This window comes from Sipha flava, unplaced genomic scaffold (assembly GCF_003268045.1).
Source record: "Sipha flava isolate LNK unplaced genomic scaffold, YSA_version1 171_pilon_pilon, whole genome shotgun sequence".
Lineage (NCBI taxonomy): Eukaryota > Metazoa > Arthropoda > Insecta > Hemiptera > Aphididae > Sipha > Sipha flava.
Window position 1 is genome coordinate 572,738 of NW_020271925.1, and position 144,179 is coordinate 716,916.

At 37.2% G+C, this 144,179-nt stretch overlaps 3 protein-coding genes across 8 annotated transcripts; 2 read left to right on the top strand and 1 right to left on the bottom strand.

Annotated features, from left to right (window-relative positions):
• Window positions 1–8,656: 8,656 nt before the first annotated feature.
• LOC112679995 (structural maintenance of chromosomes protein 5) lies at window positions 8,657–18,212 on the top strand. Its single transcript, XM_025549957.1, has 21 exons — window positions 8,657–8,898; window positions 8,968–9,153; window positions 10,228–10,369; window positions 10,823–10,978; window positions 11,046–11,175; window positions 11,248–11,371; window positions 12,597–12,714; window positions 12,898–13,026; window positions 13,085–13,277; window positions 13,356–13,481; window positions 13,581–13,741; window positions 13,843–14,054; window positions 14,903–15,066; window positions 15,206–15,335; window positions 15,649–15,895; window positions 15,965–16,141; window positions 16,215–16,451; window positions 16,506–16,733; window positions 16,801–16,983; window positions 17,066–17,158; window positions 17,803–18,212. The coding sequence occupies exons 2-21, from the start codon at window positions 9,032–9,034 to the stop codon at window positions 17,947–17,949; spliced, it is 3,219 nt and encodes a 1,072-aa protein (XP_025405742.1). The 5' UTR covers window positions 8,657–8,898; window positions 8,968–9,031; the 3' UTR covers window positions 17,950–18,212.
• A 1,707-nt stretch (window positions 18,213–19,919) lies between these two features.
• LOC112680000 lies at window positions 19,920–101,656 on the bottom strand. 6 transcript variants are annotated; one of them, XM_025549966.1, is made up of 22 exons: window positions 100,647–101,655; window positions 84,089–84,233; window positions 76,754–77,635; window positions 65,784–65,944; window positions 54,416–54,584; window positions 35,851–36,091; window positions 35,515–35,713; window positions 34,917–35,133; window positions 34,475–34,794; window positions 34,032–34,411; window positions 33,404–33,536; window positions 32,880–33,152; window positions 32,452–32,684; window positions 32,207–32,337; window positions 32,006–32,098; window positions 31,800–31,892; window positions 31,272–31,444; window positions 23,405–23,543; window positions 23,125–23,313; window positions 22,282–22,666; window positions 21,980–22,068; window positions 19,920–20,994 (listed from the first exon to the last, which is right to left on the bottom strand). In XM_025549966.1, exons 3-22 carry the CDS (start codon window positions 77,628–77,630, stop codon window positions 20,720–20,722), a joined length of 4,770 nt encoding a protein of 1,589 aa, XP_025405751.1. In that variant the 5' UTR covers window positions 77,631–77,635; window positions 84,089–84,233; window positions 100,647–101,655; the 3' UTR covers window positions 19,920–20,719. The 6 variants fall into 6 exon arrangements, with proteins under 6 accessions (XP_025405751.1, XP_025405750.1, XP_025405747.1 ...); XM_025549965.1 differs by having other exon boundaries at window positions 34,032–34,794; window positions 54,416–54,581; XM_025549962.1 differs by having other exon boundaries at window positions 34,032–34,794.
• LOC112680001 (outer dense fiber protein 3B-like) lies at window positions 27,711–28,845 on the top strand. Its single transcript, XM_025549969.1, has one exon. The coding sequence runs from the start codon at window positions 27,972–27,974 to the stop codon at window positions 28,509–28,511; it is 540 nt and encodes a 179-aa protein (XP_025405754.1). The 5' UTR covers window positions 27,711–27,971; the 3' UTR covers window positions 28,512–28,845.
• Window positions 101,657–144,179: the final 42,523 nt, after the last annotated feature.

Below are 144,179 nucleotides of genomic sequence, written 5' to 3' on the forward strand. Positions count from 1 at the left end.
TTTATATGGCAAATTAAAATAACAAATGAATAATCGAAATGGTAATGACCACATCCTGGATATCTGCGTCAGTAATTGTGTCAGACAAGAGACATCTGACACAGACAGAATCAATAAGGAATCATCATATTTTATTATCTTTTCTATATATACCATAGAGTAAAGAATATATACACACACACACTTGCGTACATCGGATATAAAAGGGACTCGAAAACAAGGGCAAATTAGACAAGTTTTGGCTATGCAACACTGAGCACCTTCACACTAGTGTATGTTATGGTCTGGACTTAGAAATATTTTAAATATTTATAATACTTAGAAATCTCAAAAGTTATATTAAATATCAGAACTTAGACTATTTTTCAATTGTTATATTATATATTAACAGTTTTAATAAACTCCTTTATCATAACTGGTTTTCATTATATTTACTTTATATCTACATCCAAGAGTTGAATAGACTGAACGAGTAACAGAAATACGATCAAACAGTTGGCACGCAACATTATTATTATATTATATTATTACTATCTTAAATCATGATAAATAGTGTTCCAAATCATAATGAAATAATTTAGTTGTATATTTAGGTTGTTAAAATGGCACCAACTAAAAAAAAAAAAAAAATCTGTCAACACCACTCCAAAAAGGTTTTTATATTCACCTTCTAAAGTAAAATTAGCATTAAAGACTATTAGTGATGGTAAATATTTTTAATATACCTTAAACAATAACTGATTGAATAGTTAAGTTACTTAATGATACATTTCTATATAAGGATGATTACAAGTAATGCTAGTTAGATGTACCATGTTCCTAGGACAACGCTGAGGAATAAGTGTAGTGGAAAATCACTAGTAGTGGAACAATTTCAGTTTTAGGTGAATAAATGAAAACAATGTTGGTTCAGTGGATTTTATCTTGTGCAAAGATGGTATTTCCAGTAGGTCGTGAAGGGTTCCTATCATCAATGAAAAAACTTGTGGATGAGGCAAACATTAAAATACATTTTGCACACAATCGTTCAGAAAAAAAATGGTTTTATAGTTTCTTAAACAGGCATCAAATACTTTCTCAAAAACATTTAGAGTATGTGGACCGAAATAAAGGATCAGTCACTGAAGCCAAAATTAAAAACGGGTTCAAAGAAATTTATGAACTATTAGGTGAAGATGCTAGTATTTTAGAGGATCCAAATCAAATTTTTAATATGGATGAAACATGCTTCAATTTAGCACCTAGAGGAGATCTGATTATTGGAGTACGTGGACAAAATGTACACGATAAGCATACCAACTCGGACAAAGAAAATGTCACAACTTAATTTGATACAAACACATTAGGTAAATGGGCCCCTTGCCTTAAAACAGTTAAATATGAGAGAATTCAAGCAGCTCTTTTCAAAGCTGCACCACCTGGTTCAAGCATTGGAAAATTAAGAACAGGTTGGATGACAGAGGAAACATTCTTGGAATACATAACAAACATATTTCTACCATTTCTAAATGAAGCTAATATTCAGAGACCAGTTATTGTTTTTTTAGATGGCTACAAATTATACTACAACCTCTAGATGTCGCTGTAAACCTCTTAAAGGTAGATGGAAAAGAATAGTAAAACAGTGGTGACTTGATAATGAAAAAGAAATCACAAAATCAGATGTACCTCATAAAGCCGTATCACAAATAATAAATAATACTGGAATGGAAAAGAATATTCAGTCTGGCTTTCGTGTAACTGGTTTATATCCTTTTAATACTGTTCATCCTTTTAATAGTGTTGACTACAATAAAATGATTGTAAGAACTATTCCAATACATGGAACTACAAAAAATATTGATGATATGAAATATATATAAAATCACACCTAACTTTTATTGCAAATAACATAAATAAATTTGAAGTTAATCTTGTACCGGAATTTAAAAGAGCATACAGAGGAAAGAATGAATGACATGGGAAAGTAGAAGCATCATTGCTGTACACTTTAAGGTCATCAATTTTTGAAAACAAAAATAAACAAGAAAATGAGTCTGGCCAAATTAATAATACTGCTGCAGTGTTTTTACAAGTATCAATAGCACTAACATTAGAACATAGAAATGACACTTTAAATCCAGAAATGTAATCGAATATATCATCAACCAGCCAAGCAGAAAAGACACCATCATTTATTACAGAGCCACCAAATATACTAACATGTCTAGCAAAAAGGTCATTAGCAACAGTATTTAATGATGTTATTAAGTGGCCAGAACAACAGCAATTAATATCAAGCTGAAAAAAAGAGTACACTCTAAGTGTAATTATTTCTGATAAATGGATTGATTTTTATGATTTAAAAGCTTGTGAACAATTAGAGAAAGAAGAACAAAAAGAGGGAAGAAAACTAGTAACACTGGAAAAAGAAAACAAGCCAAAATAAAAAAAATTGAGAAGGAAGAAATTAAAGTCAAAAAATGAAACTTAAGTAGTCTACTTAGTATATTCTACTTAAGTAGTCACAGAAAGCACAGAGTCAAAAATGAGCTGGGATTCTAAATTCCAGTGATGATGAAATTTTAGCACAGCCAATATGTAAAGACCTACTTCCAAAATAAAGCAACAAGACCTTAAATCTGGCGACTATGTACTGATTAAATTTAAGCCTGCAAGAAAAAAAAATTTGTTATAAATACGTGGCAACAGTTGTTAAAGGTAATTTCTAAAACTGAAGTAGAGGTACAATACTTTGAAGGCTCTGATGAAGAAGATACCGAATTCGTATTAGTTGAATGTGATATATCTGTTGTAGATTTAATGATTTAGTTTACAAATTGCCATTGCCAGAGTTAAGTTTTAAGAATAATTTATTTTTGTTTTCCCTGGTGTTGTTGATGTGTACGAAAAATTTAATTAAGACTGAAGATAACATTATGTTCCTATAATATGCAATAATGCAATATACAAGATCTGATCAAAAAGTTCCGGGACTTTTTTTTATATAAATTTATTTTTAATAGTTTAAATTTACAAAATTGTATCTCCTTCAAAGTACTCTCCTTGGATAGTAATACACTTCTCCCAGCGCCGCTTCCACTGCAGAAAGACTCTCTGGAAGTTTTCTTCCGGAATGCTCTTCAGCTCCTCCAGCAATTTTTTTTTGTATGACTTCAATATCATCAAACCTTTCTCCTTTCGTGGGCTTTTTCATTTTTGGGAACAAAAAAAAAGTCTGCTGGGGCCAGATCTGGTGAATAGGGAGGATGGGGAATTAGTCATTGCATTTTTGGTGCAAAAATCTTGAATGACGAGCAAAGAACGCACAAGGGCGTTGTCGTGGTGCAGCACCCATTTCCCGTTTGCCCACATTTCTGATCTTTTCTTTCTCACAGCTTCACGCAAATGTCTCAAGGTTTCGAAAACGATTAATTATCTCACCTCTAAGAAGGAATTTGTGGTAGACAATGCCTTTTTTTGATCATGGAGAGGTATGAGTTTTCCATTGTGATGATTGGGTATTTGTTTCCACGTTGTACACATACACCCATGTTTCATCACCAGTAATTATGGTTCTTAAAGTTTTCATCGTCATTTGCCATTTGAAAAAGTTCTTCAGAAACTTGAACTCTTCGTTGTTTTTGATCCTCGAAACAAACTTTGCTGCCACTTGACGCATGTGCAGTTTTTCTGTTAATATTCCTTGGCATGAACCAAATGAAATGTTGCATTCTTTTGCCATTTCACGAATGGTTAGACGTCGATTCGAACGCACGAGGTCATTCACTTGGAAAACATGCACGTCGAACATGCATGTCAGTTGAAACCGTTGGGCGTCCTGAATGAGGATCGTCTGCAATTGATGCCCGGCCTTCTTTGAATCTTTTAAACCATTCGTGACACTTTGAACGACTCAAACAATCATCCTCAAAAGCTTTTTATAACATTTGATAAGTTTCTGTAAGCGTTTTCCCCAACCTCACACAAAATTTGATGCAAACGCGTTGCTCTTCTTTCAATCATGAAAAAACTAAAAAACACTGAACACGAGATAGTCGATTTACCAAAACAACTGTCATTGCTATAATTCATTACTGGCACCAAATAAATCTTCGGAAAATTTGGATAGTTTTTGTGCTCGCTCAGATCTTTTTCGTATCTTTTCTTTTGTAGGAATTCATAGTTTTTATTTCATACAAAAAAAAGATAAGTCTTACAATTATATCATTTAAAATAAAAGTCTTAAACTAATCAATTACTTTTTTGGATAATAATAAAATCGTCTTGGAAGTGAAATTAACACATCACAGCATTTTTAGGTGTTTTTTTGCCAATTTTCAAAACATTTTCCCACTGTTGCTTAAAATTAATGTTACTAGGAAATGCATGAAAACTAACACCAGTATCACCACGTCCTAAATATAATAAAATAATATTAAATATTATAGTAAAGTGTTATATTAGTAACAGTAATAATAAATCATTAGTTATATTACTAGATTTGTATTATTTTTATTGAAATATTGAACTTACATATTTTTCTTAATGCACTGAGGTACACAATAGTATCTTTTCGAATGGTAGCGTTTGGTATTTAATTGATTTGAGTAGTTATGATTGGATATGAAAATTTTAAATTATTATATTTAAATATTAAATAATGAAAGTTTAAAGAAATATTTTAAAAATTCACAATTCACACCAGGCTTTTAGTATTTAAAATGAAATAATTTCATCATTAGCCTATATTTCGTTAGTTCTTAGTAATACCGCTAGAGTTCAGTTAGTTTGATTGGGATCGGCAATACAGAAACGCACTCGCACATTCGGAGCATAAAAAGACGCACTCGTACGAAAAGGGAGTAAACGGACGCACTCGCACGATCGGAGCATAACAGGACGTTCCGAGTTTTCTCGAGTTTCAACATAATAATACCATAACCGACCGCCTTGTGACTAACAGTCAGGAAAGAACGGCGTTAGCGAATTCCACGGCACTTACGACAACTTTGGGTAAATCCTAAGTTCCAGTGTAAAAACAGCACAATTGGACGCTCCGTGATTTAACAGAATTATGAAAGGACGGCGTTCGGTAATTCCACGGCACTTACGACGGACCTCGGGTTGTCCCACTTCTGAAATGTTAGCATTAAATTAAATAAACGCTCGGTCAGGAATATAGGTGTATTTTAAACAGAATATATATGAAAAAAGGTAAAAAGAATAATACGTTGATCAGCATCGGTTGCTGTGGACACGATCACGAAAACGGAGACCAAACACTAGTCGGTAAACGAACGAACAGGACCCCTACCAGCCACCGCGGTCGTGCGTGCCGGAGCAATGGGTCCGTGGTACAGTGTGACCAATCTGATTAAAATAATTGCCACCAACACTACGTTCTATCATGGATCAAAATTCAACTACACTTACGTACAATGTTTCCCAATAATTAGCATACAATCATTCGTCTTGAGTTTTAAATACATTAATAACACTAAGTTTAGTTAATGGTCACATACACGAACACCATGATAACTCGATAATATTGGCTTTGGAAAAATATAAAACAAAAATTAATTAATATTTATGTTAGATTTGAAGCGGTGATAAAAAAAAATTAGTAGGCATTTATTGAATCTCTCTCCAATATTATGTTATTTAGGGACCCATTGTAAATTTTTGACGGATGCCCGATCATCAGCCAGACCGACACTGGCACCAACCCACCATACCCACTCAATACATGTCCACTCCATTAATTTCTCTTTTTCTTGATATTATTCCATATAGTTCTTTACTCATTCTTTCTATTAATAGATTATATACTACAAAAATTACATCCTCCAGGCACGTATCCAGAATTGTATTTCGGGAGGGGCTGATTGAAATGTATAATTATAGTCATATATTAAAACAAAAAAAAAATAAAATGTAATGACTTAATTGTATTACAATGTATACAACGTATTAGCTATTAAGTACTAAATACATAACTGGTCCTCTCAATATATTAAAAGTTATATAAAAAGTATATTACTAAATATTGTGTTTGTGTTGTCCTGGTATCGCTTTATAAATTTATGGCAACCCTAATATTGTGCATTGACTTGTAGCTGTCATACACCTTATACTAATAGACGGAGTATTACTGATTGACGGGGTTGGTAGGTGCGCTCACGACTATTCTCATATCAGTGTTGTCACCTCTGACGACATAAAATATGTTTATTTTCATATTTATACAGTATATTATTATTAAAACATTTTTTTAATTTAAAAAAATCAATTTGCGAAATAAATAATCCCGTAAACTTAGTCCCCAAAAAAATAACACTATATTAAAAATGATTGTGTTTCTACTTAATTATAAATGAATAATATAATGATATAATTATATTATTTGTATATGTATTCTTATCATACAACAATTTTTAAAACGCAACAAACGATCGCCGAACCTATAACCAATTCTATTGCGCATGTGCGTAGTAAATTGAGTAATAGTAGAATAGCGCATTCACGTCTGACCGCTGGAACTATAGGTACCCATGCTCCGTCTATTAGTATTAAGGACGGTTTACACGCAAAGATTTGTACCTGTTATCAAACACGACTAATCGTATTAAGTAAAACGGAGCGTGTATACAGTAAATCGTACATCTTATCGAATCGGAATGAAATCCAAGATTGGATCGAAAGACTGATGGGCGTGGATTCATTTTTCGTGAAATTGAACGACATGTAAATACAAACTTGATGCATAGTACAATTGTTGTCCTTTTTAGGTTAAATTTTCTCCTAGACTATAGTTTAAATTTAGCTTTTTTTTTCTTTTTTAATAATTTCTCTTATAATATATTATAGTATTAGTACATATTTAAATTAGTCATAATGTTTACTTGAAATCGACTTTTTTACATTTTCAAATTATTTTATGAATTTCATATTATTTACATTATAAATTTATTATTATTTAAGATTTTAAAATCAATTTATTAAGGGTATAAAAATAATAATTCAAAAAAGTAAAAAAGTCGTTTTCAAGTCAACTTCATGACGAATTCAAATATGTTTTTATGAGTCTTATTCAATCATTAGGCAGGTTAGTACAATTGGCAGAATATAGGTATATTTTGATAGAAAACTTAGCCAGGGTCGAATCCTCTTAACCTATAATATTTATTAAATAATATAAAATTTGATTCTTATGGTATTTTTTGTTTTCTTGCGAACATGTCTGATCTACGGAAATTCTGTTGCACACGTATTAGGAACATTATGGTAAACTACAATAGTGCTTCTTCCATATCGTCAAAAGTCACTAAAATAACTGAATACTACTGAAGAGTGAACAGAAATACAGTCGAAACTAGGATGGAAAACTGAATAAAAGTTGGAACGTGTAGACATTTTATACAATGTAGGTAAGTCTTAATGTTCATTTTACAAGTCCAGTAAAACGTGTAATAAGTCGTTACATGTATACCGGGCTTAAGGTCTATGGCAAATCTATACTGCTCGGCAATCGTTTATATATAATATTTATAATTGTTTATAAATAGTATTTATGATTCCCAGTATTACATCTAAATTTTGTCTATGAGTAGTAAGATAAACTAACAAAATAAAAATATGAATTTAAAATCGATAAAATGAAATTTAATATTTTTGTAACGACTTTCATAGACCATGAAAATATTTTTCAGATTTTCTTAACATTTGTGGGTGGAGCTGCAGTCCACTCAGCAATAGCGTATATAGGTGGGGGTGTTAGGGGTTACTTAGCAGTAAGTAATTTAGATGGCAACCACAGCAACAATACTCATGATTGTGCATTAGAAGAAATGCTTAATTTACAAGTGTTTAATGAACATGAAGATTATACTGATTATAGTGTGTGCATTTATAATGTTTAGTACATAATATTTTTGTAATATAACAACTTAAATAATATAGTATAACTAAGTTTTGTATAAATCAAACATTGATATCGGCTATATTGGGCTACCTGACTTATCTGAGATAATGGCTATTTTGGGCGACTTGAACGCGCTCTACTGGCTGTACGACTCAAACATTATCTGGCAACCCTGCAATTCAGTGCTATGTGCGAGTCGTAGTGTGTATCATCCCTAAAAATAAAATTTCTGTTACGATCCTACTATCAACGAGGTATCAAGTATTAAAGTATGACATCACAGCCTTCATTACTACATTTTTTTAATAAAAAACCCGCTGTGCCCGAGCCTAATCATAGTGATGACATTCCTTGTTCATCAAATATTATTAATACCGAATTTGAAAGTAAACTGATACAATTAATTTAACTGAATTATCTGAAATGTATGATTTTAGTTTATATATAAAGAATACCTGAGCTTAAATATGATTTATTGAAAAAACCATGGCAGCCTTATACTTCATACAGCTATCCAGTAGTTTCAAAAAGAAAATTAAAAACCTGCCTTGAAAATTGGATTTTTTTGCTTTAATTTAATTATTATAATATTCTAGTTTTTATAATTTATTATTAAAATAAAGTTAATTTATAATAATAATTAAAGTGTGCCATAATAAAGACGGTTGATACTTTTCAAACTACCGTGCCTGGCGTTAATGCTTACATTTATTTTTCATCGTTGATAATGCAATATCTTTCTGTTATCTATAGTTTTCGCGCCTTAATTGTCTGTCGCGGTACTCTGAAGCATTTTTATATTAAATAATATTTTCTACGATCCTATTGTACGTTGTGTCCTAAGGGCCGAACCATGGATAAAAACATTAATATCCGAAGTCCTACACCAGAATAAATACTTTTTCCTCGTGTTGTGATAAATTATTTTTAGCGCTTTCGGTGTTGTTTATTTTGTGCATTGCTTATGTAGTTGTTGATATCTGATGACTCTCGAAGTATGAACAAATTTACCTCGTCTCGTTGTGTTTTTAATTTTATTAAATCCTAGGTTTCTTCTATTACAGGTATTAAATTGTATCCGTTGAAGTGAGCGGTGGTTTTTCGGTTTCCATTATAATTCAATTCGCGATGTCAGTAAAAAAAGAAATAGTGAAACACGAAAATGGTCGTGCGGAGTTGTTATCCAAAAAACGAAAACTCGATGAAATGATGAATGGATCAATTATCAGTATAAAATTAAAAAATTTCATGTGAGTTGATTTTTGGAAAAACCTTATTTACAGTAGAACTCCGATTATCCGGACTTATTAATGTCAAGTGTGGTCCGGATAAGCAAATATCCAGATGATTGACATATGACCTATCAAAAGTTATATAATTGTATGAATATATTGTATATATATGTATTTATTATTAATATGTATTTAATATCATTTAAAATTCGTAACCATAAACAAATAATTTAATTATAATATGTGACATATTTAAAAAAAAAAAATCCGACATGGCACATTATTTATTTTATTTTGAAAAAGTATATTTTATATCATAGTAGACTTTCTCTTTATAGCAGCTATGTCTCTCAATCTTCTTAATTGCAACCATTGAGTGATGTTCGATTCTTCTTGCCTCTCAAACCATTTAAATGCCAAATCCAATGCATCAGAAGCTTCAGAATGAAACTGTCCATTTTCACCTTCAGTTAAATTGTCAGTTTCATTTTCCTCTCCTTTAGTATCATCTTCTTCAAATAAGCTACGAACTATTTCTTTATCTGAAAGTATTTGATATTTAGGATCATTTGTATCCATACGCAACCACTCATTTATATTCTTCTCATCACAATTCTCATGTACATGAACATGGCATGAGCCATTAACTTTTTTTTTTTCTCGTTCGGTTGATTGGCATTCGGATAAACGGAGTTCTATTGTAATAGGTATTTTGTTAGGTTTATAGGTATTGTGTTATTTTAAATAACTTATTAAATATTATGAGATTATTTTTAATTTGAATTATAAATATTAGCTATTACATTAAGATGTAATTTAATCAAAAACTATTTCAATTGGATTTAATATAAGTATATTGGATTATAATAAATTATTATTATAATATAATTATTATATTTATATTATTATAAGTATATTGGATTATATTGGATTTAATATTCATTATACATATTAAGTTGGCTATAATCCTAAACATTGAAAAATATACAAAAAATTAAAATATTTTCATACATGGCTGTATTGAGACATTTATAACTTCAAGATATAATTAATTATTGTTAATTTTCTTTTAATTTATATTTTATTATCTAGGACTTTTACTGAAGTTGAATATCACGGGCATCCAAAAATAAATTTAATTATTGGACCCAATGGATCTGGAAAATCGTCAATTGTAACAGCCTTCATATTAGGGTTTGGTGGTGGCCCGAAAGATATAAACAGAGGAGATAAAGTAACTATAATTTATCATGTTAACAAAATAGGCTATTAATTTACGGTATATTCTTTGGGCAGTTATTGATTTATATAAAATTATAATGTTATGAAACATTATGTACTATTATAATAATAATTTACAACATTATTTTAATGGTTGTTAAACCACAATTATGGCTAAACGAAGTAAAATTGTGTGTAAGATAATAGGTAAAAGGGTTGGGTTTTGTTGTGGGATGAGAAACTGATGGAAATTGTGTAAATGGAAATAGACATGAAGAAGTAATGAGATTAGAGATAAGTGGTATTAAATTCAATGGGAGGATATGGTGAAAATTGCAAGGGTAGGTTAAATATTAGAACTGTCATGCTAAGAATCAATTTTAATATTATTTAGTTATATTCATTGATTATAGAATATTCCATAATCAATGGTTGTATTTAATATTATTTTATAATTACAAAATAGGTCAGTCATTTTGTAAAATTGGGAAAATCTCAAGCTGATATTGAAATTGAACTTTATCAAAAATCAAAGGAAAATATGAGATTGAGAAGAACAATATTTTATACCAATGAATCTTGTCATTATTATATTAATAATGTCATGGTCACAAAAAAAAAAGTATTTATTATTAAAGAATATTTTATTATTTATTATTAAATTATTTTGTATTTCTTTACTATTGCAGTACATTGAAATTGTTGAGAGTTTTAACATAAAAGTGCATAACTTATGTCAGTTTTTACCACAAGACAGATTAGAAGATTTTTCTAAATTAGATTCAAAAGGTTTATTATTAAATACACTACAAAGTATTGGTAAGTGAATTATAATTTGATTGACTTTAATTAATACTCATAAATTATTATAATATATTGTTTCTATTATAGAAGATACAGATTTACTAAACAAATTTGTAGAGTTAAAAAGTCTTGCTGATGGTATGGCTAATTTTGAAAATGATCAGAAAAAATTAAAAAATGCAATTAGTTCAGAATTTTCTGTTAATTCAAAGTAACTATTCTTTACACATTTAATTATATTAATTATATTTTAGATTATCTTAGAATAAAGAATGGTATTGTTTTTCATTTTGGTTGAATGGTCCCATAAATAACATGCAATTATATCTAATTAAAATTTAATATGAAATGTACTTTACGTTAAATTATTATCAAATCGTTAAATCATTTTTCAAAATATTGAATTTTACAGTATGATAAATTTTGATTTAGAATCTTGGCTAAGTAAATAATTCGTTGGCATTGACTATATGAATAAATGACATATTTTCATACAGTTTATAAGTTTGATTTAATTATTATACTATAATTTATGTTTTTGAGTACAAACTTATAATGTCTTCATATGAACCAAAAAGCTTATATATAAGACTTCATTAAATTTTAAATATTGATGAATTTTTATTATGAGTTATAATACCTTTTTTAATTATACTTTTAGATAAAATTAATTTATTATTTTTTATTTTAAGATGTAATAATTCATACGAGTGCAAAGGCAACCATCATCAGAAATCTAGGGGGGGGACATAGAGTTTTATAATAAAATTTACCTTTATATTAAATTGTCATAGGTAAAGTTATGTATATATTAATATTATTTTATTAAGTACATGCATTGTTGTTAAACCTATTGTTTATAAAATAGATATAATATGAAATTTTATAAAAAATGAAAATATATAAAATGATAATTATTATAATTTTAAAAATGTAATATAAACATTGTGCTTTATTATTTAAAAATAATTAATTTTAGTAACTAAAACAATAGTTTCAAATTGCGTTTATTTTTGGAAAATTTATTAATAACATTGTCAACTAAATTCATATCTTAAATTTACACATATAAATATAAAATTGGGACACAGCATTTCCACTATATGGTCTTAATATTTAAAGTACCAAAAAGCCAGGGGAGAACATGTCTCTCTCTTACCCTACCCCCAATGGACGTCCATGTACAAGTGTACAATTTTTATTCTCTTAACATTATACCTATTATAGTATTATATTTATAGTTACAGTATAAATATATTTTAGATATATTTAATACTTATTGTTATATATTACATAAACTTCCCTTTAGAATTATTTTTTGTACTATATATATATATATATATATTAATATTAACTTTTAATTAGAAATAATCATAAATAATAGCCTTAACAACTTTTTTGTGTAGTAACATTTTTGTAAATCTAATTTTTTACAGGTTGGAAACAATTGTAAATTCATTTACTGAGAAAAACGTTTTAGAAAAGCAATTATTAATTGTATTACAAAAAAGATGTTGGTCATTATATATTTTAGGTTGGCGGCAAATTCAAAATGTATGTACAACTTTTATCATGTTTTTTATAAAAATTTTAATGGATATTTATACCAAAACTTATCTTATATGTATATTATATTTTGTTTATAAACAAATTATAATCTTTAGTACTTTTGGACTTAGAAATACCGTTCTTAAAAGTAAATAACTTGCTAATTTTTATTTTATTGCTTTTTTTTAGGAAATAAAAAAATTTAGAATTGCAGAAAATCATAATAAAACTGCTTTGAGCATTATCAATCGACAAAAAGATAAAGTAAATAAGAAAAAATCTATGGAAATTGATATGAAAAAAATTGTTTTGAAAAATGTAATTATTATAAATTCTAAAAAATGTAAATTTAAATTAAAAAAAAAAAATTGTTTAGGCGAATGTTGTTGGTAAATTCCTAGAAAAATTAAATGAGAAAGTTGGAGTTGCTGAATGTTACGTATCTGATTTAAAAGAACTAAATAGTACAGTAAAAAAAAGTTCAATTAAAATTGATGAATATAAAGAGACAATATCAATAATGGAAAAGAAGTTAGAGTCTATAAAAAATGAAACATTAAATGTTGAAGGTTGAATTTAGAATACATTTAATTTATAATTTCAATATTTTAAAACTAAATATTTATGTAAAATTTTGACTTTTATAGAGTGCAAACAAGAACTCCTTAAAATTAATAAAAAAATGTTGATTATTGACGAAAGTATTAATCCTATAAAAAAAAATCTAAGTGATATTAAAAACCAACTCATTGGTATAACCGATAAAATGATTTGTGAGTTTAAAATTAAAATAGTTATTTTTTAATTTCTTACATTGCAATTCATTAATTCAAAAAAAAAAATAAAAATATTCATTCCCTATTACTAATTAGCCATCGATCAAGAACTTAGACGTGAACAACGAAAAGAAGATGGTAAAAATCAATTCATTGAAAGAAAATTTCCTGAGTTGTGGAAAGCTGTAAAATGGTTAAGAAATTGTGATAAATCGTCCATCTTTCGTGGACAAGTTTTTGAACCTTTATTCACACAGGTATAATAAAATGAAAATTAAACATTTTTAAACAAATGCACTTACAATTTTAGCCTTTAAAATTATTTTAAATATTTAAACTATTACTATTGTAATTATAGATTGAAATTATTGAGCAAAAGAATGCCAAGTATATTGAAAATATTATTCCATATCGTGATATGATAGCATTTGTTTTTGAGTATGCAGAGGATTTGACTACATTTAATAATATAGTTAAAAGAGAAGGTTGGCAAAAAATTAATTCACTTTCAGCTCCATCTGCCAATCTTTTAATAAATGACACACCAAATTATAATATAAATAGTTTAAAGTATGCTATGGTCATTTTTAAAATAAGTATAATTTTTATTAATATATGTATAAGTTTTATTAATACAGTTTCTTGTAGACTTACTCAAGTATAATATGACTCTGAATGAGTTTGGTGTTAATCTAGAAATCTAGCTGGAAGATAATTCTTATAAAATTGTTAAATCTCAATAATAATCCTAAAAGATTAATAACAATTTTAAAATTTCTAATATAAATACATTTATGTTTTAGCTAAATGTATTCTATTCTTATTTAGATATTAAAATTGTTAATACAATATTTGTAATGAGGTAGCATTTATGTATAACGTCTGTAGACCAAGGGGGAGGGGTTTAAGAAAAGCTAAAAAATATGCTGAAATAATTCATGAATGCATCCTGATATTGTTAATTGGAAAGTTTCAAACATAGTAGGTGCTGGTTATAATTTTAAACGTTTACTTTATTTTAATTTCAATTTCATTTATCATTTAATTTTTTTTTTTTTTTTGCTAATCATATTAATTTCATTAATTTACATTTTATATGATTTATAATTAATATCCTATAAGTACCATCCATAAGTGTATTTATGGTTAAAAACAGTAAATAATTTATCATTTGAAATATTTATTCAAATTAATTTTATGAAATTAGTGATGACTAATGATAATTAATTTAATATTTATTAATGACAAATTCTTATATGATTATTAAAAATTACAAAATTGTTATTGATATGCATGAACAACTTTTTAGGTTAAATTTAAAATTAATGCTACTTAAGTTGTATTTTTATTAAAGTATTTAATTTTTTTGTTCTAAATTGATTATAAATGCACTAAATATTATGATTTTTTTGAAATAGGAAATTTGGTTTTTATTCATATGCATTAGACATGATTAAAACTCCACTTCCAGTAAGAAGATATTTAATTAGACAATATAATATGCATAGCATACCTATTGGCTCTAGTGATGTACTCAATTCTTTGCAAAATTTGCCTGATGATATCTCATTTTTATTTGCTGGTAATTATCATGATTTATAAAATTGAAGCTCGAAAATTTAATTAAAAAATTGATTTTTAAGTATTTTCAAATTTTTATTGTTTTGTTTTATGGATAATGCCTATTATTTTGTTTAACTGAGCTTTAATTTTATTTTTAGGAAACGATAAAGTTGTTTTAAAATATTCTTTGTATACTAATGAAAAAATTACTCATCAATCTCCAATAAATGAAGCACAATTTTTACTATTTTCTGTGGATTCTAATTTAATTCAATCGCTGAGTATCAGGTAACCAAAGCTTTGTTGATATCGTTAGTTAATAAATTATTATGTACAATTTAAAATTTAGATATTTGTAACCCTCTTACATAAATTGTTTCTCATCTAAATTAAAATAATGTGATATATTTTTGGCTTCCCTTCAATTTTAAACAATTTTATTAATTTTATATTTATAAATCACTATACTTCAATAAACATTTTGTTTTAAATAATAGAAAATTTAATAAAAATTTAACTTGTATAAAATATACTACACATATTGAAAAATGTGGTTGATTAGATTCAGAATATAATTTATCTAAAATTTTATTTTATTCAGAAAAGAAGAAATTAAAGCGAAATGCGAAAGTTATGAAAAAAAACAAACTGAATTGAATAACCTCTTAAAGAATACAGAAGACAGTCGCCAGCCTTATTTTGAAAAAAAAAAAGAAATAAATGGGAATATTATGAAATTTCAAGATCAACAAAGAGCTTTTGATAGAATAGTGAAAGATATACAGTTTATTCGAAGTTCACTTAAAAATGAAGAGGGAAGATCAACCGAATTTTTAAATCGAAATTCGGTTAGTTTAGTAGACCTCTTAATCAATAATCTTTGTATTGACTTATAATTTTATATTTTTTTTTGGTAGCAATTAATCAGTAAGTACTTAAGTTCAATGCAAGAAGTTGTTGAATTGTTTGACAATTATGCTACTGCTTCAAAAACGTTTACTGCATCAGCATTCATTGTTAATAATTGTTGTGAAAATAGTGATGAAGAAACCAAAATGCTGAAACAGTTAAAGTTGCTTTACGTAGCTAATATGGTATAATTGTCTTACATTGTAATTAATAATTGAATTTAAACTAGCTATAGGTAATTTTCATTTTTGTTATTAGAATAATTTTAGTGATTATCTGAAGTACATACAAAAATTGGAATTAGAATTGAAGAAAACATTAGAGGTAGCTTTACATTGGACTAAAGGGGTATCTCCATATGATAAAAACTTATTTAAACCGTATAATGATGCATTTGATACTATAGAGGAAAGTGATGTCTGCGATTTAGATAATGTTATTATTGAGAAAAGAGCCAAACTTAATTGTCTTTGCGTTGATCCAAAAGCTCCTCAGGTAATTCATTGCATTAACTGTATAAATATTTATATTACATTCCATTTATTATAGTTAATAAAAGAATATAAAGAGCGTAAGGTCAAAATAAAAGAACTCGAAAAAAAATTGGAGAATTTAACTAACGATTCCCAGTCTAAAGAAAAACAAATTGAAGCCATACATTCAATATGGTTGCCAAAACTACAAAAACTTGTTAGTTCTTTGTGTTCCAATTTTTCTAACTTTCTTACCACATTTGGTTGTAGTGGCTTGATCGAATTGGATGTTGGTGTTACAAGGGTAAATATTACAAGCTTGACCATTCTTCTTACAATATTTATGATTTGAATTTGATTTCTATTCATAGTACGATTATCATTCATATGGTCTATTGATTAAAGTACAATTTCGCAATGACCTTTCATCATTGAGACTTTTAGATGCTAAATGCCAAAGTGGTGGTGAACGTGCATTGACAACAGCTCTGTTTTTGTTGGCTCTTCAAGAAGTTACACATTTTCCATTTAGAATTGTTGATGAAATTAATCAGGTTTGTTTTCGATTTTTATAAAAAGATAATTACTATTTACTGATATACTGTGGTTATTTTATTCATTGTATATTATTTTTAGGGTATGGATAAAATTTATGAAAAAAAGCTTATGGAATTGTTTATGGAGTTGTTTGAAACTAGAAGTAACCAATATTTAATCATCACTCCAAAAGTTAGTTGCATAAAATAATAGAAATAGATATAAGAATTTGAAAAGAAAAAAAATGTATAGTTTTGTTTCTTATTTAGAAGCAAAACTTTTAACAGCTTTTTTTTTTAGTTTTTTTTAAAAAAATTTTCCTTTTATGATTGTCACTGCTTAATAATTTATTCTTCTTGGTCCTCTTGGTTTTTGGTTTTTAAGACCGTACCATTAAATAAAAATCTTATCATCTGTCCCTGTTATCTGCTTTTTTTTTATGATTTTTAAAGCAGTTTTGCAATTTTTTTAAATTCTATTTTGCTATTTTTTAGAGCATTAAAATCCCCGCCTAGTCATAATGTATTTTCTTTAGTCCTTTCCTCTTTAAAATCCTTAGCCTTAGTTCTATTTTTTTATTTTCAGCTATTATTAAATTGAATTAGTCTTTGACTTATAATTAACCATTTTTTTCAAATGTATATAACTATGGATGACTTATATAACAAAGGGCTTGTATCTTGTATCTCACTAATTAATTTTTAAAATAGATATGCTTGTGAACATAATAGATAGTACATAGCTAAGAAAAATTATTTCGTATTTGATTTGTATCTAAACGTGACATCATTTTTAATTGCTTAAAACATATAATTCTTTTAAATTTATGATTTCAGTTGGTGCAAAACCTTTCTTTTAAAAACACAACAGTGATAATAATATTTTGTATCGCTAAGAACAATGAAGTAGATGAAGATGCGCTAATTGTGGAAGAAAACGAGGAAATAGAGGAAGAAGATGATTATGAAACAGAGGAAGACTAACTGTTCAATATTTCTTATCAAATATTATAATATAATATTGTTACTAATTTTTTATTTTTTATACATGTGTATCATATATTTTTTATTTTTGTTGTAATGAAAGCACTATAATTTATAACCAAAGTAAATGTGTCTTAAATTGCTTAACGATAATTATTTTTATAATTATTTATAATACATTCTTCGATTAATAAATAATAAGTTGCCTTTTTATTTCCCAACTGCTGCACACACTTCAATGTCCATCTATAGAATAAAAAACCAATTACTATCATATTTAATTTTTTTTTTTTTTTTTTTTATTATTTAATTCACAAAATTATTATACACCAACTCATAAAAATCATTCTTAATCTACCGTCTAATAATGTCTAAAAAATAAAATAAAATAAAATAAAATAAAACAATGATTATACAATCAAACTTATCATCAACTTACATTATAATGATAATCTAAATTAAATGTACAAAAGAAAAGAAAAAAAAATAATAATAATGATAATAATAATAATAATAATAATAATAATAATGTGTTAAGGCACTAGTTAACCCATAATAGTATATATATGTATATATATATATTTATTTATACATGTATAACATATATAATTGAATAATTAATTTTTTCATTACGATGTACGGTATGCAATAATATTATTCACTATAAAAATCTAAACAAAGTACCTAGTAAAAATATAAATATATATGCATATAAATAGGTATATGGCAGCCGCGAAAATCAATACGAATGTATACCGAAAAAAAAAAAAAAATTTCTATCACAATACTTTTCGAGTACAAAAAAAAAAAAAACCGCTTGCTTCTGGTGTTCGACACGTCAATCGTTCACTTTTCGCCGTTCAAATATTTTCGTTCCGAACCCACTCGTCCTCAACCCATCCCGGGCGCCATCCCGCTGGAGCTCCGCGGCCGCCGTCGAGGTGTCGTCAGACCGTGCGCTCGGAGACGACGATTTCGTTTCCGGCGTGGACGACAGCGCGTGGCTCACCCGTTCGCGGGACCAGTCGGCCACCCGACCCGGTTGAACGGTTCACGCGGTTCCCTCCCCATGCACGTGCCATCGACACCGCCGTGACTTCACGACGAACACGATAACAATAATAATATCGAACGCGATACGAGAAAAACGATGAACCCCTCCACACCCATTCGCTATTTGAGTACCGCGTTTCGTAGCCGCGGTTAGTGTACGGGCAACAGCATACGAGTTTTCGAAAAGGCACTGAGATTATGTCCACGCGCGTCCTGCGTTCCTCTCCGGGATCAGCCGATCGAAATCCTTCAAAATGTGGTCTTATCGCGTCGACCCGTCGTCGGTTAGTCGCAGACGACGCGACATAACGGTCAATCGAAACGCAAACCGTTGTTTTCGGAGAGCGGACCAAAACGACTACGATGGTGGTACACGAGGTGTTAATGCGATTCCACGTGCACGGCTTACGCGCCATCGGTTGCGGCGGTTGTCGTTGCCGGGTGTCGGGGGCGCGGTCGAGAGGGAAGAACATGTACAATCATATAATATAGTAAATCGATATCACAATGAGGGGGGGAGGGAGAACCGACAAAGGAGTACGTGGTTTCCCGTTGATATGGGTAATAGTTATACGCGATTTAAAATATATATTGAAATTATAATATTATATTACAAAAAGGGCCTTTTTTCGATTAATTACAATAATAATAATAATTATAATAATTATAATAATAATAATAATAATAATAATAAAATGTGCACGTTATATAATAAATATACGATTGAAATAAAACAAGCGAGACTAGTTTTCGAGAAAAATAAATTAAAGTGTCCGCGGAACGCGTCCGACGGTTTTGCGATTTCACAAAAGTCGTCGCCGCAATCTCGGCTGAAGACCGCGCGCGAGAAACCGACGTAGGCACTGCCCCCCAGGTGCGGTACGTGGTGCTGCGGATCGTAAAAAGAAAAACATGTCTACGAGGATATTGTCGGCGCGCGCGGTCGGGACTTGAAAAGTGGTTGGGGCAGTAGTCCGAGGATCGGAATGATAAAACGTCCGCGAGTCGAGTGCGCGGTTTCAGAATGAGCGAGTAGGAAGATGGCTAACACACGGGCACCGAGCGTTTCCGTCCCTCGAACCACCGTAGGACCAGGATATCATTGCGTCGGCGATCTCCATCGGTTTTTCGGTCGTCACACATCGATGTATACCGGTTGAGCGTTTCATAATAAAAATTAGTAATAATAACAATAATGATTTATACATATCATGTGTACACACGAGTTAGTCGGTATGTATAATATATTACGTAGTAAATGTACATCATCATATAGGTATAATATAGTATATTATATAAATAACGTTTTTTTTTTGTTCTACGATATAATAACATTGCTATGTGGTACACCCTGTATGCTTAGTATGTGTGTGTGTGTATGTGTACAAAAATATTAACGCGTGATAATATATGTATGCCAAAGAAAAAATAATAAATTATAATAAGATCCGGTCGGCGGAACGCGACGCGAAAGAAAATTCGATTACACATATTTGTTTCGTTTATTTTCATTACTATTACTATATAATTAATGTAATTATACATTTATGTTTATATAATATGTAAGTATAGGAACTGAGAGCGGCCGGCGTGCGACGCGAGGATGTTCGACTGTTGTGCACGCGATAACAACACAATCCGTACAGCACGGAGTCGTCTCATCTCGTCCGCAGGACTCCGAGGGATCGGCGCAGGGACGTCGGGCCCGCGAGCATATTTATTCCATGTGTCGGTACTTGTGGGCCGTCATCTGCGACAGGCCCAGCACGGCGTACTGACAGCTCAGGCAGTGGTAGTGCGTTTGCTTGCCCGAGTGCACGCAACCACCCGGCTGGCCGCACGCCTGCGCCGGCGTAAACTTCTCGAAACCTGCGGCCATGATGGAGTCCAGCTTTTGGTGCTGGCGCCTGTGCGCCACTACCTTGTTGGTGTCCGTGCACACGAACTCGCACTTCAGGCAGTGGAAATGCGACGCTTTGTTCTGACCAGTGCCTGCGACAGACGGGGACAGAGAAAAAAAACGTAAATAAATATGAACCGTGTAGAATTTCGGAGGGTAGGTTTGTTATATCCGTATTACACTGTATTGCGTGATAGGATACGATAAGAAGTACACGTAAACGTAATACCGTGTAAAATGTCACTCGGCGGTGCCTTTTAATTGAACAACGCCCACGATATTATAATATTATTTGTACAGCCGACGGCGTGCTGCATAGAGACGGAAGACTCTCGTCTCCGTCTGCAGTTATTACCGATTTACCCTGCCGCGCGGACACGAGCGAAATTTCCGTATCGCAACTCGGGATGGGACATTTTTATACGTGGAGTGGGTTTTTAAAACTTTTGAGAAACTCTCGAGAAGTGAATGGGAAACTTCTTTTTACACAAATTACATTTCATAACCGTCTTACGTTTCGGTCGTTCGGGTTCTTATATCGATTATATCAGTACTGCAAGCATATGGGAGATTTGATTTTAGTGTAGGTATTTAGGGGCTTGTATACACCTCGTATTGCGAAGTACTACGCGCACTTGAGATCGTAACAATAAATCGTTATCGAAATAAAAAAAATTAATAGACACACAGTTATTACAAAATTATTACGATATAAATTTAACTGTTATCGTGCCACGTGACTAAAACTATTCGTTCCAAATAGACTGCCAGGAATTCATTGATAACCGAAATATGTTCCGCCCAACACGGCAACAAAATCGTCGATGAAACCGTGAATGGGTACGCGATCGATATTTTGAATGAGTAAACAATAAAATCAAAAGTGGCACCAAAAATACACTGTTTTGGTTCCACGAGGCTTTGATATTTATTTATTGAGGTAAAGGACGAACAAAAAACCGTTAAATTGCGGTTCGCTGGCAGGTATCGCGTGCATTTGTCTGAGATGTCATGTGTAATATGAAGATACGACTCGCGTATAAATCATTTGTATTAATGTGTAGTAAGTGTACTCACTTATGGCGGAAGTGTAAGCGCAATCGGCGCGTCCGCAAGAAACGTTAGCCCTGTACTGCTGGAAGTCGCCTCCCATCAATGTGTCGAGTCTGTATACGAGGAGGGAAAACAAACAGTATTAACAATAACGTACAATAATATTTGAAGACGAGAAAAGGATGATGATATTTGAATGGGAAGGCACGGTGGAACGAACGAGGACGATGACAGCGGAGATTGAATAGGATACGATGTGGTGATCAAGGATCATTTGTAGTCGGTCTTTGTGCGGGTAGAAAACTTATAGCAATGACCGTCATTACCTTTCGTGTCTGGCCGTGTGCTGTACGAATCGGGTCTTGTCGCAGAAACTGTAACCGCAGTCCTGACGCATACAATGGAAATGGGTCTGGTGTTCCCTGTAGCCGCAGTGCGTGTAGTGGCAGTCCTCGTTGAACCGGAACCGAAGGTATCCCTCGGGCACGGGTTCGTCCTTGAGTATGCGCATGGAGTTCTGGACGCGGGCCTTCCGCATCTCTGGGCTCATGTCCCGCGACGACGGCGATCCTGGCCGGTTGTGGTGCGGCGCCGCGGCGGACATCGCGTCGTTGCCCGCCGCCGCCGCCTCGCCGGCCCGGTTCAGCAGCCCGTTGTTGGACAACATGGTCTGGTGGTGGTTGAAGCCGGGCGGTGGTGCGAACATCATACCTGTACGCGGAAAAGGCCAAAGTTATTATTATTATAATTATTTATATAAAATATATCTGCTCGAATAAACACGTAATTCTTAGGAATGTAGCGATAAGAACATCTCCACTGGCCGCGTGAGTGGTGTAAGAGGGGGAAGGGGAGATCGGAAAAATCGGAAATAGGAGATTTCCTTCGTTCGGAAATGGTGCGCAATAAACGTTTCGAACGGACGCGAAAAACCGCCCGTATTATGCACGATCAGTTTCTATATGAAATCATGTTGCAGATCTATGCGTACAGTACATTTTTGCAAGGTTGTAACGCAGTAGCACGTACCGCTATAGAAGCATAGGAATCGTGTCGGTTGAAATTGACCACGTAAAAAGCTTTGAAATGTGAGTATCTTTTCGAGTCACCGTTTACTATCGAAGGTGTATGCCGTTATGACGTGTTGTAATTCGTAACGAAATACTTACTGGTCGGCGACGAGTACATGGCTTGGATTGCGGCGTGTGGCATGAAAGGCAATCCTTGGGATGTCATCAGAGACGCGAACTGCTGGTTGGCTGCTATGGCTGCCATAGCGGCACCGAATCCTGGCGGGTAAGGCGAGTGCGGCAGTCCAGCCGGATTGTTATCGCCAGTGATCGGCATCATGGTCAGGGCTGCAAGTATGACACGAGAAAATATTATACTATTGCACAAAAACGCCAACCTAAAACGTTTATGACTGAATTTAGACGTTAAAATTCATACCCGGCGGATGTTGTACGATCTCTTCGGTATCGTCGTTGTTGTTGTTGTTGATGTTTTCGGATTTTTGCATAAACGACGGTATGGCGCCGGGCGTGTGTTTGATGATGTGCGGCTTGAGCTTGTCCACTTCCGAGAAAGCCTGGAAATAAATGGAAAACAATAAATAAATACATTTTATTACCAATTACCATAACGTTAGAATATCTGGAATTCAAAGTATAAAATAAAATGTCCGCGTGTACGTTATTGTACGATTATGGAGACGGACTTCGGTTGTATATGGAAGTGATGAAGGTGATAGAGAGTATAAATATAAGTAGTATGTGTTGGTATGTTTTGAGTCCATTTTTACAGGGAGATTCAAAATATTTGATCGACAGACACAAGGTAAATTTTTTTTAGTTACCGTGTAAAAATGTATATTAAATATTTTTTACACATTTTTTATTTTACTAAAATAATTTTCACATATATTTTTCACATTTCGATTTAACATTCAAATAGACTGCATAATAATACACGAACGTAACAACCACCGTATTATTAAAATATATAGTGTGCATTTTTACACGGTAACTAAAAAAAATTTACCGTGTGTCTATCGGTCAAATATTTTAAATCTCCTATAAAAATGAACTCAGAATATACAAATACATACTACTAATATACGCCCTGTACAAATGTACCGTGGGAGCACACGGGTACACGCGTGATGCGACGACGCGGTGAGCTCTGCAGAAGACTCGAAATTGTTTTTAAATTAAATTTCAATGTGTTAAACCGCAAAAGCGGGTCTTCTCTTTCTACGGGGATCGCCCACGTTTTCCAATTTTTTTTGCACGCTAATTGAACACTAGCGCGCGCGCGTGCGTTATCACGGCAATTAATTTAAATAGTTTTGTACAAGAATACATTACAATAGTAATAGCGATACATACAAGTATCCCGTGTGTACACGAATGGCTTTAATTAAAAAAATTGTTTATTTAAATCTGCCACGGGGTAAGAGTGGGCGTGTTTCTTGGCGTTCCGAACGTGTGAGCACTTCGGTTAGGTTTCGGATACCAATACTTTGGTCACGAAATGTCATTTAAACGATTACAATACGAATTAATATAACGGCGAACGCTACGAATAAGGGTGTGCACGTTGCAGAACGGTTACAAAATATGCAATAATACATATATAATTGGTGTTCGTTATGAACGCGGTAACATTGTACTACGTTATCGTCGATTTGTCGTTTTTTTTTTCGTCCGTGCGTCTGTTTTTCTGCCATAACATAGACTCACACAATACATCGAACACAGCACGTCATAATACTCGAAGTTTCCGTAATTAACTACACGCGGACGTAACAAACGCGCGATGCAAACAAACTCATCTCGAATTCGCGATCGCCCGGAGTCGTATTGTTGGTTTTTTATTTTTTCACCAAGTCCTCTCGAAATCCTGACCGACTGGTATGATTGCCGCGGCATCAGTCTGTAAATGGAAACAAACCAGCTGCATTCGGGTAGAACGGATTCCGGGAGACGATAACGGCTTTTTACGGTTGAAAAAAAAAGCGTTTTCGAACGCTTCGTAGGTAGCGGGACACGTATCGGCGCGTTCGCGGATAAAAAGTATCCCTTTATACTTCAGTGCGCACATTTTTCCGAGCAGTTTCACGCGACAGATATCATATCCAATATTAATACATTACATGCGTGTTACATTTAGGTATGGCGCGCAAGCGTCTTTTCCCGTAAAACATTCATCCCGCGGCAATGACTAGAAAAAACGTGTCCCTCTCTCGATAAAGGTTTATATCGATTAATCATCTATGTTCGTGCATTGCACAACGTCGGAAAGCCACTAGCTTACGAAAATGGACGATTCTGCGCAAACACACACACTCGTAAACAATACGCCCAATATACGACTTATACGCATAGTTATTGTTATTGTGAAGTGGTCGGCGCGAAAGAAAAAAACAAAAAAAAAATCGAAGGTTAAATTGGCATAATATTATCTGTTATTTAAAAAATAATTTATAGTTTTATTATTTAATATTATACGATGCACTTGCATAAATTTATTATTACTTTCGATATACAACGTGAATCAATAAAAATCCGAAAGTAATAATTGCGATAAAAAATTATAAATCGTAACTATTTAATAATTTTTGATCATATTTCCCACATTTATCTATTGTTAAGACATCATCTCTACAATAGCGGTCGGACACGCATTGAGTTTTTTTCAATTATTTTTGACACTTTGCTCTGTCAACGAATACATATAATAATAAAACAACACCACAGTAAATAATTGTATCGCATTGTTATGGCTTTCTTAGCGCCGGTAGAGAATTCACGTATTCAAAGGAAAATGTGTTTTTTCGATGAAATTATATAGAAATAAGAATTGAATAAGAAAAAGAATAACCGTGTAGGTTTTTTTTCCTTATTCGATTATGAATTCGGAATGCATTTTTACGATGGCATATTGACTTTAAGCCGTTTGTGTTGCGAAACTCGTCCTATCTGCTCGAAAATTGATTAAAATATCCAACTATATTTCTTAAACACATCGCAACTGTGTCCGCGGAGTGCAGTGCTGACGCGAACGGTATTCTAATGATAAAGTAAAAAATAGACGACCGGTTTTTTAACGGATGTTACGTTGAAATGGCGACCACCGAGTCGTTTATTAAAAATTAAATTGCACGGGCGTTCCTGTTCGAACGTCATCACACGCGTACATACGAGTAACAACAATAAAAATAATAAATAATGAGTATTAACAATCGGAATTTATCGATGCAGTTGTGCACATATTTGAAAAACGATCGGAAACAATTTTCGTTATACTATTATAATATATCCCGGAATCGCTATTATTATTGATATTATTATTCGCGTTTATGGACGTATTTGCGTTCCACGCAAAAGTTTGTAGTCTCAGATAGTGAACCGGCTGCCCGACTTGTTGCCCGGCCGTTAGAAATCGTAATGCGTGACGAACCATGGGAAAACGGTCCGAGCGGAGGAAATCATTATGGCGAGATGAACGCTCGTTTAAAGGGGCAACACTCGTTTTTAATCGTTTTTTATTTCCGAAAAAATTAACACCCGGAAAAGGAACGTGTGGTGCGCAGGATAAAAAAAAAACCGCTATACACGGTGTGTGCGTGCTAATGCTGCTGCGTGTTCCTGCTGTTTACGCGCACATACGCCATCGTCGTCGTCGTCAATCATTTAACTCTTTCGTTACGCATGTCACTTGATTGCATATGTTCAAAAACAAGTTTGCGCCCCGAACGTTTTCCCCGGATTCGACGGTAATAATAATTATTGCAACTTGTACGTGGCCGGAAAAATAAAAAAAAAAAACGAAAGAAGAAATAATAATAATAAAACCCGGCAAAAGGGGTGAATGCGGAAACCGATGACATTGATGCTGATCGATTATCGATTTTCTCGGAGCCGCGTGGTGAGCATAATAATAATAATAAAAAGAGAGCCGGGTGCGTTTTTTTTCCATTCCTTTTGTCGTCGCATCATTAATCATTTTTTCGGAAGCGATTCGCGATCGATTAAAACTACTCGTTTCTTTTAAAAAATGATTTTTTCCTTCTTTTATTTCCTTAAAAAACAATTTTTTGTAGAAAAAGTTTTTTTTTTTTTAATGTGCTTGAAATTCTCACGAGATTGTTATTTTCGTTATTGTTAACGAAGTTGTTGATGCGAAATTCAAGACACGTAACTGGATACCCTTCGTTTCTTTACAAATATTGAGGGTTTTTTTTCACGCCATCATCAATTTTAATCAGCAGGGAGTTGATAGTGTGAAATGTGTACTTAAATTGATTAGAATCGAAACCGTTTAATGGGCGTCCGTGTAACACCTATACACGTACATATACAGATTTTACGGACGGAAATTTCCGAGTCCGAGTCGTGCCGATTTCCACACGTAATCGAAAGAACTCGAAACAAACAGTTAATGCGTTTCCGATTTCGTCTTGTCCACCACCGTCTTCGTGCGCAATATTCGCATCGGTCACCGGTAGGTGCTCGAGTCCGAACTTGATGTACAGAGAGAAGATACGCTTTGCTATTGCGTTACGGTCGCCGGTCGCGAGGCGTAGGTTGTGCACACGGAAAATTGATTGAATCGAAATCAATATCGAAACAAGCACGTCGTTCGCGACAAGTCCGTCGTACCGTCAAGATCGATTGATCGTTGTCACCGTTACGGTACGACGCTTACAACGCGCGATACTGTGCTGACCGCGAGCGCAGCAAACACACGCGGCCGTCACGAGGGTTTTCAACGTTCCGTTTCCACGACGACGTGACCACGCAACGGTTGATTAAAAATCATCGCGTGTTGCAGTCGAACGAAACCACGATTCATCCATCCCCGCACAGCATCGGCGACCACGTATCGTTCTCCCGTTTTCGGACCGACAATCGAGTCGAGGGCGCATCCGTCAAAAGTAGTACTGCTGCTGCTCCTCCACCGTCAAACAGACGCGCTCCCGGTTCTTACGCGCTCAACACATCCGCAGGTAATCATGAAGAAGTACTGCTCAACCAAGATGGACCCGAAAGCGTTCGAGTTCGGCAGGGATGCTACGGGCCCGGGGCCAGCGGCGTACGGCATCAAGACCACGGTCGGCTGGCAGAACCGGATGCCGAACATCGCTAAAGGCCCGGCGTACACGTTCAAGCAGGTGCTGAAGGTGGACGACGCGACCGAGAGCCCGGGGCCGAAGTACAACCTAGAAAGGCTCACGTGCCACGGCAAGCAGGCCGTGCCCAAGTTCTACATGGGCCTGAACCTGCCCGAGATCCCGGACGAAGCGAGTCCGGGACCGGCGGCTTATATGGTCCAAAACATGCGATCTCGAGCCAAACCTAAAATACTGTTGCCGCTCCCCCGTTTGGATTCCGTAAGTCGCTGCGAGCCCCGTTTTCATCGCTTTTCCGTTTATATATACCGTATAGACAATGAGAATTATAAACGGGTAGTCACTAAATGGCTAAACACTAGCTGCAAACGGATTATATTGTGTTCGGGGTGCACGTCCCAGCACTGCGTTTTCTCGATGTAAATATTATTCTTTTATTAGATTTTTTTTTCCTTCAGTGCAACTTTATAGCAGACACATAAGAGATCCGCGAGTAAGCTTTATCAAACTCGTCGTGTATTCATCCCTTAATCGGCATAGGAAAAGTTTTTTCAAAACTTTTGAATTTTGAATTTCTATTAAAATTGTCTGTTTTAACCTTCAAAAAATTCTAACCTTTCCTTACACACAGCACGTAATATATTATATGTAAAAAATTCACGTATTTGCATAGAAAGCCGAGCAGCCCGGACCGAACCAGTATAAGCTGAAATCGACTTTATCAGGCAAGGCCGTCTCGCTTGCTAAGAAAATCGAAGTCGTGAATGACCCCGATTCGCCCGGACCGGCCGTGTACAAGCCGGTACCGACCAGTAAGTATCTGAATAGATCGCCGAGATACACTTTGGCCAAGAAATTCGAAGACCCACTGGTAGCCAACGAGTACAAAAGTCAAGCACCGGGCCCACAGGCGTACAAACCTTCGCCCGACTACAAGTATAAAAGAAGTCCGAAGTACTCGTTCGGCATGCGCCGTCCCGATAAATTTGTACCACTAATTATATGTGGTGACGATGTGAAAAAATGATAACAGAGATTAGATACGTGTTAGATTTGATGGAAATTAATGCCTGTGCGGAGTATATAAATAATTATTGTACGTGTAAATATTTACGGCCGATATTGATTTATAAAATCCATCATAAAGTATAAAATATAAACGATTACATTGAGTAAAATTATATAATAGGGTGCGGCGGAGCCGACTGACGAGTGTTGAGAGGCTATAAAAAAAAAAAACGGTAAAATTGATAGAATCCTTTTTTTTAACTTTCAATTTTTTTTATTAATAAAAATCAGTAGGGATGGATGTGATGTTTAAAAATATTGTCATGAATGTATCCTCAGAAGGAAAATACACATTCTTAAATCAGGGGAAAATTGTTCCCTGGTCGGTTATTCTCTCTAGTGGTGACATAGGCTACCTAGCACGTTTCTTTGATTTAATTATGCGTATTTATTTCTTTTGAGACTACTTTTAAGATAAGGTTTTTATACATCGACTCCATACCATAGAAGACTTATAAATAAATCACAAAGGAAATCGTGACCATACCAATCGAAACGTTCCGAAAACCATTAGTGAACTTCAAAAATTGTCTTCAATAATGCTAATGACTACTATTTTGAAAATACGTTTTCAAAAAATAAGTTTAATAAAAAAAATGGTTTTCTCCAATTATTACTGTTTGTTTTTTATAGCCCATCAAACCTTGTTAGCTCTATCGCATCATGTATAATGATTTAAAATACAAATGAAAATTATTTGCATATTATAAAAAAATGTAGCTTAGTAACCAAGTAGAGAAATTATTAGAGGTTAGAGATAGAATATTAGAGGTATAAGTTGAAATTAGAAATAATGTTTATTAGAAATTTCTGGGTTATTTATAACATTCCGAAAGATATTAAAAATAAAAAAAAATGATTTCTAACATTTTATTATAAAATTTATTTTACTTGATTTCTTTATGAGTATATAAAATTCTTCTAATACAGGAATACCATATGAGATTGAACATAAATGAAAACATAAATATTACTAAATAATTAAAATAATGTTTACGTAAATTCTGTTTTGGAAGAATTTTATATATATTACAGGTTATATTATAGGCATTATGGAATATTAATCAATGTACACATTGCTTGGGTGTAATTTGGTCCTACCAATATATTGTTGTCTGATTGTATTGCATAAATATAATTTTTTTCAGTGTGATACAGGAAACAAAATAAATAACTTAGAATAATATAAATAGTGAGTAAAAAATATTATACTGATATTTTATAGGTTATTTTGTTCTGTATTACAATAAAATTATAAGAAATTATTAGTAAAATATTTTACAGTATATCATTACGAGTATAAGTTTAATAGTTATTTATATTTATTCAAAGCTTCAATAATTATAAATACCTATAAAATATCAGTATAATATTTCTTACTCATTATTAATATTATTCTAAGTCATTTCTTTTGTTTCCCACATCACATTGAAAAAAAATTATATCTATGCAATACAATCGGACAACAATATATTGGCCGGACCGAATTGCCCAAGCAATGTGTACTCGCCCGATGTTCCATATTGCCCGTAATATATATACAATTCTTCCGATACAGAATTTACGTAGACATTATTATGATTATTTAATAATATTTATGTCTTCATTTATGTCCAATTTCATATGATAATTCTGTATTGGAAAAATTGTAAATATACGGTAATTAAGAAAAATAAATTTAATAATAAAATTTTAGAAATCATATTCTCATTCCATATTTTTAAATAACCAAGGAATTTCTCATAACATTTTTATAATACTTATATATTAACTCATTTACAAAAAAAAAAAAAAAGAAAAAATAGCGATTAATTTTACTAAACTAAATATTCTTCGAAATAAAAATGTAAACAATGTTCACTTGTATTTCAATTTATTTTTATATTTAGTGTATTTTCTAGCTTATGATGATTTTTTAATAATCCCGGTCGTAAATATTTACATATATAAAAATTATTCAAAATTATTTTTAATAAATTTTTTATACGCTCAGAAATATTTAGTATTTATTCATTTAAGTATAAAGTACTGATTGACTACAAAACTATTTTATTTATTTAAATTTGATTTTTTAAACAACGAAAATCAAAGATAATATAATTTTTTTCTATTTACCTGATTGCATGCATTACAGTGATAGTGTTCTTTCCGCTTAAGTTTACAGAAGGCGCGACTGCACGGTAGCTCGGGTCCGTATTTCTCATGTCGCTCTAAACTCATCCATTCTGGTAAGACTTGTATGGTAACGACTGGTTCGATACTCAAACTGGGATCCGTTTTCGGTTTATCTACATTGAAAAAATAAAAATAAAAATAAAACACCTAATTGTATTAACTTTTAATAATATACGGCTTAAATTATGTATACCCGATCTTATTTCATCTTATTTTATACATAATCACCATAAAATAATGCAAATGATTAACTACAAAGAACTGTGTATGTGTATTAAGTCTTTTGACTTATTTAGTACGTGAAAATAATAAATCGTTTGCTTACAGTCTTGATCAAATACACCAGAAAAAGCGAAGATAATAATGTACACATAATTTAGGTATACGTGTTTATTTATAGATATATACGTGTATATGTACAAACATACAATTACGACTAAAATAATTTATCATTTCTGCATGACCCACCTGTCAGGGTTGCAGGGTCTGAAAAATTTGGAGAGGAACTCTTAGCGTTCGATAGGCCGCTCATAGGGTAGAAAGTGCCCGAAGCCTTCACCACTTAAAACAAGACAGAAAAAACACAATCAAGACAAAAAAATACTACGCTTAGTTATTTTGTTTAAAAAATAAAATCGAATAAAAATTTAAATTTCAATAGTAAAAACACTTACCCGTTGTAGACCGTTGGCTCGTAGCTGAATCGGATGGTGAAGGTGTGGTTTGGGGCCTGGTCGGAGACATGATCTCTTCTTTGATTTGAGTTTCTAAAAAACCGATGAAATAATAATTAATATTTGATTAGTTTTTTTTCTTTTTTTTCTTTTTTAATATTCGATTTGTAACACGCGATTTAATATTTAGCGGATCGTTACCTAATTTATCAGTAATTTGTAGGCCGGCGGTGGCTTGATGCTGTAACAAATGTTGAGCCATTTGCGTGTATCTAGTGAACGAGAAACCGCATCCCGCTCTCACGCAATGAAAATGTTTGTTGATCGTATTGCTGTGGAAATCGAAACGGAACATAAAATAACGATTGTCCTTCGGTTATACATGTATAAAGAGGGAGCGGATACACAACAATAGAATAGTAAATGTCGTTTGGTTTTCCACTCACTTTGCGCACGTCTCCAACCGACAGTCGACCGAGCTGTCGAAGAACAAAAATCCCTCCATGATGGTCACGTTGTCGTGGAAATGCGTCGAGTGTGCTTGCAGTTGTTCGTCGTTGTCGGTGGCGAAAAAGCACCTGGGTCGACGGCAATGATAATGCAACGCGACACCTTCGCTGGTGTACTTACAAAGATTGTCCGGACACCCGTAACGGTACTCTTCGAAACAATGTTGTTCCTGAAATCACGCAAAACCATGTTACAGTGTACGTACGAATATACATAATTGTTGTATTTGTCGTAATGCCCGCGCAGTTATCACGAGATAAAAAGAATACGCGTAGAATTGATGCGGCTCGGTACTACGGATAGTAGATATATGGGCGAGTACGGTATACATGTATCAATAGAAATGCGAAGTCGCGAGTTTTACCAGTGTGGTCTGAGTCGGGACTTCCGCTTCTTCCGACTGTTGTCCCGATTGCGATGGTTTGGGCAACTTGAAACTAGTGAATATCGCTTGCGGAGAATCGCCTGTGGACCCGCCGGCGTAGTCGTTCCACACCTCGATCACACGGTTCTTCGGCGGCCGGCCACGCTTCCTCCTGAACAAAGCGTCCAACGAGTTGTACTGACCGTAAGGGATGTCGTGGCTCTTGATGTGTTCGCCCCGTTCCGACGGCAACACGGCCTCGTAACATCCTTCCTGGAAGTGCACGAGTCCTTGTTAGATTAAAAAAAGACGGCTACGTTGTCGACGGTAGTACGTCAAATCTTCGACGACGAACGGGTAACAACAACCGGAAACCAAAAGGGACTTACGTGTGCGTGAAGAACCGCTGGGCAATATGGAGGATATGGTCGGAGCGGGAACATATGTTAGAGGATAGATATTATATGATCGAAATGATACCGAAGCAAGTATAGCCGGGCTTACACCGCGTTCTTGAGACTTACCAAAACACAATGAAAATGTTGTTCCTTGGTGCACGTGTCCTGGCAGTACGCAGGTCCGCCGGGGTAAAAGCTCTCGCTGATTCGCTCCTGATTGTCGTGGTTGCGCGCGTGCATCTCCGCGGATTCTTGACTTCTATCGGGGTAAGAGCAAAACGGGTTTAGAAAAGTCCTCCCCTCGTCCGCACGCAGTACAAGTAAACACGACAACGTTACAATACATAAGTGCGTATAGTTATATAGAACCAGTGGGGCGCGTCAAGACTAAACCCACCTACCACGTAAATCTTCAAACGATCGAATTTACGCCTCGGATCACAAAAATACATGATCGTCTGTTGAAATGTATTTAATTTTTTAAATTAAATTGCAATTGTTGGATACCACGAAACATCAATTCAATTCTTTCGTTATATTGTTTTATTCTACACGTATTTTCCGATCTTATGATATGTGAAAAGTGCTAGAGCAGATAACGCGTTCGGATCGTAAATGATGATAAATTGCATGACGGTGGCTGTTAACGTTATGAAATCGTCCTACGGATTACAACTACCGCACTATAATATTGTACCGCAAGCATTTGAGCGTTTTTTTTTTTTTTAAATTGTTTATGTTTTGTCAAACGTACTTGATGGGCGCGTCGCAGTTGGGTTCCTTGCAGTGGAAATGGTCAGAATCATAAACGACACAGCCCGAGCCGCCCGTGCACGTGTTCGGTTTGAACCGGGTCAGGTATCTGGGCCACATCTCCACGTCATCGGGTGACCCGGCGTCCGGGGCCGCGGACGAGTTGTCCGTGAAGAACCCTTGGCCGCCGCTGCTCGTTTTAGACACGGCCCGCGGCGTGGTGGACACCGGCGACATGGGGCCGCCGGCGTCGCTGGAGCTGTTGCTGTAGCTGGCCGCGTCGCCGGCCTGCGCGGCCAATGCGGACAGCGAGGCCAGTGAGTTGGCTTGCTGGTGCAGGAACTGCAGCGAGCCACTCGGTGATATCGACAACTCGTTCATCTGCGAATCCGCCGCGGCGTGAGCTTGTCTCGCGTCCCACGGTATCCATTCGTCGTCACTTACCTGGTCGCCCGGGTTCATGCCCCCGCCCCCGCCACCCCCACCGCTGCCCGCGGTACCGGTCATGTTCATCACGGCCTGTTGGGCCAGTTTGAATTTCCTGTACGCTATCTCGCTGTCCTTGCGCTCGTGCTTCCGCTTATGGCTCAACAGTTGCCCGCTGGAATGCAGCACGTAGTTGCAACCGTCCCTCACGCAGTGGATGTGATTGCACACCTGCGAGAACCGGCAGTTGGAGAAGCCGCACGGGTCCGGTTTCATGAACTTTTTGAACCCGTCCCTGGCCAACTGTTCGTCCTTGATGTGATAGGTTTTGTGTTTTTCTGCGTTCGGCACGGGGGAAAAAACGAAAAAAAAAAAACGGTTAATTTATCAATATTACGAAAATTCCCGAGCGACTACTGAAATGCGCGCGCGATTTAAACGCATCTTCATCGAGACTCACCCATGTCGGCTTTGTTCTTGAACGTGAACTGGCAGTGATCGCGTCTGCAATGGAAATGAGTGGTCCGTTGTCCGTAGAATCCGCAGTACGGCGTCCGGCATTCCTCGGTGGCTCGGAGTCGCTGGAACCCTTCTTGTATAATAGCCGAGTCCTTTCGATGGTAGTTCGCGTGCATTTGCACGTCCGACGTACTGATGTACACCTTATCGCACGTGCCCTGCAACATGTACGTGTGTTATGCGTGAACAATCGGATGGCGATGACAACAGTTTTAAGGGGAAAAAAGATACCAGTCGATAACAGTTACTTTTCAGGACAAGCTAAAAACTTAATAAAGTAAAATATTTTAGATTTTTTCCAGATCCGTTTTCAATTTTCTTCGAATTTAATTTTTATAGATTTTTTTAGAATATTTAAAAATAGTTAAAACTACGTTTTACCGTAAGTTGCGAAAGTCATCACAAAACAAATAAGAATGACTTGTGCCCCTTTACCTGAAAACCATCCTATTTTACGTGTTTGCATCATCATTGTCGCTGCACTACGCGTCGCAACAATTGGTAAATAATTATACACGACTGGTAAATAAAGACCTCACCTGTATGCAATGATAATGAGTTTGCTTGCGGTTGTGACTGCAGCCCTGATACCTATCGGAACAGTCGTCGCTGGGCGAGTATCTCATGAAACCGTGTTGTAAGCTTTCGTCCCTCTTTTTGTGCCACTTGAAGTGTCTAATCATTTCTTCTTTCTTCACGAAAACTCTCGAGTTGCAGTCGAGACAATGGAAGTGTTCTCTGAAACGTTATTACAAACGGAACGGTTACAATGATGACGATGATGATAATAATAATATATCACGCGTTTACGCGACGTCGTTTAATGCGATAATCATCAATCTGTCAAAACCGAATAGTTTATTATTATGACGTACCTGTAGTTCAGATCTCGACATCGGGCCGACCCGCATTCTTGACAGCTACTGAACCTCCTCACATAACGCGAATAATCGCTACTGGTCGGGGTCGAACTTCCGCCCCCCGTTGACGCTCCCTGCAGTACCATAGTCACGTTGTTAAGGGCCGAAACGATCGACGATGGGGTGGCCGCCTGAGGTTCGGATCTGGTCGTGGTCAGTGCCAACGGACTCAAGGATCGTATAGATATTCCGTTATCTGCGAAAAACAAAAATATAAAATGAATCCGTGAAACATAAAATAGTACATAACACTCCAATACATAATATATTACGTTATATGTGTTAAGAACACGCACGACTTATAAGTCATCTTTGGGACGGGTGTCGAGTTACTCGTTCGGTTCTCAGCGAGGCCATGAGAAAAACGAGCAATTTTTATCAAATCCTCCTTATAAAGAATCCGTATATTGCGAAAACAAAACAATAACGACAATACGAGAAGCCACCGGATAGGGTTAAATCATTGTGTTCCCGGTAACCTGAGCTGTCCGTGTCACCTTATTTTACCCCATAAAAAAAAAAAAAAAATAGCGTGTCCCTTTCTTTGTATACGTACGCGCGTGTAGTACGAAAATATAATAACAGTACATAATATAAAGTTGCAGAATGATTTTTTTTTTTTTGTGTAAAAAAAAGATATATACATAAGGTGGCAGACACGTAACCCGATGCTGGGCGAAAGGGGTGACACACGCAAGGAAAGACCGGACTGTTTTCCCATAATTACGTAGACTCTTGCAGTGGTCCAGGTGCGTGTAGAAACGAAATAATAAATCCTCTGCGAGACCAACCCTTTCGACGAAAAAAAAGGTCACCGTCTTTTTGTGAAAAAAAAATAAATAAAAAATAAATAAACGTAAAGAAAAAAAGAGCGAATAATACAATGAAACATGTGATGTTTAAAAAGGGAAATTTATCAAAAAGGGAATCATATACATTGTGTTATATTTTTAAAGGAGTTTACTGTCGGTTTCGTAAGATTATTATTTTTATTTTTTACCATTACATGACATTTTTTTCTCTTTTCGAATTCCCAGGAACGCGAAGTTTTAATATATTCATCGAACAATAATTCAGAACAACACCCAGTCATCACTAATCCAATAGTTATTATTATTATTTTTTTTTTTAATGCACGCCACCTCTGAGTATTCACGAATCTTGGAATCACAATACATTGTGTAAGTAATAGTAATAATAATAATAATTATTATAATAATTATAATACGTCGATTTAAAACAATGATCATTCGAAATAAAAAGTAATTAAGAATAGTATTTGATTTTTCTGCTTTATTCCTGCGGCCCGTGGAACGTATTAAGAGTGACGTCAAGGAAATCACGTGGGACAAAACACACTCAACTAGACCAAACCCAAAGACTAAACGTGTACAAAATATAATATAAAAGCGTTATTATGTTCTATGGCAGTTGCAAGTCATTCATTATGTCTTGAGCTCCGCCCTTGACACGGATAGTTTTATAAGTAAGAAAGAGGAATAAACGGCAATAGTAATAATAATAATAATAATAATAATATTATTATTATTATTATTATTATTATAATATTATCTAGTCTTGTGTGTTTAACCATTTTTAAAAGATTCTGTTTGAAGATTCTAGTGGATAATACAAAATAAAAAAATTAAAAAAAAAAACAAGGAAAGATAAACAAAGTTAGCTTTACGGCCAGTATATTTCGGCCGATATATGGGAGTCCAAGGATTTTACGCTACCCAATATCGAGATAAAGTTCTTTTTTATGCGAACTCATGCCCCGTGTATTAATGAAGAATTGTAATTTATATAAAAATACTGTTTCGCACAACGAAATATTTCGTTATCGTTATGTCGCAATGTCTCCGATTGAAAGTTTACAATTCTCCACCCCTCCTGGATTTTTTTGTTTTGTTTTGCCATTGTCATATTGTGTGCGAAATTGAAAACTTATCAGATTAGGTATAAACATGTTTAGGTGGCCATCGTATCTGGAAGAAATAGGGACACAACACAAATTAAAAAAAAAAAAGAAACGAAAGAATATCATAATGAACATAGTTTTATTGTTCTAATGAAAACTATTGATCTCTGAGTAAACCAGGTATTTTTTTTTATTATTATTTTTATTTTTTTTTTTTTTATTACATTATCGAACTTTAAACTTTTTAGCCATTGTTCGAGTACCCATTGTACGACTGCAAAAAAAAAAAAGTTTAAACGCACAGGCCTCGTAGACATTTCATAAAAACTCAATCACCATGGTAACCGATTATTGTTGATATTATTGGAAATTCTTTTTTCTTATTCTTTTTTTTTTATGCCTCCTCTTTTCCCGACTTCTGAACATTTCCTGCTCTTGTCTCACCACGTCGACTTTAAAATTGATTATTCAGCAAATTCGTCTTTCCACCTATAAGCTGATTCAATACAAATCGGTTTAGTTTTGCGTTTCTCTTTCTTCGTCTCTTTCTCTTCATGTTCTTCTCACTTACTCGCCGTTTCTTAGTGTGCGCGCACCATATAAAAAAAAAATAAAAAAATAAAAAAATAAAACAAAACAAACGCCGCCACCATTTTTGCGAAAATCCCGGGCGGTTATCAAAAACCCATCACATCCGGTGCGCAGGGTGTACTATAGGGGTTCTGTCGCACAAGTGTCACACAGCCGCGGCGGCAGTGGCTACCGTAATACATTATTATAACAAGTGAAACACGATATCATGCACGCGGTCGAACTTTATCTTCTGTAGCCTATAGTATACATTATACAATCTGGGGTACGCGCACGCTTTGATTTTGTCGGATGGTTTCTTTTTTAGCTTACTATTGTAAACATCCAGCCACGGATTTAACACCCCTACATTTTTCCACTTCCTCCCGCACACCACTACAAATATATCTCGTATACTCGCACGCATTCATATACGTATATATATGTACATTTTATGTGTACGTCCTACCGAATTTCTCGCGTATCATTTTTCCCGTGGATGCAGTGAAAATTACCTCGGGCACAAATCCATTTAGTATCGGTGTCACCTGCGATACACACACATGCGCACGCACACACGCCCGCGCGCACATAAAAAATACATATTTCGTCCCATAATTCATCGGATACGCGTTTTGAAAGGGATGGTTTAACAAAAAAAAAAAAAAAAATAAAAATAAAAATGCCATTTTTACTACCGTGTGTATACGGATTTCACGGGTTAAACACCGTGTTTTTTTCCCCACCAACGTCCTTTTTACAGAAAATTTAAAAATGATGATGAAAAGACACGATAATGGTATTTGAATTGTACGCGCAACGTGTCTTAAAGACGTATGAGGTCATGACGAAGCATAAACCGAAACGCTTATAGAGGTGTGGGCACGACTCCTCCGTATAGAACTACTGCGGGATTTAGTGGCGATAGAGTGTGCGTAAGAGAGTGAGAGAGTGAGAGAGAGAGAGTGAGTGGGAAAGAAAGACCGAAAAAAAAGAAATAAAAGAAATCGTTTTATTTTATTTTATTATTATTATTATTTTTTCTGTATAATATTTTTCTATCGGTATTATACAAATACACGCGGCATTGTACAACCCGTTAAAAAAAGAACATGTGGGTAAAATGAATTTTAACAGAAAATATCCATGTATGCGGCCACCGCCACTGGAGGTATTTGTTCGTGTCTTCGCAGTGAAATCTTTGATATTTTTTCATCGTGATTAATGGGCAGACTCGTTCCGTTATCTATTCAATGCCAGAAACAACAAGGAAAAACGTTTTACTTCATTTTTTTATTCCTTTCGCTTTTTGACTTTTCAGCCCTCTATCCGCGTTTTCGCCTTAATGACAACTGTGCGAGTACAAGTCTTTTATTTTTACTTTCCGCGCAGTCTGCACGTATTTCCAAAACCGTTGTAATTCGTGTTATTATTTGATATTTTATTTTTTTTATTTTTTTTTTTTCGTCTTTTTTTCCCCGCACGCGAAATGATCGAATTACGGAATCTATTCGCGGTGATACGGATCTCTTTCTCTTCCGTTTACGTCGGTTTTTCTCGCGTGCGGTTTTATTTCATCCGACTCGCGTCACGGTCTATAGGCCGTGCGATTAAGCAAAAACGCTAAGAACGGAAGGCAGACGGACAGACGGCGGTCGGATGGGGTGAGTGGGCGAAATATAATAAACCAACCGTAGCAGCGGAGAATACTATAATATTATATTATTGTGCAATACGATCGTTGTCGCATGATCCGGATCCGAACTATAGTTTTACGTGTACCGCGACTATTGTATAATAAATATGTAAATAATATATTATTTCATTTCGCAACGTTTTTATTATTATAATTTTTTTTTTTTACCTCGTGAAATTGCAAAAATATGTAAACAGACGCGTATTATATGTCGAAACGATTTAGAAACGTTGCCAAGGAGCGACGGAGAAGTTTTCGTTTTACAATAAATTTGACGTATGCGTGTCGGTAGCATATGCGCGTGTATGCGATAGATAACATCGTTTCGATATTATTATTTTGTTATTACGGGTTGCAGCGCGGTGTTATGTTTGCTAATATTTCGAGCTGCATTAATTCGATGATAATTTCAAGAACATGTTATGAACGTATCCCGGCCAAAGCGTTCGAGTTTTATAGAACAACACATTTGGTTTATTTCATGGGTCGCACACTTTAATCTACGCACATCTACGGTTTTTATTTTCATTTGTATTAACACGTAATTTTTTTCGTATACATAAACTCTTAGGTGTACCCTGTGGTGACGACGATGAGGCCAGTGTGAACACACATTAGTTACGTTTATTACGAGTTATTTATCGGACAGCGTTCATCGGGGGAGAAAAAAATACGTTTTCAAAAAGCAAGTGGCAAATCATTATCGTCATTAGTGTCCGTCCCGTCGTAATAATTACCGTCGGCATCGTAATGTACACGCCGTTCGTGTTTCATTCGACGGTTCGTCGTGTTTCTCTACTCGAATATTTTATCGAGTGCACAGGGGGTACACATTGCGGGCGCGTGTTGCTGCGTAGGATTGTTGTTTTTAAAACGAAATGCGCAGTCGGGAGAGCGCGTCCAACAACGACGGCTCGGACGAGACAAATGCAACAACGCTTTTATCACCTGGTCCCGCGGAGGCCGTCTTATTATCATACATGTATTACCAAAATACTCGTATATCATATGTGTGCGTCGTGTAGAACGAACGGTCGTTGTTTATCGCGTGTCATTATATTACGATTTTTATTATTTTTTTTTCTTCTCCGTTTACACGGTTCCGTGACGCGCACTCGATCGTCACCGGAAGGATTTCACATAAAACGCACCGGAGTTCGCACCGCGGCCGAAACCGAACGTTTTGACGTGCGCGCGCGTTCGCTTGTATTATACTCGTATTCCTGCGCGCATGGGTTGCCCCCGTTGCGGAAATAATTCACTACCCCTTGGTGACGGCGCGCGAAATTTTTAATCCCGTATCCGATTTCTGTTTACGTAACGGAGTCGCCATTTTGTATTGTAACAATTTTTTAATTTCTTTCAACGCGCGTACACACACGAACACACGCGCAACACCGCACCTACCCGCGTGTAAAACTACGAACAGTTGACACGACAAAACGGTCGACCTTAATCCTTTCCTCGGAAAAAAAAATAAAACCGCTCGTACGCAGGTATAAAACGAACGTGTACGCGCAAGGGTCTACAAGGCTGACGCGCGCAAGGGAAACACGAGGGACCGGTTTTCCATTTTTTTTTTTTGTTCTTTTCGACCTTTTTATAAAAAACCTACCCTCCGATAATATGGTTAAATAATATAAAAATCACTCGTCATAACGTTCGTTCGTAGTAACCCTTTTTTCTCGTTTTCTGCTAGATACGCGCACATATGCGGGGCGAAAAACGAAACGCATGTGTACCGGAATACAATATTTCTGAAGGGGTTGCAAATGCACCTGGACTCTATATACACACAAACACACACACACACGTATTCAGACTTACGTATTTTTTTTTTTTTTTTGTACGTGCAAGTGAAGAGTTGGAGAGCTTTTACCGTCCCGTAATCACACGTGCACTCAAAGTAGCTACTCCCACGCACGAGGGACATGGATAATGTACGTCCAGGGATGGCGAGTATCTCTTATCGTTGCACCGACATATATACATATACAAGTGTGTGATGAACTCGAATTGTATTTCGATCATAATTGTATTCTTTCAAACCGTTTGCTCGTCGAATCGAAAACGGATTAGTGATCACTGGGTCACGGGAAACTGCTCGGAAGCCCACCCCTTGGCTTTGGCTCCAACCGCCGCACGTGTTTCCAATGGAGGTTTTTCGCGTGACACATCATCAGCACGGTATTCTACGACCGCGGTACGATTTTCGTACCGTCGGCTTCGATTCGAATCGCGCGACGAACTACGTTTCCGTTTCGAGTCGGTCAGGGAATCTTAATTTCAAATAGCGAAATCGATTTCGCTATGAAACGGTATACGTACCGCAGTACCGTATATAGTGATAACGATAAAATGTGATCGCGCTGGCGGTGGGCGGGCAGAGAATTCGGAATTTTAGCACGTAGGGATTATTATTATTATGGAATCGAGTAATAATATGCGAGTGTTATTGTACTACGTATGGTGCCCGAAACAAAGAAATCCGCGAACAATTACAAGTTTGTGTATTCAACACATATTATACGCACGCACACATATATGTATACATTACGTTATATTTATAAATTATTTTTCGATTTCGTCCAAACCGAAAGCAACACGCACGCGTACGACGATATATAAATATTATATTACGCGCGATGTTCGATTCAACTCACATACGACCGGCCGCCGCCGAATTCTCCCGGCTATATGCTCGCGAGTAGTCGACGCCGACCGCGGTAATTTTATTCGCTGTAGTCATTATACTCGCCCCCCCCCCCCCAATTATCGGGACCCATCGTTCTCGGGTGACAGGACATGCAAAGAGGAAGGCCGCAGAGGGTAAATGTGTCGTACTCCGGAGGAGGTGTGCGCGCGGTTGTAAAATAAAGAATATGTAAAAAAAAATAAAAAAAAATTTAATAAAAAGTAAAACAGAAAAATTAAAAACGACGATAGAACGAATTAAGTGCGAAAACTAGTAGCAGCAGCAGCGTTATTTCGCTTGCAAACGTTTTCTGCGACTACCGTCGTCATAAATTATTGATGAGCGGGTAATAAACGACGACAACGACGATATTCTCGCGGAAAAATAACAATAATGCATGAGGTTCGTACACCATGAACGTGTAATGGAAATTTAGAATATAAATCAGTCTCCACCACTGCTTCGCGGGTACATGTGTACGATAAGTACGCGTGTATACATTATTGTTACATGTACGTGTACGCGCGCGCGCGGAATTCGGAATCGGGTGAAATAAACAAAAAAGAAAAAAAGAAATAAATTAAAATTATAAATCCACGCGGTAACTGTTTTTATTATATTAGTTTTGCGCGCGTCCCGCCGTCGGTGCCTGCCTACGTTATTATATTGTACGCATTCCGTTTGTTTTCGAATAATAATAATAATAATAATATAAATATATAATAAAAAACCAAAACTCACCAAATACATAGAAATGAAAAAATATAATTATAAGAGCAATTTCAACCCCCGGTTACAAGCAGTGCCTCGACGACGACGTAAATTCGTTTACGGGAAACGGATGTGTCAAAAGTGATAATTTGCATTTTGGATACATATGTACGCACGTTTATGTATACGATATTATGCGCTTTGACTTTATAAAATGTACACACGTATATATATATATATATATATATATTTATATAATACATGTGTAAACTGGAAATGTACTTCGACGTGTAAATAATCGAAATATGACATTTTACGTTTTACATAATTTTGCATAAGTAATTCCAAAACTTCTCGCGTATGTATACACATATATTATACACACACACGTACACATATCATACGTGTGCACATAACTCGTATACGTAATAATAATATACACTTTAACAAGAATGTCGTAAAAAAAAAAAAAATGGAATAAACGGAATAAACGAAAAAACGACGATGAAGGGATTTTCCGTAAAACGCTCTGCGTTGTGATTTCATTCCGCATGTACATATTGCGACGAAAAAAAAAATTAAGGCTTTCGCCTACCACCGTTGTTCTCGAATTTTCAAAGAAACATTTATACTTAGGTACTTACTGCGTTGTTATTATTTATTTTTCTTGGTCGCGGATTTCGAAGATCTCGATACAGGCATGCAAAAATATCAATAACGCATTATTGTTGTTATTATGACTGATTCGGATAAGAACATTGGGTAGGTAAAAAAAAAAAAAAATGGAGAAAAAAACAAACAACTCGCATAACCCAAGCCCCGAGAAATAATCATTATTCGGCACTCTTTATATATGTTACACGTAGTTGTATAGTGTATTAAAATTATATTTATATACTGTAAACTGACTGCATCAGCACCTTCTGTGTGTAATTGTTCATTACAATATTACAATAATTATGTTCGATCGGAACTGATCTCGGCGGAGTATTGTTCATTTGCTCGGCTCGACACCGCGTTCGCCAGCTGCTGGGGGTATGTTTTATTTTGGAAAATATTCACTCGTTCCCGCAGCTGCAGTGCCGCGTTTAATATGCTTAATGTACATCTCGTTCGCGCGTCATATAACGATTGGATAATAATGGATAACGAAGATCAATTTCGTATTGATTAACCGCGATATACCGGTTTTTTTTAATTAAAAATTTGTTTTTCTCTGTCAAAACGTCGAACACAAAAAAGAATCAGAGAAGGGAAAATATCATCATTATTAAAAGCGAACAAATGCGCGCGGGGCCATAGTCGAACCGAGTAATTTTAAAAGGATCATCCTTGAACCGCCCGCACAATATCATTGTTATATTAAATCGGTCCGCATGGATAATGTATGTATATAAAACACGGCAACGGGACATCAATTGAAAAATCATTACGTTTATTGAGCAACGTATTCTCTCTATACTCGTTTCCGGCAGGCACGTGTTAACTGTAGGCCTTTTCGTATAAGTGGCAAATATTTTTTAACACCAACGTGCGTTTGGTACACACATATACATGAACGCGGACCGGCGCGAGCGTACACATCCAGTGTAATATCATAATTTTCTCTTTTACGACCGAAACAAGATCGAAATCACCGGCGGTGGCCCAGGAACGGCTTTATCGGCGCGCGAGTTTTTTTTTTTTTTAATAGTATCTCATCGGTATATTTTTTTAATAGTATTTAATTAACAAGTGGCTGCGAACGGTCTTTTTGTGCTACCCACGCGCCGCCTCGGGTTTTACTTGAATTCCTTATGGGTGAAAGCCATTTACAGCACGCGGTGCGCGCATAAGTTATTTTATTTTTATTAGTAGGTACTAATACACCACATCCGTACTCTTATTTTGTTTTTATTTTACATACATCATATTATTAACTTAAGAGTAAAAAACGTATGTTTATCAAGAAACGAAAATCGTGTTTTGTAATTTACTTAACTATTTGACCATATATTGTTAACGGATCGAAGAAAAACGGTACAAATAATCGATATTACATTATATTACACTTATTTTAACTCAAACAATACACGTATAGCCGAATCCTATGAATAAGATTTTATTTCATTTCGACATATAGTATTTTTCTCATGTTTGTTAGATTTTTTTATACTGAAAATAAAACACTGATGTTAATTTGATTTTATAAAAATCTTACGTTATTCAAATATTTGGTTGCAATTTGGTAGAAAAAATAAATTATAATAATAATTATATTATTATATATAACCTAGTTTCACACAGGACTTACAGCCGAATCTAGTGTTATGGAGATATTTATTTTGATATTTTTTTTATAAAGCTTAAGAAATAACAATATTTTATTCATTATACAATTTTAAGTCTTCAAAATTAAAATTATAGACTAAGTAAAATAACAATTATAAAAATTAAAAAAAAATAAAAATTATATCCGAAAAGTTCGAAATATTTATAGGTACATAGAACACTAAAACAGTCAACATATTTTAAAAATGTGTGTTATATCTACGATATACTAAAAGAAATAATCGCTGAAAACTTTACGTTTCTTAGATTATTAAAAAGTTTTAAAATAATGCAATAAGTTTTCCTTGCCGATGGGAATTGCTGATGACTGGTCCTCGGCATTCCCACGAGATCACAGGTTTCTAAAATTTTCCAGAAAACTATTGGAAAATTCCCTCCTCAAAAAAAACCGCTTCGAAGTGCCATCTGCGTTAAATTTCCGACCAATAGTACCTCAACAAGACTAAATACTTGAAAACTAAAACTAAACTAAATCACTATCGTAAATTAAATATAAGATTTCAAAGATATTTTTTTCATTTCAAACATCTTTAATAAAATATTTATAACGTTGTACACGGTTATGTCATAATTTTCATTATTACCGACGAAAATATTTGTTACAAGTTCATTTTTCTGTTCTTACCAAATAAAAATGGAAGAGCGAATGAAATACTTAACAAAATTGATTAAATATTGCATTGCGTTTTTAAACGCGCACAATTAAGTAATTATTAAGCTTGTACAAATTTTTGGTGAGCCGTACGTACACCAACCCGTTCAAATATTATGGAACACTAAATGTATTAAAAAAAGAAAAAAAAAACTAAAATTAATAATAATGAAAGAAGTACGAGCATATCAATAAAACATGCCATATTATACGGAATAATGTTTCGATTTTATTAACCGCACGCGTTTGGCGTCATTCTGTCGAATACGTCAAATATTTACCGTATATTAATAACGAATTATACTTATATCAAATTATAATTATAATCATTATTATTATTATTATTATTATTTTAATGTCGAGTAAACGGTTTTTGTGTACACATGAAACTTTAATTAACAGTTTTAATTACATATGTGTTCTTTAATAGAATATACATAATATAATATTGTACAATATTTATACAATATAGATCAATTAGATTAAGAAAAAAAAAAAACAAAATCGCGTGAAAACAAATTTCCGAATATACAACAGCACACATTGGTGTGTGGTATACATTCGACAAAGGACCCGCACACACACGCGCATACGCATAAGCGCACTTGAAACGGTATCGTAAAATATACAAAAAAAAAAAAAAACAAAAAACCAAGGGCATTACCGACGAATTTATAAATACTTAATTACTAAAGGACAATAAAAAACAGACAAACGCTGTGTTTCCGATGTTATTACGGCAAACAATGATAATTAACATTATAACCCGGTCGGTGAACGAGGCAAATTAACACATGTCGGTTTTATATAAATATATACACACACACACTCACACACACATAAATATATATGTAAAATGAAAGAAAAAAAATTAATAATAATAACAGTCCAAAGACGAGTACTTGCGAATGGTATTATACGCGTACCGTATGCCTAAATAACATAATTACGTACGCATGACGTGGACAAAAAAACGGTAGTATAACGGCAGTGGTGCCGAAAAATGTGCACTAGAATATCGATGATTGTATCACGATAGGTTTGTATGGGGAGGATAAACGGCTTAAACGCGCGACCCATCGTTTAAATTATGATCAAATACAATCCTGTCCATTCCAACAGCAAAATAAGTAGTCTTTCTACAAACGCTTCCGCTCAAATCCATCCGACCACCGCAATCCTCTTGTTTTAAATCTAAACATTCTTAGGAGATCCCATGAAGGAACGTTCGAAACTCAAACGATGCCGGGACCTTGCAAACGATTAAGCATTGTCCGCTGTCATTTAAATAGTTCCATATTAGCGGACGGACTCAATCTTCAATCAAAACTACAATCCGACCACTACCCTCGCATCAATTATGGTCATTGTAAAAATATATTGTGTAAAATGCAAATCGACCAGTATGAATGCTTACGTACAATAATACGTTGTACCCGAAACCGACACTTATCCCGAGCAACACGGGTAGTATCGCATAATATTATATCGGGTACGCGTACGAATCCGGTAGTCGTCTATCTCGGCGCGTGCATTAATATTGTTTATTTGTTCACACAACCGTAAATTAAACCGGCCGGAAAAGAAAGTAGGAAATTAAAAATATTTATTAATATGTAATACACATTCCACAATAATCGGAAACGTTTTTTTCGGCGCGATGCCGCTAGTCAACATATTCGCAAACCAAAAAAAGGGGGGGGGGGGGTTCGACATTAGCGTAATATAATAACGATTATCGCGGGTCGGAAAATCGCGAAACGAGATCCACCGCAACACAAGTCGTACTGCACACAATTATTACCTAAACGAAAACGGTCATATGTGTTTTTGTCAGAAAAAAAAAAAACGTTAGCTAGTGTTTATACTTTTTAATCGAGTTTACTTTTTCGGACACGTCTTTCTCGACCCCAGCGCAGTCGAACGTTACCCGACGGTAGTGCTTTGACGGCAGCACTCGACCAGGACAATATATAATAGTTTACAATCGTCGATTCGCAGCGCCCGCGAGTCGTACCAAGAGTAATACCGACTGTACTATGGTTATTGTAAAAACACGCTCGTGATGATGCATCCATTTATAATGCATTTTTTTTACCCGTGCGCGATATTCAAACGTATTATAATAACATGCGTGCACTCGGCGGCGGCATACGCGGACTTTGTGCGGCTTTCGCTACCAGTTTTTGTTCGCTGAACGTGCGCTTGCGTGCACGAAACAATAATGTTTTCCATCGCGACAATGGCCGCGCGTATCATTTGCCCTGTACACGAAATACCGCGGCGGCGTATACGCGCGCACGGACATCTATTGTACGGCGATTAATTTATACGGAGCGCTCCGCTGGCAGAACTGTTTGCCGCACCAATCGTTGTAACATTACGTGGTATATCTGCGCGCCGTTTCGTGTTGTATTACCTTTCGGTTCACGGGGTGCGAACCGTCGTCCGAATTCGGTTTTCGGTTTCCGATACGCGGACGCGTGCTCTCGCCCGGGTAAAACACGATTGCGTCAACGGCGATACCTTTATAAGTTATATACGATTCCGCACGATTTTACCTGATTTTTAACCGCACGATTGCGTACGAAGTCTTAAGCGTTGATGCCAATTTTCATACCGGTATTTGTGTATACCACATACGAGTGAACTTGAAAAGTTAATAAATACTTTGTGTTTTATCGCTTTTATAACCTACGTTTGTTATTAATGATATCGAATACATCAGATACAACGAAATTTCGTTATTTCCGTTATATTAAACGGTATTTTCCGTGTTTCAGTAAAAGTAGTAGGTTATAGATGTCGGGGAATCCAAATTTAAGCATTTTCAAATAATTTATTAACAATAATTCTGTCAAAATAAAAACTATCGATTTTATTTATTAATTAATTTTCTTTTATTTAGTTATACTCATTTCATTTATATTTTTTATGAATTATTATAGAACTTAGTACATTCTATATTTATAAGATATAATACGATGAATTTAGTGAATTTTTTCAACGTTGCATACAATTTCAAATGCAATCGTGTTTATTTATTTTTCTTACCCATCTTTTTGTTACCCATCTACAAATTACACAATCGTATTCCCTTGAACGAAAGGGTTTCAAACGACGACGGTTCGCTGTGCTCGTCCGTGCTCAATCCGGGTGGTATCCCGAAAATCGGTCCGTCGCGTACCGTTCCTTCGACGCGCGCGGCCAAAAACCGAAACCGCATTTGGAAATGTCCCCCTAAGACTGCTGTCCCGCACAATTATTGCACCGGCTGACGGATCGCACTGCAACGATCCGGACGAATCGAATTTGACGCGTGTCAGTATCATTCATCTGCGGCGACGGCGTCGTAGGTACGTGACGGACCACGCGAAGAATGCGTTTTTCTTACCTACATATCATTTTCATTTTATTATTCTCTCGGTGGGTCCTCTCAATAATATTTTATACAATATTGTTATTTACAAAACGGGCGCCCGCGCATGCGTGGACGGGGACGTACGTGCGCAAAAAATATTGCCCAACGTGACATATTTTTAATTAACACCACCGCGTACAATATTATTGTATTATTCGACCGACCATACTTATTATTATTCCCATTATATTTTATATGTATATAAAATAACAATATAATAACATCGATGGCTAGCTGCTAGGTGCGTGACTGTAATGCTTAAAAAAAACGTAACGCGCGAAATCCCGTGGTGGAGAGGCAAGAAATCGCAATATTTTCTCAGATTCACCGATCGCCTACAAATCAGACATAGTAACTGCAACGGCATATTGTCGAAGAAACGGGTTACCGAGTACGACAACGAAATGCAAATAAAAGGAAAAAAGTTTACTTCAGCCTCGCTCGAACGCAAATCGCGAACATATCGATTCAAGTATATAGTATAAGTAGACCGTAGTATTTGTACTTGAGCCCTGACGCATCTCATTCTAATGTGACTATTGTCGTTCTAATTATTATACCGTTGCAGGCAAGAGCTTTTTTCCTGTCGGCCATCAGCTAACCATTGCGTATACGCATTACATGCTATGTTTACACGAAATCGGTCGACATCAACGGATTCTCTCGCGTTATATTAATATATATTACTATTAGTATATGCAGCGTTATACATTATACTATCTAATGTTATAGTATAAAATATATAAAAAAAAAAACGTTAGACGTGCATTGTTCTCGTCCTTTTGAATGCGCGACAACAACGGCGACGGTTTGACAGCGATACGCGTTAGACGCCAGCAAATATGTGTAAATCGGTGGAAACGCCTAAGAAAAAATTCAATTGACAAAAAATTAAAAATGGGATTTTTTTTTTATCGATTGATTTTAACAACATATAACGCAATCGTTTGTTTACGGAAAACGCGCCGAGTAACCCAAACACGTCAAGTCGCCGCCACGGGGATCCCGATAAATCTCCATTGTTTATATAATAATAATAATTTACACGTCCATTATAATATTATATGGTTCTGCGTTGTAATATTTCGGGAGATCGCTTAAAACAATAGCCAAAAAAAAAAAAAAAAACAACTAACAGCGCAACGCGTATATTCGTCGTCGTCATCCCTCGTGCGGCGTGGTTGTACATGCGTACCGCCCTGGCGGCAGCGCTTTGAGGGGAAATACGAGTTACACGTGTTCCATACACGCATATTTTTTTTTAGGAAAAAAACGCAAGAACGGCACAAAAAACCCTGTTGAATGAGTGACAAGCGTGCGTCCCCACCCCGTTTCGTGTCTGTTTACACTTGCTCGATTTTAATTCACACAGGATCTCCCCGCAGGATGACATGTAAATGATAGTTTGCGGTAAACTGCATTATTGTATTTCGTTCACATGTTATACATACAAAACTCTATGCGCTATAGTGTGTGTACGTAGATGGCTTATACATTGACGTACGGCAGTTCGTGCCGCGTACTCGAAAAACTCAGGGAGTGTTATGAAATCTATAAGCTTTAACGAACCGCAGTTTTCAACGGTTTTCTCAACGATTTAATTGTTTCGAAATAATTTTAGAAAAATGTAATACTGTAAACATGTTTTTTAAAACTTAACACATGGTTGCGAAATTATCCGCATTTCCGAACACATTTTTTTTTTTAGATTTTTGGCTAACGGTAATGCATTTTACTACGTATCAGTAAAAACATAAAATTTATAAATATTATCATCAAGCGTTTCATTCGGGATTCTTGATTTTTTTGTTCGAAGCGCGTTTACAAAAAAAGGAAAGAACAACATGAATTTTGTAGAAATATTTGTTTAACAAATTCGCCGGGCGTTTTATTATTGTGTGTTATGTGGTTTTTTTCTTTTATTGTTTACTAGAAACTAAAGGATCTCACGACATTGTGCGCGTACAATTATTACTCGTATACGAAATATCATGCCACACAAATTTAGATTCCTAGACGACAAACAGACAATTAGCGTTTATTAGTTGCTAAGGTCTGTCGTGTAAAATATAAAGCCATATATACTAATGAATTGCATTTTTTCGTACGTTATTCAAAATAATGACACAGCTAGTGTAATAATTTCGGTGCTTATACGCGGTACACAGAGAAATGAAAAATAACGAACGTGAACCAGTGTATACATTACCGAATCGTTTCTAGATTTAATGATAATAATACCGCGTCCCTTTGTATTTGATTTTAAACATTTCATGATGGGAAAACATTAATTCACTGCAGCCGTAATATCTGTCGTTATAATATATCATTTGTATACTAACGGGAGCGTACAGTAATCAATGATCGTTTAAGACTAATTTGCTAGCGCGTATGTTTAACGAGAGAATGTTTTTTGAAATTGTAAAGATTCATTTTTACATACATACATATAATGTGATCTAGTTAGACCGGGTTTTGATTTGAATAAAATCGGTTTAACCTCAATCACATAGGACCTAAGGGCAACTAGTAAATCGTCCGAAAAGCGGTTCATTAAAAACAAGCTATTGTGTTTGATTGCTAAATTGTCGAGTCCCGCATATGCGCGTTAAACTTTTTATTAGTACATACTTTTTTTCATCGTCTACATATTCTTTCTTTTTTTCCCTCACAATTACTGTTTTCATCTTTTATTATCATTATTATTATTATTATTATTATTTTTATTTTTTTTTATTTTGAGTATATATATATATTTATATTCCCCCTCGTCTACCGAGCGGGTTAAGAGGAAACGACGTTGGACAAACGGCAATTGATCTTTATTGCTCTAAACTGGTTCTGTTAATAAATTTAGATTGATACAAATGCCGTATTATAGGCTAATGTATACATATTTACAGTGACGACGAAAATGACGACGACGAGAGCCTACAAGAAGTGCGAACAATTGATGCGTTCCTTAAATATAATAATATTATACCGCGGTACCGGTACGCTATGAAAATTAACCGAAATATTTTGTTCGTACAATAAAAAATGTGCAATAAACGCGTGAAAGGGTTTTTGGCGGTGACGGTGATGACATGCGCATAGTATACGGAAAACCAGAGCAGGGAAGATAAAGGGGGAAGATAAAGGGGGAAGATAGAGAGAGAGGAAAAGAGAGAGAAAATACCGTTGCGAATCTTTGGTGAGAATATACAATAAAAACACCCTCGAGGTAGGTGGAAGAGAAAAAAAGGTTCATGTAGAAAACAATTGACGATTACACGCGTCAGACAAAGGCATCGGGTTACCCGTGGTATATCGTTTTTCTCGCATTTTTGTGGAAACTTAACCGAGCGCGTTTAAGTGCGTTACTACGATATCGTCCTTATATCATATACGTGTACGTATACATAATACGTATGTACACAGGCTCAGTCGGTCGGGGTATTATTATTATTATTTTTTTTTTTTACCGACGGGGTGTAAATACGATTCACGTGTTTCCCACGTGGGATTATTACGCTCCGGACGACCAATTGCTCGTAATTTTCAAATCGACCCTGTGCCGCCGTCCGTGCATGAACGCAATATCGATTAGACGGAACGTTGTCGGAGCCATCGATTGATGATAAGATAAAAAAACAGAAAAAAATAAAATTGAACATTATTGGGGCCGGACACTGCGACCTATGACCCCGTCCGGTATGGTTCTATTCACGCGGTTCGTCCCCGTGGTTTATCCGAGAAAGATTTTTCCCGCACGCGCACAATTCGCAACGATAACGTGGTGCGGCGTGCGGACGGCGCGAGCCGACAGGACATGGTTGTGCTGCGCGCGAGAAGAAAATAGCCAATGGTCTGCGCCAATGTTTAAAATAAGAGTTTGGACGGGCAGGGACCGTGCGTCGATGGTTGCACGGTGGATGCCTGGGGTTCATCGATCCTTTTGGATTTATTTTCGAATAAAAGGGCGAAAAGGCGCTCCGGGTATTCGACCTTCGCGCGCGGCCAGCGGTTGTCGTGCGGCACGCATTTCCCGCATTGTTCGGAAAACGCGACATTTGCGAGATGTGCGGCTTTTGGCCGGTCGTTTGACACAAATACCGGACGCGCGCGAAAAAGAGATCGAGATCGAGAAAGAGAGAGAGAGAGAGAGAGAGAGAGAGAGAGAGAGAGAGAAAGAGAGAGTGGAAAAAAAACCGACCGTCTCTCTTCTCTTTCGTTCTGCTGTCGGTGGCTGCGTACGTGCACCGAAATAGAATCACACCGAGGGGATGAGAGGACCGGGACGGGGGTGGTAACGCGTGAGCGAGGTGTGCCGAGGTTAGTTTCGTTTGCCAAGAGAAGAAGAAAAAAATTATTGAAAAAAATAAACCCGACCAACAAATTGTTTTACACCACACGACCACCTGCCCCCCTTCCCCAAACACACACACACACACACACACACATACACATACACACACCCTTGGTACCGCGTTTTTACATTGGCCATAGTATTTTATTTATTTATTCATTTCCGATTCACTGACCTTGGGCATTGGTGTAGGTCGGCGTCGACACCGACAGCGGCGCGGTGACCGCCGAGTGCGGCGACAGGGTCTGAATGCCCAGTGACGTCATCGCAGCCGTGGTACTGGACGTGTCCCTGTGCGCCTGCGGCAAAGGTACGATAACCGACGGCGAGGCGTGTTGCTGCTGCTGGAAAGAAAAAAAAAAGAAATTATTAAAAACATTGTAAAAAAGTCGAAAAACGTCTGAAACGTTATAGAGAAACGGCGTACACGCATTTCGTATGTTTTGGCGATATTATATATTGGTTTCATTTGAATCGCAGTGCTCGTAAAAGCTCGCGGCGCGCCAAAATTGCCTCGTGGATTAATAATTGTTTGTCGTTAAACGAATAAATAATTTGTATGGCATACACCACAATAAGCGTTCGAATGTACGTATAACACAGGTGTACGTATGGGTATTGTTTCTTTTTATCATTGTTACACGATTTTTAATTAACAATTGTCCATGCCAAATACCGCGTGCTCGTATATTATATGCATATATTTATTATGTAGAAAACTTCAATTAATACATATCGCTCGCTAGACTAAGACGACGTAAATGCATACATAATACGTGTATGTATGTGTATAAATACGTACAAGGTGCAGCTGATTGTGTTTAAATCGTCGTATTATTCGTTGCTTGTAAGATTCCACCGAAATCATATTTATAAAATGCTTTGTGATACATCAAAACGTTATTTTGTTTGAGAACCTGTGTTTAATTACACGTTCAACGGTAATAGATAATCCGAAATGAGACGATAATGTATTTCGTATGTATACTGTATTCATTATGCACCGTTAATTTATCGTTGTGTTATGATCGCACAGCTTGTAACGAAAGTAATACCAAAAAGCAAACTACGACGCGTCCGCTGCTTTATTGTAACGATATGTGCCGAGATGATGGGTATCACGAAGTGATAATATTATACCGAAATTTCGTGCGCACATAATACGCTCGTTACAGTCGTCGCGTTACTCTACTCCACCGTATAATTATAATCGTAATTTTTATTAGATATTAAACGGGCGAGCAAGCATCAAAAACAATAACATTAATAATATAATGTTTGTTTGAAACACGGGGCGAAACGCGATGTCCTCGCGTCCTCGAGGACATCATGCCAATCGGATACGATATTAATTATATTTGTATAGTATATAAATATGTATTTGTACTTGTAATTGTTTATAGGTGTGTGCCTACATATTTATTTTTTTTTACACGCCTTTTACACGATTCATGTAATTATTGGACAATACGTGTACATAGCAATCGCAACGTCGAGATGCGCACGTGTGCCGCGGCGGTGGTATGCAAGGAGCCATATTAAACGCCTTCACAAGTATATCTGTACAATGTAATACAGGTACGCGCACACGTGCACGTCTGATACATTGGATTTTTCACATTTCACTCAGGATAAGAACCGTACAAGAATATTGTTACACGGATTGTGCAATCGTCATTCGTTCCTTTGGACAACAATGGCCGTAGCAACAACGTTCGTGACGTACGGCAGTCGTACACTGTATTATACTACTGCACACAGCGTGTGCTCGGCATAACGAAATCATTTGCATACGATTCACACGGGGCGGCGGTGACGAGAGTAGACGAGCCGGAAACTTTTCTGCAGCAGCAGCATCAGCGGTTATTATAATTACGTAAGAATTAAACGCGAAAATATTATTATTTATTATTACGTCCTCGTTTCGTGTTTTCGGGGTGAATAACGGATCGGCGTATATTATACCCATACGGAGAGGCATATTGTAATTTTTTTTTTCTTTTTCATACGTATAAATCAGCGTAACTATTGCTGGGGAACAAGAAGGGAAAAAGAATCGGCCGTCGTTTTTCACCTGCCCGCCGCGATTTTAATGAGAATGGATATTCGCGAAAAAGGGGTAACGTTCCTTTCATCGTCTGCGGCGGTGGGAAGACGTGCACCGCGCGAAAATAATTTGAATTTTATCCTCCCGCAGGGAACGGAATTCGTCGATGCGCGTATTTTAATACGTACATATGAAGTATATTATATACTACTACATGCGTACATGTTTTTATTTTTTATTATTACCTTTATAAATAGTGTACACCTCTGTATACGTGTACACGCGTATGTTAAGGTACGTGCGGCTGTACGAGAAACAATAAACGCGCCTCGGCGTGGACGAGGAAAGGAATACACACGGCGCAGTGGAAAAAATAAAAAAATAAAAAAAATAAATAAAGAATAATAATAAATCTAGAACCACAGGAGATTTGATGTGAAGGAATAACGCACAAAAAATAATAATAATAATAATAATAACAAACGTGTATTATTACAATGCGAACTTCTGCAGTTCCGAAACGCGGATGTTCTTGAATAATTGCAGATTCTAATAAAAGATAGATCGAGGTTATTATTCGGTTTTTTTCGCCGTATATATTTCCACGTGTACGCTGTGCGCTGTGCTGTGCTGCAGCACTCGTTCAATACATTACATATCATAGATTATAGTCTCCGAATTTATTTATGATTTCGCAAACATTACACTACGGACACCTCGGCCTGCGCGCGGTTTTTTAGCGCTGATTTGAATTTCCGAACGGAAAACACATAATGTCGCACTATGTTGTTGTTGGTTTTTTTTTTTTTATTATCTCCTTTTATCCTTTCTTTTCTTTTTGCATAAGGTCATGTTCATTGTTCACGTAACCGATGTAACGTGTGTACGTATGCGATATATGCGCGCGCACTTGTAGATCAAGGATTTTCGCGAAATCTGAATCGCAATTTTTACACGTATTGCGAAAATGTGATATTTACAAGCACACGCGTTCGCGCATGCGCGGTCACATCGCGTCACCACCACAGGTCGTTTTGATTGAATACCGGCTGTGCGTATACTCGTACGATAAACGTGTACAGACGCTTAAGAGAGGATTGATTTTTCTTCTTTTTTTTTTTTTCATAACAATAGCGCCTTTCGAAGAACGCACCGATAATTGTGTTTAATTAAAAAAAAAAAGAATAAATATTTAATAATAATAATAATAATAATAGTACGGGTGATCGGTGATGATGGCCGAAACCATTGTTACATGGGCTCGAGTTGCTGCGGGTGTACCGGGCGTTCGAAAAAATCGGCTGATTCAAACACATTATGTTTTTATTATTATTACTTCAGTTGTCAACAAGTATTCTTACCGAGAACAACACAGTAGTAATCGTGTGCGTACAACGAACATAATGTTGCGAGTATACGGTGCGGTAAATAAAAACAGAATCTGGGCACCCGGGTAATCCTAGGCTAGCAGCGCACGGTGGGAGAGAGCAGGTACAGATGAAAAAAAATGAATAAAAAAAACAACAGAAACAACAGAAATACCGTGTAACGCGCAGATAACCGTTTGCTTTTGATTGGGAACAATAAAAGTGTATAATTTACACGCGTACGCGCGCGCGCGTGCGATAACGCACCAGCGGTGTGTGTGCTTTCGGAATGTCTTGACATTTTACAGAAAATGTAAAATAAATTCCCTCGTCGATGACGTTCTGCCCACGATCGCATACACGAAATCGTATCTGCACACGTATTCATCGGCCGCGCGCGTCAAGTATTTTGTACATACGACCACATTATAATAATTTGAAGCTACTGCTACTGCACCCGTAAAACGTAATAATAATATGCGCTCAGCAAATTTGAAACTGGTTTTTTTCGCGCGATAATTATCGAATTTTGTACATGGAAACACGTTAAACGTATGAAACGGAGCAGCAGCGGCAGCAGCGACGGTGGCCGAAAAACGCCGCGTATTATTAGGATCGGATAGATGGTTTTTTTTCTTTCCTTTCGCATATCGTAATCGCGTTATTTTCGCAATGACGTCGATCGACGATAGATCTATTTGAGTTGATGGTTACGCGGCACACCAGAATCGCACGACGTGTATACCAGAAAAGTAATGCATGTTACGTTTGGAGAAAAAAAATAAAAATAAAAAACCCATATCATGTGCGCACGCGTCGAATTAATGTTTCTATTAGTCCTGGCCGCGATAACCGATCGACGGATTGTCCCCGCGGGCGCCGTGACCACGACGCGCACCGTCCATACATTGTACACGATCGTCATTATGATTATTATAATTAATATTATTATATATCGCAGCACTCCGATGCGTTTAACACGCGAACGAGAACGAACCACTGGTGTACAAAGACCTCAAAGAGATTGCCCGGTGAAACGGCGATCGTACGAAAAACGCAAAGCATACATGACACTTTTTCTCCACTCCTCCGTCGCGCAGGGACGAGTGCTCGCGTACATCGCGGGTTATTTGTTCTTAATAAAAAAAAAAAAAATCGTTACGTATGTACTAAAATTAGAAAGTGCTCACGTTTCGGCAGTAATATCGCAGATCAAACGAAACTTGAAATTTCATTTAATCCGCGGCATTATTATCGATGGATGTCGGACCGCGAGGCCCGCAACTGACGGCAGTTACTGTTATTTTAATATTACGTGTATCGGCGAGAAACTCCGGGTCAAATGTGAATCTCGCATCGAACAATCGTCGTGATCGCGAACTGTGTACGATGATCGATATAACATTAATACGTATCGGTTTCGTTGGCACACGTAAATACACGTTTTATGTGCAGCACGACGGGTTCAGCTTAGAGTTGGTTTTTTGCGCGGGCCGACAAACGTTTGTTAAACGTGCTCCGTTGAAACAAACAGTGCGATTAATATCGTTTTGTTTCCCCGTTAACTTTCGAAACAAGGCGACACCGCACGGCAGCCCCGGAGTTCGACAAGGATCGCGATGATAATAATAATAATCCATGATGATGATAATAATAATAATATCATAACGCGTATATGAACGCGCGATACAGATGTGTACCGTCGGTTTCCCATGGTACAGAACCTATACGATATAACTTTATACATAAAAGAAGCACTGCGCAGCAGAGGTACGAGAGACAGATTTAATACGTTCCGTACAATAATAGTATTATAATATTGTCGCGCGGAAGATCTTAAACACTCGCCGCTACCGATCGCGGTATTCAAAAAGTATTTATTACGAAACAGATAGGTTATAATAATATATTGCTGCACCGTGTACATAGGTTTCGATTAGGTTTGGTAGTAGTACGTCCCGGTTCGATAATAACCAGCGGCTATAAGAATTTCGTGGTTTTTTATTTTTTATTTTCTGTTAATGGATTATACATTATTTTCATATTGTAATTGCAGTTTGTATATTACAATTTATATGTATAATAAATTAAAACTGGGTTTATGGAAATAATGTTATACAGCGGCACTGCACGTAAGACGTTGGCGAAATTAACAAAGTTCAAATATATATTTTGCAACCGTTTACGGTTCACAGGTCCTATGTACATGTAAAATTCGTAACACATTGTAAAAACCAACTGTTGGTTTATCCAACGTAAATGTATAGGTTCATTAAATACGTGCGCCTCCTACTGGTATTTTATTTTTATTCTCCTACACACCCCCAGAGTGTTTTTATTTCGCCTTCGATTTATCTGGAAGTATGTATATAAACACGTTGTATATATATATATATATAATCAAAAACAAAAAAAAAAAAAAAGGAAACGATGTCATGTATAGTGTGTAGAAGGATAAGAAATGAAAAGACTATAAATTATAAAAGGCACATGATTTTTACCGTTTCCCGCGGAAATATCTTTTACCATCGAAATTCGCGAACAATCATCGGAGAACGAGTCCGCATTTTGGTTGACGTCGTGTATAAATAATACCTGCATTATTATTAAACGTGTTCCGACCATTAACGTGCGTTCGCTATACTTTATTAACGACGTCAAACCCGCAAGGTTAGAAAAAATTCATTATTTAAATTACAATTATTGTGCACATTGTTTTAATATTATATTTTATAATATTGTTTTAATTATTTCTTCCGTAAAAAAATTGAACGAATACAGATAGTTTAAATAAAATAGGGCGCCCCTAAAAATAACAAATCCACTTGGGATAACGTCTAATCGACGTCGAGATATTATACGCGCATAAGTGCACTCGTCGTACACATACACATTATGTGTAAATATATTTATAATACATTTAATCTACAGGTACGTGGAGCGTATCGGATTTCCGGACAATTTCCGGGCGTTTAATTAAGTCACACATAATATCGCTGATATGTATTATGTTCTTTAAGAGGTTTTTTTTGGCTTTTTCTTCATTAAATTTATGGTAGCACGTAAATTTCACAGCGAGTCCGTGTTGTACATATACATCACACACCACACCGGTCTGTTCCGATATCGCCCGTTCGAACTGTATATAGTATACGGCAAGAAAAAAAAACCCGCGAAAGCGCGAAACAATAAGCCGTTATACATGTGTAAATCGCATTGTTCAGGACGCGCATAATTTGCTAATTTAAATCATTTTAACAGGGTTCCTAAATATATACGCACGCGAATGATATAATACGTAGAGCAGAAAACGTTTAATGCGCGCTGTCCATTTAAATAATATTACGGTGGTACACGTTAAACGTACAAATACGAAACACGTGTAGTTTTTTTTTTTTGTCCCCCTAAGTACTAATAAAAAAACACGGGTAGACCTAACGCTGCGGTCAACCGGCCGGAACGACGGACTGGATATTATAATACGTACACATATTCGTGTGTAAAGGTGCTTACCACGGCGACGTGTGCTCGTGTTAGTATACATATATTAGCTCGTCCGTTTTACACGCGAGATAAAGTCATAATGTTGTTATTATTATACGTCGGCGACTGTAAGAACGTTTTGATAATTATCGAGGTGATAATTAAAAAAAAAAAAAAAGTAAAACAAAATGTAAAAAAACAAATATGTAGAAATATAAGATCATGTACTGCGATATGCAGACGTACTGGTGTTTATATCAATTGCGTTTCGGTTCGCAGGACAGCACGCTCACTCAAACGCACACGGATTCGATAGTAATCTGATCGTAAGTGCGTGCGCGTATATTTATCGTTGCCGAAGCAAAACTTTTTTTCGCTCGAGTCGCGCGCTGGAGGATATCGAGAAAATTACTATTATACACATATACGTCCGCATTAAATCATAAACCATGACAAGGGTAATCCCATTCGATTGCGAATGACGTATACACGAGTGAAATATCGAGAAGACTTTGTGCGCGAAAACGGATTTTTTTTTGTACTTGTGCGCAATGCACGTAAATAAATGCTTAAATTTGCAATTTTTTTTTTCGGTTTACGTGTGTGTGTTTCGCCACGGTACAATGGGTGCGCGCTTGTATCACGCGGAGAACGCAAGAAGTCGGACGCGGCGCGAGACCACTGCGAACCGCGCGGACAAAAATCGTCCGTGATGCGAACGCCCTTCGCGAAAACGCTAAAATCTCATTGCCGTTTCGACCGTGCGCGTTGTGCGGTACACGTATATAACACTACATATACCTACGTGTTATAGTATAAAATCACGTATTTTTTTTTCTTTTATTCCGTTCGATTTGTGTACTCTTTTATTGTTCCGCGAGCGGTAATTTTTTTTTTTTTGCAGCTCTCGTGGCCGCGCAGCAGCTACCGCGGCGTCAGCTATTCGTACGATCCCCGGTCTTCTTGTCACCGTGGATTCGCGGCAAAAATTATTCCGAAATAAATTTACGCGCGTCATGACCCTCGCGCAGGAGGCGTGCGTGTGCCCTTACCGCTGTGCACACGTAACGTTATCGGGCCGTGGCATGCGGTCGTCGCGTATATTATAATAAAACAAACCGTAATAGAAAAGTTGTGCAACGCCGAAGGATTGCTGCGAACAACGTAATTGTTATTGTTATACCGCGCGCGCTCGTTGTACGGTCGACGACTAGGTGTGGGCGCACGGGGTGTGAACACGCGCGCGAAGAAATCGAATAAGAAGACATTGTGGGAGATTTGGCGAACGGAATATAAAAAAATAAAAACTCGCGATAGAAGTCGCGCGCACGCGCCGGAAGAGCAGCAGGCGGCGCGAGGGGAATCATAAACGATGCGATGACAAACGCGCGTCGTTTTCCATTTTGTCCGTGCACATATATTATTTATTAGGTATTTGCGACGATATTCGTTTTTCATTATTAATATTTTTATTATTATTATTATTATTATTGTGCGGAACGTGCGCGTATTCCGTTAACGCGCACGGTGGTAAAAAAATAATATGTCGATGGCGGTCGACGACGAATTCGGTACGTACTCGCGCGCGTACATAATAGAGATTTATATCGCGCGAAGTCGATTACGATGCGCGCGCGTACGCGACGACGAAAGTCGTACATTACGATAGTAATAATAATAATAATAATAATAATAATAATAATATAATGTAGCTGCTACTCACGCTGTATACCAACGCATATAATAAGAATATACAACAATCGATAAAATTCACAATCACGCGACAAGTTTGTATAACAATAATAATTTATACCGTATATACGACAACAACAATAATAATAATATTATAATCGTTTTTTTTTTCGCGTTTCGTCGCACAATTCATGCGTGCAATTTTCATCCCACGCCATCTCCTCTACGCGCGTAACATAAGTAAGTCTCAGCTCATGTCGTCGACGTGCGTAACCGATTAGCCGTGCCAAGGGTGTCACGCATGTGTGTGTATTTAATAAATAAATTGCGACACATTATCTTGTGTTTTCCGTATTATTGTACAGCGAATCAGTCGATATATCGCGGTGACGACGACTGCGCGACTGTGCGATTCACGCACACGAATATCTGCAACGACATCATCGCATCCTTACCGGCGTGCGTAAATACCACAACGTTTGGGTACGAATAATCGAAACGACGACGACGACGACGATGATGATGCGCGCTCGACCTAAACGCACATCATTATATTGTCGATTCCAAACTCATATTATAATATGATCGGACGTACAGGTTATATATTATTATAAATACGTATGAGCGCGCGCGAGCAAAGTACCGCATTAATATTCACGCACGGTTGTTGCATATGCTAACCTGTACAACAATCACACTATTTTTTTTTTTTTAATATTTAATTTTTAATTTTTTTTTTCTATTTTTTCATACGCATTTATATTCACAAACATAAAATGTACGACACACCCATTATTCTCCGTTGGCTTTCTAGAGCCGATTTGCACACAATACCGAAACGTTTAATGGCTCTCGTCGTCGTCGTCGTACTACGCCTTGTCTAATGTTGGCCGATCCTTAAGTGTGGCGCGCGCGCGCACACACACACAAACACACGCAAACAGATATACGTTTTCGGTATATTCTTCGATGAATTATTTTACTGAACTCACACACACACACATTATCAAATTCCCGAGGCGTCGTCGTCGCATGGTCGTTATAATATTGCCGATTCGGAGGGGTAATTATGATAATTTCGCGTCGTAATTATTTAGTGATTTTTTTTTTCTTTCCAGCCGAACCTCCTTAACGCATCGCCCGATGATCTCCAAAAAGCTTCTCCGCTCGGCGACCGGACACGCCTCGCGTAGGAAACTGGCGTATAATATGCAATATAATTGTGAATGTGCATGCGAGTATATTACAATATTGCGATCGCTATACGATGAGTATATGTACAGAGAAATCAATAAGATCGATAAACTCTTTTCGGCTCTTCACTAGTATATTCCCCCGTTGGACTACGTACGGAATATTATTGTCTGGTTGGACGCACCGTAGCTCCGCATGAATAAAATTATTTTGTAAATCCGCAACTCCGCATGTAGTGTAACTCCGCACGGTCAAAAAAATTAGCGTACAGTAGCTCCGCATTCTAAAAATATTTTTAACACCAAAAGTTCGCACGGCATAAAATGGTGAGACTTTTCATACCAAATTTGGTAATTTCTATACTTAAGCATATCCAAATATTGCAGTTTTCATTACAAACTTATTAGCTATGCAGACGGATTTTTTCATACAAATTAATTCTGCTAATAATAATGAAAGTAGGATAGTTAGAACTAAACAAAAAACCAATATGGAATTCATAAATAAAAACATAGAATTATATAACAACGGCCAAAATTATAGATATAATTTTGTTATAAGTTTGGCACCATTTAATAATATTTAGTTTTAATTTACATTATAATTTTATTACATTTAATTTTATATGAACGACGACGATGTTTGTTGTAAATTGTCTTTATTATAATAAATTTTTTTAGTTTATAAGATTTTAGTTGTTACTACAAATAAATACTTAGAATTGTATAACGACGGCCAATTGATAGAATACTGATTGATTTTTTTTTTAATGATGTACAAAAAGGTCTACAAAAATGATGTGCGGAGTTAGGGTTTTATAAAAAAGTAACTATGAGCGGAGTTAGATTTTTATAAAAAAATAATTATGTGCGGAGTTAAGATGTAAAAAAAACCTTGTATGCGAAGTTTAAGTGATATATTACAAAATGGCCACGATACATGTGCAGTTGGTCATGTGATGCAAGTGCACCAGACTGGTCATGCGTATCCTGTAACAGAACACACTATTCGTACATGACACCGTGTTCAACGCTCGTTGACCAGGTCTTTGCACGAACAAGGCGAGCGGTGAGTGGGTGAAGCGGACGGGGTCGACTCGTCCCTGCCGTTACGAATGCGATCGGGCGCGCGAACGTTTTATTTTAAATATTCCGAGTATATACACGTATGCGAGTACAAATCGTTTTGCCGCAAGTCAACTTTCAACAAGGGTCATGTCGTCAGTCGTCATTCTTTTCGTTCCTTCGTCGACAATACCGTAGTTACACTCCTAACGTCCTGCCGCCCACCTTACATTCGATTTTCCTTACACGTTCGTGTGAAGGCGTAAGAGTTACAACTTTCCGGGGAGCAAAGGCCGCGTTGTATCTATAAACGCACACACGTGTACGTGTACACGATTGTTGCGAAAGGAACAAAAAGCTATCGATTGACAAGGCATGTGATACATACATATGTACGTGGAGGAAAAAAAGGTTTCTCGATAATACACGGAGTGGCGGCGCCGTTGCTTTTAAAAACTAACAAGACCCGTTTGAGAAGTACGACCACACACATACACGCACGCACGTAAACGTACAAATATATAAATATACGAGCAATTGGAAATCGGTGAAAAGTGTGCGTTGTCGCGTGGTGCATCGTTTGGTGCAGGAGACCGCTGCACTTGGGACTCGATGCAAATCGATGCACGATATAATATATTTATCGGTCTTGGTGTGCGCGCAAAGTTCGTGCAGATAGTGTAGTGTCGAAATTACCTTTTGAGTCGGTGAAGACGGAGCCGAATTCGCCGGGCTCGACCGCGGACTGGGAGATGAGACGCTGGCAGGCTTGTGGTGCTGCTGGGCGGCTAGCAGTGGCAAGCCCAGCGCCGGATACAGTCCCACGCCTCGGGCGGCCAACGATTCCAATATGCGACCTGCAACAATAAAATTAAACCGTTGTAATGTACAGATATTGTTAATAAATTTTTTTTTCTCCATCGGAAACACATGTATACGTATAAACGGAGAAAAAGTCTGGCGCACAATACGTGAAATGTACATTAAAAACTTGTGTATGTGTGCGCGAGCGCGCGTACGTATTTACATAATCAACGCATTAGTCATTGTGTCACAGACGGACGTGAAATAAGGTAAACACGAAACCGGAGCAAAAATAAAAGATGGAAAAATCGTGCTCTCTCTCGCTCGATGAACCGCGTGCATAGAAACCGACGACGACGCCTTTGGGGCAATTTTTGTATACCTGTCAAGATAAGCATTTTTATAAACGCGCTGTGCATATTATGCTCTCGTATGGGAGCAATGCACGCGCGTACATGTAAATGTAGGTACGTGTAATATATTTTTTATTTCATATTTGTATCGGTGTTGGAACGCCCCGGGCATCAGTAGCGCACACACACACACACACACATACACACACACCGGCATGTTTATTATGCGTAATGAAAATGCGGTTCGTACGATATTATATTTATTATTATTATTATTCGTCTTATTATTTATCGTCTTTGAATAAGACGCGAACACACGTTTATCATTTTTACTCTCTTTCTTTTGGCGAAAATCGTGAAGTGAATATTTTTTTTCCCGCAATAAATCGTGCAAGAAGTTATACAAAAGTCGAAAACGGAGAAACGACCAATGTCAAAAATCCCCGAGTGCCTGACGTATCTAGAACGACGAACGTGACGACGACGACTACTACTACCTACAATCCAGTCGCCGACGTGGTGGTCGGCGGACACGAGGAATACACAAATTCGATATTACCGACCGATTATGAACATGTCTACTGCTACGTTGCGGACGAGATTAGCATTTTTCTTTCTATCCGAACAAAAACGTTATCGTTTTAATATTTCTACACGTGTAAGGGGGAGTGAACTCATGTCTCGAACACACCACGGACTAAATGTCTGTTAAAATATTTAATATGAATATGTCATTGAAAATAATAGAAAAACTGTATCGCTGATGAAAAAACACACGATTTAGCATTAGTGAATGAAATCCATTGTCCTGAAAAGTATGTGTACACGGTACATACATAGGAACTGCTAAGATTAATTCAACTGGTACGTGTTTTGGTTTTACTAAACGATGATATACCAAATACAGTTATTCTATATACCTATCAATAATTTATTTTCCGAACACCTGCGTGTTTTTTGGAACCGTTACGTGTCGATAGCCAACGTTTATTTATTGAAATAAATCATTGACTCTCGGACTAAGCTAGATCATAAATAATGATAAATAAATAATCGAAGTATTTTCTGGGTATAATATGGATATATGTATATATCAAAAACCCTTTTAGTTTTCCACGTCTTTCCTAACCCACGTCGTCTTAAGAGTTGACCTTTTATCTGCTTTGTTTACTTTGATCGTTCGACCACCAAGCGTGCTGTGTCTTAAAGGATTTAATCGTTTTTTTTTTTTTGAGTATACATAGTATGTTTGCCTAATCACTGCGCGCTCTGTATACCATAGTATAATAATATAATAACACCTCCTCACTGGCATGTGTCTAAATATTATGTGTACATATTTTAATATGTGATTTTTTTTTTCAAAATGTTCCTAAATATTCCTAAAAACGCCTTATGTGGTTTTCCGTGTTGTTTAACCAGTCGTTATTTTTTGGAAACGTGTAACGTTTTATGTAAATACCTACGCCCATTATCGTCGTCAAGTTACCGTTGTCATTTAGTTAATCTCGTCGACACGGATCCCATGCGGACGGTAATCGCCAGGTTCATGTTTTTATTTTCGACTTTATTTCTTATTTTTCTTGAAACATTTTTCCCCCCAAAATGACTACATCGCGTGAGAAGTCGAATGATGGGGGCTCCGGTTATTCATTTACATGTTAACTTAAACAGTAGTTTCTACTACTGGAATATTTTACTAATTTATTGGTTTTTTTTATTTTGCCCTCATAAAGCTATTTTTTCTTACGAATATGTATACCCGCATAATATTTCCGTGAACGTGCGCGTATACACATTTGTACACATATATATTGTACATCTAACGTATACAACAAACGATGATATATACGTATAATATGTTGGTCGCGATCTGCATTTCACCCTGTTCGCGTGGACGAGTTCAATCCGTTTCCCATTGTGATTCAGGGACCCGTAAAAGTGGAGCACAATGCTAAAGTAATGTGACACCCGGTTAGCAGAAAAAAAAATAAAAAAATATTGTTCGAGTGTTTCGGTTATAATATTTTGTTCCCGTCATTACCGTCTTAATCCGCGTGCTTGCGTGCGTGTTGGGGAGGGAATATATACCGTCCGAAGAGACCCTCGATCCCCGTGTCGCGCACACTTGTCTAGCCCCTTGTATTTTTTGCACACATATTTCTACACGAGGGTTTCCGTAAAACGGGTAAATATTATTTGCGGTGGAAACTGTTAATAACCGTACACATGCACGCACGCACTCGTCCCCGTATACTACTGAACGCACGTACACATAAGCACGTAGTCCCCTTCGGCAGTTTGATATCCTCATTATTATATTATGTATACGCGACGCGCAGACACATGGGGAGATCAATTGAACAGGTTAAAAGCTATATAAACGAGAGAGAGGTTTTTTTCCTCTATACTCCGCATAATATCCTGGGACCGGGAGAATTTTTTTACGTTTTTTAAAGGGGACTAATGGATGACATCCTATTTTGTTCCCACCGTGTTTGGGCGTTTAACCCGGAATATGATTTTGCGAAAAAACACTGTAATAGCAGCTGACAAGATAGATACCTCTATTTTTATATATAAAATTCTATTATATATGTATGATTGTGTGTGTGTATGTGTGTACTTGCGAGTGTACGAGCGATGACGCGCCGTCTATTGTCGCAAACTCGGCTGGATACTTTTGCATTTATGTTGGATTTGACAATAAAAATAATAGTAATAATAGGTAATAATAACAAAAAAATAAAAAATAGAAGGCTTCGATGATAGAGTTAGATTGCGTGTGAATGGCGAAGATCGTTTTTTTTCCTCCTAGTCCTTGAAACGGGTGACAATAAATAAATAAATAAAAATACTAACGGCCTAGAGAACCCCAAAGTTCTTTTCCCTTTAAAAAAGTTTTTTTTCGTCGTTCGTTGACGCATAATATTTCAACGGATAATAAAATACACTGCGGCTGTATATTTATCATTTATATATAAATGTGTGTGTGGACCGCACAATTAACGCATCCATACGTGCCGCGTACTCGCCAAGTATACATAATATTGTACGCCACTCGTTTAATGATGTCGTGCAATATATTATATATTATTATATGCAGTTGAATCATGTTGAAACTATGTTTATCGTTCTACTGCCGGTGAGGAAACGTATTCGGGAAAAAATTTTTCTTACACGCGCGTACGAATCTTTACCCAGACTCGCGCCCGCGCGCGCATATCACATAGTAGTTACTAAATTATTATTCATGATTTTTTCGGTCATTTTGGACGGGTTGTTTATTTAACTATCCGAAAAATTATGCATAATGCTATATAGAGTACATCCGTTCAGCAGTAATGATTAATTTCTACGAATTTTAATGAATACGTTTTGTTAATACACATTTATACACTCACACACGCGTGTACCGCGGTATGAAATATTAATGAATATAATAGTTCATTATTTCCGGGCAACTGTCTAGAATTATTATTTATTTTTATGATTTTTTTTTTTTCGTTGAAAAAATGGAGATCGTCACAAGTGACTGACTATGCTGGTTTTTCGACGAATTGAAATTCAACAAATCCCGATGTGAAAAAAAATAGAAGGAAGAAAAATGTCAGAAGATATTAAGACGTTTTTTATTTATTTATTTTTTTTTCACCGCATTTGACTATAAACGCATCCATCCATCGGACTAGTTAACAAACGCCGCTACAAACAATAGACTGAACATTTTCCACGTGAGTGATTTTCGTACTCGTAAGGAAGCAGTTCTTTTACCAAAAACAATGTATACAGTCCATCGAACCATATACTTAAATAGTAAATATTAGAAAGTATTTTCTCGAAACGTTAGCTCCGAGTTATTAAACGAAAATTGATACCAAAACTGTACTAGTGCATTTCACCCGTTGATCGATGCGAATAAATATAATGTTAGTATCTCCCATTGTTATACTCGACGATGAATGATCTGTAATCGTTATCGTGCGTGTTACATCTGCTATGAAATTGTTTGAAAAACAAAATTAATAAAAATAAAAACCACGTCCGTACAAAACATTGATTATTTTAACGTTTACAAGCTATACATAAAAACGATAATAATTTATGAATTAACGACGTGTCTACGGTTGAGTCATGTGTTTACAACATTCGATTCATTAGAAAAATCATATTTACATTTTATTAACGTATTCAAATATTAATAAATCGAATGCGGAGAGCGAGAACAGTCGAACGTACAGTGTTTTTACGGACGAAAAACAAAAAATAAAAATCTATTTGTACACATGCGCGCTTATAATATATTTTATACGGTTAATATAATATTTAAACACACAAATGTGGCGTGTATGGAGCGCGCGCGTCGTATGGGCCACTTGACGAACAGTGGAATTCATTGAGCACACAAATCTGGCGTGTTCCTACAATGTGTTTAACTTAAAAAGTTCTTTAAAAAGCGTACGCGCGTGTGGTGTTGTTTAAGTATATTTTTCTTTTTTTAAAGAAAAAAAAAGACGGAAAGAGTGGCGGAGAGAGAGACGGAGAGAAAGAACACTGCATAGTAATGAACGTGCTGCTGTTGGCGTACAATAATACGGAATATGTAGAAAACGTGGCTCGCACTCGTCAACAGCGAACGCCGTATTCGGTAAATCAAAACAGTTGCGTTCGTATTGATCGCGGAGTGACGTAAGCGTTTTTCGGTAAGCCTCTTTGGTCCGCGGGATCCGTCGTGACATCATTGTTTATCGACTTGAATAATAACAACGCGTTATCTTTTCGACTCTCTATCGCCGCGCAGTGCGTAGGCGCAGAGTCGTGCGTGCACCCCGTGGTCGCCCCGCACCGGGCGCGAATCCCGTTCGTATTACGGTTTTTCGTCGGACTACGCGCGTTTTCGACCGTACCAAAACGCACCGCGACATCCTCGTAAACCTTTGGCTGTTGAACCGTCGAAACAATGAAGACGAAAATCTGATTACACACATCGCGCAGCTGTCGCGCGGTGCAGTTTTTTTTAACCCTTGTTCACATGTATGTGTGTGTGTGTGTGTGTATGTGTATGATTTCGTTTCGTTCGAAAGTATAGTAATAATATGTACACGTTTGCTCGTACACTGCTGTGGCAGGACACCCGAAATCACGAATCGGAAGGGGTTAGGCCGAGTTCCCAGGAACCGAAAGGATTAATAATAATAATGGGGGAAATACCGTATACGAAAATACGTTTTCAAGTGTTTTTTTCGTGTACACACACACACACACACACACACACAAACATAATATATATAAGCATATTCATCGTGTGGGGATAAAAAACGGAAAAAAAGTATGTGTATTATATGTATATAGGTACACGATTACACATCCTACCTGGCCAGATGTACGCCAGCTGTATACATGGTTTTGTGCACCACGATACTCGGCGGGGGTTCTTTTGACATCTGCTTTGCTGAAGTTATCCGCGTACGCTCGCACGTATCGAAAGTTTCCGGAGAAAACGTCGCGGCCGGAGCGCATTTGCGTGTGCGCGGTGAAAAAAAAATCGAATCGAAAACGTCCGAATCGCGTAACGATCGTCAAAATCTTATGCAGCAGTACGTGTGCTGTTTTCGATAAAGATAACAAACGAAAATAACGACAATAGTAACGTACAATAGACAACATACGGTATTGCTGCGAGACACGTTGCGCTAACACTCACGGGACATTAGGAGGGATTCGCGTTCACCGTCGCGGCAATGGTAAACGCGTGCGGTTCGGAAACTATGAAAATTCAGTGCAAACGAGTGTGTGACGAACGCGTGTGACGACCGATTGAGAAGCGATCGCAGAATCGACACGTGCGGTGTCGTCCGGCGATTTATCAACACGTGTGTTCATTAGAGACGTATATATTTTGCAATGTGAAGGCTACGGAAGTGTTGTCGGAACGGAAAAAATGGAAAAAATCGATGTACAGGCGAGACAACGAGTGACACAGAGAAAAAGAATGTGAGAAAGAGAAGTACACAAGTTTCACGCAATCCACAGCAGCGCAGTCGGTCGTGTGCGGAATCATTTTTCAAACGACCGTTCTCGCGTGATCCTCTCTCTGTTCAATTCATCACAGATCAAGTGGTTAACAGGAGAATGTCAAACGGCCCATATAATTCCTCGCCGTCGCGGGTCCCCTCCACCATCCCGCCGACCGTTGAGCTCGCGTCTCCTGCGCCGCCCGTTCGTTCCCTCCCGACGAGTGACGTCTCGCGCGCACACCAACGCCCACACACATACGCATTACATTATATTCCGGTGCCTATGCGCTGCAGTGTTTCGCCGCAAACGCATCGTATTCTTTCGCAGAACGGGTCGTAACGATGATTTATTTATGCGGGCGCGCGATCACTGCACCTCTACGATGCATCCCCCGCCCGTGTTCCCGCCTAAAATATATTTCGCGCATGACGCGTCGTATTGGCTATTACGATCATATACGATATATTGCGCGGATACATGTATATTATTGGATATATTGCAGTGTACACGTCAAAATATCATCGAGTGATAAAATAATATGTCAAAGATGAAACAAAATGGATCGATGTACAATTCACATGTTTATTGTGTTTACAGCAATCCGTTTATCATTGGCAACGTGGCCAGGGGACACGCCCTCCCCCCGTGCACCGCACTGCCGGGGATGTGTGACATCGTGGGCCGGCCGTAATAATGCGATAAGATTCGGTTTACGCGCGCGTATTACATAAATCCCTGGGCCGCCGAGACGCACGCGAATCGCCACCGCGGTCGGAAGGTTTCCGAAACCTTTCAAAACGTGAAACGCGAAAGGAAAAAAATAGTGCACCGATACAAATAAATAAATAAATAAATGACCAACGTTGACGTACGCGGAATCGGTGGTCGAAGAAAAATTTATCCAGAAGAGGCACCAGGGACGAGGGGTGAAATTTGCCATCGGTTGCAAAAAACCCGCATCGGAGAAACCGTACAAAGCGCGTGTTTTCCGCTTCGGTGAAATCCGATTACCATCCCGTCTGTCCCCGCCCGTACCGCACACACCGCAGCACCACCGACGAAAGCCTCGCAGCGTTGCGCAAAATTGCAGTCTTTTTTCAATTGCACTCGTCAAGAAGGGTCATCGGCGGCCGACGGTTTTATTACACATGACGTACCTACGATACGCGTGTACGATAGTTTGCTAAACAGTTTTCAGATATAATACGTATATTTGTAATTTATGTGTATGTGTATTGAGATTTCGCTGACGTCAGCCGATACGTGTGCGTGTTCTAATGCCTACTTCAAATAGAACAAGAAACTTCAACGTGTCCGGTGGATACCGAAATACTTAGCGATTCGTATTCACGCGCGCGTGCGTAGGTACGTGACTGTAACACTTGACATGACGACCGATGAGATTGACAAAACTTGATTTGTCCCGAAACACAAAACCTGCATTTTTCATTGCACCGAACAGCGTACTGGCCGAAAACGATTATTATTTCGCGTACACATTGCGCACCCTGATGATAAACAAACGAAAGTGTGCGATTTGCCAAAAATCGAGACGTACGGCATGTGATGCCACACGTGAAGAATAATTCCACGTTCGTACGACAATTGTTAATTGTTCAATACTTCGCTCGTTATAGGATTTCGGTACGCAAACCTAGGAAAAAATGTGTGTACGAGCGAACATTAAATTATATATCGAATGCAAGTTTAACGATGGACGGATAATATTTCGCGGCTCGTTTGCAGACTTCCCCGGAATATCCTCGATCGGAGACGATTAATATTATATTTTATTTTTTTTTTAACGAAAACAACTCGTTTCCCTAACAATGAGCGACGATAAAATTGTAGCCGATGGGGTGGGAAACAAAAAGAATCCGTCCAGGCGGCAGTTCATAACGATATTTTTCGAACAATTAAAAACGTAAAGAGGAGAGAATAATGTATAACAGATAGTTTGCTGGAGGGTGGTGAAATAGGGATGATTGAGATAGAGAACCGGAGGAAAGAAACAATGAGATGCGGTGTGGCGGGCGAGTCATGGGGAAGGGAAGACGGCGAAGAAAATATAGTCAATAAAACGCACCCTGGAATATAATAGAAAAACGCGTCCGTTCGTCTGGGACAGTTAAAGCTATCGTAAAAGTTTCGCGTATCGCGTCATAAAAACGGGGCCAATATGGCCGAGCGCGGTTCCCTTAAGACGGTTTTTGCTGCGAATTTCTTTCTCCTACGCCTCGTCCTCTGCACCGCTATTACCGCGCCAACACTCGGAATATTTTCTCGGTATTATTCTCGTTTTTTTTTTTCTTTCTTAAGGCTAGTGCGCGCACACATTGGCCATAATTTATTGCAGATGTTAGCATACGATTTGTATCGGCCTAAAAAAGAATATTATTATGACCATAAAAAGAGTGAAAAAAAAAAAACCGAACGAACGAACAAGACCACCGCCGTCTCCCAAAGACAGACGGTTTTTACAACCCTGCGCGCGCGCGTGTGTGTGTGTAACGCTCGTTTTATTTTTCATTAAAATAAAGTCTCCAGACTTGCGTTTTATATTTATATTTTTTTCCGTTAAAACTCCACGGACCAACAAACACTCTTTCTCCCCATCTGCGAATATCTTTAATGACCAATAAAACGCGTACATTAGTCATGTACATGTAACATATACATTGCATGGTATGCAATAACGCGCGTTTCGCTCCCTGGAACAACAATACGCACGTAGAGCGTTGTTCGCGCGAAAGACAGCCACAGGAGTACATATTTTCCTAATCCTTTTCTCATGTCCGTGGAGGTCGAACACGTGTTTGCCCGACACCGGGAATCGGTCGGACAAACGAATATACCGCGACGATATTTGCTAATAATCGTGCCCGCGCGCTGCACCGAACAGAAAAATCTCCATAACCCGACCGATCGCGTATATAATTCGTGGCGAGCGCATGCGGGTGCGCGCGCGTGTGTACGGAGCGCTGCGCGAACGCCTCGGTGGGAGCAACAGATTTGATTAATCGTTCCCACGGCCGAGATGAAGATAATGATTGCTGAGGTGAGTCGACACATTCTTACGAAAATTTACAGGTGCCACGATGTACGTATGTGAGTGTACACAAGCGCGTGCACGTATATATGATAATGATGATAATGATGATGATGATGATGATGTGTGGAGCAGCGACTGCGGTGATATGTGAACGAGTTCGGCGTGACGGAATAAAAAAAATATTAACCGGGAAAGACGTAGAGAGAAAAAAAATTACCGAACTAAAATATTTTGAAATTTAGACGTCGTACAGCAAGAGTGTACAATAGTAATATTCATCAAAGTCGATTCGATGCACACACTCAGCGCGATTCCCCTCTCGCAACGATATCGTGCACGCAAGTGGTACGTGTTCAGGATGTACGTCCTGCGCCCGCCAATTTTTGGTTTTCGGTAGATTTCCGAGAGGTTCGTTCCGGGAGGAACGAAAGAAACCCGCGACGGTCTAACGGTCGTAATAGTTGTACGCGTGCGCGCGTGTTATTTATCGTCTTTTACGCGACGGCCGCACTGGGGTCGAAACGTTTTAATTATTGTTCCGCGAGCACCGAATCAATTCATCTCGGTCGAGATCGCGGGCGAGCCGCTCGGCCAAACACGTTTTCTTACCGTAATTGAAACCGCGAATCCTGTAAGCGCGCGCGCACGAACCAATATACACGCAATCGATGTCACAGGATTCGGATTTACTTAATTATCGTATAAAAAAAAAAAAAAAACTCTCGGCGACGGCCCGTGGCGCGCGCACGCTGCAGCTGGTACAGACCAGATCTCGCGGAGGTCCTCTACAAACACACGCGCACCGCGTAGTGTATGATCATAAAATACAAATATAAATACAGGTACCCGCTGCTATATTAATCGATCGCGTGCACGTTCGTACCGGACACGAATTCAATACGCCAAACGTCCGCCGGGCAAGAGCCCTCGGCGCCGCCGCCGCGTTTACCTTACCGAAGAGATCGCTGTAAACATCATTTGTTAGAAACATATCGCGTACGCATTACGGTCTACAGCAAACGGTACGATGTTTTGATGTATTGTAGAAACGTGTGCAAAAGTTAAAAAATAAAAATGTAAAAAGGACGCAGAGGCGCGTTCCCGAGATCAAAACATAGGCCCAGCCATGGTGATTGTTTTAATTTATATAGATAAACGTTATTTATTTTTTGTTAAGTTTTCAAACCATTTTTGAATTTATCCAGAGAAAATGATCGTATGACACAATTCGTCCTGTTTGTTTTGCCAATAATATTTAAAGATATTAAAAAGTAAACGATAACGGTGTAAAAAACATCATTGTTATTTAACGGGTGCACCGACGCCCCCAAAAGGACATCACGTTCGGAATACGGTCCCGTGCACACGAATCGTATCGGACGGTGAACGTTCCGAAGGAGATCTCCTGACGCAGGACAATGGGAAAAAAGCGGACTTACCGGTGGAAAAGTTGACCATGGGAACGTTGTTGGTGATGGCGTCCGCCACGTCCGTATTCAGCCCGTAGATCTCCAGCAGCTCGCGGACCGTGTTCTGAGCGTATTCCTTCAGGTCGGTCGCGTCGTGCGGCTGGTGGTGCAGGTGCGGATGGTGACCGGCTGCCGCGGCGGCCGCCAGTATGTGCTGCACGCCGTGCGCGGCCGCGGCAGCTGCGGCTGCGGCGGCTGCGGCCGACGCGGACTGCCGTTTGTCCGTGGTCTGTGACTGCTGCACCGCGCACGTGAGATCCATCGGGGCGGAACCGTCATCGACGCGCGGCCGCTTGGCCACAGTCGACCCGGTGCACGCGCTCAGGTCGAGCACGGCAGCGGTCGTGGCAGGATCGCCGGCGGCCACGGCCGGATCTCCGGCCGCGTCCACCGCGTATCCGTTATCGCGACCGTCCTCGGCCGTTTCTTGCGTGTAGCTGATGTTGCGCGGCTGAAAGTTTTTCCGCTTGTTCCGCGTGCTGCTGCTACTGTTGTTGTTGTTATTATTGTTGTTGATGCAGTTGTTGACAATGATGCTGTTGTTGTTGTTGTTGTTGTTGGTGATGCCGGCGTTCGACCTGGCTGTCAAACAGACGGGCTGCTGCTGCTGTTGGTATTGGTGTTGTTGTTGTTGTTGTTGTTGTTGTTGCAATTGCAACTGGTGCTGACGACGGCGTCTGTTGTGCTCGTGCTGCTCGTCTCGGGTTCGGTCGGCTTCGGCTTCGGAGTCCGTGTCCTCGGCCGATGAGTACACGCCCAGCGGCGGCGTTTGCACTTTGCTGTGCCGAGCCGCTGTGGCCGTCGCCGCCGGTGCAGCCAACAATCCCGTATCGGCCATTGTCACCATTCAACCTGTATTGGACAAACGAAGACAACACCGATTAGACATGATTGTTGTACAATCATCAAAGGACTTATTAAGTAGTAAATAGCATTTTTACGCGCGTAGAGTACGTTTTTTTTCCGTTGCCGATCGCCGAAATGCTTATGGGCAAACGAAATCGTAAAAGAAGTGGCGTTTTCTTTTTTTTTTGGTGACTCCGTACGTCGATGATCAACGGGCCGGGGCAACAATGCGATATATTTTTAATTTTTATGTATACGTTTTTACTGGCCATGGCTGGACAATGGGCGTACGCGGACCTCATGCGTCGAGCGCAGTGTTAACGGACACGGTGTCTACTCGCCGAGCGAAATCCGCGCAACGTATCGGTATCGCTTCCGGCCGAACGCGTAACGTGCGTCGCGCCGGTGATCGGTTCCCGCGCGTACGCGGTCTCGTCGCCGAGGCGCCCACAAAAGAAACGGAATAATGGGACACGTAGACGAGACGTGGGAGAAGAATTTTCCTCGACGACGTGTGAGACGGCCGGATTTATTTTTATTTTATTTTTTTACCCGTTCTTTTGTACGCTGACGGCCGCGGGCGCCGTCGACGTCGTTATTGTCGTTATTTTTATTAACGTTGTTGTTGTTGTTGTTGTTATTATTATTATCATTGTTATCGTTAGATTCGCGCAACATTTGCGCCGGAGCCACGGTCGACGTCGACGTGACGGGTTTCGGAGGCGTAGGGACCGGTCGCGGGACGAGTTCGTACGCCGGCGGGAATGAGAACGGCACGTGCTATACACGTTTGGGCCAAGATTTTTTTTTTGGAGGCTGTACGCGTCTACGAACTGGATTCGGCCGTGGCGGACCTGGAGCTGCGGTAATTAGTATTCCCCCGTCGTTTCGAAGACCGCTGGAAAAAATCACGGACCAATAAAATAAAAAAAACCAATACAACCCGATTTCTAACGACGATCGATTTTCGAAACGGTCTAGACGAAGTGAAAGCCATGCGATGCACGATGGTCACGGTGTTATTATTGCCGGGAGATGACGACCGGGGTGAAACCGCAGCAGCGCACGCGGTCCTGTTGTTGTTGTTGTGCCGCGTGGCGGAAGGAATTTCGGTAGAGAAGATCTTGGCAGCAATAAATATCGCAAAGGTTTGGACCGAGAGGGGTTGGCAATGTGCGATCAGGTGCCGGACGAGGAAATCCCCCCCAGGATCATTAGTCACACACGAGTTACCGATGTGTATGCTTGCGCGCTCGTCCCCCTGCCCGAAACTATTTAGGTGCAGTTCGGGCGAGAGAATAAAAAAAAAATCACGAATACACACACACACATACACACGAGTATTACGTATTATTATAAATATAAAAACCGTGTCCCGCAAATCAATGAACCGTGTCCGCGCGCGCAGTATCGGTGTCTTTTATTTCGGATGCGATTTTCCACCCTCCCAGCGCCGCGGTTGCAATTTAATACCGTTTGCCAGAGGGATGTGTAAACCATTTAATAATTTGCGTTTTCCGCAACCGATACCGTGGACAAATAGTGTAAACAGATGTAAAACCGTTTGTCCGCGGGGGTCGTGTTCGTAACGAAAAAAAAAGGGTAGGTGTTCATGGAATCCGTGCATAATTGGTTAGAGTTATTTGTAGGTATTTCGTCCGATAAACGCATATTATAGGTCGTTAGACGTACGTCGTGTGTAGGAAAATATAAACGTTGTTACATGCAAACTGACTTTTTTTAATAATCGGTTTTTGTTTTAAATTATTCAAAAACAATAGGAGTTGGGTTTCAACTAACCTTTTTGCACTCGAATAATAAAATTGAGTTAACGGAAACAACGAAAAAAAAAGTAAATAAATTACATATGGAGTAACAAAAAAAAAAAAAAAAACGCTGACACCTGGTTACTGATAATGTACAGGTGTGTCCCGCGGCAGTAATAAGTGACATGACTGTGTATTACATTCTGAGGAAAAGTAAAAATCATATTTTTACCCAGTAACAACAATGATAATCCGATTAGGTGTTGCACACAAAAACGGTTTCGAAATCGTCGCGTCGAGACGGTACACAAATTTCTCGACAGCTTCGTGATCGCGAACGGATAAAATCGTGTTTGTTTTATGTCGAGACGGGGGTGATGGGATAGGGGAAGGGAATGAAGGGATAAACCTACCAGCACCAACAGTTTTTTATGCTTTTATTCGTTACGTTACTTTGGTCGACAAGATTTCGTGACAGCTGCACCTCCGAAGTACATACCTACAGATAGCCGGCTGCACTACCGTTTATGAAGTAAACGACTGCATTAATTACACAATACCAACGTAATACACGCAGCACGCACCGAGTGCGGGTGATATTAAAAATGTACGGTTTCCCTTTTCTCTAATTTTTGAATTTTTTTTTTTCCCCCAAAAATAAACATTGTGGTCCGTCACTGCGATCGCAGCAGCGCTACACGCCTCTGCCGCGGACAGACATCGTCGCGACTGAAGGACGTCCTTTTGTGCCCGTCCTCACAATACGTCTCATTGTACCAGAATCTCCAAACGCTCTACTCGTCGGTTTTTATCACCCTGTTTTCGTCGTAGGACGCGTAAAGGTCGCCAACATTTACATCCCCTACTGACGAGCGCGCGTCACGTGCCCCGGGGCGTGTACCGCAAAGGATACGGTTATTTATTTGCATATTTTTCACCAGAGTCAAAGGGCAGCGCGCGCGGATTTCAGCGGACAACTCGAGTGGAAAACGATCGGAGAAGAAAGGTCGTTTTTCCGCTGGACGATTAACTTCACCCTTTGCGCGCTACGTGTGCGCGAGTTAGCCGGAGCGAATCGAGTCCTCACGTGAATTTTCGCGTCCTTATTTGACGCGCACTCATCCGACCGTCCGGAAAATGCTCTCGTCGCGTGGATACCGTGCGTGCTGCGGTACCGTAATAACGTATGAATAATCGTGCGCATTAAGTATCCTATTAATTTATCGGAGACATTAACGACGGCACACGATATCGCCGTCAACAGGTACGAGTTTGGCGCAATAATAACGATGATAATAATACGAGACCACAAAACGAACATAATATACGGAGCCCATTGGTTTGTGTAGGCGCCAGCGAGCCGAACGCGGCCGATTGGTTACGGCGCAATCTTCCGGTTGTCTGACGCCGCCGCCGTTCACGGTTTGTACATAGGTACGGTATCAAGTTATTACGTGTACAATAATATAACGTGTATATGTTATCGTATTATTCTTTTGTGCACCGGCTGCAGCGTACGGTAAATTATGATTTGTTTTTCTATTTCTTATTTTCATTTTTTTTTTTTTGTGTTCAAACGCACAATATAAAATAGTACACCTCTCGTACGAGATTGTGCCCGTGCCTGTGCGCATTGTGTGTGTACGTACGCGCGCACGCCCCGGGCGGTGTCCTGCAAAACGTCCGGCCGACGAGTAGACGGGTAGTACCGGAGCGGTTTAAAAACCATCCGTTTCGCGAAATCGTACGTTTGTCACCACCTCGCGTGGGTAGGTCTACAAATCTTTCGTATCGAACGATAATAATTCGAGGAGATAACGCATGTGCGGTTTCTCGTATTACTCGGCGATCGTTATACACCTCCGAAGTATATAATATGATACCACCACGGCGTCCTACGCCCTGAAGTTAACAAACCGAGTTTTTTGCTCGGCAAAAACGAGAGAAAAAAAGTAATAAAACAACATATCGACGACGGCGTGTACGGGCGGGCATCCGGTCAACGTTTATTGTGCAGCGGTTCTCAAACTTTTTCCAGCCCCCTTCGGACGTTACGAACGATCGCCGGAGCCCACCGAAAACCGGTAACGCTTAATTATTTTAGACCACGATTCGTCGAAGAACAATGTTTGCGGTTTACGGCGGTTTAATTTTACCGACTCGCTGTGTCAAAACAAACGTGTAGGCTTATTAATATTATTGTACAAATTAAATCGTCCACAGAAATATAATTGGATAACGATTACGAATTGGGTTTAATGCAGACGTGTTCCGCGCACACGGTTTGGTGCGTAATGTACGGGGGCGTGTGAACAACGTTTAGAGTAGTATAATAATATTGTAATAATAATGTGACGACGACAAGAAGACACGACGTACCAGTGCCGTTTAGTGTGCAAAATTCGTACACGTTATAGTTTGTATTATAAATTTATTGTTGTCGTTGCGACAAGGGGAAATGAGAATAATGAAAGAAAAAAAAATAAATTGAAAATAAAATCGAAATAAAAATAACGTATTATGTACTTCGTGCGTTTTAATAGCGTAAATCGCGTCGTGACGCCGCTCGCATATATTGGCAAACCTACTCGCTCGATTTTAATTATTATTCGACTGATGGATAAAAACTAAAAATGTTTTTTTTTTCCAGGGATATAAAATCGTTACAACCTTACAGCTCGTACTCGGCTCGTAAATTAAACCGAAATCGTTATAACGTATCGCGGAGGAATGTTCGTTTTCACGTTGCGACGTGTGTACGCAATAGGTTCTTCGCTGCAGTACCTATGTAATACCATATAAATATAACATAACACTTTTTAAAAACGCGGCGATCGTTATCCGCGTGGTTACGTATCGGAGTCACGGTTTGACGATGGGTTCGCGCGTACTAAATTATACGATATTGTGTGTGAGCATGTAATATTCCCCGTCTTTGTTAATTGTTATTCGTGATATCATGCGCCGCGGTAGACACGATGAGAAAAATAAATTATGAAAAAATATTAAAAATCCATGGTAGCTACCCGTGTGCAATACTAGTATTGCCGTCTTTTGGATCTTAGATTTGCGTGAGCGTAAGTCCAAATTGTTCGGATCGTGCCAAGCACTTCGACGATAAACACAACTACTCTTTCTCTCCTCTCGCACGCAATTCCCCGGTTTCTGGCTAAATAACATCCTTAGTACTTCGTGTACCTTGACAGTCCAGTATCGGAGATCATTTGTTCGACTAATAATGTTCTCGGTCTCCCTCACCTTCGATTTTTCCTTCTATTATTCTACATACAGACTAGTTCGTTTTCAATATGTGACCAATCGTTTTCCATCGACTTTGATAAATGCATAACTAAGTGTATTACGTACGATACGACGAGAGCGCGTACACATTAAACAGAATTTATTATACTCCCGAAATGTAAAACAACACGTCACTGCCGCCGGCGTTCGTATACACCACTACCATATTTAAAAACAATCAAAAACGAATACACCGTATTATACGTTACTATGATTATTAAAAGAATACGCGTGTAGGCCAGCTGTAAGCGATAATGTACGGTGTCTTCGTTGTTGGCTACGACGTCCACATCGAATTGCACATACTGCTATAAAATTATCATTTTTTTATCATTATTTAATCATTGTTAATAATTATTGGTAAATGGCATTGTTGTATGTGGTAGAAGTGGTCAAACTCAATTAACAACATTTGTTAAATTAATTTAATGTACGAGTAGCACAAAATACCGTAGTAAAAATAATAACCTAAATGAACTCTTAACTATCGATTATACGCAGAAACTAAAATATTAACTGTAAAACAACTTTTTTATCAAAAAACATTAATCTATATAAATCAAAAAAAAAAAATTAATAGAACCTGTTTTATTCATAAATATAATACTAGATTTGAATACGTCAACATTCTTAGAGTTAATACCTACTACTAATTTCGCTGACAGTTATCTGACAACTGGATTTCAGTAATGCCAAAAACTTCAAATAGTAAAAATCACTAGTATTTTAAACTATTAAAAAACAAATGGCTACTTATTAATTACTCATACTTTAGGATTTTTTTTAAAAAAAAGTGCATGTTTAATTAATAGTTATAAATAGTATTGTATTTTTATTATTTTCGCTAAGTTAATATAAATGAATATATTTAGTCTTATACCACTTAAGATATTTGTTATTTTATTTAAACTATTTAGAGACTCCGGTATATCATCACAAAGTTATCCTTAACGATAGCACAGCGTTACTGTAAATATTAATTCCTAAATGTTATTTTTTCTCTTGTATTACTTTGCTCAATAAAAATGTTATTGTGTAAATACGTATTGTAAAGCAGTCGGGTTTTGATTATTATTTCAATATCGAGCGTGAAAGAGTTTTGAAATCCGTACTTGAAATCTACACACGTATTATTGCACGGCAACTGCGTGTACGTATAACATGATATATGTAAAACAACCTTTTATTGATGGAATAAGCAATATATTATTACCGCGAGAGAAATCTAAGAAAAATAACGATATCACGTCATGATCATATCGTTGCGTACAGAAATCGGAAAACGTTTTGCCGCGATAATAATTACATTATTCGCGCGTTCATGTTTTTCGCCGGTGAAACACTAACGATGACCGCGCGTGCCAAAATATAAGAAAATGAAACGAACACCTACCTCCTACCCGATGACGACGACGACGATGACGACGACGACGATGGCTGTGACGGCGGCGAAGACGTTTAGAACAATGATTTGACCGCGCCGTTTTTATATTATTATCATACAGATGTAATTAAATTCCCGTCATATTTGACGACGTCTGCGAACAAAAGAACAATAATAAATCTTTGTTTTTGTCAAAAAACCAAAATAATTAAGATTCCTCCGGTTAGTTAAGAGAGAAGAGAAGAAGATAAAGAAAAAAAAATAATAAAATAAATAAATACGATGAAGGAGTGTGTCTGCCGGCTATCGTCTTGTACGAAATGATAAATGACCTCAAAAAAACACGGTCCGCCGGCCCACCATATAATACCATCTAAACAAACCCGGCTCCGTGTATTCTTTTTCGTATTCTACCCGAGTTTATACGCATCATATACGCCCGGCGACGTACGTACGTACGTATAAAATATATTATTTTTTTCTCTCTTAATTTTTATTTTAATTAAAATATGATTAACGAGCCAATACGGACGACCTCAGCGGGCTCAGAGAATTAGTGCACGCACGATAGATCCATCGCGCAGCGGCGGTGGCGGCGGAGATTATATAATGGAATCTAATTAGCTTCAAGGGTATACATATATATATATATATATACATTCGACGAAAATTCATTAAGACCGTTTAAAATATTATTATTGCGTTTAACGAAAAAATGAATTTCGCCCAACCCGTATACGCATACTTTTTCAAATTTTTTTTCTTTTCTTGTAGAATACACATTTTTTTCGATTTCGATGACTCACGCGTAATTCGTGCTCCCGAAATTGACACCGGGCTTTACGGCGCTTTTCATTAAAAATAATGACTCATATCGAATATTAGTATTTACGACGCGTACCGCGCACATTTCCCTTTCTGTTTTACTGTAGGGAAGAATTAAAAAAAAAAGAAAAAAAAATTGAACTCCTATTCATATGCAAACACACACAGAAGTGAGTACCCCTAGCACGTAACGAGTTCTCAAAGAGTATTAAAAAAAATATATATACCCCTTCTATATTTTATTATTGCTATTGTGTTTGTTTGTCGGTAACCCTTACGTTCTTTTTTTTCCCGATAAATATACATATAATGTATATATATATATATATGTGTACATAGTTCCCATCGCCCGTTATTAATATTTGCATAAGTCGACCGTACAGTCGCCATTTTGGAATCACGAACCCGTTTTAAGTTTCCTTTTGTTTTCGTCCTTCCTCCAATTTTTCCTAAACATATTGATCATGGTCAACTCCCATAATCCGCGTACATGTCACCCGACGCGCGCGCACTGCGATTGTCCCCCACGAGTAATAATACGATATGGTGGCACCCCAGTGCAGTTGTAGTGGGTACGAAATGGCTAGTTTTTTTCTTTTACCGTGTTCATATGCATAGATTTACATTTATTGTGTCCTCTGGACTTGATCGATTTCGAATTCAATAGCGAACGCGCGACGCAAAGAACGCGACGACGTTCAATCGCGACAAGGCTCGCGGTATCGTGTGTTCACTGGTTTTTTGCAATCGAGAGATTTCAATACCGTAACAAAGACATATCGGCCGGAGTGGTATCGTAAAGACTTCGACGTGCACGGAACACGTATCAAAAAACGCGTGCGCGCTCAATGCAATCGAGGACAAGGCCGTAAAAGATTTTACTTCCGGACGGGACTTGGGAGCCGTAAGGGTTTTGAACGACGACGGGCGACTATCGCGTTGGCAGGTTGATAAAACGACGGTTCTCCGTTTCGGTCGTGATGCTGAAAACGGTTATCGTTTCCGCGGACACAAGGACTCGTCCTGCATTCGACCGCTCGTGGTTACAGCCGAATAACGCTCAAGTAAGATCCGTGTGCGATTGGTTGGCGGTACGCGTCGCGCGGACGTGAAAACGAGCGTTGTTCTACGCTCGAACTGCGGAGAGACGGTGACAATAACGATTTGTAAAAAAAAATAATCAAACCCCCCCCCCCCCCCCCGTGACTATATTGTTAGTTTTAAGTTTTTCCGTCAACGCGTCGACAATCTCTCCGGTCGGTCCACGTACGTTTCCATTATTGCTATGTGGTTCACGGGTTCGGTTTGTCGCGTTTCGTACCATCGCGACGATTCAACGCACAGACGTCGCTACCGCTAATTATGCCGAATCGGCCGACCGTAACGTCAAACCGACGTCGGCGGTGCGGGAGCGAAATCCAAAACAATATGTATACAGAGGTGGAATGGGTAATCAATATGACATTATCGAGGGCCCAGGCCCAGGAGACGATCGCCTGTTTGTCTCCCTGGCCAGTCCACCCATGGCCGTCGATCATTTTTCCGCGCGTCAACACACGCGTGCGCGTTCACCGCCGAGTTACGTGCCGTACGTGATGCATGAATATCGCTGCGTACGGTTAGGTAGCCGTCACGGTCGATCCGGTTTTCTGTTAAATGTTTTTATTTTCACGTCGGTATTCGCCCGCGGACCGTACGATACACGCATTACATACGTGCGACGATCTCGCCGCGTAGAGTATCCGCGAACCGAAGTAAAAACGTTCGAGCGCGCGCGCGCCCACCGTCGAATCGAATTTTTTAAATAAACATACGCGCCAACGGTGTACGCATGTGCGCACGATATCGCGTAATCATAATATTAAACGAGTTTTTTTTTAATTTAATTTTAATTTTATATTTCATATTTTCGGAGAAGCGCGTAAAAACGTCCTCGTCTCACTGCGAGACCGAACGCAGCAGATGCGTACGACGTCGGGATCATCCTCGTCATATAATATATTGTAACGTTTCACTCGTCGAGAGCCGAACGATTTTAGAAATACGTGTAAAAACGGATATCTGTGCGACGGAACGCGATGGACGCCGCGGCATCCGAACCGATTGAAACCCAGACAAGCTGACGATTAATTTTCATATATGTTACAATAAAAACGTGCTATATCTATTTTAACGTATGTACATACGTGGTTTATATATATATATTTACACATCGAAACATATACACATATAGTAGTGCACAATATATAATATTATAATTTTTTGAATGAATGAATTCGTTTTTTTCTCTTACGTTTTATGTCTGTGTGTACGAGAGTGTGCGCGCGTATCTATCAAAAGTGAAAGGATGTAACACATTTGTTATGTTAATAAGATTTATTTAATAACCGACGATGCTTGGTGAATATGTAAATGCACGATTCTTTTGTTGGGTATTTACAATATTTTCGTGTAATCTGTGATAATGAATGCGACGCAGCATCCGACCCTATTTAACAAAAAATATATATATGTATATCGGAGTGTATAAAATAGCTTTTAAGACAAAAATATTAAAAGAACACACGAATTTTACTTATTGACGGGTGCACGTTTCCTAACCGGATCGCGCGTACAACGAAATCTTAATTCCCGTATAGGTCTGTAACCAGCCGAATACTATATAATACACTAACATTTTCACGGTATACGATTGCCTAAAAGCACTGTTTGTTTTTCTATGTAACACGTCATTAGTACACCGTTTGAAAAAATCATGATATCATCGTCATAGAAGAGGAGCACGAACGGAAATAACTATTATAATAAACTAACGATGAAAATGTACAATATTCGAAAGCACGTATAATTTACGATTTACATGTTTATTTATAATATTCGGTTACAATAAAACGAGTTCTTTTCGTATGCGTATAAAATTAATACACACGACCACGGCCAGCCGTATTTATTGTTCGACAAGAAATCGTGAGCCCCCCGTTCTCGCTTTGTCGCAGTGTACGGTGTTCGGCGATCAGATGATAATAATTTGATATTGCGATTTGGACGCTTTAAATCAATCAAAGCAACGTATGAAAACTACTGTAAATAGTAAACATATAATAGTATTAGTGTAGTTAAATTTAAACGTAGTTTGTTTGTGGAAAAAAACAATGATTATGCAACGCGCGATGTATTTATAATATGTCGTGTACAGTAAGTAGCAGTGCATGCACTATAATATCCGTTCTGTTACCTACGGACTCGGTTAACTGCTAGAGTTCGTATTTCGGCTTATTCGAGAAAACGTGACAAGCAGCTGATCGATCGGACCGGTTGGCGTATAATGTTATACGGACATATATAATATGCGAAGGTCGGCGGAATGCCGAAATCTTGAGACTGCCAACCAACACACTGAAGGTCTGGAAGTCAGTTTTAACGTGTGATCATTAAAACGAAAAAAAGTGCAAATACAAATTAACGTATAGCGTATTTTTACGGAAAAATAAATAAATAAAATGAACACGTGCTCGGGCAAAGCTGTACAGCGTTCGCGAGACATTTCACCTAAACGCGGTGCGTACACTACTTGTGTATTCCGCTCGTCGTTGTTCGTAACGCGAACGGCTCGCGTTTTACGACGGAATAATGCGAGAAATCCAAACGATTTGATTTTTATCGATTTTTTTTTTTTAGTTTATTAACTTTTCACTATCGATTCGTACCCGAACCGCCCAGCAATATCTTTTACGTTCGTATATTGAATCTACGTTTTCGGTAAGCGAAAAACCCACCGCGCGCGCGGTGCATGCGTGTACGCGACGTGCAATAAGTGCCCGGATAGGAATAATGACCGATGATCGTTCGACCGTTGCGCACGACGACATTGCGACGGATTTTATGGGAGAAACATTTGGTTTAAAACGTACATCAATACGCGCAGGGATGTAAAGAAGTTGTTATTTGTTGAACAATAGCCGAATGATCGCGACACGATATTTTCGATATTTCAATACGAACTGGTAATATCGCGATATCGCCAAATTTCTTTTCCACCGCTGCACAACAATAATAATAATAGATAATACGTATTATTATGTCGTACGCGAACAGGAATGTGACCTCATATTCTATACGCACACGTAGATATCTCGACGGAACGCGTGTTTAAGTCGTAACGCGTTGATAAATTGTACACACAATAAAATTACATTTGTATAAATGTATATGTATATAAATTAAACATATACGTACTATATATATATACATATATTATTGTAACGCAAACGTGATTTAGTATTAATTCGAATTAGCAGGTGTTTCGATTCGTACCCGTAATACGCCGTAATGCGGCAACACGCGGCCAATAAGATTTCGAAACGCCGTACGGTGTACGCGATCGTTGCGGTTAAAATAACAATAGCGTACGAGACAAGAACTCGGACGATTTCCGATCCGCACGGTGAAATCATCGGGTCGCGGCACTAGAGATTAACGTAATACGAGCAGCGAACGATATTGCACGCGCGCGGCGGCGGCGGCCCAGGAATCGGACGGATTCGGGAAAGGAAGACCGTAAACACGCAATAACGTCCGACGCGCCGTCGGTGGTCCACGTGAACCGAGTACGCAACGTGGTCGGTCTTGCGCGTCGGGAGCACGAGGGTAAACGTTCGAGTATTAACGATGTTCGTTTCCGACCGGACCACGACAAAACTTCGTACAAGTCGCGATCACTTCCGAGCCGTGCGGAAGATACAGAGAGAGAGAAAGATTTCAACCGTGTTTGTCGTCGGCCGAAACGTCGATCGACGCCAACGACGCGACTCCACGGGAGTGTTCTAATGAGAGCCCCGTCGAAAGAACAGAACGAGAAACGGTACGCGGAAGATAACACGCGACAGATAACGTTCGTCGCACCGCGGCGGCGGATGTCGCGTGCCCGAAGAGGGCTGCGGCCAAACCGTCTGGGCGTCGGTGCGAGGCGACCGCGGGGAGAACCGGTTGATTCATTCACGGTCCGTTTACGTCGTCGTCGCCGTCACCATGGCCGTCCACGTGGTCGATTGCGTGCGCGGACCATCGCCCCTTCCCTGTGTAATTATTACTGTTATTGTTGTTGTTAACGACTGGCGACGATATCGTTTTTGTGATATTATTTTACGGTCGTGTGCGTATCGCGGTAACGTAACGGTTACCGCGCGCGTGGCGTTCATGGCGTACTCTGTGTCATCCAGTGTGATCGGGGGGTAGTTCACGGGAAAACCAGGTTAGGGAAAAATCACTTCTTCTTGGCCTTTTACGGTCGTTGAAGGATTTTTGCTGTCTCCACTACATCCCTCCATCAATCTCCACCCAAGCTGTCCACTAATGTTACTCAATATACCCGTTAGATCGTTTTTGACCCTCTGTCTGCCCAGTGTAGACTTTTCCAATTGATTTTTCCTTCCAAAACATTTTTAAAATCCTGTTTGACCTCCATACCGACCTGCCCACTCGATACGCTTGTGTTTTACACGTTAATACCGGGTTATTGGTCAATTTGTTGTACTTCTCCTAATCCTAATCCTTCTAACCACTCTTCTTTCAAAGTAAGCCATTTTTCCACATCATCTCCTCGTTTAGCGGTTGACCGTGTTTCACGCGCGTACTTTAAAACCAACCGTAAAAAACTCGAGAATAGGCGTTCCATTGACCGTCTGGACTCCAGACTCTAGAGGGAGCTTGAACAATTTTTGTAATCCTTGTTAGAAACAGCGATCCTCGGTTTAATTTCATCACGTGCTTATATAATAATCGTAAGAACATATAGCAGCACGCGGCTTTCGGGATTTTCAAAAAACGCTACAAACACACCAAGCGGACGTGATGGCGGTTTTTCGACGACCGTACAACAAAATGCGCTACACGTATTTTTCCAAATACTTTTCATTATTATCTGAATGTTAGTTCATGTTATCAATGTTACGCCAACCGTTTTTTAATTTTTAATGACGACTTATGACGAACACGATATTCGGCGGGTGACGACGACAACCAATTTCTCGAAAATCCAGCTCGAACGCGAGTGTACCCCCACTAGGAGAGACAGACGATCGCGACCGGGCAAACGCCGAGTGCGTCGTAGTGCGGACACCCTATCAAGCATTATTACCGGAGGGGGTGGGTTTTTATTTTTTTCAATCGTCCGCGACTTGCGTAATAACATTACGAAAGTCTGAAGGGTTCAACGCGCTTTTGTCCGTATGCTATACATCGTAAAACCGATACGTATGTGTGCCACCAATTTCTTAGGGGTTATTTTCCGTTCATTTTTTTCTTTTTTTTTCTGTTCACCGACCGTTACCGACATCTTGTTGCGTTCACTTTACGGCTACGTTTTGTACGAGTGTTTTTCGTCCCCAAAAGTTCTCTCGTTACGTACATCAACACGATGACAACGCGAATGTTATTCGTGGTATATACATGGTATTTTATTTTATTTTATCACCGCACTGAACAATCTACGGGTGTGTGTAGAGAGAAAAAAAAGGGGAAAAAAACCGAATAATAAAAAAATTGTTATAAATAACATAATCATTGCGCGCGTCGGAACGAAAACAGCCGTCACTGCATTAACCTTTTGGGATTATGACGGCGAAACGGTGAGAGCGGGGTTAGGGGGGCGAAATAATATACATCCATTAACACGTTTTATAGGCGCGGCCGCGTACCTGTACACACACACACACACACACACACACATACGTAAGAAGTTTTTTTCTTTCTTTTACTTGTATTATTTATTTATATATTATTATTATTATTATGTACGAGTGTTGAAGAAACGATCAGTATTCCTGGCGTTTTTACAATAGCTCCAGAGAGATAATAATCACATATTATAACGTGTGATATCACACAAAACCGTAAAATCTTTTTGTTCTCGGCTGTGGTGCGACGCGCGTCGATCAAGTGGTTCTCAGCGTGAAACAATATTAATTATCCGTTAATTGCTCCTTTTGTGCAGCGGCTGTTATTGGTCCGCCGCGTACTCTGCGGCTGCTGCGCACCATCGGTGCGACAAAAGGTGAAAATCACGTTCGAACAAAAAAATGTTCAAACCCCGAAACTCGCTCGGCGTACAACTGTGTAGTACACATCATATTCTAATATTATACGTAGTGTGTTATAATGCGCGCGTACGCAAGAGTAATGATAATCAACGAAAACGTACATTAGGTATGGGCGGGGAATACGCGCGATAGTAAAAAAATTATAATATGGATATATCCGTGTTCCGTTGAGCATGGCTCATGCGGTTAGGTATTTTCGTTTGCGGTCAGAACGCTTCTGACAATCGGAGCACTAGACTGATGAGCGGTTTGTACTTGCGCGCGGGCGCGCGCGCGCACACACACACACACACACACGCGCGCGCACACTAACCAGCACCGCGAAACGAGCAACCGCAAAGTTTGCATAAAATAACGACGCGTAGTTGATATATATTTATATATATAAATATGTATATACGCGTGAGGATATTTGCACGATTAAAAAGTAGGAAAAAATTGGTGAAATTACAGTGTATTCGATTCGAGTTCAACCTCGGGGCGTTGTACGGTTTTTTTCTTTAAAAAAATAATACAACAAAACGGAAAACACACTATATACGTGTAATATCTACCATGAACACACTAAAACTGGTCTAGTATAACCGGCCGGCGGACGTGATGCGATATTATATACAATATTTTTACATCTACGGCGAGGGATTTCGATAAAATAATCGTTCCGATGAAATTGAACTGGTTTTCGAAATAAAAAATAAAAATCATTTTCAGACGTGCGTATTAAAATAATATTTTTACTATGTGGGTCAGTCGTTCCCGTTTTCGGAGTGATCCGCGATCGCAAAAACCGTATTGAAATCAATACCCGATGGACGTACATGTCTATAAATATAATACATATGTAAACAATTTGAATATACATTTTATATGTGTGTACGTACAATCACTGCAGCATTCATCGTCGTCCCCCGAACATCAGTCTCGCACACTGCGACCCCTTCCGACCGGTACGTACACGATTGCAACGTAATCATTTTCGGGTTTCCATAAGTTTTGACGATAAAACTGTACTTTTACACGGGCAAATGTCGTAAAAGTCTCGACGTTATCGGCTTTTTGCAGACGGTAATGTATTCGTCTGCTGGGAAAATGAAACGAAAAAAAAAAGAAAAGAAATGTTGCAGTCTTTGTTGTGTGTTTAAACTGCTTTTCAGTATTGATCCGAAAAAGTTTTTCCCCAGTTTTTATTTTTTATTTTATGGCGGTCGAATACTAGGAAAAAGTCAGGGACGAAGGACAGGGCCTTGCAGCGTGTTCTATATAGATATAAATAAATATATAAATATATGTATAATTTGTTTATACGCCTGGAAAAAATTTTAATCTAAACGGAAATTAGTATTGCGAAAAAAAAAATAAAATCAAAGCCGCTTTGGGGTGGATTAAATTGTTTTTATAGAATCCGTTGATAATATGCACGCGGAATGCATTCATATATTCCATATATTGCTGTACCGCTTGGACACAAAGTTGCAATAAAAGTGCATACAATGGTTGTAAAATATACCGATATACGTGTGCACGCGCGTGGGTGTACGTACGCGTATAATTGATGTTCGATTGGCAGTACTATACATGATATGTATATGCAAATGTACGAACGATTATTACGATTTTTCCCGTATTTTTTCTCTCTGCGCTTTTGTCGGCCAGTGTATTATTATTGCTATTTATTTATTTTCGTATCGAAGTTGGATATGAGAACAAAAAAAAAAAAAAAAATTATAAAATAATGTATAATCTCGTCGCTATACATAAAACCCGGTTTTTAAAGCGCATAATAAAACAGTATTAATTCATATATACATGTAAACTGTATCGTATGCTAATCCGAACTGCTCCCATTCCAGGCGTGTACCCACCGATCGTTGTACCTACATACACCGCGTACCGGTTTTGCAGTCGCACACAATCTGCATGTATCGCCTCCACCGACAGACGGAACCGATATTATTAAATACGTTTGTTTGGGTTCAACGGACATTATGTTCTTTTTAAACGCATTGCGTTCCGGCGGTTACCCGGCTCTTTTTATCTCCCTTTACATTACATTTGTACGACTCGCAGCACTGGGCGATAACGAGACAGTTTTTTTTATTTTGCGTTTCGATTTCGGCGCTAATCATTATTACTCATTATAGTTATTACTATTGTTGTCGACTACCCGCGCATGTAATGTTGAAATTAAATAATTTGCGATTTATTGGTTGTAACATCAAAAAACCATGTTCTCGGCTGCGATATCGTTACTCGTTTGGAAACACCGATACGCTGTACTTTTGCGCGAAAAAACGATGCAGTGCGGGTTCAGCAAATTAAGATCCTAACGCCCAAACATAAGTCACACCGTTGCAGCAGGTGGTTGTGCAGGACTGCGAGAATCGAAATCCTGCACCACGGTTCTCGCTTTAGAGAACGGTAGAGGAAGAGCAAAAAAAAAAAAAAAAATAAGTACGCGAAATCGCATAACGGTCGAGAACCGTGGTGTGAAAAGTACCGTCCGTTGATGGACACGTGGTAACACGAGTAGTTCAACTACGATTATTATTTCTGTTGCACTCTGTATGATGTGTGCGTGCGCGTCTACAAGATTCAACGTAGGATTTTGAGGAAAACAACTGTACACATCTGGACCCGTGAGGTTATCGTCGTATAAATATGTTATTTTTTCTTTTTTTTACGTTTTTATCCGTTCGGCGTTGCGCGTTCGCCCCCCGCAGCTGTATACCCATTTTGCGATTTTTATTACGCATACATAGCACGCGGTCACAAACGTTTCTAACCGTGTAAATATTAAAGATTCATTACAACATAATAATATCACGCTTCGATGTACATTCGTAGGTCGTACACGCGCGCGAGCATACAGAGCAATCGCGGGCTGGTCGCCGCTGATGCAACGGGTAAATGTTAGCGCCGCTACTCGAAGAACAGAAAACATCCATTGTGTGCACGGGACGCGATGGGGTGGGGGAGATGAAATTATGTATATATATATAAATTTATATGAGTAGAGCCATATGGCTATAACGATGTGAGCGAGTGTGTGTGTTTGTATGTATTATAGTAATGACGCGGCGTCGGCAGAAATATACGTGCGTACATGTGTACACATATAAGACAAGGGAAAATATTAATTAAAAAAATAAACAAATAAAATAATAATAATATGCCCCCACGGCTGCTTCGAGTAAAAAATATCCACGTTACGGGATAAACACACTGCAGACGAGACTTTTCGACCAAAAGAAAGGTTTATGGTTTCCACGCGTTGCGGTATGCGTGCGTGTATGTGTACGTACGTAAGTGAATTATGTCTTTGTTTGTTCTTAGCCGCTTTTTTTTCGACGTTTCGTACATTAGTGTTCAATTTTTTTCTAATTTTTTTTTCGATATTTATTTATTCGGCCAATATTCACAGTCAGATACGATTGCGTGCCGGTCGACAGTAAAAAAAAAAAAATAAAAACGAATCCTCTCGTTCGTGTATACACACGTGCTGAAATAGTATACATATATACATACGCGCCATACTTTGTGCACGTACGTATATATTTCAGAGAGAAAAAACGCTGATATGGCCGGCAGCGAATTTTGATATAAATCCGGGTGCTTGTTAATTTTTCAACCGTTTTAGCATTAAAAACAATAATGTGTATAAATTTTAATAGCCGATAGATATTTTTATTTTTTAATTTTACTACGCGCGACCACTCCCATCGTATCCACCACGCGGCGGCAACTGGGTCGACTAGATTTAGCTTTACATATTTATGTATAATTTTTTTTTCTCTCCCCGGAGAAACGCGTACCCGTGTCAGCACGTATACAAATACATGTATGTGTACGGCGACTTTTGATTTCCAGGGAAAATTGTTTTTCCGTATACGTTTTTATTGCTTGTTTTTTTTTTTTTTTTTTTTTAATATAAATGGACTAGTTATAATATGAATTTTGCGTGCATGCACACATATGGGATCGATCGGTTCGCGAAGAATTCGAATTATATACACAAAAAAAAATATATAATCATAATTGTGAATTCCGTCTACGAAAAACCATAACAGCAGTACGGTAAGCGCGGTAGTAGGTAAATAATAATATTAATAAACCCTCCAACTCACTACACCGCACATACATAATAATATAATAACGGTAAACAGGATTCGGTAAGCTAAACGGCAGCAGCAGAACGTACTTCATTGCGCGTCTCTGTTACAGTTCGTCCTTTTGGGTTAAGGTCGCCGTTGGCTCGGCGCGATGTACCTTTTATTGCTACGGGACATCATTTTTTTTTTTTTACGTTTCATCCCGTTGTACACAGTATTGATTTGGCGTAAAAGACGATTTATGATTCTAATTTATGTTTTAGGTATACCGCCGAAGTAACCACATGCTGTACAGGAACCTTATATATATATTCCATGTACGCGTTATAATTTTAATGGTGTTTTGACCGCATTATCGTTAAACGCGTTCGATGAAAACTGCCGGAGTGATTGAAAAACTGCAAAACGCAAATCGCCACTTTCACGCGTATACTTGTGGGTACACGTATCATAGTTTTTCGACCGTCGAAAGAATATCGTTTCACTCGTTATTGCATTTTTTCGAACACGAACGTTACAGACGTGCGTACAAATAACGTATTGACTGACGACATTTAATGGAATTTTCGAAATAATTTACAGGATTAATAAAAATGTATGAACCGACGTTGTCAAGCTGCCAATTCAGAAACTTTTCACAGTGCACCATCGGAATAATTGCCAAATTTTCCCTTGGCGCGTTATTCGGAGTTATCGAAATCTCAATAATTGCAGTCAATCCCGAGTTATGTGTTTGGACAGACGAATAACATATTATTATTATTATTATACATAGCCACACGTCTTGCCCGTTGTCCCCTCCCCCCCTCCCCATTGTGACGCCGGCTGGTTCAGCTGTACGTTATAACAGCCGCATACTATCTGACCGCGGTTTACGACTCGAACGATTTTGTTATTTTAATTGAATATTTTAATTTTTTATTGGTTCCCAGGGAATATAATAAACGTATAATGTCTCAAGCACATCGGATAATAGAGCCCGATAAAAATGATTCCGGGCCATTTGAGTGCGTATAATATTATATCCTAAATAGAGTTTTATGGTGTTGCGGGACGATAATACCAGTTAATTACTCGGTCAAAAGGCAATAAGGTCCATTATCGCGGTGTGTGCAACGGTGGCGGCGAACTTTTATTGGGCAATTAATATCGGGTGACAAATACAAATGATAACATTATCCGTGATCTTCTACGTGCTCCTCTGGCCAGAAGTGGAAATACTAGCTGTTTTATCTGGGTTATGAAATGTATTCATGTTTATAATGACTATAGGAAAAAAAAATCTTGTTTTCTCGCGTTTCGTGTAAAATATTCATATCGGTATTAAAGAGAAGAGAAAATAAATAAAAATAACTGGTTGATTGTACTCCATAAGATATCGTAACGTCGAATATTACATTATGTATGTGTTCTACATGTGTCGAAAGACTTATAATTGATGCATATCCATCTTCGATGAGTAAAAAAAAAAAAAAAAAACATAATTAGTTAAAAATAAGAAGTGAACACGGCTTGCGCCTTTAATGTTTAAGAAACCTTGACAGAGCGTGAGCATACACACACGCAGTAGAAAACAAACAGTAGCGGGACACTCCTATATCCGGCGTGGTGTATCCTTTACGGATACCCTTTCACGTGTATACACACACGGACGTACCTCTATATGCATGCGCGCGGACGAAAATATTGGTAAACATAATGGAGAAAAAAACGTTTTTCGATTTTATTTTCAAGCAGTAGTAGAAAAATAAGAATAAGAATTAAGCGATGAACACAGCCTACGTCACTCCACTTTTTTATTATTCGGTGTTGTACTTTTTCGAAGACGATCAAAGAAAATATAAAATAATAGTACAGTAATAATTCGTAGTAAAAATAATCGCAATGGTTATAATATCAAAAATAATAAAATAAAACAAAACATGTGACTGCGGCCTCTGGCTAAAAGTTATCGACCTTTTTGATGAATGTTGACCGTACAGTTATTTATGTTCGGTCTTATTTGACGCTTATTTTTCTTTTTTCTTTTTTTTTTTACTATGTTTTATACGTTTGAGATTCGTTTCTTATATATACCTATAGGGTAAATATCATATTTTTCGAGTAAACACGAATACTATTGTAAGATGTGTACAAGACTTGATGTATCAAAGAAAAACCAAACGGTCAGGACAGCAGGAATGGCTGTTGGCTGTTCCGCAAGTATGTATTTCGGACGAATTCAACTCGAACGCGTAAACACAATATAATATAATAATAATATTAAATACATTTACGTGTACAGCATAAAGGAAACACGAAGGTTGTAAAAATTATTTTTATTAGACGGATTTGGACGATAATGTGTTGCTCAAAAACGAGAGAATAAAATTTGTCATTTTAATGACTACGTATAAATCAATTATATGTATCTACTTTTTTACCCGTTTTATCGGGATAGTATTTTTATTTATTTATTTTTATCATTATAACATTTGATTAATGAATAAAATTGAAATGAATTTCATTTGAAATACGCGTTCTGTCAATGCTGTGTATTGAATACAAAAATTCTAGGGCAATAAAACGTTACGTATAAAAATGTAATGGAATTACAATTCGCCCACAATATACATATCAACTATAAAGCCATATGTCTTCAAGTCTATACGATTGACCTCTGCGGATTCGCAACAAAAATTACATACTTAGCACAGGTAGCATGAATGTTTACTTTTATTGGCTTCCTGTGTACAGGTGAGACGGACTCCTTTCCGGAAACCAAAAAAAAAAAAAAAAAAGAAAAAAAAAATGTTGAAATTCTACACGAAATAATTGCATTTGTAAGCACTATTACGAAATCGAAACACACATACATACACACAAAAAAAAAACATTGTCGGCTAACGTTTCCTAGGTACCGTGTTCCATTTCCGATGTCACTAAAGTATATTAAAAATTGAATGTTGCATAAAATTTATGTAATACTTGCGAATAAAAAATTCGACGATCAGAATAAATGTTGCCCAGTTTTTTGAAATTTTTTATTGCGGAATTATCTTGTTAGAATTATTGACAAATATTTTCTGTGCACATATGATCCATACAATCGATTATAATATTTAAGCGAACACCGTAGATGAGTACCCATACCTATTTGTAGTGTATTGAACTTGAACTTGATTTTACTAAGTATAAATAGTATATTGTTAAGATGATATTATGAAAGTGACAAGATTCCGTAAGGTTCACGAGAAAAAGTTCATAGTTGTGCTCGTTCGAGTTTTAAAACATACAAATAATACATTGGTATGGTTTTAGGAAAAAGTATGAATAAATGAAAAAAATATTGTTCTTATGTATGTATTTTGTATTATAGATTTTGCTTAAAAAGAACACATATAATATGAATGATAAAACAAATAATAATAACAGACGTTTTAATCGATTTATTAGCTTTTTACTTGATTACGTAGAAAATCGTAATGAACAAAGAAGGAAGGGCAAAGAATTAAAAATTAGAATAAAAAAAAAAAAATTGTTAGATAACAAGGTGTGATAATTGGTTTAGGTCAACTACTAGTCTTATTTTTCATCATTTTTTTTTTTTAGGCTTACGTGAATTTATCGTATGTATATATATATTTTTTTTTTTATGGATGCCACTTCACATTCAGATAAGGTCGAATTTCACGAAATTGAACGAATTTTCTCGTTGTGCGAATAATTTGTCAGCACTTAAATATAATCGATTTTCAGATGGGAAACGTAATTATATTTAATTCCTAAAATATCGAGATGATTGCCAATAACATAATTGCATCAATTTTAATAATATCATACATTGTTATTAACCGTATGTTTGTTTTTTAACCCCGTGAAAGCTACTCAACCGCACATTATACACTGTTCATACGTGTCAGGAAATTTATTGTATTTCGTAAGAAAAAAAAGAAAAAAAAACCAAAAGAAAAACGTTTTATTTCAATTAATTAACAAGGTGTGTGTGTATGTATATATATATATATATATATATATATATATAAGTCTTTCCGAAAGCGCGCGTGTGTACATTTATGTGTATATTTATGCGGTAATTGATGGGAATTAATGCAATTGCGAAATATTCGATTACAAGTTTGGTATTTATATTATATGTACGCAAATGGTTTTTTAGCCAACAAACACTGTATAGCATTGTATTTTTTTATCGGACATATTCACTACGGCAAGTATACGCGTGCAAAAAACGTCTTGAAATCATTTTTTCTTGTGTGTACACTGCACGACGGAAGAGTTAACGGAAAAAAAAAATCATTTTGAAACGTTTTAAACTGTCAACTGTTTTTAACAGAATCAAAACATAATATTTTACATCTCACGTGTACTGGACATACGAGGTTTTTGAGAAAAGTAAGGTAGCAATATTTGGTGTTGTTACATCGCACGAGTATGTAACGTGGCCAAAAGAGGTGGTTAAGATCGTAAGAAAATAAATACTACGCGGACGGCAGTAAAATATAATAAAGCGATGATATGACGATTATTATTACTTACGAAAACAGCCGATCGTGGTGTAGTATTAGGCGCGCACGTCCTGCGTCCACGACGCACTTGCACAAACAATGTAAATTTAACGATGAAATTTTAATATACGGTTAACCGCAGCAAAAAAAAAAAAAAAAACACGAAAAATTTTCAAAATAATAACAAACAATTCGATGTATTAATATTAATAATATTTAAAAAAAAAAACAAAAACGTAAATGTCAAAATTGATATATACAGGTGCGCTGAGTACGACGCGGTTTACGAGAGCGACGCGGCACTCGCTCGTTCACTCACTCGGGCGAAAAACAAAGCGCGAAAATCCGTGATCATCGTGAAAAACGTTTCGCACTCGACACGGTGATACTGCGGCACGACGACGACGACGACGACGACGGCAACGGCGACGGCGACAGTGACGGCGACGACATCGGACGACTGAACAAATACGATTTACGTGATAACAGAATACGTTTTTTTTTTTTTTTACGGGATGGGAGAAATTAAAAAATAATCAGAAAAATCAAAATCAAATCCCACGTACTCGAACCGTTAACAATAGTAATTAAAATCGAATCACAACGGTGTAAATCTTTGGAAAAATGTCAACCGATTGATCTCCGCGTTGCACCACGGCGTGCGTGTGCGTCCCCCGCGTGCTTGTCGTCTCCGTTGCTCGAGGGGGTTGGCGTCCGCGGAGTTAGGCCCGAGCGCGCGCGTGTGCTGCGTATGCGACGACTGGCGACGACGGCGGACTGCTACGGCGACGGACAACGGACGGGCGACGGCGCGACGGCGACTGTGCGAGACGCGACGACCGTGTGCGGCGGACGGACGGGCGGCGACGGGCGACGGGCGACGACGACGACGACGACGACGGCGACGAGCGTTCGTGGATCCCGTGTGCGTGCGCGGCCGTTGTTTTTTCACTGTTATTATTTGACTACGTTCTTTTTTTTTTTTTTAGTTTTTTGCTCCCGTCTCGTGTGTCGGGTGCCGGTGCCGGTGCGGTGGCCAGGTGACACTGAAATGTAAAATTCGAAAAGCAGGAAACCCTTCGTATCCCCACCACGGCCGCGGCGACGGCGCCCGAACGGCCGACCCGGCCGTCCCCCGCCACCGTGCGATCGGCCGTCTGGGCGCGGCCCGTCGTGCGGGCGGGGGGAACGGATTTTCGAGTCCAATGGCCACGTCTCGCGCGTTTCCCTCCGAAAAAAAAAAAATAAATAAAAAAAAACCAAATCCGAATATAATAATAATAGTAAAAATAATAGTGTAACGTACACGCGAAAATAATAAAAGCGAAACGTTGCCGCGGATGCGTTCGCGTGTGCGCAAACCTTACGCTGACGGTGATGTTGTAATTTTATTCGCGAAACATTGTCGTACGCGAATCGAGTGAAAATCGGTCGGGCCGACGGTTACCGTTTGTGTTCGCCCATCATCGGTGAACCGACCCGAACGCGGCCCAGTTCAACGGTGAGACCGTCGAAATTGATTCAACGAGACCGGCCGCGGACCAACGGAAATCCGTTTAATCCGTAACGGGCGTTGAATTTTTTTCACGTTATTATTGTGTAATGTGCGGTCGACGCGCGCGCGTCGTGTGCGCGTATCATATTATTTATATTATTATTAGCCCATATTACTTATATCGATAAAATACTATAACGTTTTATTATTTTTAATATGATTTTCTTTTGAGCGTGACTACGCAATCGAATTAAAAACAAATTGTACGGTATCATTTGCGTATTACTATACGTGTTACTTGCGCGATAACGTTCGTTTTATACTCCGATGATGGATTTGACCGAAAATGTACACCCATTACGGTCGTTTGAAATGTTAATCAAATTAAAATAATTAATCAGTCCATAATTTTTCAAGCGTATTTTTTCGTTTTTCATTCGATATTTATCATCTCGTATATATTCTCGGGACCGTAGGGGGAGGAGGAGAAGAAACGCAATCCTAAGGGCAGACGATTGAAGCAATCAATTCCGAGAACCTTTTTATTATCATATGATTAAGTTAATTATCTACCCAATATAACATACCGAATTCATGCAATGCTTGTATGTGGAAATAAAATTTCTTTTTAAAATCGGACAAATGACCGTATACACGAACTCCGGCTTTCTTATTAATATTCAAAATCAAATGAGAAATTCTTGATTGTGGCCACGTAAATGATAATAATGTTAAATTCTACAAGATGGAATTAATAAACGAGCATAAAGAAGAATTTCAGGTTTATGTTTTAATAATTTGCACTAAATCTATATCAGTTCAATTTAAAAAATATTTAATTGACTTTAATATACATAGATATAGGTTAAATTAAATGTTTTGCATGTAATATTTCAATAGTATAACAACTGTGTATCAATAAGACTATTGTGTTGAATTAGTTGTTTCTTCGTTATAAATCGATTCAATATAATTACTTATATTCATTAAATTAGATAAAGAGAAAAAAAATATTTTTTAATAAAGATAATATTTTGATTATGTAAAATACAAAACTCAATAACTAATATTTTAAATAGACTTTTTTTTCCGTTTTAAATCAAACAAGATGTATATTTAATGTGTTATAATATTCGAGTGTAAAAATACTAATTGATTGCGATAAAACCGATTTTTTTGTGTCTACATTTTAGAGAATATTAAATCATATCTAAGAATATAAAACGTTATAATTAAATGTATTTAACATTTCCATCGTGGAATTTAATTATTAATGGTTTTGTGTAACATTCTTTAATAATATGACATTTTACGATTATTGAACTGGATATTGAAATTTGTCATAAAATATTATTTTAATTTATTATTTATACAGCCGTGTATATGGAACTAATTAAACTGCGCTCATATCGTTCGTATAACTATTAATAATGATAAGTATAACCATTTCAAGTATGTGCTGAAGTTATCTATTGAAAAAATGAAGTTAGGAGTCGTAAGAAATGTTGATACTCTTTTTGTGTATAAAACTGACATAGTTATCGTTTACTATAAATACAATACGAGTATTTAATCATATCTGTTTTTCTGCATTACTTACAATACAATCACTATTGATGTGCGAGAGTAACAAGTTAAATGGATAAATACAATAATTATGTATAGGTAGTAATTATTGACTTATACTTTTCGACCCCAAGTGCAGCAGACATTATTCATGGTATAATGAAAAACACAGTTTTGGCCACAAGAAGAAACAGTTAAAACTGTTGTACGGCGAGCGTGTGGGTAACAAAAAATTCATCACAAGACCCGTAATTTACTAAGGAATTGAAAAAATTATGAATTAGTTTTAACGTTACTCAGGTATTGCGAAAAAACGTTTACTGCGCACTCGACGGTTTAGGACGAGGAATTACGCGACGTAAACCATTTAAACATATGGTTATTGTTAAAAAGTTTTCGTCGTCTATAACATGCTAAATTAAATAATATTGTTAGGAACTGAATGGTGCAAAAACGGTTACTGAATTTTAGTATTTTTTCCCCTCGAAATTGAAGTTATCATGTCGATACACGAAATGTGAGTTGTTTTTTTTCTTTTACCGTCGTTTTAAAAATAAATAGCCGATAAAATCTTGCGCAAAGTAAAGGAATTTTGTTTTTAACATTTTAGAGTGAAAATAGTTCATTTATTATTTTCTTTTATAATATAATAATAAAAATAAATATTGCTACTTATTGTTTCAAAGTGACGTTTTACTTATTTTATGGGATTTGACATTTTTGAATCGTTCAAACTTCTCAGGTGAATTTCTCAGACATGAAACGCTACTAAAAAGCTTTATAAAGTCATTATTTTTTCGAGTCAAACTATTCCAGCAAATTCTTGTCTAATGATTTTTTGAATTAAACAGTATATTTATTTTTACATTTTAATACTGAAATAGAAAACAGTATTTAAATTGGAAAAAGCAAAAATAAATATAAAAACATTTCGTGTTAGAGTTTCTAGCTGAAAGAGTATTGATCAAGTGTCGTTTATAATTTTGTAAACGTACGTTTTTATTATTTTAAAAATAAATCTCTTTAAAATATTATTAAAGTATATATTATTTAAAATTATAATTATACATATTGTTAACTTTTATTATAGTGTCTTTTATATTTTATAATATAAAATGCATATTATTGCAATAATAATAATAATAATAATATTAATAATAATAATATGCATGCATACATAATAGAATACGAAAAATATACATATACTGTATAACAAAATATTAGAGTTTCAAATTCATATTTATATATTTATTCCGTTGGAATAAGACCGAACACACCGATTAAAGCACAAGTCTGATAAAGATGAACGACAATGTTAACGTCACTCGTACCGTAAAAACGATAACGTTTATGATTCAAATAAATATGTGTTAATTTAACAACTAAAAATGTCATTGATTTACGTATATTTGATCGAGAAAATTGATTGTTTTGCAAGAAAGAACTGAGCATTTTATACAAATATAGTTTGCGCTACTACTACTTATAAGTCGTAGTATAAAACTAGTATATTTCATATACTCGTATTATTATTGTTTAATGAAACCGAAAACATATTTACTAAATGTGATTTGTACGTAGATGCGTATTTTTTTTACGTTTTTTTATTCCGTGTACCTATAAAAATTCAAGTTTTAATGAACACGAATACATTTTTATTATTTCAATACTACATACGGATTAAAAATACAACATTTAATAATTCATCAAATAACCTTCAATACTTTAGGTTACGGCTGACATGGAACTTTAAATTAAAATCGATGGAATATTAAAAATATTACGTTACTTAAAATTTCGGTTTCATATCACTGTTGGAAAAGGTCGTTTCTGGTTTGAAACCAGTTGTTGTAACTGAAAAAAAAAATAGAATAATACACGTTTCGAATGGATTCGGCTTAATCGCAATGGATTCGGTTTGTAATAATAAAATATTCCTTTTTACCGCCATCGTATAGGGTTTTACGTTAAAAAGATTCAACGGATTATTTATCTGCACGTAGTAAAACCGGTGGCAAAGGGGTAGAGAGCGAGACACCATCACCCGTCGCATTTGTTTTGATTATATAAATAACGTGCAAAGGAGTTTACGAAATTTAACGGTCTCTGGGTGCAATGAACGCATGCGTTGGATACGTAAAACGAAAACAGTTCGACGGGGATCAAGTGGTTGGAAAAAAAAAATCAAATAAAACCCAGATAAGTGATGTGCGATTTTTTTTTGCATCTCGCGGATCACGAGCGAAAAAAAAAACGAACTAGTTCGTAATGGCTAATTTTTCTCGTCGGATCCCCCTTAGCCCCTCCTTTTGCATACGCCCATGAATATTATCATCACAATGGGTTTCCTATTGTCGTTCCTAACTGGGCGCGCGCGTCTGGCGGCGAGCAACAATAAGGACACGCACATTATCTCGTATTAGAATTCGTGTACGTCTCCTTAAGAAACTGTCGCCGCAGCAGCGACAATACACGCGATATCGGTGCGCTTCGAACACGTATCACAACGACGACGAAACGTCCGCGGATCTCTCTCCGGGTTGCGAAACGGTCGAGAAAAAAACCGCGCACGTTGGTTTTTTATTCGTATTTTTTTTTTTAAATTTTTTTTTCACTCCGCGTCCGACATCATCCGGGTGGTATCCGGAGACACCGGGGCTCTCGAAAAGTCGATAATCACAGCGTAAACACGCGGCCGCACGCGTGTTTGTGTATCTCGTTATCGCGCCGTCGTTTCCAACGTCCGTGACCAACGCGACTGCGAGAATAAATAACGTAACGGCGTGCATTGTTTTGTTTTATTTCCCCCCCCCCCCCCCCCCACCCGCCTTAAAAGTTGTAACGGCATTCGCGAGCTGAGCGCACGTACGGACCGAGAAAAAAGTTTTTTTTTTATATCTTTTTTCTCGTCCAATTCTTCGAGACGAGTTTTTTTTCGGATTTAAAATATTAAAATATGCGTTTCTCGAAAACTTGGATCGTTATACGCGATTCACATTATTTTCGGCGTGTAAATATTATCGTCGTTGTTTCCGTTACAACTCCGGTGTTCACCGGGAACGGTAGAAAGTGCAACGAAAATAGACAACCGATCGCGATTCCGAGCGCGTACCCGTACGTACGATATCGACGTGTTCACGTTTAACTTACGGAATGGAAATTAATTATAAAACGGTTTTCGTACCTAGTTGAAAAATATATACGTTCGTATTTAAAAGCAGACATAAAATGATATTATTGTACAGTCCAACGTGCGTTCATGGCAGTGGCCGACGGGAGGTATGCGAACATAGAAAGGATAATTGATTGATATTGGGCGTAATCGATGGTATCTTACAATATTATTCTCTTTTCCTTTTCTTCGTTTCCCTCCCCCCTCTCCCGTTTCACGTTCTACATGCACTTACTACAATATCATATTATGTATACTCTATTCCGAACACATTGTTATCCGAACGATTAACTCGGTGGTTAAAATGCGCTACACACAATGGCTGCGGAGAAACAAAAAAATTGTTTAAAACCATCGTCCGATTGTGTGCACGCGTATAATAGTGAGTGCGTATATATTATATAACTTCGAAAATATTTATACGTCAGTCCTAGTGCGTACGACTCGGAAATAATTATACCCATATAAGTCGACGTGAGCGGCGGACAGGGACGCGCATCAAATATCAAATATTCGTGAACCGTTTTACCCGCGCGCACACACGTTGAAAATTTTAACACATTTTTACCATAACGTTATTATTATCACTACGACTATTATGTACGCAATGTGATACTTACTGTATTCGTACACACATTGTACGCGCTATTTTATATGACACGTAGAACGCACATGCGTTTTAAAGGGGGAGGGGGAAGCGGCGATCGTCCCCCCGCTGAATCCGTATTTAAGGAATTGATTTTATGTGAGATACACATTTCAATTTTTTTTAATGAGGATCATTTTTTAACGGAATCAAATTGCGCGTGGCTGTGAATACTGTATGAGGCTTTTTGTCGAGTCCATACTTGTTGAAAAATCAAATAAAACACAAGTGTAATTTTCAAAACACAGTTGTTAAAAAAGAACAACACAAAATCGATCCTAAATTAATTCGGTATTAGATTAAATAATTACTAACCTGATTTAAATATTACCAATAATTTTACTTTTAAATTTTGAGCCTGAATTAAATAAAAAATTTGAGTCCCCCCCTCCACATAGAAGTAAGTTTAAACACGCCCCTAGTAGAACGGCGAGTAAACCGCTGCGGTGTCTACTACGTTTAGATGTGCACAAGCCGTGCAGGTGTAACGCGACGGACATGTCATCGATCACGTCACACGATTCGATGATCCACATTTTGATGCGTAAGGAACTTGTCGTCAGGACTGAAATTTACCTGTGCGCGGGGGTCGGTGCACAAACCGCGGTGTAACGTTGTTAACATATTACAATAATCGTATCTGTAGTAATACGTAATATATTCTATTCTACGCGTCGTGGTAACATTTCGAGTGTAATTATTCAAAAATTATAATCGAAATTCGATATGGATATGTTAAGTATATATAATAATTTTTCATTATCTGAACTCGTGTCGTAATTCAACATATAATGGGATTACGACAATTATTAACAGTACAATATCATCGAAAATAAAAATATCATTTGTTGTACCATCCATCGTTCACTGATTTCCGAAATCGAGTTCATCGACTATTTAAACTATTTAATTGTTAAATAAATACCGTAATTATTGATGTGCATTTTGGAACAGATTATGTGCTTCGAACAAGTTAAGTATAATATTATATTTCTTCAATAAACTGTCATATTTTACTGATAAATAATGTGTAACGATCGCAGTGTGCAGCGCTATTACATTGCGTTTGATAGTGTACGAGCAGACGTACGGCCGACTTGAAAATATTTTAATAAAATCTAAATGTGCCCGTGAATAACACTGCGATAAATATGTTTCGACGAAAATTGAATCAATTATATGCCATTAAAAACTATATTATAATATCGTTCGAGTAATGTTTATACGTTTAATAATATTTATTTACAATAAAGCGCGGTCGGTTTGTAGAGGTATTTCTTAAAATATCTCAAAATGAAACATATATTTTATGAAATTACTCAAACATTTTTTAAAGTACTTTTCAAATTCAATTTACTATTACGAGCGCGCATACACACTTTTATATATATATGTATATAATTTTTTTCATCTTAAATCTTGATGATTACAACTATTTGTTCTTCGGAGACGAAATCGGTATTCTACAGATTAACGAACGTTGTAAATTTTAAAAAAAGTACATTACTTCTAACGTCTCAATATATTATGGGTACAATAGAATATATTATTGTAAAAAATGGTCAGCGCACAACAAATTTCTCAAATGAATATCGTAATATATTTTATTGCCACTGCAGCAGTTTATTCCAATCCGATCGTACGTAATAACAATATTAACAATTAAGAATATTTTATACGCAATACGGTGGAATAATAAAATTTAATAATACGCGTACGCGCGACGGAACGCTTATTGAACGCATAAATTGAAATCGATTTTTAAACACCGTCGTAAATAAAATAATCGTCCCACGTATCGATAGGCCATAGTATTAATATTATTATTATCGTTATTATTATTATTACTATTATTATTATTATTATTATTATTATTATTATTATTATTATTGTACCGCGAGCGACTGTATAATTTTGATGACATTGGCCAAAGTTGTAATAACGGCGTTTCTGTTGATTTCGACCGAATACTGGTATACTAATATGAATCATAACGGCAATCGCATTAGAGACGGAATATGAAATTATACCGAGGGACTGTGTGCACTGCACTCGGCCTCAATTAATAAAACGCTGTCAAGCTACCGGGACCGAATATAATGTCATGTGTATATTGTACGCATAGACAGACGAGTATGTTCTGTCAAGCCGCCGAATAAAAATCATTTACGGACAATAGAATTATCGAGAAGACGGGAATTCAATTTCATCGTTTTCTCCTATAATCGTGATATTATGTAGCATTTGTTTCGTTGTCATAACAATTTATTGTTTTAACTTGAAAACGAATTATCCCAATTGTTTTAGACATTTGCGATATTACATTTACGCAGCGGCGTATTTTCGGACGAAGGGGGATGGGGGTCTCGACCGCCCAAAAGAAAAAAAAGGTTCAAAAAGTCATAAATGACTTGCTACGAAAGTACAGAGAAACAGAACATTAATCTAAATCATGTGGTTCTAATACTTGTATAAAAATATTTGTACGATAATGTAATTAATAATCCATCCATAATTATATGTATTTTTTTATAATATTATAAAATCACTTATTTTTTAGAAACATTTAAAATTGTCTTCGCCCCACGAAAATATTGAAAATACGTCATTGCGTTTACGTATATTTTATAGTCAGGGCTGGGTTTTCGATGCACTTCAATTCCAATCATTGTTTTTCAAAACTGTCCGTTCGACACTCGTGTGTAATGTATTTTTGAGCGAGAATAAGAAGATATGTTATGTATTTATGGACAATTTTTGATTTCAAAGTTTGATTTATTCACATTTAAAAATTTTAAAGCGTGTTTGGTGCAAATAAGTATTCGTGATTAATAATTCACAGCGTACGGTTAGAAAAATGCATGGCCCAAACCTATTAGAATAATTAAAAAATTAAAGGAAATGCTTTTTTTTTTACCGATTACAAAAAACCGAAGTTGGCCAGCCTGTAAAAATTGCTTTAATCTCTTTATTATTATTTTTTTTTAATTTTATCAAAATTATAAAAAAATGCTAAAAAAAATGTTAATGCAGTTTTTAGAAGTTTTATGGAGCAAAAGCATATTTTAAAAGATTTTCTTCAGGGTTCTGTAGAGCATTACATTCCCAGTCATAATCATTACTTATTACATAAGGACGCAGATGTTTCGTCTGATTTATGCTTTGACAATATCACTGTGCGCATCTTCCTCGGATACATTTACAATAAATCTGTATACACGAATATACAAACGTACCCGGGTTGGTATGCGGCAAAAAAATATATGTACACGCAATAATACGCGCGTCCTTAATTCGCGTACATGTGGACGAAACGAGAAGGACGCATTGATCGCGATTTCCGGACGAACGGCGACGTCGAGTGCGGCTCCCGCGGTTTTGCGGAAAGCGGAAGGATGAAAAAAAAAATTAATAAATTACAAACGGTCTTAGCGTCGGGCCGCGGCGTAAGCGCGCGATTTTCGTGCCAACATATTTCGATGATAAAATATACGATAATATATGAGTATACGTTATGCGCTCCCGTTCGGTTGATCGAGTGCGACGTTTGTACGCATTTCGTTGCGTTATGTTGAATACGTGCAGGGGGGGATGAAAATGATGCATGTGCCAAAGTACAGCCGCCGCTTCGGAAGACCAGGGCTCTTCTCGCCCCACTCGATGTTCCCAGGCGGCGAGTATATTGCCGATTTAAAAAAATAAAACACTTGGATTCCATGCCGATTGTTATGGAGTACTCTACTGGCAAAAATAGCAGAGTTGGCCGTACATTTGTTTTGTCCAACAAGGATTTCAGATTTCAGAACTGCGTATTTTCGCGTACCGTTCAAATTTTATAGAGTTTTAGTTAAACCAGTTATGGTGTTATTTTTTGAATCGTTCGTAAATATCGTCATTCGAATCGAAACTTGTAGGAGTTTCGTGGACAATTATTTAACGAATTAAAAATTTTTCACCAAACATTTTAAATAAATTATTTTTGTTGTTGTTGCTACTTTCATGTTTTGTATATCAATTTTTGTAGGCCGACGGATAATCATAATATTAATTGATGTACGTCAAAGATCGGTGTATAACTCTAGCCTTGTACAATACAGGTGTTGCGAAATAAATAAACGATGAGAAGATGTCGTACTTCCATTGTTTGTACGTGCGAGTGAATATCATTTTTAGATTTCCAAACATAATTCTAGAACATAAATTACATCTCCGTTGTGTCCGTCCGTCAGTAAGTTACAATTATATTGAAATTTAGATGTTGAACTATGTTGATATCTGCCAGTATTCAAAATATATCAAAATGTCGTTGTTTAATTTACATTCAGACCAGCCGGTATTAAAAAATAACCATCGAAACATGAATATTTTACTTTTAAACCGAGATATTTAATTTGTTCTATTTTCTATAAGCATAATAATTTAACTGTCATTTTTTTTAAATGTATGAATGAGATTATAAATTATTGTTAAAAATACGTTAAAAAATCGGAAATTTAGAACGGTAACGGAGCGAGTTTTCTTAAATTGCTTTTACTCTTCAAATTTTTTTTAGAAACGCGACACAAACCGTGTAAATGTTGCAATTTCTTATCGTGGTTAAATCGTACTGGTTTTGAAAGGTTCCGGTAAACGTGAATCAGGTAAATGTATAATGCTTAAAAAATATATTACGAAAACTGTTTGTTCTACACCCGTTCGATGTTAAGGGATCCATACGCAGAAAAGATTTTTTACAATTTTTCCTCTTCCGAAAAAGCAGAAAAAAATCATTTGTACAGAATCGTCATCGAATATTACGTCTCAGTTATTAGCAGGTTTTTTTTCCATTTTTATAATTTCATCGGGTTATGGCTGCTGCTGGTGCTGGTCGTATGTGCGCGTGCGCGAGTGTATTTTTTTATTTTTATTTCCTATCCCTTTTCTCCTCTCCACCCCTCATCATTTAGCCCCGTATGAAAACCGTCAATAATTATCTGTACGAGGGAAAAAATGCACACAGAAGGATGATAAAAATTATGTATTGTACAATAATAAAACACTAGGGACGCCAGATGGCCGCTGACAATGTTTTAAATTAGAACTGTGCGCATCTCTCTTGTGTTTTTTAATTTTATTTTTATTTTATCTTCCGTCGCCGCCTCCACCACCACCACCACCACCACCATCAACACCCCAACCGTCGTCGTCGTGGTACACGATAATTATAACAGCCCATCGGATTCGAACCGTTCGACAGCGTCGAATGATAATTATTACGTTTGTTAAGTCGGACAAAGCAATAACACGAAGACCGATGACAGCCGTTTGTGTCTAATCTGATTTCGATACGCAATTCTAAAAAATCACATCCAGTGCATGGGGCTCGTGCACATTATATCGTATATTGTTTAACGTATTTGAACGAGATTCCAATTGAAGATTGTGGTATAAAAGTCAATGGCAAATGCATGATTAGTTTGACCAGGAATCACGATATTGATGGTACTACAAGCCCACGCAAAAACTAAAACCAACAATAAATGTAATAATTTTTTTAAAACATATTACGATCACACATGGTTTAACTGTGTTTAATTTTTTCAAATTCTATATCGAAAACAATGGTTTTGTACACGATTATTTAAATTAGATATTAAATCTCTTGAAGTGAAAAAAAAAATTAAACTCCATATTAAACAGACTAACCTATAAATCTGTTCATTTATTTAATTTGAGCACGTATGTTTGTTTTATTAACACTTATATAATTTCTAATAATCTTTTAATTTATAATTTGTCGAGTTTTAAATAATCTATTGGTTAAAGCTCAATAAAAAAATAAAAAAAAGTGATAAATCACTAGTTTATAAAACAACATCTGTTTTTTATTTGTTTGATAAAATAAAGTAATAAGATAAAAAGTTTTACATCATTAAAATTCTTTTTTTTTTTTTGTAGATTTAGTTATAATTTGTTAGAAACTATTTATGAATTTGCACACTTCGGTCAAAAGATTATAATTTTTTTCTTCAAACCAAACAATACCATGAAGTGTTCTAAGATAAATGAATACCACTTACGTCACAACATCTGGCCGATTTCGTTCTACAAAATTACATATTTTATACCTTTGTACAAGGTAAATAAATAATTAATTATTTTTCGAAAAAAAAAAAAAAACGAAATAAATTATAACCGTCGAGCGCATTCCAAAGGTTGTAACGGTAATTGTTATTTTAACGTCATCGGTGCGTAATTATACATATTATTTTATTTTACATCGGTCCGTAGCGAAATCGTTTCGCATCGCGTACAGACAGCACCTACAAGTCCACGTAACGATTACCGTTCATATCCAGAAATCGAAGATACATGATGTCTACTGCGTGTACAAACGTCCAATTTCGCGAAAAATCGTTTCCGGCGAAATATTTTCAACGTCCACCAGCCGATCTCTGCCGTTCGCATACAATATCTAATCGGTTTGCTCTTCGTTTATAATTACTCCTGGGCACATATTATGATAATAATATAAAATATATTACTGTACTGATCGGTTCACGGTTTACCTGTACAACGTGTAGTTCGTGCGCTAGTGTTTTTTTCCGGGCTCGAACGATCGGCTACAACACGTCGGACGCGTACGAATGTAGCGCACTTTGATCACCAGGTCCCTTGCCGAGTTCGTCGACCGAAAGGATCTCGTCGTGCAAACCGTACGCGTATAGACATCGATCTTTACCCCGTTGGATTTTCTTCTACCGGGGGGAGGGGGTAACAAAAATTAATTCTTTTTTTTTTTCATTGCACAGTAACTGCTATAAATAGATAATATTTTATACGACTCTTTTAACAATTTACAGTTTACTTTAACATTACTGTAAATTAGTAGCTATAGGAATACAAAAACAGCATAGTCAACAGCAAGACTTTTCAAACACCTATCAATAAAATTATTTAACTATAATAATATTTGTATAGTTGTATGTTTTAAGTTCAAAGCGTAATAATGAAACTAAGAATATATTACACGTCATCAATAATATAATAATTTTCTTTTTTTTTGTCTCTGACCCCCCCCCCCCTCCTCCCGTACGTAAGCCACTGGCGCCGGGAACCCGAGTAATTATTTCGTCAAAAACAATTTATTAGTCCAAAAATATTACACGGCACGCGCCGGACGGGCTCAACGAAGGGTGGCCGTCTGTCCGTGATTCGTCGCCCATCGGTTACGCTCCGGTTGTCGTAGGTGTACACGGTGTGACGTGGGCTCGCAGCCGTTTTCTCGCGAAACAATTTGTAATGCCAAACGGCGAGAACGGCTAACGTTATCAGTTAATTTCGATGACCCCGCCGACGGAAACGATTTACATGTTTACCTACTGCGATTACGGTCCGCAATCCGATGCGCGTGCGTTACGATAATGTATTCGTTTTATCCACACACACGCGCGCGCACGACTACGTATTCGCGGAATGGGTTTCCGATGGGTTTATTTTTTTAAAACAAATAACGTTTATTAATAATTGTGGATTTATTAATTAGGTGTAGATCTGTTCAACGCAATGTTCAGATAAGATTAGAGGTCGTTCGTTGATAAAACATTTATGCACGCATCTATTTCGACGTCGGCAATCAAGCGGTTCTTCGGGCGACCTGTACTCGCAACGTACACGTTCCCGCGTTGGGAAATCGATGATTATCAAACGATCGTCTTTTTTTAACGGGTGTTTTTTTTTTTTTCTGTTTGCCTTCTTCAACTCGAACGCATCGTTACGTTGCCCATGACCGCGACGGGCGCAACACGAGTGCAACGTGTGCGCTGGCGACGCGGCGGACAACTCCGTTTCGAAAAAATAGCACACGCGTCCACACGTCGTCCGGGTAGGACCGACCGAGGAGGTTTCCTTTGGTCCTGTGCCTTCGACAACCGACCGTTGCGCCCGTCGTTAGGTTGTACGGACGGTGTGCACGCGGCACCTGTTGCGCACAAAAAACGTATTCCGCGCGCTGCGGGTACGAGACGAATGTGTGCGAAGAGTTTGAAGAAAATAAAAAATAAATAAAAAACGGCCCGAGGCGGTCCTACACCGGCGTCGAAATCGGAAACGGTGATTAACGCGTTATTACTTACGAGAAGTTGCACGCCCGGTCGTTTTATTATGAACTGTGCGTGCGTTCCGTACAATAATAATTCGTAACAGCGACACGTCCGAAGAAAAAGTTCCGATGAAAAATTTCGATCACTCGTCCGTTTCAATCAATAATCTTACACGGCACATCACTTTACAGCCTGCAGCTCCTGTACCGCGCGCAATTATCGATCACAATAATGATAATTAATTGTCTATTCGTATACACACGTAGCTAGCACGTATATTATTATATTATTTAAATTTTATTTTATTTTCTCTCCTCTCCCACTAATCCGTATTGTGTTCGCAATACATGCGTTGTATTGCGTTATATTCTTAATGTTTACAACGTACGTGTAGTTATCATTTGAAAAAACCCTAATTGTATCATTTTTTTTGGTGCAGACGATTGTAAGTTCGTTTAATCCGTAGAACTATACATGCGATTGTAACGATGCAATTATTCGTATAGTTAACACCATCGGTTATAGCTAACATTTTTCTCGGGGAAAACGTGTTTTCAATTGATGACAACGGAACAGCGGTTTCGCGTTGCGCACATTATAGGTACGACACGCGTTGAGAAACATATGCGTTTACTCTGACCTGAAATTCTTCAACGAGTGCCATCAAGAGAGAGTTGGGCGGACCACTGGAGCGGGTGTTCTTTTCAATTTAAAAACGATGAAGTAAAATTCATCTCATCGCTTTTTGATCATCGAGCTCGGTTTACAATGCTGAGTAAAAAATATTACATGAACGTGGGAAAAAAAGGAGATTTTCATTTACCATGATGTGTTTTACATGTTGTACACAGTAAGAATATAATAGAAATAATATTTATTTAAAAGTTCAAAACATAAAACTGTACACGTCGTTTTTATTAAAAGATCAAAAAACCGTATAGTTGCATAACACAATTCAACATTATCAATCTTTATGTTGTACGAAACTTCTTCGAAGTACATCGACAAATGATTTTTATGAACAAGAAAACCTACAAAAAGTTTTCAGTTTTCGATGTAAATAATTGTTCTGTGAACGATCTGCAAACAGTTTTACTAAGTGTTCGCAAAAACTGATCATTATAAGATCAATATAGGTTTCATATCATTCAGGAATCTAAATAAATTATAAACGAAATCCGGGTAGTGTTAATTTATAAAATAAGTGCAAATATGTATATTTAGATGTATATGAAATTCGGGTGTACGTTTTGTCATTAAAAAAAAATTAAAACATATGCTGCTCAAGTTTTTTAATTGGTTTATATTGCTATAAATCACAACAATCATCTCGTCCCGACTGCAAAAATTATTAGGTAATAAAACGAAATAAAACGTAGTTTGTTCTCTATTCGAAGATAGTATAAATCAAAAGTTTTAAACAATAAAATAGTAACTTTCAAAATATTCAATTCTATTAAAACCCATTATGCTGCTGTGTCATATACATCGTAATATAACTCAAATCTCACTTTACTATCATTTTCGAACGTAAATTTCAAAACACATAGTCGTTAAACAGTTTTTCGGGTTTTATTGAATAACCGTGAATCGAGATATTTCGAATCATTAAAAGAGTGAACACTATGTCCGCGAAATCGAATAACACCGCCGATGTTGTACATAAAATATTTATAATAGATATCTAAGCTATATCATATTCTAACGACCGGCGCTTTGAGATTTACGACATTACGTTTTTTTTCCAAGCATTTCCGAAAACTGGAATGATAAAAATGTTCGGCATTTCATAAAAATACTGCACCGTTAAAAGATTGTACGTCGGAATATTAGTGCATTATAAACCCGAATCTTTTTAAACGTCGTTGCGCATACGTTTTAGTGTCTGGCATAAAAACCTGAATAATGTTTTAGTTTTATGTGGGCCCGTAGTATATGATGTTCTTAGATTCCGGTGCGTGTCGACGAAATTCAACATCGTTTAACCGAATATCGAATCGGTGGGTGGACGAGGCAACAATAATCGATAGGCACCTATTACACCTGTTTCGCGGCGTTTACGAACAAATGACGACGTGATGACGATCGAAAAAAACCATTAATTATAATTATTCATAATCTTTGTAGAAGTGCAATAAAATAATTTATAAAAAATACGCTGTCACAACGTTAATGCGCGTCCAAACGCCGCGGCGAGTATCGTTTACCACGGCGGCGCGTTATCATCGTAACGCGGTGTATATATATATACGTCTTTATTGCGTGTAATAATATGCATTATTATTATGTTAATATATTCCAAGTATTTAGGCGACTGTTTTTCCGTCTTCGCAGCCAATGCGTTGCTGTAGGGGGAGAGAGAAATGACACAAAATTAAACGCCGGGAAGAAACGCGACGTCGTGTTTTCGTTAAACATCAAAATTTTAATATGCACAAAAAGCATACGGTTAATGCCTTCGTCGGCGCTAAATGGACTCCTTCATTGCTCCGAAATGTAGTTTCGATTTTTCATACGGATTTATTTTAAAATCAAGAAAAAGGAAGGAAAACCTGAAAATGTATATTTTGTAAAGTACAACCGGTTTCGAATTCAGTATATCGTTAGGCTATACAAACATCTGTATACAACATCATTAAAATCGGTACTGAACGTGAACAAATAAAATCTAATAAAGGAACGAATACATTGAGAAAAATTAGTATTTTTTTTTTTCGATTTTGAATATTAACCGTGTTTAATAATTTTTAATTTGAATTTTTTATATTTTATAATATAATTATGTTCGTCCAACAGTTCTTTGAATCCTCCAGTTGCTCGCTGTAACGTTCAAGTCTTACGCGTTTAAATCACACACGAACGCGATTTTTTGCAAAATCCGTTTTTTTACACCACAACCTTTATTGGCAACACGTGAAATAGTTACGCGAATTACCACTTTCGGATGTGATGAGGACGCTACATTAGTGATATATTCGAGTTCGATTAGTTTTATTGCCGTCATGATATAATTGTGTTATTAACGCAACACGTTTGAATATTGTTTGAACACGACTCGAGCATTGTAAATCGGTCTCTGCAAAATGCCGTGTTTCCCAGTAACACTAAGCTAGCGCTTGGAGCGGAAATTTCTAAAGGACAGTAAATAATTTTTTTACATTTTTATCATATGTAACTAAAACTAAAATGAATGCGACTTATTATAAAATGTTTTATTTTATTAAAGCCGACGGGTAATATTGGCACTAACAATTTAATTTTGAATATGATTTAAAAATGAACAAGCATTTTTTACCACCATGTTTTTTATCATTATATTTCATATCATATTTTTATATTTAAGTTTTTCATACGAATATATGTATGCATTTTTATAACAGCTGTATATTTTTATTTTACATCATTAAAATGTTAAGCAATAAAGGAAACAACTATAATCGTACGTTTTAGTAACATTTTTTAGACTAGAAAAATATCTATATTAAAAAGCGGCGATTCATTTAGTTCAATGGTTAAATCCAGTACTGGGTCACTGTGTAGTTTATGCAAGCACGCACACTCCTGGCGGAAGGATCTGACCTAACGAGAATCGAATAAAACGTTAGTCTTTTGCATATCATACATACACAGCATTCCTCATATTATTCTCCTGCCGCAGGGGGTGAACATTTATGAACAATGATGCGCAACATTTATACTATAACCCACTCTGTATCTTACATAAAATGTAAGATTATGTATTGTAATTTTATGGTTTCGTTTCTTATAAACGCACATCTCAGGATTTCGAAAACATTAACGCATATTTCAGTACATTTCAAATGAATAAATTAAAAAAAAAAAAAAAAAACATTTTAGTACCTGTGCAATAAATTGTACCAAACTGCAATCATCACATACGCCCAGGTGTAATAGAGATTCCTAACCATGTCACTGTCATCGGTTTTCGCCGTACACACGTTCTGTGCCAGCAGTGCCATTTCCATGTCCACCCTTCGTGCGTAGTACACGTATTCGACCGAATCGCGTACATAAGTATGTACGAGTTGGCAAAGGAGTACAAATATAACGTCGTGAAGAAATCCGTACAGGCGCACCTCAGACTGTTACAGAACTCGAGGGTGAAAAGAAACGAGAACCGAAAACAAAGGGAATGCGTCGTGATAATATCTTTTCGGGCCATGTCAACGGGTTCGTCGTACGTTACCGCGGCCGCAACATGTAAATTTCAAAACATCTGGAAACACTATATGATGATTATCGCACAATATACAGAATGGTATATTGTTAAATAACAGATTGATAACGGTTAATGACAGATCGAACTCAGTGTTCGTCTCATCTGGGACACATTGAAGTCCGGGCAAAACACGAATACATACACGACCAACTCGTTTTAACAAAACAATTCGGCCCGTGACCGATTGCGGACGGATTAGTTAATATTAAAACCGTAATGTAACCATTAGCAAGTATGAAGTTCCCTCCAGAGACAAAGAGCAGTTTTGAATATTAGTTCATTATGGTATAACGAAATGTTCGTTGTTTCGAAGAGTATTTTTTTTTTTTTCCTGACTACCGAAACTTTACACACAATACCGTTTATAATAAACTTGAACATTTCATCGTAGGCGTATTTTTCAATTACACAAACGGTACTAAGCAAAAAAAAGCCATACCAAACATATAATAAGCGAAAAGACATCAATTGATAGGCCAAAGGGACACGCAGTTGAGTTCAATGGACATCCAGTAGAGTAAGATTTTGGTAACTTTGAGTCCACTAGAACAAATAGTCTAGCAACTCCGATATTTTATTTATAGGTTCTTCTAAAAAAATTCTCTTTACGGTTTATCGCGATTTAAAATATACATATATAGCTATGCTATCAATCCGAAATAGTACCAACTTCTTATCTATACACTATAATCACGGAAAAGTATGCAGTATGATAAATGGATAATTTGATTCATGGTATTGTTTTTTAAAAATTGTAACTATCTGTCATGCTAATAAAATTAATAAATTAAATTTAAGTTTAGCCAATAAAATGAGTAAACGAAAGGATTCCATATTATTTAATTTTCAAAAGAAGAAAAGTAGCAGTCTGGTTGGCAGCCATAAAGTATGTTTTAAAATAGTAATTTAACACAATATTTCAATAAATATTATCTAACTTCGGCGCACTTTATCTTATTATTCAAAGGAGGACAAAACAAAAAAAGTTCTTTTAATTTGAATGAATGTTCAGTTCTAGGAAAAATGTTATAAGTTTAAAACTTGCTGTTATTTAATTCTTAAACAAAAATAACGAATATATATGTATATAAAGAGAGAGAGAGAAAACCAGCACTCAGTATTTACCAAAATCATAACTTTTTGTATAATTATTTTAGAGAAAATAATGTTTTCACATATTAAAAATTTCAAAGATTTCTGAATATATTATTATTTATTGTAAATTTTTTTTAAGAAACAGTTTCATAAAGTTAAACATTTATTATTTTTTAACTTAAATATATGTATTTATATATGAAGTTATATATATATATGTATATATAAGAAGTTAAAATGATTTAAGTATTGTTTTTATAAAGTAGTTATTATAGTTATTATATAGTAGTTTTTATAAAGTAGCTTATACAGTTTTTTATATAGTACACACAATTATTTAATTTAAAGAAAATGATTTCGGTTCATATTATTTCTTTATTTTGTTCCTAATGGTCCTATGAATGTACGGTAATTTTATAAACTCAGTTGTTATAATACTGGTCAAGATATTTGAGATGTGCAATTATATGAATAGATACTGTATTATAACTTAGTATCTTAGGGGTAACGCTCCCATTGCTAAACGAATGACTGGAGAGGACACCGAGTTAAAGGAAGGGGTCTTTCTACTGGTGAAGCTGGTTTTTAAGGGAGTAGGAATGGACACACAGTGGTTATTCACCAAAAAAAAAAAAAAAAATACCACGTCGTACGGTATTCTGGTTTGGAATCGATAAGATTTTACAGCCGTATCGCACGTATCGTATGACACGATTTTGTATTACGTTGATGTGCACACGCATAATTAAAGACACGCGTTCAATTCGGTCGTCGGTGTATTTTTCCTGCGCAAACCACAAGTTCGTAATGTGCACAGGCATTAATTTATGTGCGCGCCGAGACGCGATAGTAATTATTAACGATATAATACACGGCAGCGGCTCACACGCGTTTGTAGGGCAATCCGAAACGTCCGGGAAATTACTTAAAAATCGCCACATCGATTATCGCACGAGCGACGCACGCACACGCTTTTTTTTAAAACACACAAATCGAAACGCATGTGGACAAAAATAATCTAATACAGTTATTACGGCATTCTCACGGCTTAAATCGAGTATGTTATCCTGATTAAACCGCGTAACGACTGGAAAACGACTTCGGATGATTACGTCAATTTACAGAAAGTGGGTAATACATTTTTGATAGTCTTATAATACGCTCGACCAGTGTTTGATATTTTCGTTTTATATTCCGACGCGTTTGTTTTATGAAAACGGTTTTTTTTTTTTATCATTCCTCGTCGTACGCGCATATCATATTTTAACGGTCGATTCGGTGTAATAATAATCGTGTGTATAATTATAATTTTTTTTTTTTTTATGAACAGAGATTAAACAAAAAAATGATAATTTTTATTACAAAATTCTGGGATATCGTAAACATAAACGCATGTAAATAACATATATCTGTATATTGTTAAATAGTCCCTCGGATCATAAATAAAAATCTGTAACGTTTTTGACGTCTTTATGTGATCATTAAATACGTTTCAAGAGTAAATCTAATCGGAACGGTTTTCAGAAATCTAAATTACTACGTAACAGTCGAACATAAACCATCTTATAGATTATATTATTTTTCGTTTTCCGACATAAATCGTTTAGAAAATAGGAAAACCTCACGGATGCAGCAGCGGTACAGTCGGCACTTTATGATACAGTTTATTCAATCGGCGGCACGCAATACTGGTTCAAATCATTTGAACGGAACCATTGTTATTGTCACAGGACCCGTCGATATTTGAAATTACGAACAGATAACACGAAAAATATATTTGACCAAGCGGCACTGATGTTATTAATTCACCCAAAGCTATTGTACACCGAAGTCGAACGTGGTGTTTTGAAATGTGTACACACAACGGGGTACGATAATGGGAACAATATTAGGGTTGAGCTCAGGGGCTTATTTTACATATATCTAATAGGGGGGGGGGGGAATATCAAATTTTTTTTTTAATTTAGGCTCAAAATGTACAAGTAAAATTTTTGTTAATATTTAAATCAGGCGAATCCTTAATATTTGTCGTTTTTTTTTTTACTCTAATGCCGGATCCACTTAGAATCGACTTTTGTGTAGTTATTTTATATCACCTGTCTGTGTTTTGAAAGTTACGCTTGTATTTTATTTAATTTTTCACTAAGTATGGACCAGACAAAAAGTCCAATTCAGTATTCACAGCCACGCATAATTTGATTTCGTTATAAAATGATCCACATAAAAAAAAATGTATTGTGTATCTCACATATATAATCAATTCCTTAAATACGAATTCGGGAGGAAGGATATCGCCCCCCTAAAATACGCCCATGGTTGGGCATCACATAAACTTTGACGTTTCCGTATTTCAAGAGATTTCAAATGCTTCAAGCGGAAAAACGAATGTTTTTCATTTCGTACTTCAATATCGTGTTTCGGTTCCAGTCGATACTGAAGTAGTTGAAAAATCCTTCCGGAAAGAGGTGAATAGAAATTCAAACCGTGGACCGTCGAAACCCAGGTCTTCAGAACTCGTCCTCATTGGTCTCCTCGGCATGAACAAACGATCAAACGATATCGATAATAATTGTTATTGCTAACGACTATGTGCGATCAACTAGCAATTATTATTATTATTGAATCATAATTACGCGTTAATGTAACGTACGTACACACTAGTTGGTACCTTCGGACCGTTTGAGGTCAATAGCAGCAGCAGGTCAACGCGATCGGCAGTGCGTGTGCGTGTGTCGTCCACCGGTGCCGTCGCGACCGCCGGGGGGATGAGGGGGTAGGGTCCAGATCGTGCGTGTGTGTTCATCTCACGGGGTCAAGGCCACGAGGTGGCCCAGACGGTTACGTCACCGTCTGCCCAACACGCATCCGCAACAGGTGGCGGCGGCTCGGACGCTCCGGTCGGTTTCAGGTCGTCCCGTATGCGCGCGCGACCACCCCGATGCACACACCACCGCGCACGCCGGCGCTAGACGATCCCTGCGTAAGAACTACCGGGTGCGTGCTGAAAAAACATTTTTTACTCTAATACTCATCGCCGAGAAACGTGTACCGTTTTGTCCGGTGCGTTTCGTTCGAGTAATGTCCGCGCGCGCAACGGTCACGACGCATGTCGATTGATGCGATACGATCCACTTCGGGGTCGGTTCGGCTCGTGATAGGATCTCCGGCAAAAAATTTACCATGCCCCCTAAACAACATAACATTGGAGGAGATTCAATATGTACCTACTAGAAATGTTTTTTCCGGTACGCTCGATCTCCGCTACAAATTTTAATTTATTTTTGTTTTTGTATTTTTCCCCAGCCAACAATATTGAATTATCATTGGTATTTGTGTACATGTCCGTATTTATATTTGTTCGATTTTGATCAAGAGAGCAAAAATGTATAAACTATAGCACTTCTAGTTCTATTAGATCACGTCAAAAGTATTTCAAGATTTAGAATAGAATAAAATTGTTTTAATTGAATTCAGGAAAATATTTACTACGATTTTTCATAGTGCTAGTTGATTTTGGCCCAGGGGCGGATTTAGGAAAGGTTCGGGTGACCCACAATTAATATTTGTTGACAAAATTAACCTCTTGAAAACTTCTTATATTTTTTAAATGTGCCGACTAAAAGTTGAAGTTAAAACAAAACTGTCAAATTCCCCAGTTTCCACCCCTTCCTTCAAATGGTGCCACTAGTTTAATTGTATAGTAAAATAAAACATCTCTATGCTAGACACCATGTAAGATACCATAAAATAAGATAAATGTTTACAATAATAATTATGAATAAACTTAGAAAATGAATATTATGTGATTATATTGTTTTTTTTTATCATTACGAATACATTTATAATACATTTATTCAGCTTTAATAAGTGATTTCTTAAAATAGCCTGAACCACAGTTCTCCAACTGTGGATCCACCCCTGGTTGGATCCCTATTTTAAGAATAAATCTCAGGGCCCCCGACGATTGCCGGGTATCCGAGTGAGCCAGACCAACACTCCGATCACCGTTTATTGAATTGTGTTTTTCGTTAGAATTCGGACGCATTATGATGTTTTACGGGTGTTACGGTATGCGTTGGTTCCTGAAAAACATCGAATGTTTCGCAATAAAAATTGTACTGTAAGTGAATGCGCAGCAGTTTTTCTCTTCGAACTACTGACTCGATTAGCGTTCGGTATTTTAGAAACGAGAGGCGTTTTGGACGTTTGCGTCTTACTGGGACAGATCAAATATAAACACACTCCTACTCAGAAACCGAGTTTTGTTTGATCTGTTTTATGATTTTGTTAAAACGTTCAAAACAATCCCGAATATGTTAGGCCAAAGAATGTTTATCCTCTAATATGTTTTTACTGGGGCAGTGGCCTTGCGGTGTTTGATTATTTATACATACTGTGATATCTTGTCGCCTTACACTGTACAAATATGAATTATAAAATTAAGAAATAAAAATAAAAATGCACAAATACAAATCATATTATTTCTATAAAATACGCACGTTGGTATAGAAGTATAGAAGTCTGTGATTATTATTATTAGACTCTATAATATTTTCATATGATATTATGATATAAAAATAAAAGCAGTCAATGATTAATTGGAGCTTAAGTCATTTTTGACTGAAAATACGAGTATTTATGTTGGTATAAAAATAAATAATTATTTTAAGAATTTGTAAAATATTGAAGAAATTTCGGGTGGGGGGGATCCAGACCTAGATACGGCCTTGAGTACAGCAGTACGTGTAAAGTGTGTATCAATCGCAATATGATGTAGCTGGTTAGCTAGTTATATTTCAGATAGGTTATAGACGAAAATGGTAAACATTATAATATTCTCATTAGAACCGTCTTTACTCAATGGGCACGCAATGCACGTGTTTCATGGGCCCCATCTGACCGGGGGTCCCGAATAATAATAATTAAAATTTTAAATTTTAAGCTGTAAATTATTAATATGACCGACTATTTGTTCGAGTTATTTTAGTCTAATCAATCTAAGTACGAGTATATTTAAAATATTCAAATATAACAATTTATAATACTTTCATAATATTAATAATTAGAGCGAGGATTTACATGCATTAAAGACCAATCAAATATACGCTAAAAAAACACCTAAGTATGTATAAAATAATATTCGCTAAAAAAGTTTCATTTTTTAAATTGTTATGTTATGAAAGAAATTGTGTACTCACTTAGTATATCATATGATCAACCAGAATAAATATGCAAATACATACAAATTTGTGCTCTATTAATAATATTTTATTAGTGTCAGTTATGAAATTTTATTTTATTGTGTCGAATAATACATATTTGAGTTTAGAAAAAAGAAAAAACTTGCAATTTCTTATTCTGTATGATTAACCATAATGTTTAATGATTAACATAGTCATCGTACAAAATAAACTGTTTTTATTCAACTCTTTTTGTGGCCTACTAAAAGGGTTCTTGAGTTCTGAGTACCAATGGGCCTCTGCCTAGCCTAAGACGACTGGAAATCGGAATATCCCGGGACGCAATTTACGTATGTTTTAAAAGTACATGAACCGCTATTATACACTGTGTAAGGAAAATTGGAAAATCAGTAGTTATTACTCCTAATATAATGTAGTTATTGAAGTTCCGTTTTTTTTAACATAATATGTAGCTTATAGCCCATCTTTTACCACGGTTAAAAAAAATTTAAAATTAAAAACCGCCAAAAGATTTTTTTTGATTTTTCAAAACAAATTTTTGAAAAACTTTCGAAAATAGCCACTTTGTAAAATTACTTATAAATTACTCAGAGAAAAAAAAATTTGAAATCGTTTGAATTTGAATGAATGAAAGCATTTTATATTTTTAAAAAACACAGAAAATTGTAAAATAGTATGGTTTTTAAACTTTTAAATAGATAACTAATAATATGATATTAGGTAATGAATTACACATAAAACATTAATATTTTTTGTTTTTTACTGATTTTTTTTTTGAGCTCTCATTCATTCCACATTTAATCGATTTCATATTTTTTTTTTCTCTAAGTAACTTAGTAATTCTACAAAGTGGATATTTTTAACACTTTTTAAATTTTTTGTTTGAAAAATCAAAAAATTATTTTGGCGGTTTTGAATTTTGGATTATTTTTAACCTAGGTAAATAAGTCACATATTATGTTAAAAAAAACGGAACTTCAATATCTGCATTACATTAGGAGTAATAACTACCGACTTTCCAATTATTTTACATAAACGCAATTTATTTATTTATATTTACATATTGATTTATAAATGATGTGTTGGGCCACCGTTTGCTTTTAACACAGCTTCAATCCTTCACGGAACAGATTCGCAAAGGACCTAAATAGTTTCCAACGGAATTTTGTCCCATTCTTCTACCAAAATATCCGCCAATTGCTTCAGTGATGTTAGAGGTACAGTGCAAACAATATGTAACTATATAGCATGGTGTTCATATTATTTTGTCCATCCCCTGTATATGGCTATGAACTTGATCGGGAGACGCAATTTACCAACTTGGCCTAAGACGGGCCTAGTTCTCATAAGCACATTCGCCTATAGTTGGATTCTATCCAGTCGACACAATATGAAGGCGGGTAAACCTGGAAATCCGTTCGAAATACAACGTAATTTAAGGCTTAAATTTTAAACACCGGCTTGACGCGGACGTTGATACCATACGAATCAATTAAATACCAACAATTATCGGATTAATAACGTTTTCGCGCATAATAATTTAACGCGTAGCATGCGTTTAATAAAACTTTAGACAATTGCAAATAAAAAAATAGCAATACTTTCGCATTCGAATTGTACATATAACATACGTTCATGTGTGTACCATGTACCCGTACGACGATGGTTGGACCGTTTACACAACAGTTGTAGGTTACCCTTGGTTACACGTTAGGAGTTATCATAATATTGTTTATCGCTGTTCGCGTGCTGTAATGAGTGTTTTTTTTTTCTCGCACGAGGAGTGCACTCGAGCAAATATAACATTAATTTAAAGCGAAACCTATTATTTTATAATGAAAATCTATTTATTTGTAGATGATAATTATTCAGATGTAATTTCTGAATAAGAATGCGGTATACAGTAATAAATATTATATCAATATGGTTATTATTATTGATTTTTTTTTTTACCGATTGGGAGACACGGGTATAATAAAAAATTATAATTTAGATAACACAGGTATAACATTTTAAATAAGTTATGACGCGAGATGTATTCGCGTTAAAATATACACGCATGCGTACTTAAATTTACTATATACACTGTATAATATATACATTGTATGTATGTAATACAACTGTGTACTTATTCTATCAATGATAAATGATAAATAATCGAACAGTTAATTAGCCACGAATAATGTATTATTGTGTACAATGTACACAAAATGATAACTTATAATATATATAAATATATGATTTTAAAACTGCTCGTTAAAATTATATTGTTTTTAGGAATTCAACATATAATCACTCGTAGATTTGATATTTTTTTACGCTATTAACAAACCGTCGAGATGATATTGTACATAATTGTACGCCGTAATATACTGTCCGGATTCGCAGTTAATGTCAAAGATTGGAATTTGTTCGAAATTGTATGTACAAATGCATATCTGTTTGTTGCTTATTGTACATTAAAATCATTACCGAAAATCGTGTGCTGTATAAAGTTTCAGCAATAATCTCAAGCAGTAAATTATTTCATTATTAAAGTATTATATTATCAAATTTATTATTACTGTTGCAGTTAAAAAACAACCACTCAAGTGGCATCAAGATTGTTTTTTGCTATCTTGTAATGTACAGATCAAGCCAATGAAGTGAGACTGTGTACCCGACGACATTAAACCCAGCCACGCAGGTAGTGGCCGGGAGAGTTGAACAGTCTGCTGCCAGCGATCGGCGGGAAATTTACATATAACCCATTTTTGCCGTATAAAAAAAAACAACATTTCGGGAGAGTTTAATGTTTATCACCGAATCCAGGAGGATTTATAATCGCATGAAAATGCGTTATTTTCTTTTTTATTATGTGTGTGAACTTGAGACAATATTCAATGTATGCATAATGTATACATGTATATTGTATTGTATTACTATTGTATTATCTATATGTCCACGCGAAATGCACCACGACATCCGATCCAAGGTCATTATAATCATACCGTGCGGACTTGAATTTTCTTCGAGTAAACAAAAAGTATCGTTTATTTTAAATTTTACGAGCCACGAAAAATTATTTATCGTTCTTCTCGCTCTTAGGCATTACATATATATATATTTCATACATAAGCGTATAAATGCGGTATTAACGGGCGATTTTCGTGCATGTATCTAGATGTAAAATGTACGTTTCTGTAAAACATTTAACGGCGCACTCAATATTAATCACGTCAATACGGACCAAGCCAAACATCGACTTACATATTAATGTGGCAGGGCGATACCCGTTTGCGTAAAAAAGTAAAAACTATTTGAGCACACGAATTTTTAATATCTTCGATAAACGACCCAAACGGTTAAATAAACTGCTGCAAAAGTTTGTACATTGCACATTCTTTTTGTTGGTACGTCTAAACAACAAATCATCTGATTTTAAAACGCAGAACTCACTACACTTATAGTTTTCAATATCAATACAACGTCTTGTCTCGACAGGATCTCACGTTCAACTTAACAATAGCCAAGCAGTAATATGATGACTGAAAACGTAGCCGAAACATCCGCGCACCAGTTAAAAACTTTTGGGATGAAGTGTATCTTATCGAAACGTTTAAGATAAATCGTATCATTACAAAGCATTGCAAATTACAATAAATGTCTACATTTAGAATGAGATTTAATCGTTGTACGCAAATGAGTTGTCAGTTTCCGATAGAATATGTGTACGCGAATATCAAAATAAATCGCGATACCTATACGTTAAACATATTACTGTGTTCGTAATACGATTAATATCATAATATAACGCGACGCAAAAATACAATTATCAACGCAATGCAATGATTATTTCAACGGATTAAAGCACTTGAAAACGAACTTTCACGTTTTGCCCGGAGTGAAACGGAATTCTGAAAATAAATAATACGGACTTGTTGAATGCCCGAAGGAAATAGGTCCTGAACAATGGATGACTTGTTAAGTAATAAAATGTAGATTGTCGTGTTTAAGAGCAAATCAGTATCTTGATCAATATGCTATTGTACTCTAATATACGGTTTTGAATAGAATAATAGCTTTACGCATATGGAGTTATTTTTTTCATAACGATAAATTATTGTAAATTATATTTTCATTGAAACCCAACCCTCTCTCGTCCGCGTACATAATATAAAAAATGGTTATGGGTTTTTCTTATTTTCAAATATACACACGTGTAATGCGGGACGCACGCGGCTTAAAATTATAAATAATAATATAACACAGGAAATTATTATTTCATCTCGTTTCGCATGATGAATACGTTGTCAGTGTTTAGGCGTGTTAATTTATAAAATCTGCGAAAAAGATCTGAGTCAATCTTATTATGTATTTGACCCGGCGCAAATATAAATTAAATTAACACGTCGACCTCAGCTGCAATCATAATCAGTTCAAACTGTAGAAATAGATGACGAAAAAGTACTAAAGTTCGCGTTATTATAACAACGGAATACCAACTAAATGTGCATAAAAAATAAATGTACATAAACTGGTTGACATTGAAAATTGGAATTTTTTTTTAGTTTTTTTTTTTTTATACTTTAACAATACCTGCCGAAAATCTCTCGATTTATCTGTTTTGTATCAAAAATGCTCACTTGGAATATACACGCGTTTAAAAACAAACGGGTGTTCTCGGTATGGTATGTAGACAAATTAAAGTTTATTTCGAATAAACAGTAACCGGTTTAAATGAAACGAACTCTGATAATGGCTCATTCAATTTTTTTTTCGCCGCGGCAAATAACTCAAATGTAAACCGCAGCCGAAGAGACAATCTTTTTGTTTTTTATTCTTCGACATTGTTAGACAGTGATGGGGAGCCTAATCGTTAATGAGATATCTGATCGCGGTAAAAAATGTATAACCGAAGAAAGGTTATTTGCAATTTGGCAAAAAACACACCTAATACTTAATAATAAAAATAAAAAAAAAAAAAAAGAGTCCCGTCGCGTAAATACTTATATTTTTTTGCCAACGTCGCATTATATTATGGTATAAAAACCACGGTTAGCATAATATTCGACGGTTTCAAGTATAAAACTGAAAAAAAAAATAAAAAAATATTAATTAAAAACCCGAATAATGAAAATTTTAATCATTTTTTATACGCAAACACACGTGTTTCGCACAATAATTAATCAGAAAATATTTTTGTCATCTCAACGCGCGTACTTATATTATTACGTGAATTCCGAGTTGCCGTGAAACGCGTATCGTCATCGAATATCATAACAATTATGTAACGTCGTCGTACACGTGTACAATAACAGTGATAACGGCAACGCGCGACCGATTCGATAAAAAAACGTCCCGGGAAAGATGACGACAAAACTGTTTTTCGTGCGTTCGCAACATCCGTTTTTGTTTCCAAAGAGTTCCGGTCGCTCCGACGGAATATTTGTCACGACGGGGGAAAAAAACCCCGTGAAGTTTATATGTCGGTATAATGGCCGTTCCTTGTTCATAAATATTGTTTATGGTAATATAATATTGTTTTATCGCCCGTTTAGAGTAAAACACGACCCGGCAAAGACTATCTCGTTCGTGTAACATTTTCCGTTGCCGGGATGCGCGCGCGCGTAATGGATTGTTTCGTTGTTGCCAGGCCTAAGTTATTGTTTCTTCAGACTTTTGAACATTAATAATAATAAAAATCGTAACGATAAAAACATAACAATACCGTCGTTGGCCTTCGGAACGATTTATCTGCTAGATCTCGTCCCATTCAAAGTCTACGCGTTCTACGCGCGCGCGCACTTAGGTTTATTATGTTTTTATAAATTTACGTGTACGTGAGTGTATTGTGTGTGCACTACTACTACTACCCATTAACACGTTAAACTTTAAAAAAAACAAACAAACATCGTTTGCAACGGGAATATTCCAACATCGCGTTTGCGTTTGAAACGAACCGGCGTGTGATACGCCGTACGAAGGGCTAAAACAGTAAACGCACGAGGTCTGGATGGAAAAATGTGCTTTATTGTATAATTAATGTTCACCAGTTATGGATACTGATGGGTACGTTTTGGACAAGTTGCAATGTTCATTTTGGCACGACCGTAATCCGAGTTCAACGGTTCCGATAAAACATTCGTTTCACGGACACGTGGGCGGTGACGTACGGATCGGTGATTCCCGTGATCGAGAAACGAATGAGGATAAAAAACATTTTCCTAAACATGTTCGTGACTGCCGTGAAAGCGCAACGTATTGTAAGACACGAAAAAAAAACAGAAAATCGAAAGAAAGGGGAAGCCGGAGCAGTGGCGAATTTAAGGGAAAAAACCCAGGCAACATACGACATAAATGGTCAAAAAATTATGAATCGTCGTAAATAATCGTCGTAATCGTCGTATAACTTATGACTTTCCTCTTAAAATACTGTTAAACTAGATAGGTATTGAACTAAAAAAAAAAAAAAAATATATATATAAATTTATTTTAATCATCCAAACTGGATACATTATTTCTAAAACCTTATCAAAATTATTATTAAATTTAAACAAAAAAAATTTATATTGTTAAACACATAATAATATCTTACTAATGTAATTCGGTAATTCAAATAAATATAAATTGTCTTCTGGCTTCAGCAAATATTTCAATAGTTGTGTCTAGATTTATTTTATTTGCCACCGATCTTTTGATAAAAATGTACTGAATTAATTTAAGATTTTTTCACTTAAAATGGTACAACGATGTATTTTTTTTTTTGATTTTTTTTAAAGAACTTATTGCTCATTCAGCACTTGCCGTACTAACAGGGAGTGTAAGAAATAATCTAAAAAGACTGCTAAACTCTGGAAAACTGTCTATCAAATGTTTATCAATGATAAATGTTAAGCTATTCAGTGGAACTGTTGTTAATTAAATCGTTATTTTAAGAAAAATATAAATCAATAAAAAAAGTTAACTCATATTTCAGATCAGTTGTAAAGAAATCAGCGTATTTCTCAATCAAAATACCAACACTGATATCTAGATCACTTTCTATCAGCTTTTGTAAATTTTCAGGCCTCAAAAAACCCAAAAAATTCGTATTACTGTGCATTGTATCAATAAATTCATAATAACTATGTTTATTAAACGTTTCCAAAGAAGAATCAGTAGCTTTTTCACCAGCCATTTTTTTAATTCGCCGGTTTCTCACCGATGGAAAGTCAACATGATCCAAACCCATTTTTTCCCAATTTGTTTTTGCTTTTGCCATGAAATTTTTGTAAGATTTTTCATTCCTGGGATTATTTAATTTTGTTAATGCTGTTGAAATACAATTTTGAGCCATTATCGAAGCAATTCCTTTTTTTTTTTGTAGTTGTAGTTGTCCAAAATTGATACATCAAAAAAAAAAAAAATCATTAAAATTATTTAAATTATTAATTGCTTGATATATATTGAATGCCATTATAACCAATTATTTGTTGATAGTAATATCTGACCAACCATAATATCATTTCCAGATGCTCCAACTCTTAATATCTCATTTTCTAGGCAGTCTACAATGCACTCGAAATTTTAAACAAAGGCTTTCACAGCTTTTAATCATGCCACCCAACGAGTTTTACTCAAACTTTTGAACATTTATGATGGGAAATTAATTTAATAATAGTCAAGTAAATTCCAGAATATTCATAATTTTGTAAATTTTCTCGGTGACCACACCTAAACCGGACAACGTTTTTTCAGTAATGAAAATAATATTCAAAATCGTGGTCCATTTCTGTTCTATTTTAATTTTTTTGTTGAAATGAAAATTAGTGAATTGAAGACTGGGTCTGGGGTCCGGGGGTCTTTACGGATAGGGTCCAGGCGGCAAATGTCCATTTTATCCCCGTTAAATCCGCCACTGAGCCGGAGGCAGAACCGACGCCGCCCGACGGTTGGATAAAAAAAATCGGTGTGCACAACGCCAGATCAGACCGACCGCGGCGGTGGATTTTTCGATCGATACGTGTGTTGTACGATCAACGACGATGTCGCGCGGGAAACCGCTTCGATTATGTAAATCCGTCGGCCGCATCATCAATCGCACGCGCGTTTCCCGAAAACGTATACGGACCCCTGCTGCAGATGGGTGATGGGTAGGGGTAGGTGGTGACCACGGGGTGCGCACGGGGCCAATATGTCACACACCCAGCGGCCGCATTCCGACACCTGACGTCGACCAATCAACGGCCGCGTGGATAACGCTCACGCTCTCGCACAGATTGCTTATCTCGTCCGAGGCTTGTCAGAATGCCACTCACAACGCGCCGGCGAACGTCTCGTCGTCCTCGTCCTCGTCGGATACACCGCTGCCCCGTCGAACGTAAACTCCAATACGATGTGAATATTATATTTATACACGCGTGATTAATGATCGTCGCAGCGTTTAACAGTCGCGTTCCGCGTGCCCTTTTTAATTCACCCAGCTCGGCGGCGAATCTAATTACGTACAAAAAAAAAAATACTCGTACGCGCCCGCGTGTACAAAATATATTTCAATTCGTATATGCGTGTTTAAAGAGAGAGAGACAGACAGATGGAACAGCTTTTTGTGTGTGCGAGTGGAGTGCTTCGTTTTTTTCCTCGTAACGCGCACGCGGTCATGAACTCTAAACGCGCGCCCGCGTCTTCCGAAAGGTCCGTGGCCTTACACGCTCATTGTAGCCGAATGAATTTCGGTTGAAAACAATAAGCTAGGCGTAAGCAAAACAAAATATCCTATTGGTTCGTAGATAAATGCTCTTAAAAACGGTCGGTGTTCACTCGCGGACGAGGTAAAATTGCATCGGCAACAGGACTCACGTACTCCGTTGTAGCTCCCGCGGAACTGCCGAAATCCGTATGTATACGTGCTACGGGGCGATTTTTCTGTCGCGGGCTGTGATCCCTCCATTACCCTCGAGTAGTGGTCTCGACGAATATCAATCTGCTGGCGTGTACTCGCACGCAGGACCGTGGAGGAAGGAACCCGGGCTCGGGGGGAATATCTTAATTTTTTCTGAAGTCCTCATTAAATTCTTATCGTTGATTGAATTTAATTTTTAATAATTTGTAATCCCAATTTCCGGGTCTTCTCAATAATTCCGGACCCGCGTGGGATCATCCCTTTATCACCCTTCTCGTCAGACCTACCCGCAAGTCACGGTCCGTTTGAACGATTGCACAATTTTTCATGTTTACGACCGACGCGAGTACGCCACCGGTACGCTACTCGATGCTCGTCCATGTGTTGCGTCCGACCAAGTTCTGCGGTGCCCCGCCCTGGCCCCTTTCGTCGGCCAACATGTTTCTGACTATTCGACTACAAATCACTGCCGGGGAGTGTCCCGAATCGCGAACTCGTAAGTATGCTGTTGACTGCAGTTCACGCTAAGGAGTCATTTTCCCCGCGATCACCGTATGTTTTTAAACGTTACCGCCGCGCGAGGTGTGGAAACAAAAACTATCCGCAACGCTATTTAGGACGGATTACTCACGTGCACGTGTGTACACAAATGTAATATTAAACATTAAACCAGTCACGGACGAATCTGATGTGTATTAGTATTCTCGGCGTAACGCCTGAAGATTGTTATAATCGATTGTTATTCGTATGCTGTACATACGCGCGTGTAAGAAACGCGCGCACATTTTTGTCGTGACGTTTTCGCAAAACGAGAAATACGCAATTCAATTATCGACGATTTCAATACAGATAAGAAGGAGAATTACTCATGTTTTTCTCGCGCATAACAATACGATTATAATAATAATATGTAAATAAAATAACAAATTAGAGTTTCACCAAATATATATTTTTACAACGCATTCGAGAGCGATCGCAATGAAACACGTTTCACGTTACGTTTTCGACGTTTAATTATTCTCGTGTTTCGTTTCATTATAAGATTGCTTAACGACTTCCTAATTTCAAACACTCGATTTGGTAATTGTACAGTAAAATCTTATGTTTACATTAATTATATGTACATAATATGTATATTATATGTAATACGTATAAAATTGTATTGACTTGCTCGACGTCATTTATTAATCATTCGTTTTATTATATTCTAATACATATTACAGAACGAATAGCACACACGCACACGATTTCGTTTTTATACACTACATTACATTGTACACGTATCCTGTACATTGGATACGATCATTACCATACACTGCGTGGTGGTATTTTTTCATCCTAGTCTCTTTCGATTCGAATATTATAAATAATCGAGTTTCATATTTTGATTAATTGCTCGTGCACACACACGCATATAATATACACGCACTGAGAATATATATAAATATATATTTATAAATTCAATCTCTAACAAATCGTCAGTTCTTGATGTAAAAGAGCCTATGGTTTGGGTGGGTCATCGTCGACTGCTGCAGTGGCGATAAAGTACGAGTATAACATATTATGTACCGCAATCACTGGCATGTACTACTTCATCGATCGGTATGAACACAGATGCGATTCTCACGGGAATCCGATCTCGTTTTTAAACCTCGAGACTCGAAAACGTTTTCGATAACACACATAACGTACGCGTTTGCAGTGCGCACAAACGCGAGCGCATCGTACGTACTTACATATGCACGCGGAATAGATCGCATCGAAAAGCCGTATTACTGTGCACCATGCAGCAGTCGTCGGTCGTGTACACACCCGAGCAGCAATATAGTTTCGGATCAACGACCCTGACGCACGTTTCATTATATATTATTGAGTTTAATTAAGAAAATGACCGTTTATTATACGGAATTGAGAACGCGCGCGTACACGTACGTGTGTATAGATATCCACCGTACGGTGTACGTATATCTATCTCGCTGCTCATTATATTCCGTATACAAACGAGCAAAGCGTACGCGCGCACTCGTACACAAATATACGTACAGGAGGTGTATAACGCACTCGCGGGGCTTTTTGCGGATGAAAAGAAAAAAAATTAAAAATATGCAACGAATCCGCGCCACGACCACCGCAGATTTCGCTCGTGCGCGCCGGACCTCATTACCTTATCAACCGCACCTCGCGTACCCCGACCGACCAGTGGTGACGGAGGTGTAACTGCAAGTATATATGTGTCTCATACGTACGCACTAAACGTCGTGTGTTTAATTAGCAAAACTTTCAGAGACAAAAGACGCTGCGACAAATGTAATGTATCTCGAATACGTATCCGATACACGACGACGAGGGAGAATGAAAAAAGAATAAAAAAAACCAACACGAATAGAACGAAAAATCGACGCGTGACTGATTTGCAATAAATTCGTGTCGTCACCGCACACGTCGTGTTGATAACGCACTGCCTCCTAAGTTCGCAATCGCGTTTATCACGTTCACGGCCAGAAAGTGAATCCGAGTATCTCTCTTTAGTTACAGACCATTGCTTAAAAACGATTCGTTTTTAATTTTGTATGCTCGATATCGGCCAGTCAAATGTTGAACCTACTACGAAAATTCGAATTTTAAACCGAAAAACGTGAAATTCGTTACGAACCCGAATCGATAAGATCCATTTTATACATTAATATTGACCACATACACGTGACGCGTAGAACACGATTGCGTATGTTTGTAGATGGGTAACAAAAAGGTAGATAAGAAAAATAAATAAACACGATTGCGTATGAAATTGTATGCAACGTTGTCAAATTTACTAATTTCACTGTATTATTATATCTAATAATATACATATACTAAAATAGTTCTATAATAGTTTATAAAAAAAATTAATAATAAAATAATAAATAAAATGAGAATAACTAAACAAAAGAAAAGTAATTAAAAAATAAATAAAGTCGACGGTTTTTATAGAATGAAACTATTGTTAATAAATTATTTGAAAATGCTTAAATTTGGATTATTCGACATCTATAACCTACTACTTTTACTGAAACCCGGAAAATACCGTATAGTATAACGGAAATAACGAAATTTCGTTATATCTGATATATTTGATATCATTAACAATAAACATGGGTAACAAAAGCGATAAAACACAAAGTATTTCGTAACTTTCTCCCGTGTATGATTCTCCCGCATGTTATACACCAATACCGATATGAAAATTGGCATCAACGTTTAAAACTTCGTACGCAATCGTGTAGTTCAGCGGTTCCCAAAGTGTGCGCCGCGATGTTTGTGCGGAGGCGCCGCGCCGTCATGAAATACTATCGGGTCTAAAACGTGATTATTCGTGTTATGACTAGAGGATGGGCGCCCTGAAAAAACCTTACACCAAAAAGGGCGCCGCGAATCGATAAAGTTTGTGGAAGCACTGGTGTGATTAAAAATCAGGTAAAATCGTACGGAATCGTGTACCTCAAAAATGCATCGCCGATAACGAACGTACGCAATCGTGTTTTACCCCACGTGACACGCTCATGTCTGACAGCGGCGCACCGAACAAGAATTCCAGGCAGTCCAACCGAAAAGAAGTGTAAAAACAAAAACGACGGTCAACGAAAACGAATTGATACCGAATTAAAAATGTTCGGGGGCGTTCGAAAGGGAGGTGAATCGCGAGCGGCGGGTGAGACGTTCAAACCGTTCGAAACGGCGACATTTCGTCGGGCGCCACGCACGTAGCCGTAGGACGTGTTAAAATACACGAACGTTGCCCCTGGTAGCGCGTACGCGCGTTCGTACGGCTTGCGGGCTTTTCCCCATTCATGCGGCGACGTATGGAAATTTCATTCATCCGAAAAGTCCTCTTCCCCTCCCCGCCACCGCCGCAGCGACTGTCACCCTTTTCCCCGTCCGCCCCGAAAACGCGAACGCACCGCACCGCACCGACGGCCGCGTACAGGTTAACGGGCGGGCCGGGCGGGCGGGGAGGTGCGCGCGAGTACCATAAACACTGGTCCGGTGCGTACGTGTGTGTGCACGCGCACACGAACTTGGAACAAGATAATAAATATTAAACGTCTGGTCGGCGGGTGACAGGTCGGGCTACCGGACTTGGAGACATTCTCGGGTACTGGCCGAGGCGGCGGTCACCGCGCGTCCGAATAATACGCGGCGCACGAAACAACGTTTTCCCTCTCTCTCACTCTCTCTCTCTCGTGTTCCCAACCAACGGATCCGGGCGCGAGCCGACGGTTACGTGTCGTACGCGCGTGCACAACACCTCGCTCGTGTGGCGGTGATCGGATTTCGCGTCCGGTGAGTACGCGTCGACCGTTATTTAATTCGTTCGTCCATTCGTACCAAATCATTGTTCGAGCCGCGTCGCGCACGCGTGGGCTATTGCATCGGTACAACATCGTGTTTAACAAAATAATATAATCGTACGAGTGGCGATTTTACGCGCAAACGCTCGACGTCGGGCTGCCAACAACAGCGCGGGATGTGCAACGTAATATTTAAATCGTTCGCCAAACGAACGCACGCACGCGCGCGTCGCGTTTCAACTATTTTTCCGTCCGCACTTCCCAGCGGACGTACGTCTTGCACGTGAACAGGACCCGATTGTCCCGCACACAATGCTTGACCTAAGTAAGAGCGGGCGCAGGGGAACGGAGCATCCAAACTAATTTTCAGAAATTTTAGCGTCCCCCTATACGTTACGAGGAACGCTTATTACGTTATAATCATAACGCTGAACAAGTTTTGGGGACGCTCTTTCTTGTAATTACAGTCCCCCTAATTTTTCCAAGAGGAGCATTGCCCGCACCGCACACGTCTTGATGAACGCGCATGCCGGACACAGTGTTGTACCACCCGTTAAATCTATACAATTGTCGCGAGCTCCGTCCGTCTCTCGATTTGTGCGTGGTCGTCGGTTCGATTCCAAACGGCCGGGGGCAAGTCGTTCGACGGCGACATCTTCGTTTTGCACGAGTCGAAACAATACTCGAATCCACGTGGTCGGACGACCTGATGAACATTTTTCTTAGTTTCCCGTATTGTAATGCAACGCAAGCGTATTGGATTTTGGCAGTTCGAGCCGTGTACGCCGCAGCGTTGTTGTTAGAAAACATCCACACAATACTATACGGTACATAAGACTGTGAATTAGTTGCTCGATTATTTTTTTTTTGTACACGTTTTTTACGTATTTTTTTCTTACTATTCGGATAGCGCCAGAACAATTTCATCAGCATTTTTCTATTCTTTCCATGTAAATAATAAATATAAACTACAAACATTTCCGTTTCTAATTTTACTTTTGATTTTTAAAAAAAGACAATACGTACCCCGCAGGCCACAATAAGCACGTATCCACGCTGACTACATAAGTGTAATAACCCAAAAATACAAAATAAAAATAAAATGTGTAAATATAAATGGGCTGGTGATCTAAAGATGGTGGGTTTTTTATAATGTATTAAGGGTGTTGTTACCTTCCTCCTTATTTAAGGGAGGGCTCTCGGGGTTGTAAAGGTTTGAGAGCCGATCAGCACGATTGTACAGTCTGCCAAGCCAAATAAAGTAGCACTTACCTCTTTTCCGTTCAGATATCGATGCGAGGTTGAAAAAAGGTTAAATGCAGGATTTAATGCACCGAAGCCGGATACTCTTTGATACTCGTACGGAGAACACAAGTCGAACGGATGAAAATTACAAGTCAAATAAATCGCACGTAGAAAATCTTTTCATTAATCTTATGATCGGCGCACATGCACTGACGACCTAAGATCAAGAGCCCGGGGTGTGTTATGTGTCCCTGTTGTATAGGGACATATGGTGGCATGGACCTTAGACCGGTCCTTTGAAGATTAAGATGTCAATAGTCTTTATTGTTCGATTTGTGTTATCCTTGCGGGTATCGAAGATACCGTTATTTATTTATTTAAAATGGTTAAAATCACGTACATATGAGTATATGAGTAGTAATATATTATTATAAAATAATTGTGCAACCGTTTACAATTGAATGATGCACATCATTACATATGTCTGTGTACAATGATAGGAAATTTCGTTTCGCCCTTTGGTACATTTTTGTCGGATGTTCGCCGCCAAAAATATCGGGAATCAATTATGATATATAGTATATAGTATACATTATATAGAATAATATAATTATTAATTCATAGTTACCTTATATGTATTTTTTATAAAATCACTTATTCTTTAGAAAAATTTAAACCCCCGCCCCCCACAAACAATTTGAAAATGTGCCACTGCATGCACGTGTAACATAATACGAAACGGCCGTGGCGCGGTTATATTACGAAATATTACGCGATTTCAGAAACACACTGCCTACCAGTCTATAATATACACGTCGCGTATCTACATTTATGTATAAATACTACAATAGTAATGAGCGACTCTCCCGGAGCAGTAATCTGACGTGTGTAATTTGTTTATTTCCCCACAAAAACCGTAAATCGTGTAAAAATCTAACCGTTTGTAGGGATCCGCGTATGTACAATGATGATTTATTCGTTTGTTCATCATCGCTCGTAAAACTTTTTATCCGCTCTTCTCGTGTTCCCCAAAATATTGAAATAATAATAATAATAATTACAGTGCGTACGTTTAATAACAGTGTAATACTATGCGCGTATAATATCATGATAATATGATCGTGTGTTTATCGTTGTAGATCGACGTACGAGCGTGCACGTCGATCGAAACGCTTTCGCAGGACGACCACAACGTACGGTCAATGACACCGTTGACGCCAAAAACGCGCGTTAAACGAATAATAACACAAATAGCAATTATAATTTATTTTCGGATTATGTGATTCTCAAGCCTCGTAACATGTATATTATTCGAACGAATGTTACGCCATGCAATAAACAGTCGGTTTCTGTACGCGGGAAATGTTGAGTGTACATAGGGTATGTACCTTTACCTGCAGTAGCGTCGTTGCGGACGGGAAGTTACAAGGGGTGGTATTTGCGAACGTTTTTCAAAATGAATCAATTAGCCGGTTTTGAAAATTTATTATTATTTAGCGTCGATAAAATATGACACAAGTTAAATAAAAATGTACCAAAATATGTTTGAAACTATTTTAATAATAAACACTTAAGACTCATGGTTTTAAACAGACTTTATATCGATATAATATAATAGTAAGTTTTTATCAAAACACTTGTTTTTGTTAAGTTAGGAGCTTGGCGGTCAGTGTAGAGCTGGTGCTAGATTTTGCAAGATCTTAAGCAACGTTCTCAAAGGTTTTTAACAAAGGACACATTTATCAAGATAGGCACACATCCGACCTCCTCTACATTAATTTTATATAATATTTTGGTGACATACATAATGATTCTTTAAGAACAAATAGATAAACATATAAATTAATCGATAGTTGCAGAAACGTCTCGAGCAACATATTTTATGAAATTGAGATGTTGGTAAAAAAAAAAAACGTAGAGAATACATGACTAGTATAAGTTTTTGCTAATATCTCAATTTCATAAAATATGCGACTCGTGACGTTTTTGCAATCATCGGTTCAAATAATAACTGTAATTCAATATTTTTATATTCGAATTAGCTTATTAATAAGTGAAATATGTGCTTCACTTCTAATTCGCGAAGTCTTTTGAGCATGTGCCTAAATGTGCCTTTCGCCGGCCTTGGATCAGTGCGTTCCGGATAATTTTTGCGATACGATACGCTCAGATTCCACCACCGATCCGTACTGCACGCTGTCGCCACGGGAGTGGGATGGGATATAGAGTTTATAGAAATTTGAAAAACATGCAAAATAGTATCAAACGATCAGCCTCAATGTTCGCGACGTAGAAGTTATTAAAATCGTTTTTACCATTAAAGTGTAAACGATTACCATAAATTTGCAATACACGCATAGTGCGTGAATATCATTAAAAACTGGTAGCACTCACGTTGCGCAAAATTCGTTATTTTCATCGACTCTACTCTTCAACGAAACGAATATTTGTTACAATTATCAAACGTAGAACGTTCTACGATTTCCTCGCAATGCGTTCACGATACGAGTACACGTCATGAAAACACAGAGTGCTCTATTTCGGTTGAAATGTGCATAAGGTTTCGTAACATTTCTGCGGACGAGAGCAATCGGAATATTGAATTTATCCGTCTGTCTTAAATAAAATATCTATGTACTCGAAACCCTTAGGCTCACGGAAGAACATTTCGCAATCACGTCTCGCTGTAACCGTTTACAAATTCTATACGCAGAGCTACACAATAAATCAGCCGAATAACTCATTTATACAGGGCGTTTCTTAAATGGTTAAAGTAACTACATTAGTACACATGGGTGTAGCTAAGATTTGAATTAGGAGGGGGGCAAAAACATAAAGCGATTAGTGTTAAACTCGTAATTCAAATAATCTACAGATAGACCAATGGATAACGCATAAAACGTCAAAACGATTATAGATAACACTCGGTCCCACTAAACTATTTTTAGACATCTTATTTAATTTTTGATTTTAATGTAAAACTTACACGTTTGGTATAAAAAAATATAATTCAGTTTGAGGCGCAGGGGAGGGCAAGTGCCCCCCCTGCCCCACCCTCGCTACGACCATGTTAGTACAAGCGTTCCTTCACTTAGGCGGCCGAATGCAGATTCAAAAACCGTGGTATGACATTTAGATTTGAAAGTGAACTGTGCAAGATCAACGACGATGAAATGTATTTGTCGTTTTCGAATGTACCTGATTAATCAACACGGTTTTTTCAGAGCATAATAATTAAAAACACTTGATTTGACAATCAATAATAAAGATATAAAATAAACTGTTCTCATGACTAGTAAAACATCAGGTATCACCATAACAATAGGATTTCGCTAAGACTTTGCCGAAAATAAAATTAGCGTTTTTAGCACTAATAATCGTCATAGTACGACCGTATAGTTACCCATTACCGTTTGGTTACGCATTACTATTATTGTTAGTTTCTTATCAATGAGACGCTTTTCCCCTTCGTTTCCAATCGATTCCAACCGACGGAAAAACGCAATCACACTATGCGTTACAATCAAATACACTTCGTATGGCACGGAGAGGGTTAGATTGACCGTCGTAATGTATACTTAGCGCGTTTCGGCAGCGTTAAATTTGACTGACGAGACGTGTTGAAAATTAAT

Bases quoted from the DNA above. Each gene is read 5' to 3' on its own strand.
- LOC112680001 (XM_025549969.1), top strand. From the start codon at position 27,972: ATGAAGAAGTACTGCTCAACCAAGATGGACCCGAAAGCGTTCGAGTTC.
- LOC112679995 (XM_025549957.1), top strand. From the start codon at position 9,032: ATGTCAGTAAAAAAAGAAATAGTGAAACACGAAAATGGTCGTGCGGAG. The intron at 13,482-13,580 runs GTGAGTTTAAAA...ATTACTAATTAG, and splicing joins TATAACCGATAAAATGATTT to CCATCGATCAAGAACTTAGA. The intron at 17,159-17,802 runs GTTAGTTGCATA...TTATGATTTCAG, and splicing joins ATTTAATCATCACTCCAAAA to TTGGTGCAAAACCTTTCTTT.
- LOC112680000 (XM_025549963.1), bottom strand. From the start codon at position 77,630: ATGGTGACAATGGCCGATACGGGATTGTTGGCTGCACCGGCGGCGACG. The intron at 32,099-32,206 runs GTAACGATCCGC...TCGGTTTTTTAG, and splicing joins ACAAATTACTGATAAATTAG to AAACTCAAATCAAAGAAGAG. The intron at 23,314-23,404 runs GTATGAATTTTA...TCATACTTGCAG, and splicing joins GATCGTACAACATCCGCCGG to CCCTGACCATGATGCCGATC.